At 41.0% G+C, this 143,655-nt stretch overlaps 11 protein-coding genes and 1 pseudogene across 14 annotated transcripts; 5 read left to right on the forward strand and 7 right to left on the reverse strand.

The window, feature by feature from the left end:
* The first annotated feature begins 21,159 nt into the window (after positions 1–21,159).
* LOC102713563 (mixed-linked glucan synthase 2) lies at positions 21,160–24,093 on the forward strand. Its single transcript, XM_040525939.1, has 3 exons — positions 21,160–21,395; positions 21,551–22,274; positions 22,378–24,093. Exons 1-3 carry the CDS (start codon positions 21,160–21,162, stop codon positions 24,025–24,027), a joined length of 2,610 nt encoding a protein of 869 aa, XP_040381873.1. The 3' UTR covers positions 24,028–24,093.
* A 3,322-nt stretch (positions 24,094–27,415) lies between these two features.
* On the reverse strand, positions 27,416–32,994 carry LOC102713838 (mixed-linked glucan synthase 4). Its single transcript, XM_040526322.1, has 3 exons — positions 32,705–32,994; positions 30,372–31,113; positions 27,416–29,062 (listed from the first exon to the last, which is right to left on the reverse strand). The coding sequence occupies exons 1-3, from the start codon at positions 32,992–32,994 to the stop codon at positions 27,416–27,418; spliced, it is 2,679 nt and encodes an 892-aa protein (XP_040382256.1).
* Positions 32,995–36,046: 3,052 nt separating this feature from the next.
* LOC102720891 (probable mixed-linked glucan synthase 3) lies at positions 36,047–40,267 on the reverse strand. Its single transcript, XM_040525940.1, has 3 exons — positions 39,974–40,267; positions 37,827–38,571; positions 36,047–37,678 (listed from the first exon to the last, which is right to left on the reverse strand). Exons 1-3 carry the CDS (start codon positions 40,234–40,236, stop codon positions 36,086–36,088), a joined length of 2,601 nt encoding a protein of 866 aa, XP_040381874.1. The 5' UTR covers positions 40,237–40,267; the 3' UTR covers positions 36,047–36,085.
* Positions 40,268–45,746: 5,479 nt separating this feature from the next.
* LOC102714111 (spidroin-1-like) lies at positions 45,747–46,448 on the forward strand. The gene is made up of 2 exons (XM_006658619.1): positions 45,747–46,273; positions 46,433–46,448. The coding sequence occupies exons 1-2, from the start codon at positions 45,747–45,749 to the stop codon at positions 46,446–46,448; spliced, it is 543 nt and encodes a 180-aa protein (XP_006658682.1).
* A 5,364-nt stretch (positions 46,449–51,812) lies between these two features.
* LOC102714391 (G-type lectin S-receptor-like serine/threonine-protein kinase At2g19130) lies at positions 51,813–53,408 on the reverse strand. The gene is made up of 3 exons (XM_040526323.1): positions 53,384–53,408; positions 52,197–53,315; positions 51,813–52,126 (listed from the first exon to the last, which is right to left on the reverse strand). The coding sequence occupies exons 1-3, from the start codon at positions 53,406–53,408 to the stop codon at positions 51,813–51,815; spliced, it is 1,458 nt and encodes a 485-aa protein (XP_040382257.1).
* Positions 53,409–55,409: 2,001 nt separating this feature from the next.
* On the reverse strand, positions 55,410–58,343 carry LOC102714662 (G-type lectin S-receptor-like serine/threonine-protein kinase At2g19130). Its single transcript, XM_040525941.1, has one exon. The coding sequence runs from the start codon at positions 58,254–58,256 to the stop codon at positions 55,755–55,757; it is 2,502 nt and encodes an 833-aa protein (XP_040381875.1). The 5' UTR covers positions 58,257–58,343; the 3' UTR covers positions 55,410–55,754.
* An 8,191-nt stretch (positions 58,344–66,534) lies between these two features.
* LOC102714937 (cell number regulator 2) lies at positions 66,535–69,723 on the forward strand. The gene is made up of 5 exons (XM_015838974.2): positions 66,535–66,903; positions 67,557–67,620; positions 68,447–68,611; positions 68,968–69,033; positions 69,123–69,723. Exons 1-5 carry the CDS (start codon positions 66,617–66,619, stop codon positions 69,345–69,347), a joined length of 807 nt encoding a protein of 268 aa, XP_015694460.1. The 5' UTR covers positions 66,535–66,616; the 3' UTR covers positions 69,348–69,723.
* Positions 69,724–74,911: 5,188 nt separating this feature from the next.
* LOC107304557 lies at positions 74,912–76,302 on the reverse strand. The gene has a single exon (XM_015839195.2). It carries the CDS (start codon positions 76,213–76,215, stop codon positions 75,541–75,543), a length of 675 nt encoding a protein of 224 aa, XP_015694681.2. The 5' UTR covers positions 76,216–76,302; the 3' UTR covers positions 74,912–75,540.
* Positions 76,303–82,646: 6,344 nt separating this feature from the next.
* On the reverse strand, positions 82,647–85,445 carry LOC102721178 (mitochondrial pyruvate carrier 4-like). The gene is made up of 7 exons (XM_006657757.3): positions 85,299–85,445; positions 84,933–84,974; positions 84,683–84,811; positions 84,094–84,192; positions 83,838–83,890; positions 83,082–83,155; positions 82,647–82,990 (listed from the first exon to the last, which is right to left on the reverse strand). The coding sequence occupies exons 3-7, from the start codon at positions 84,735–84,737 to the stop codon at positions 82,939–82,941; spliced, it is 333 nt and encodes a 110-aa protein (XP_006657820.1). The 5' UTR covers positions 84,738–84,811; positions 84,933–84,974; positions 85,299–85,445; the 3' UTR covers positions 82,647–82,938.
* A 2,588-nt stretch (positions 85,446–88,033) lies between these two features.
* On the forward strand, positions 88,034–91,085 carry LOC102715222 (annotated as a pseudogene).
* Positions 91,086–94,022: 2,937 nt separating this feature from the next.
* On the forward strand, positions 94,023–102,448 carry LOC102721463 (eukaryotic translation initiation factor 4G). 3 transcript variants are annotated; one of them, XM_040526018.1, is made up of 12 exons: positions 94,023–94,160; positions 94,317–94,518; positions 94,653–94,828; positions 94,937–95,080; positions 95,229–95,299; positions 95,396–95,455; positions 95,728–97,062; positions 97,143–97,281; positions 97,362–100,089; positions 101,224–101,418; positions 101,501–101,851; positions 101,999–102,448. In XM_040526018.1, exons 2-11 carry the CDS (start codon positions 94,367–94,369, stop codon positions 101,832–101,834), a joined length of 5,334 nt encoding a protein of 1,777 aa, XP_040381952.1. In that variant the 5' UTR covers positions 94,023–94,160; positions 94,317–94,366; the 3' UTR covers positions 101,835–101,851; positions 101,999–102,448. The 3 variants fall into 3 exon arrangements, with proteins under 3 accessions (XP_040381952.1, XP_040381954.1, XP_040381953.1); XM_040526020.1 differs by having other exon boundaries at positions 97,185–97,281; XM_040526019.1 differs by having other exon boundaries at positions 95,399–95,455.
* Positions 102,449–132,940: 30,492 nt separating this feature from the next.
* On the reverse strand, positions 132,941–135,383 carry LOC102721749 (cyclin-D6-1-like). Of its 2 annotated transcripts, none has more exons than XM_040526122.1 (6): positions 134,963–135,383; positions 134,733–134,825; positions 134,540–134,644; positions 134,236–134,440; positions 134,012–134,133; positions 132,941–133,659 (listed from the first exon to the last, which is right to left on the reverse strand). In XM_040526122.1, the coding sequence occupies exons 1-6, from the start codon at positions 135,146–135,148 to the stop codon at positions 133,438–133,440; spliced, it is 933 nt and encodes a 310-aa protein (XP_040382056.1). In that variant the 5' UTR covers positions 135,149–135,383; the 3' UTR covers positions 132,941–133,437. The 2 variants fall into 2 exon arrangements, with proteins under 2 accessions (XP_040382056.1, XP_040382055.1); XM_040526121.1 differs by having other exon boundaries at positions 134,003–134,133.
* Between the last annotated feature and the right edge of the window lie 8,272 nt (positions 135,384–143,655).

Here is a 143,655-nt window from a genome sequence, read left to right on the forward strand (position 1 = left end):
ATGTATGTACGGGCCTCTCACCTGTGGTCTGTGGATCTCGATCGTCAGTTGAAGGAGTACAAAAATACTTTGTTCTAATTGTCCCATGTTTCTTGAAGTGGTCCTGACCGGATCGACTGATCAATTTATTTTAATTTGAGGTCCCAAAGTAAGACCGATCTGTGTTATAGAACTAGTAACAATGTTGATTCCATTTTTGGACTTCTACAATCATGAATCTAAAAAAATTTGGAAACAAAAAGACGTGAAATTATATATCGTGACCTGGTGTGTGTGGGTGTGTGAGGGTGGGGACTATATATTATAGGAATAATAAACGGTATTTTTCGTTCTATATTATAAGACTTTCTGTCATTGTCTTAATTATATATGTGCTAATGAACCTAGTACATGTATAAAATATATATATTGATACATAGATAAATCTAGGAAAACTTAAAAAATATTATAATACGGAACGAATAGAGTAAATGTTATACATTTGTGTATTGTTTCACTAAAAAATACATAGTATCCCCTTTTCCTCTGTCCAGACTCTAGATGGATGTCTACATCTATCCGTACAAGTGATAGCTACCGTAGGCCTATCTCTAATGCTGGTCTCCTCGCGCATGTACATACCTTTAGCCTCCAAATGTGCTACGTGTACTACACATTTGCCTACTAACTCGATATTTACTTTAGCCACTCGAGCTAGTAAGTTGGGTATTCTTCCAAGAGAAGTGCACGGACACGTGAAAATTGGTATTCGATCGATAAATTTACGCTACTACGATAACGATTTTCCTTGACGCTGGCCCCTTTTATTTCCAAGTGGATTGTACGTGGCGCCCCAGGAAATATCAAAGACCGGCGCCAGGGCGTTACTCACATAGAAAGATGCATTTTCTCGCCGACCTCCTCCCCCTCGGCGCCGGGCTCCACGACACCTCCTCCCCCAAGCCACCGTCGCTAGCCTTATCCATGACCACCGCCGGCATCCACGGCGTAGCCACCGCCGATCTCCTCCACCAAGAAGCCACCAGCCTCCCCCCTCAGCGTCGGGTTCCACGATGCCGCCGGCCTCCTTCCCCAAGCCATTGGCCTCTCTCTCCCAAGCCGCTGACCTCCTCTCCCTCTGCGCCGCCGGCTTCCACCAAGCTGCTACCGGCATCGACTGCATCGGCCTATTTGATATATGTGTAAATTGTGAGATGTGGTATTTAGAAATGTTCATTTTTTTGATATGTGAGATGTTAATTTTTTTAAAACTTGTGAGATGTTGTATTTGCTATATATGGAGGTTGTGACATGCGAAACTTGAGACTTAAGGTGATATGTAAAATGGCTAGCATCATGCATTCGGCCTAGCAGATGCTAGCCAAATGGGGTAATCCATTATCCCGTGCAGTCGACATAACGAAACCGGACGGGATAATCGATTATCCCGTGCGGTGCAGTCCACGTAACCTGACCGCACAGGATAATGGATTACCCCGTGCGGTCGGGCTGCCCGCATGAGAAAATATTGATATTCGTAGACACCTGGGTGCAGACGGACGAGACCTCCGCACGGGAAAATGCCTTTGACCACACAGAAAAAATCCAATCTCTAGTAGTGTTAACCCATGTAGCTTTCTTTAATCCCTGATTACTTTCCCTCATCTTTGATTACTCTCTACTCTAATGATAACTAGAATATGATGCTTAATAAATATCTAAGTCATTTTTATGCTTGAGCTCTTTGACTTTGTAAATATTACTAACTCTACACTTGCCATGTATTGATACTAATAGGTACTAGTTGATACCAGGTAGATGCTAGATCTCATACTCCATTGATATTGTGTGGTACTGTCTGGTATCATCTAATACTGACGGGTCCTAGATTTGATATCAATAGATTTTTTATATTGATGAAGTATTAAATCTGATACCTACCTACTATCATCTTGTTTGAATAGAATACCGTGCAATAGCAATCTCCATAAAATGGTAGTAGGATCAGATGACGTCGTCGATCAAAGGGGATGAATGACCGTCAGTTTCTTTTTCAAAAGAATAAAAAACAAATATGTAGCGATAATAGTAACCAATGACATTAAAATCATTTCTAACATTTTTTAGAACACAGAACAAATCACCTGAATAGTTACCCAAACTCGTAGCCACGGTACTTGGCGCAACAGTGATCACGTGGGGGGAACAGAAAGAACAACATGTCTACCTTACACAAAATTCATTAGAACTACACCAATTCAAATCCGTTTGATGTACACTTCAAACATAAGTGGTAATATAGCCTAAGTTCAACTTTTGCTAATAAACAAGAAAAACAACGGATGAAATTGATGGGATCTAACCGAACTTTAATATGAATAAAATCGGAGAGATTTCCACTTAAACCTAGGTTGATTAAAAACTAACCATTATAATTAGGCAAAATTTGCTACAAAGCATCGAAAAAACGCATAATTAGCCGGTGGACACTGTAAGATCGCGAATTTACTGCAGGGCACCACAAAAGTGTGGTAATTAGCTATAGGGCACTCCGGCCAATTTTTATTATTTTTAAAGTCAAAAATTCTAAAAATGATGAGATTGCACCCGGTGGCCAACCCGTTATGTCGACTGGGTCCAGTCAAACCAGACCCAGTTGGTCTCGGCGCCGCACCACACTCGAACCCTAGCCTACGTTGTGAGTGAGCAGGCGGCGACGGTGGCGACCCAGCGGCGATTAGGGCGCATATGGTCACCAAGGGCAATCTCGTCATTTTTAAAATTTTTGACTGAAAATAATAAAAAATTAGCCGGAGTGCCCGTAGCTAATTACCACATTTTTCTGGTGCTCTGCAGCAAATTCATGATCTTACAGTATCCACCGGCTAATTACGTATTTTTAATGCCCTGTAGCAAATTTTGCCTTATAATTACGTCAATCTTGGTAGGCACTAGGCGAAACTAGTCTTCAATACAAAACTAACCAAAAAAAAACTGCACTTAAACCGGACAGTTATATCAAAAAAATGTAAAAGCCACATAAGATCAGTGAAAAATCTGCCAAAATTTACATCATGTGAAAACTGAATTGAAAAACGGATTGATGATGAATTTGATAAATTGTATTGATCAATTCATGTTCCAAAGTGCCTACAAAAGCACCCATCTCTCTCAAATGTCATTCCCTCATACCCTAAAAATGACGTTTTTCTCATCTCTTTACCACCGTCTCAATATGGTTATATCTCTACCTTTTTATGCCATAAAGCAAAGAAGGCCCAATAATCATATGACTTGACCCAACATGGTCCAGTTAGCCCATTTAGACATACAAAGCCCAAAACCTATTGCAACCTGAAGCACCGGCCCATTAGCTGGTTAAACTCTATCATGTCCGAACAACATGGACCCAACCGGTACACAACCTCTCCGTTCTGCTTTATCCATCATCTTCATGTTTCGACCAAGCTAGAGCATAACCATCTAGTGACATCTCCTGACCGACTCCAACCTTGGGAATCCCATCTGAGTCTCGGTCCCTTGTCATGCACTACGATCATTTTCTAGCTTCTCCTACATATCAATGATAAAGAAAACATCTCTTGGAAACAAGTTTTTCCCAACTTGATCCACATTAGTCCAAACACAAATATTTTTTACCAATTATTTACGTATATCATGCGTGATCTAACAAATGATTTACGTCCATTTAACTCACTTAGGTATCAAATCTGTCAAAAAGAATATCTTTCAACTCCAATACCATCAACTCTTCAAGCTATTTAATGTACCTCCAGTTTAGTATCGCGGTGGCTTTTGTGGTTTTGCCTATCTTCTCTATCCGCGCTCCTCCTCTCTTTCTTTCGTGGCAACCCACCAATCATCACCAACTTGCTGAGTTCGCGTGCATGGTGAGGGGAGAGTAGAATTTATTCATTGGATCTTATCAATTTTAGATTTATTTATAAAAGTACAAATACAATTAACTTAACTTATTGTCCTACGGACTGGTACGACCAAAAGGTTTTATGAAAGTTTGTCTGTATAATTTGCTTTCCGTACCGAGCCGGTCTCCTATTTCAGAAGACCCTTTGGATCAATATTTACTATAGGATTATTTACATCAACACAAATGCCAATTGGAGGAGGGGCAAACAGGAGGTCGAGCCGTCGAGCTCACCGGCAGACACATCAGTCACATGATAGATGCAGGTATATTATGCGCACGTCGTGCAAGGGACAAGGTACCAACCTCCAAGTTGGTTTGTAGAGAATCAGAGGTCCAATCATCAAATGATGATAATTGTTTTTGGGAATTGCTAGATTTCGAGTTAGTAAAATTGATAGGACTTTCAGTCACCTTCAATCTAGCACTGACACTGTCAATTAAGGGAGGAGAGTGGTAGGAGGGGAGAAACTTGTTGAAAGTATAAGCACATAATGATTTAATCTATCGCATAAATAAATCATGACATTGTAAAGCGAAAGCATGACAGCACATAGATCAACCAACATGTACAGATCTAATCTAAACATGTATGTGAAATAGCTACACACAAATAGATTAAATAGACGCAGAACTAGATTAAACATAATTGACATGTACCGAAGGTTGTTTTGAAGAGAATTGGAAGCAGCACGAACGACTCGCGGCGTAGGATGTTGACGACGGAGAGCCGCGACCGATCGACAGGGAAGACGAGCTGTCGTTGACGAATAGCAAGCAGTCGCTCAGAGCGCTTCCCAAAAACCTTATTCGCTCTCTCCCGGTGCAGAACTTCACGAGGACGATGGTTCCGGAGACCTGCTTTTCCGATCGCTGGTGCACGCCGGCAAAGGGGATGGAGTAGACGACAGTGGCGGCGCAGCACAGAGGAGAGGCAAACCCTAGATTGTTTTTTCACGTACGTTGCAACGAGGTAGCGGTCCGGTATTTATAGGACGTGTGATCAGCACGCCTACCACGTCGTAATCGAACCGGATAGGCCGCGCGTAACCTATCCGGACTCTATGCTATCTCGCGCAAGAAAGAATCCGATACGCTAAGTTTCCAAAAACTGACCACCGGAATTTCTGTTTCACGCAGCAAAACAAAACTGCAAAAGAAAGCAGCATCTGCGCAAGTACGAGGAGCCAATTTTGGCGAACCATTCACGCGCATGTCGTGTGCGCGCGCCACCTGGCCCGAGCCAGGCCAGGCCAGGCGAGGCGAGCGAGCGCGCGCGCGTTGCTCTATTTCCTTCTTGCTCAAGAGCCTAGAGAGCACTCTCCTATTTAAGGAGGTCTCACTCTCATAGAACTAGCAAGGTGGTACTAAATGTTCTCATGCATGCTTCCATGAGGTGGGCTTTTGTGATTTTTCTAGGAATTATTCTACACATGGGCCTTAGCCCAATTAATAATTCCAACAATCCCCCACCAAATCTCAAAAGACTTAGAGATTTGCCTGTCCCAATGTACTGTTTATATACCAGTATTGCGATGGAGACCGATTAAGATTGAACATCCACCTAGAACCCTAAGCTACACTTACTCACAACTTGAACAATGGACTATGCCTTGAATTGCAAGTTTAGCACAAGTAAGTTTCACTCAGAGCCTTGACTGATACTAGGCTGCCAGTAGCCTACCCCGTGGGTGGAGCCTATAAGTCATACTCCACGGTCTATTCATGAGCTTTCTAGAAGATTCACCCAAAATCTCCATAGACTACGACTACTAGTCAAGCTCATATAGGTGTGTTCTTTCAAGATTTCTCTACAGGATAGTATCTTCGTTAATTAAAGCCAACAGAACACATTAAGGCATTGCCAACCTGCTTTGTAGCAAGAAAGTACATGCATCTTAACTTAGAGAGGGTTTATTAATTAAGAATACTCTACTCCAGTTAACTAATGGCTTGTTCTTTCCAGGTCCTAATTCACGGGATCTCCGATCACATAGTTTGGGTTGCTACCATAGATAACTCATATGGGTCTCATACCCATCTCCTTCGATGCAGTGTCTATCACATTCTGTAATAGCCCCTTAGTAAAAGGATCTGCCAGGTTTCTAGCTGTTTGGATGTAATCCAACATTATAACTCCGGAGTTTCTCAATTTCCTGACAGACTTCAATCGTCTCTTCCCATGCCTGGACGATTTCATATTATCCTTAGAACTGTTCACCTTAACAATCACAGTTTGATTGTCACAGTTTATTAGGATAGCTGGCACAGGTTTTTCAATAATTAATAGATCCATTAGTAGATCTCTCAACCATTCTGCCTCAACAGTAGCAGTATCTAGTGCCGTAAGCTCTGCTTCCATGGTTGACCTCGTCAAGATGGTCTGTTTGCAAGACCTCCATGAAACAGCACTAGCACCTAGTGTGAAGACATATCCACTAGTGGCTTTGATCTCATCAGCGTCTCAGATCCAATTTGAATCACTATATCCCTCTAGCACCGCGGGATAACCAGAATAGCAAAGTCCCAAGTCCATAGTACCTTTTAGATAGCGCATAACTCGCTCGAGCGCTTGCCAATGATCATCTCCCGAATTAGAGGTAAACCGGCTCAACTTGCTCACAGCAAAAGAGATGTCAGGCCTAGTTGCACTAGCTAGGTACATGAGTGAGCCAATCATTTGAGAATACTCAAGTTGATTCCTAGTTTGTTTCTTGTTCTTGCGAAGCAACATACTAGGGTCATAAGGCATTGGAGAAGGTTTGCTATCAATATAGCCACAGCGATTCAAGATCTTCTCCACATAATGAGACTGCGACAGTGTAATCCCATCGTCGCCCTTAATTAGCTTAATGTTTAGAATAACATCAGCTACTCCCAAATCCTTCATGTCAAAGTTTTGAGACAAAAATGATTTAACCTCTGTAATCACCTCAATGTTTATCCCAAAGATCAGTATGTCATCAACATACAGACATAAAATAACTCCAATCGCCCCTACCATGGCAATAGTATACACACTTATGTGCCTCATTGACTGCGAAGCCTGCAGATGTTAGTGTTATATCAAATTTCTCATGCCACTGCTTAGGAGCTTGTTTCAGACCATACAAAGATTTTAGCAACTTACACACTTTGCCTTCTTGACCTTTTACTACAAATCCATCAGACTGATCCATGTAAATTTCCTCATCCAACTCTCCATTGAGGAAAGTGGTCTTAACGTTCATTTGATGAACGAGAAGACCATGTGAGGTAGCCAGAGATAGTAGTACTCGAATTGTGGTCAATCGTACAATAGGTGAGTAAGTGTCAAAGAAATCTTCGCCTTCTTTCTGAGTATAGCCCTTAGCCACAAGCCGAGCATTATACTTTTCAATAGTACCATCAGAACTAAGCTTCTTCTTGAATACCCACTTGCATCCTACGGGTTTGTATCCATAGGGTCGCTCTGTCACCTCCCAAGTCCCGTTAGCGATTAGAGTCCATTTCACTACGGACAGCCTCCTTCTAGTAGTCTGCATCTGGGGATGCATAAGCTTCTGAAATTGACTTGGGAGTATCATCCACGAGATACAAAGTGAAATCATCTCCAAAGGACTTAGCCGTCCTTTGTCTCTTACTCCTCCTAGGAGCTTCACTGGCATTCTACTCAATAACAATTTCATGTGTAGGTTCCAAATGTTCAGTTGGAGTGACTGAACTCGGCACCATCTCAGAAGATTGGCTAGAAGTGTTATGTCCATCTTTCATTGGGAAAAGGTTCTCAAAGAAAGTGGCATCTCGAGACTCCATAATTGTACCAACATGCATGTTCGGTACCTCAGATTTAACTATTAAAAACCTATAAGCAATGCTATGATGAGCATATCCCAGAAAGACACAATCCACAGTCTTGGGTCCCAACTTACGTTTCTTAGGAATTGGTACATTGACTTTTGTCAAGCACCACCACGTATGCAAGTAAGAAAGTGATGGTTTTCTCCCAATCCATACCTCGTATGGTGTTTTGTCCTTATTTCTGTTAGGAATTTTGTTATGTACATGATTCGAGGTCAATAATGCCTCCCCCCACCATGCCTGAGGTAGTCCTGCGGTATCTAACATGACATTCACCAAGTCAGTGAGTATGCGGTTCTTTCTTTCGGCAACCCCATTGGATTCGGGAGAATAGGGAGGCGTCCTTTTATGTATTATGCCATGTTCCTCGCAGAATAAGTCAAATTCGTTTGAGAAAAACCCTCCACCACGATCTGACCTAAGTCTTTTTATCTTTCTATCAAGTTGGTTCTCAACTTCTGCCTTATAGATTTTAAAATAGTCTGGAGCCTCATCTTTCATTTTTAGCAAATACACATAGCAAAATCTAGTAGCATCGTCAATCAATGTCATGAAGTATCGTTTTTCACCCTTAGTCAACACCCCATTCATCTCGCACAGATCAGAATGAAGGAGTTCTAATCGTGCCAAGTTTCTCTCCTCGGCAGCCTTGTGGGGCTTACGAGGTTGCTTTGATTGCACACAACTATGGCACTTAGAACCTTTGACAATGGAAAATTTAGGAATCAAACTCATACTGGAAAGCCAAGACATCAAACCAAAATTAATATGACATAAACGTGAGTGCCAAACATTAGCCTCATCATCCACACTGCCACAAATATGGTTCACACGACTTATTGCAAAAATCAGAAAGGGAAAAGCGGAACAGGCCTCCACACTCATAGCCTTTACCAATAAAATATCCATGTTTAGACACGACTACTTTATTAGACTTAAACACTAACTTAAATCCGTCTCTACATAGACGGGAACCATTAACGAGATTCTTGTCGATAGTAGGGACATGCTGCACGTTCTTCAATTGCACGATCTTTCCCGAAATAAACTTCAGATCCACCATGCCAACACCATGAACAGAAACATGCGACCCATTCCCTATTAGGACGGAGGAATCTCGGATGGCCTGATAAGAGGTAAACAATGAGATATCAGCACAAACATGTACATTGGCTCCTGTATCAACCCACCAATTAGTATATTGACTGACTGAAAGAATAGTAGAAAAATTACCATACCCTGTCTCATCTTCAGTCTTGCCAATGGTCACATTGATAGAGTTAAAAGTCTGTCCAGCAGGTGCCTTCATGCCCTTGCGTCATGGGCACCTCTTAGCCAGATGGCCAGGCATACCACACACGAAGCAAGTTCTCTCTTCTTTGTTGTCATTGTTACCCTTCTTCTTAAAGTTAGTGTTCTGCTTGGCTTTGAATTTCCCGTTGTTCTTGTGAGAGGGCTTGTGCACCACATTAGCACTTGACTGTCCCCCATCGTCTTTAGACGTAGCATCCTTAGCCTGAGCCTTCTCTTCAACATCAAGAGACGAAATCAAAGCCTCAACGGAATATTCCTGTCTCTTGTGTTTTAGTGCAGTGCCGAAATTTCTCCAAGTAGGAGGAAGCTTCGCAATAATGCACGCGGCCAGAAACTTGTCGGGTAAGGCACACTTTAGGAGTTTGAGTTCCTTAGCGATGGTTTGTGTATCATGAGCCTGTTTGACCACAGAACGGTTTTCAACCATCCTAATATCATGAAATTGCTCCATGATATACAACTCATTGCTAGCATCAGTGGCACCGAATTTGGTATTCAGCGCATCCCACAACTCCTTAGCGTTAGTCATATGCATATATGACTCTACAAGACGATCACCAAGAACACTAAGAATGCTCCTACAAACATAGTAGTGGCTTCCTCGAATTCTTTCTACTGTTCAGCAGTCAGAACCCCTTTAGGTTTACCAGTACTAACCCAGAAGCACTTCATAGCCATCAGCCACAGAGTGACCCTGATCTGCCATCTTTTAAAGTGCACACCGGTGAATTTATCCAGCCTCAGTGCATCGGCAAAACCAGCCATCGAAAAATCAGAGTGCCTATAATAAGGTTTTTGGTCTGTTGAAAGTATAAGCACATAATGATTTAATCTATCGCGTAAATAAATCATGAGATTGTAAAGTGAAAGCATGGCAGCACATAGATCAACCAACATGTACAGATCTAATCTAAACATGTATGTGAAATAGCTACACACGAATGGATTAAATAGACACAGAACTAGATTAAACATAATTAACCTGTACGGAAGGTTGTTTTAAACAGGATTGGAAGCAGCACGAACGACTCGCGGCGTAGAATGTTGACGACGGCAAGCCGCGACCGATCGATGGGGAAGACGAGCCGTCGTTGACGAACAGCAAGCAGTCGTGCAGAGTGCTTCCCAAAAACCTTATTCGCCCTCTCCCGGTGCAGAACTTCACGAGGACGATGGTTTCGGAGACCTGCTTTTTGATCGCTGGTGCACGCCGGCGAAGGGGACGGAGTAGACGACAGTGGCGGCGCAGCATAGAAGAGAGGCAAACCCTAGATTGTTTTTCACGTACGTTGCAACGAGGTAGTGGTCTGGTATTTATAGGACGTGTGATCAGCACGCCTGCCACGTCGTAACCGAACCGAATAGGCCGCGCGTAACCTATCCGGACTCTATGCTATCTCAAGTTTCCAAAAACTGCATCTGGGCAAGCACGAGGAGCCAATTTTGGCGGACCATTCACGCGCATGTCGTGCGCGCGCGCCACCCGGCCCGGCCCGTGCTAGGCCAGGCGAGGCGAGCGAGCACGCGTGTGTTGCTCTATTTCCTTCATGCTCAAGAGCCTAGAGAACACTCTCCTATTTAAGGAGGTCTCACTCTCATAGAACTAGCAAGGTGGTACTAAATGTTCTCATGCATGCTTTCATGAGGTGGGTTTTTCTGATTTTCCTAGAAATTATTCTACACATGGGCCTTAGCCCAATTAATAATTCCAACAAAACTCACCAGCGATAGAGAGGCACTCTTCTTGGTCATCAATGATAACAGAAAGAAAACTAAAGATTAGTGTAGTTATAAGATAGTGGTGTGAGAATCCGGAGATAGGGAAGATGACTGCTCGAGGTAGTGATGGCACCACCTGCTTAGGGAGGAAGTAAGGGAAGGAAGGTTTTATTCAAGGATGGGTTAAGATATCTGGCGCGAAAAACAGTAATAGATTAGTGTATGATTAATTAATTATTAGTTATTTAACATTAAAAAATAGATTGATATAACCTTTATATAGAAAATTTTCGTAAAAAATACACGGTATATGTGTGCGTGAAAACGAGAAAATTTAGATGAGTAAGAAGGGATGAACAGGGCCAAAGTACATAGAGTGGAGGGGGAAGGGCAAGGGGAAGGGAGGTGTCAACAATAACATCGATTAGAGCAAATGAGTGGTCGGCTGTGTATATGCATATATGAAGGAGAGGAATCAACATAATGGTATAGAGATAGAAAGGGTTGGCTTGGATTTCTTCTAGCCGTCTAAAAGAATGACTGAAATTTGTGACATTTCTTAAGGTGATTGGAAACTAGAGAATAAATTTGGTATAGAGGATTAAAGAATAATATTACTAATTACACAAGGGGTGCAACGTGGTTGTTTTCCCCTTTTTAGGTCCAGTACTGTACGCTATATGCAGGTCGGCATATGCTAGCTGCATTCGCGCACGTCGCTATACCACTGGCATGCCGAGCTCGCCCCACCCACTACACGGACCGACGGACCTGTCCGTCCGTCGTTTGGTTTGGCAAATAATCTGCGGTTTTGCATGCCCTTACTTTTTGTTTGCATCATCGTACGATGCAATGCAACCGCATTGCGGACGGCAGGCAGAAGGCATATATCATGGCGTTTACCGGTGCCGTGCCGTGCCGTGCCCCCTGTCGCTGCGGCCTGCCACTACGATGCCAAACGCCGCCGTGGCACTCGTGAGTGCTTCAAAGAGAAGAAAATATTGTCGATTTTGCTGGTGGGCTCTGCTCCGCTAATAGATGTTTTATCCATTTCTAGGGGGACTATCTATAACATCATCACCTCCTGACCTCTTGAGCATATTGGCACAAACATTTTACAGGTGGCACCATGCTCTAGTTAAATCGCTCAATAAGTAGGCATAAGAGCAAGTTCAACAGTATAGCTAACTACTAGTTTCAATTCATCTATAGTCAATCTAATAGCCAACTTATACAATAGTTACCTATAAAACATAAATACATGACCCCACATGCCATACACGTATTTTGTCTTGGAGCCCATGTGCAGCTGGCTACAAATTAGTAGCCTACCTCTTTTCTCTCTCCCCTCTTATCTCTTTAAAATATGCTTATAGCTGGCTTATAGCCTGCTATTATACCTGCTCTTAGGGGGTACCTATAAATATAGTAACCACCGCTGGCTGCGTTCAAAACAGAAGGTCACAAAAGCTAATTAGTTGCACGGAAAACGATAAACATAATTAGCACATGATTAATTAAGTATTACTTATTAAAATTTTGAAAAATAGAGTTATTTGATTTTTTTAGAACAATTTCTACATAAATTTTTTCCCCGAAATACATTATTTAGTAGTTTAAAAAACATAGTAAGGGAAAATAAGAAGAAGTTCAGCCTAACAGGCCGAAACGAACACAGCCGTTGGCCGGTCGCTCAAGTGTTTACCACATCAGATATATCGTCTAGCATGGGTCTAGTTTTATATTTTTAAACAAAATTTTATTTTTATTAATTTAATAAAAATATATAAAAACAAAAAAAAATGCGCCGAGCATGTGTCGGTGGCGTGTTGAGGCGGCCGGGAGCCCAGCGAACGTACGAACCGTGCGGATTCATGGGCCAGCCCACATTTCTTCTTCAACCATGATTCGGCTGAATATGTTACTTGGATCTTGATTTTGAACTAGTATCCCGGCCCACACATGGTTGTACTAGGTTTCGGTCCATCCACGTAGTCAATGATATGGGAATTGGGAAACGAATATTCCACTTTTAGTGTAATCGCATTACCCATATTTAACTAGTATTTTTTCGTTTTAAAATAATTTTATATCTCATCATCTTATTTGTTTCAAAATAACTTTGGCATTGAGGCAATCATTAAATTATAGTTTGTGAAAGTACGTGTGGGAGTAATAAAAGTGGAGGATATACTATTCTTTTTGCCTTTTAATTGGTACGTGTAAGATGAATAAAACATGAAGCTATATTGGGACAGAGGGAGCACTAGAAAATATTATTGTATTCTAAGTACATACTACAAAAGATTGCATTGTTTCACTTATTCAAGAAATATATAAGTGACATTTATTTCACTGTGACTTGTATTATTTTTAGAGGTACTTTAAGATAACTTATATTTTTTGCATATGTCTATTAAAATTTTACAATATGAATTGTGGAAACGTCATGTCAAAAATAAAAAGTGCCATGCACTTAGAAATGAAGGTAGTGATAAGTTGGGAACAAAAATATTCCCCGATATGACAGAGTAATATTGTTTCTTAACAGTCTTGCGTTGACCCAATAATGGCAAACTGAATTGTCCTTACATAATTGCTACTCCCCTGTCCCACAATAGTTGTTGTCTATATCCGGTAAAGATTAAAAGGTTTAGGACGAAACATCCATGGTGGCTTTTACTAAGTGATGTATAGGATAAAAAAAAAGTGAAAGATTGGGATATTAGACCCTCTTTTTTGACTTATAAGCCAACCTTTAAACCCAAAAAATACAAGCCTAAATAAACAAGCAGTTTTTTCAATAGTATTTTTTAAATCCATAAGCCACTCTTGCAATTTTAAACCAAAAGCTAGGTTCAAGTGACCATTTTGGTTTATTTGGAACAAAGGTAGCACCGCACTATTAATTTTTAAGCTTTAAAGCCATCAGCTTATAAATTATATAAGTCAGAAAAAAATAGTTTAAAAGCTTAAGCCAATAAGCCTATGCAAACAAAAAGAGTCTTGACGTGACAAGGTTGGGATTAATTTTGAATCCTAGAACGATACGATATCCGTTTCATACTGTAATACTTTCTAGCTTTGTCTAAATTTATCAATTGATAAATATATATAAATTTTATATATATATCTAGATTCATTAGCATCTATTTGAATCTAGACAAAGCTACGAAGTTTTATATTGTGAAACAGAGAGAAACTATTTCGAGATGGAGGGAGTATTATCTTCAGTATAAAATATAAGCATTTCCATCGCAATTCATAATAGAATTTGTCTTATCAATCACTTAACATTTAAATTTTTTGTCATCTTACATTCATCTAGACATCTACAATGCTAGCTCTATTTATTCTATGTTTACTCGAGATAGAGCGATTAACGTTAAAGTCTTTTATTCTTAGCATATTATTCTTGGTCTTATGCTGAACAATTTGAAAATATTTATAATTTGTAGCAGATGGAGTAAGTCTTAAGAGTTTTGTTGATCAATAAAACTGGCAACCATGCACCACCTTCTTCAAAGAAAGCCAGGCTTTTGAAAGACCACACTTAGGGCACTAACAAATGGCTCTCATTACCGTCTCTGTCGCTGGTATCGAACGGAAAAAATGCGAACGAGTAATTAATTAGTCTTTTTTAGAGAAATGTATTTTACCCGACCTCTGCTCCTATGAAGATTTGAACCCAGGACCTCGGGTGTTACTCAGGTCACTATAACCACTAGGCTACATGCCCTTTCACAATTAATTAGTCTATAGTTATAAAGAGTCTCAACTCGAAAGACTATCCTTTGTACAAGAAGTTTTTTCTACTGACGTTTGCCATTAGGCTGATCCTTTACCATGAATATATATACTAGTATTACAACTGGCCCCCAGGTTGCTACCGAATTTAGATGTAATGTCACGTCCAATTCTGAGTGCATCCTATTTTTTTCACCTTAAGTGTGTCCAGCTCACACTCTTCTCAACTTCTACTTCTCGTTTTTTTCCACGCGAAGACTTTCCTAACTACTACTAAGATGTATCTTTTTTAAAAAAATCTATAGCAAAATCTGTTTTAATAAATCATACTAGTGTTATCCCCTTTGGGTTTTAATAAATAGCATTATTGGCTTTTATACACACATTTGATAATTTGTCTCATTAAAAAGTTTACATAATTTTTATTTGTGTTTTCTTTGGTTTACTGTTTAAGGTATTTTAAATACAGCATATACTTATGTGTATTTGTAAAAAAACGAATGGTTAAACATATGACAAAAAAAATTGACGACCCATCTATTAAAAATCATATGCTAAATAGTTGTCCCGTTTTGTGTGCGTGGGAGAGAGGATCCGAAATTCTCTAGGCAAATGCAAGCTTACTCATGCACCGAGGCCACGTTCATTGTTGTCCGTAAGTTAACTTATACCCCTCGTTTACTGCCTGCAAGCTTCCTGAACGGTTAAATGGTGTATTTTTTGTAAAAATTTTCTATAGGAAAGTTGTTTTAAAAATCATATTAATTTATTATATATTTTAATAATTAATAATTAATTAATCATGTACTAATCTATTACTATATTTTCCGTGGCAGGATAAGTTAACTTATCCCCTCAAGCCAAACGCCGCCTGACTCTATGATCTCACTAAATCCGACTACCTCCATTCCAAAACATAAACATCTCGAGTTTATTTAGTAGAGATTAAGATTGAAAAGAAAAAAAACTATAATATCCTTTAATAACGAGGAATAGATAAGGGTGAGAGGTATGTGAGGGATAAAATATCAACAATTAATCTTGAATAAGAAGTTGAATAAGAAGTGATAGATGAGACAAGTAATATTGTGAATAATGTTAGAAATGTCATATTTTAAGATGAAATTTAAATGGTAGGAATACTTATATTTTAGAATGAACATCATTAAACTAAAATCCTATTAAAAGTAGACCAACATATATAATATTGGTAGATATCAATATTTAAATCATGTTGCATAGAATCATACACCTACCACTCTCTCTCACCACATAGCCAGTGCTTCCCATCTGGAATACAATTTAGACCATTATTTAAGAGCCATCGCTACAATCAATTAAATAACACAAGTTATAAAGAAATACAACAATGGCAAATCCAGTGATGCCGCTTTCATGTGTCCAATTTCGGTTATGGTAAACAGTCTTATCCACTCTTCGAAAAATTGGGATCTCTGACCACACCAATTATAAAGTGTTGAATAAAAAGAACAATGAGTACCTTTGTAGCCGTGGTTATGTGACTTCATCCACCAACATAATTTAGATGTCCACAACTATTGGTGGTGTTTGATTCTTTAGTCCTAGGACTAAAAATTAGTCCCTGGACTAAAACCATTAGTCCCTACTGTTTGGTTAGAGAGACTAAAAGTGCATTATATATAGAAATTTTAGTTAGGGAGCGGGTGTGAAAGAGAGTTTTAGTCCTAATAAGTACCTATGGAAGGGACTAATAGACTAATACAATTTTAGTTACTTTTAGTCTCTCCTGTTTGGGCTTTTAGGGACTAAAGAAGACTAAAGCGGAGGGACTAATGAATTAGTCAGCTAAACCAAACATGGCCCTATGATTGTGCGTATGTGCTTATTAGTGCATGCATTGAAAATTGGGATCGCTTGGCTTATTCAAAGAAAAAAATTAGACGACATATTTACCGATAAAAATAATTTATGAATAAATATTTTATATACTTCTTATTATATATTTAAAATCCAAGATTGAAAAATAAATTATGATAAAAAAATCTAAAATTAACTTCAAATTTTAACTTGTAAGAAGGCAACTACATAGTGCGCAGTCGTGCGATTGTCTTAATCAGTGACAAGAACTTTTGTATGTATGCAAAGTTACTGTAACGTAAAATTTAAATATTTAAAATACAATTTTCTCTTAAACTTCGATTGACGATCCGATTATACCGTTATGTTTCTAACAATTAAATCTTTATAATAAGATCTCATATGATTATATTTTGATGAAAATTACAAATTACTTTTATAATATATCCAAGTTACTTTTAGATTTCATTAAGTTATATTTTAGACATATAAAAATAAATTTAATACAACATAAAAGTATTTACATATATTATAGAAGTAACTTAAAACAAAAAAGAGTAACTTGTTATGACATTAGAAGTAAATTCGTTGTGGAGTAAATATGATATATTGATTAAATCTAATTTTTAGATAGAATTATGTCTTTAACCGTGCAATAGATTTTTTAATATCATAACAAGTTACTTTACTTTTGTTTTAAGTTACTCCTTAAATTTAATACAACATAAAAGTAATTCACATGTATTATAGAAGTAACTTAACTTGTCAAGACATTAGAAGTAAATCCGTTGTGAGATAACTATGATATGTTGATTAAATTTAATTTTAGATAGACCCATGTTTTTACCCGTGCAATAGATTTCTTTATAACAAGTTATTTAACTTTTATTTTAAGTCACATCTACAAAATATATATAAATTACTTTCATGCTTTACTAAATTTACTTTTATGACTACGAAGTAATTTAATGAAATCTAAAAGTAATTTAGGTATATTATAAAAGTAATTTATATTTTTTTCATAAAAACATAATCACGTGAGATCTTGTTATAAAGACATAATTATTATGAACACAATGGTGTAATCGGATCGTAAATTGAATGGGTAATTTAAAAGAAATTTTCATAAGAAGAAAAAATGGTATAAAAACATTCCTAAAATTCGGACATTACCGCGCCTCACGCGTCTTTCCCTGTCCGTTCGGTGCGGGCGTTGAGTGGGGCTATGGGTGTGGGGTCGTTGCCACGTGTCGACAATCGGGTGGCTCACCATCGGACGGCAGTGAATGCGTTTCATGACTAGAAAGGCCACGGGCTTTGCCGCGCGTAATTACACAGGAACACTTTTTTATTATAACCAAAAATATACATTGTTATGAATTGTTTTAAATGAAGAAATAGCGAGTTTAGGCAAATCTAATTTATCTGTAATTTTTTATTATAAATAGATCTAGATAAATTATTTTTTTGGCACATAGAATCAAGAATGATCTTGGCAAAAACACATTATTAAATTGTCAAGTCAGTGATATTTTAAAACTGACGATAACGAATGGACTGTTGTCAACACGTACATCAACAATAGTAGAATTTAGAACTGTTCGTCGGGACAGACATGATGTGTAAAAGTATGTAAACTTTTTGGATGGGAGTAGTGCTCTGTTTATTCAAAGTCTTTTTTTTTATCTCAACCAACTATAGGGGTCATTATTTGGTTTTCTAGGAAAAAATCGAAAGGTATATTTATAAACAAAAAATAATTTGTGAATAAAAATCTATATCATTTTCAAAGATTATTTCATGATTGGGTGAAATATAGAAAGTGTTTTGCAAAAATAACCACCAAATTGATTATTTCATGATTGGGTGAAATATAGAAAGTGTTTTGCAAAAATAACCACCAAATTTTTTCTCTCTTGCTTTTTTACTCCATTCACTGTCCTCTGTCTCCCAGCTGTCAGGCAGCTTATCTCGGCGGTGGCGCTGCGGCCGCATGGCTTTTGCCACGCTTAATTTTAGATTGTCTAGATTAGGTTTTTTAGTGATTGTAATTATAAATGCATAATTATAACTATTGGGTAACAATAAATAACAGTAAATTTATATTTTTTTAATTTCAGTGAGGGTATAGAAAGTAAACAGAGAGACAAAGAGAAGAAGAAAGAGAAGAGAGAGGGAGAGGGAAAGGAAAGAAGAGAGGAGGATGTTCCATCTCCTCAGCAACTGGCGGTGACACGTGGATGGGCTAGCTGCCTGAGAATCTGCACAGAAATCGGTATAAGAGATAACACAGAACAGTATGTATACGATGGATAGATTTTACAAACTTATAATTATAAACAAAAGCGAAAAAAATAAAAACGTATATCTATGTTATAAAAACCGATCATTTTTCTTTGTGATCCCTCCTCCCAATTTGCGCAGCAGTCCATGCACTTAACCCATCTCCATGATTGGGCCAGGCCTGTTGCAACGTACACTAGGTTGCCTCTTGTAGTATTATGAAACAAAATGAGTTTAGGTAATTTCAGGAAGCACAAGAACTGTTTTGAAATTATCTGGACTTAAATATGGATTTATACTGATTCACTAATTCAACGTGGGAGATTTAATTTGGTCAGAAATTTCGGATTGAAGTACAGATTTCTCGCTTTTCTCATGCCAACCTTGTTAACAAAAGCTTAAAACAAACTCCACTGGTTGTTTGCGAAAAGCACGAATAAATAACTCCACTGGAATACCTCACGTGGCATATACATCGGTATATACAACAGTTATCTATTTGATATACGTGGACAAATAAACAGATAAGTTATATAATAGGTAGCTTACTTACTTGTCTATACAATATTTAATACATTATATTTTTATATCTTGTATTTGTTGCATGCAACCAATGTCTAACGTTTTTCTCTAGAAAATACTACATGCAACTTGGGAGCACGTGCTTAAACAGTAAACGAAAAAGAGATAGTGTCTAAGTTTTTGTTGAGTTAATGATATCACATAAGATAATTAATCTAACGTGATGTATATAGACAGCCGTCGTCTGTACATGCACACTGTCAGCCGGAGGCGTCGTCGGCTGGTGATTAATCTGATGATTTCATTTCACCGTTGCTGTCGAGCTGGGCTGTCTACCACTCACCATCGCGTACTTGCTACTGCTCTCTCCTTTTCTTTTCTTTTATTTTACTTTTTCGTTGTCTGTGACCAGCACAACATGTGCACTGGATATTATTTCAACTTTCAAGTGCTAAGTGGACTGGAATTTTAACATTTTGGTCATTTTTAAAACCTTATTTTATAAATAAACTTGAAAAACATATTACATGAATGGATCTTTTTTAACCGCGCCAACATCATTAGCGCCGATATGAATAGGACGACGCCAATATCATTGACGCTACCCTCCAAATCATTATGTTATGCTTACTTGGCCGGAGGACGGCGGCAACGATATTAGCGTCGTCATATTCAACGACGAAAGCCAATGACATTGGCGTGATCAAAAAAGTTCATTTGCAACAATTTTTTTAGATTTATTTATAAAATAAGTTTTTAGAGAGGACCAAGATGTCAAATTGCTGCCAAGTGGACAACACTGTGTTCTTCCGTTCCTTTCGGTCCAGTTGTTTGATCTTGACGTTGAAAACCTGTCGAAGCACACAGATCCGCTGGTGGTCCAGTCGTGTATTTCTTTTCTTTATTTTCCGAAGATGTCACGTGATCTGATTTAGGCCACGTTCGGCGCCGGTTACTTATTGAACCTATAATATATTAGTATATAATTAATTAATTATTATTTATAAAAATTATAAAATAGGTAATATGATTTTTTAAAAGCAATTTTTTATAAAGTTATTTTAAAAGAAATACGCTGTTAGTAGTTTGGAAAATGTACATGTAAAAAAACGATAAATTTGGGTAAGTAACCAACAACAAGTTGGCTGCTAGGGGAGAATCTGTGGTACTCACTCTTTTTCCCTCTGTTTCATAACGTAGTACGTAGTACATCTTTAGGTTATCCGTAATCTTTTGATTTTTAATACTAACTCCAAACTTTTTTTTATGACGTGACATCGTACGTTAGCACATGGAGGGAGGGGTAGTTAAATTTGTATGTGAAATTTTTAATACACGTTGAATCATTTGTCTCTTTCAGAAAAATTCTTTATGCAAATATATATAAATGAAATTTATGTTTAAAGTATTTATAATAATAAATCAAATAATAACAAAATAAAGGATAACATAAGTTTTTGATTAAGTCCAATGGTCAAACGGGTGTTTAAAAACCTAATAATATTTTCTATTAAAAATTGGAGGGGTATATTTTAGAGAAGCGTAGTAGTTACTATTGACTGGTGACTTTGCGCCGATGGTTTTTGATCCATGTTGATGAGTTTCCACGTCCTTTTACATTTGCTTATATTTATAAATTAAAATTTAAATATTTAAAAGTTAAAAAAATTAAAGGTTTTTATCATAGTTTGTTTTCTAATTTTGACTTTAATACGTTTGAGCCCCCTCGATCAAAACAGACGACGAAAAAGTACATCCTTCAGAAAGGAAAATGCTTCTCTGCTTGTACTGCAGTTGCGGCTTCTTGTAGGAGCAGCTGTAGTACTTTGACCAGGTTGGTGAGGTCGAGACGATGATTATTAAACTCATGTCGTTCCCCGCGCTATATATGCCCCGCCCGGCGTGCAACCAGTTCTCGCCGCGGCGAAGGAGGAGCTAGCGAGCTTGGCGTGTGTGTCGCCTGCATCTGCATGGCGGCGGCCGTGACTCGTAGGATCAACGCTGGCCTCCGCGCCGACGCCACCGACGACGGCGCCGATGCGCAGAACGGAGCACGGCCGCCCGCGGCCAGGCGGGTGAACGGCGGCGGCGGCAAGGACGACGTGTGGGTGCCCGTCGACGAACCCGACACGCCGGACGCCGGCGGCGCCCGGCCGCCGCTGTTCCGGACGTACAAGGTCAAGGGCAGCATCCTGCATCCCTACAGGTCCACGAACTGATCACAGCCTGCACGCATGTCGTCGAGATGTCAAATATCTCGTTCTACGTTGACCGTGTGGTGCTACTTCTAAAATCAAATCAAAACTTAAAACAGATTAAATTTACGGCATTCATTTGATTCTGCTTTTTATTTACGAGCAGGTTCTTGATCCTGGCGCGGCTGATCGCCATCGTCGCCTTCTTCGTGTGGCGCGCACGCCACAAGAACCGCGACGGCGCATGGCTCTGGACAATGTCCATGGCCGGCGACGTCTGGTTCGGCTTCTCGTGGGTGCTCAACCAGCTCCCCAAGCTGAGCCCCACCAAGCGCGTCCCTGACCTCGCCGCCCTCGCCGACCGGCACGGCTCCTCCGGCGACCTCCCCGGAGTCGACGTCTTCGTTACCACCGTCGACCCCATCGACGAGCCGTTACTATACACCGTGAACACCGTCCTCTCCATCCTCGCCGCCGACTACCCGGTCGACAGGTACGCCTGCTACCTGTCCGACGACGGCGGGACGCTGGTCCACTACGAGGCCATGGTCGAGGTAGCCAGGTTCGCCGAGCTGTGGGTGCCCTTCTGCCGGAAGCACTGCGTCGAGCCGAGAGCGCCGGAGAGCTACTTCGCGGCGAAGACGCAGGCGTACAAAGGTGGCGTTCCCGGTGAGCTCGTGAGCGACCGCCGGCGTGTCCGCAGGGAGTACGAGGAGTTCAAGGTCAGGATCGACTCCTTGTTTACCACCATTCGCCAGCGATCCGATGCGTACAACACCAAACATGCCGGTGAAAATGCGACATGGATGGCTGACGAAACACAATGGCCCGGCACATGGTTTGAGCCGGCCGAAAACCACCGGCGAGGGCAGCATGCTGGAATTGTTCGGGTATGTAATCCAATCCATTTCTGACTTAATTTTGTGTTCAGTTCTTGTTCTGACAAATTGTATCAGCAAGGAGTCAATGATTCTATTTTTGTGTTTTTGACAGGTTATACTGAACCATCCAAGCTGTAAACCGAGGCTCGGGTTGCCGGCGAGTGCTGACAAACCGTTGGACTTGAGCGGCGTCGACGTGCGGCTGCCCGTGCTCGTGTACATCTCACGGGAGAAGAGGCCCGGGTACAACCACCAGAAGAAGGCCGGCGCCATGAACGTGATGCTGCGCGTGTCCGCGCTGCTGACGAACGCGCCGTTCGTCATCAACTTCGACGGCGATCACTACATCAACAACTCGCAGGCGTTCCAGGGCACGATGTGCTTCATGCTTGACAGGCGCGGGGGTGGCGGCGAGGACACGGCGTTCGTCCAGTTCCCGCAGCGGTTCGACGACGTCGACCCGACGGACCGGTACGCCAACCACAACCGCGTGTTCTTCGACGGCACCATGCTCTCGCTCAACGGCCTCCAGGGGCCCTCCTACCTCGGCACCGGCACCATGTTCCGCCGCGTCGCGCTCTACGGCGCGGAGCCCCCTCGGTGGGGAGCCGTGGCGAGCCAGATCGAGGCCATGGACAAGGCCAACAAGTTCGGGAGCTCGACGTCGTTCGTCGGCTCGATGCTGGACGGCGCCAACCAAGAACGGTCGATCACGCCGCTGGCGATGCTCGACGAGTCGGTCACCGATGATCTCGCCGCCCTGACGGCGTGCTCCTACGAGGACGGGACGTCGTGGGGGAGAGACGTCGGGTGGGTGTACGACATCGCGACGGAGGACGTGGTGACCGGGTTCCGCATGCACCGGCAGGGTTGGCGCTCCGTGTACGCCTCCATGGAGCCCGCCGCGTTCCGCGGCACCGCGCCGATCAACCTCACTGAGCGCCTCTACCAGATCCTGCGGTGGTCGGGCGGCTCCCTCGAGATGTTCTTCTCCCACAGCAACGCCCTCCTCGCCGGCCGCCGCCTCCACCCGCTGCAGCGGGTCGCCTACCTCAACATGTCCACCTACCCGATCGTCACCGTGTTCATCTTCTTCTACAACCTCTTCCCGGTGATGTGGCTCGTCTCTGAGCAGTACTACATCCAGCAGCCGTTCGGCACGTACCTCCTCTACCTCGTCGGCGTCATCGCGATGATCCACGCGATCGGCATGTTCGAGGTGAAGTGGGCGGGCATCACGCTGCTGGACTGGTGCCGGAACGAGCAGTTCTACATGATCGGCTCGACGGGGGTGTACCCGACGGCGGTGCTGTACATGGCGCTCAAGCTCGTCACCGGTAAAGGCATCTACTTCCGCCTCACGTCGAAGCAGACGACGGCCAGCTCGGGCGACAAGTTCGCCGACCTTTACACCGTGCGGTGGGTGCCTCTCCTGATCCCGACCATCGTCGTTCTCGCCGTGAACGTCGGCGCCGTCGGGGTGGCGGTCGGCAAGGCGGCGGCGTGGGGGCCGCGCGCCGAGCCGGGGCGGCTCGCCGTGCTCGGGACGGTGTTCAACGTGTGGATCCTCGTGCTCCTCTACCCGTTCGCGCTCGGGGTGATGGGGCAGTGGGGGAAGAGGCCGGCCGTGCTGTTCGTGGCGATGGTGATGGCCGTCGCCGCCGTGGCACTCATGTACGTCGCCGTCGGCTCACCGTACCCAGGTGCGGCGGCGGCAGCTTCTCTCGGTAGAGCGGCGTCGCTGACCGGGCCATCTGGATAGCTACAATTCTGGTTTGAAATTTTGATGATGCATTGATGCCTCATTATTCCTCTCGGAGTAATATAATAATGGGACGATTCTTGATTTATTTATTTTTTGTTCTGTTTTGTGGTTTACGTCATGAGAAGTGCTGATTAATTGTGTGTTGGTCGTCAGCCCTTCGATCAATCCCGTTAGCGTTACCTTTTTCTAGTCTAATAAGTGAGACTTCAACTGTTCTTTACAAAATTGAAGACGTCAATTTGTCCCGTGTGATGACATGTTGACTTTAAATTCGTAGAGATTCTTCTAGGGCATTTCTCCATTTGAATTTTATTACTGCCTTAATTAATGCTAGGGCTGAAATCAGGTCACGTTTGGTCGGATCTTTCGGTTTCCATATCTAAGTTCCTAACCCATAGTATTTTGTCGTCAGATCGAATATGGATATTATCGAATACAAATATAAACATAGAATATGTCAAACACAAATAAAAAACGAATACGTACAAGTCAAATATGCGCATTATCGGTTACAAACAAATGTTCAGATATTAAGTCAAAGAAACAACCATATTATACAATATGAACAATTACCATATTCAACCATTCCACATATCCTTAAAGCAAATATTTGGACATCCTCGAGCATATAATTAGAATATCTCATTTTTTTTAATTCCAACAACTGTTTTGCATTTTTGTTCTTCACGTGGTGAGCACAAGTAGAAGAAGAGAAAAAAGGGTCAAAAACGGATGGTAAAATATGCACGGCCTGTGTAAATAACTGTTGTAAACCTTGCTCTTCCCCTTCTAATTGATTTGGCAGTGCTCCTGCCTTTTGTTATGTTAAAAAAAATGCACGGACATTCTCGCCGTCTCACAAATAATGACCTTTTAACGTGATGTATTGATTTTGAGGAAGGGCAATAAATCAGAAGCAAAAATCAACAATCTTTGGCATACCTGTTGAGGATGGGAACGAGAAAGCGTCATTGAATGCTGGCGTTGAGGAGCAATGAGACAACCACGAGCAGGGGTGGAGTTCGAGCCCTCTCTATTCCCGTTAGATTTATGGAAGCTTTCATTGATCCTTTTCTAAACTTTTATGTAAAGATAAATGAAAAGAAAACTCTATAAAGTTTGTTCAGATTTCTCTAACATTGTTTGCTAGATTAGTAACCGAGAGCCAATCGGCAACGACGGTGGTGAGAGGGCAGGCGTGAGCACACGGCCACACGGGCGTCACAGCGTGGTGGTAATAAATCTGGGTAGTTTTTTTTTATTATTATTCTGTTGTGTCGTTAGCGTCAACAGAGCTGTTGCCTGCTAATTATGTGCTGCTCCGTTTTACCGTGTCGAGCGAGACTTGAATTGTTCTTTTTTTTATATATAAAAAAAACAAGCGAAGACTTTGGATTAGTCAAGTTGTGATACGTTAACTTTAAATTACCAGAAATATTTTTGCAGCATTTCTCTTCTTGGATTATTTTATTACCCCAAATTACCCTCCCCGTTATTTATTTCACGCCATTGATATTTTGGTTATCATTTATCTTATTTTAAAAAATTCTAGAATTATTAATTATTTTTTTATAATTTAATTTATTACTAAAAAATTTCAGTGTGATTTATATTTTTTTTATATTTGGACAAAAATTAAATAAGATGAATAATCAAATGTAAATTTAAGAGTTAACAACATCACATAAAAAGGGAGGAAGCAGCATAAAGTGAAGACTTGGATGTGGTGTGAAATGTTGACTCTAATTTATGTTATCAAATAATTCAAACGGGCAAATGCCGTAAAAGGATCTCTAAGAGCTTAAAGTCAACATATCACATTGGACAATTTCAAGTCTTCAATTTTTTCTAAAACAGTTCAAGTTCTTGCTCATGGAGGGTAGACAAGAAAAACGGAAAGAATCGACTTTTATCAACTTGACTGTTCTTGGAGCTGACCGGCGGCGGCCAAGCTGGATCGTCCAAAAAAAAAAGAATGTTGGACTGACCGTTTTTTTCTTTAAGAACTGCTATCGGAATGTTTATTAGTAGAGTCTATTAGGACACGTACAAAGGTATCTATTAGCTGAGTCTCTCAATCGGCACGTAAGCAAATTTGGTGACGTGGAGAAAAGAGAGGGAAGGAGAGAGAAAATCTGTTGTCATGCATGGCAACGGTTTAGAGTTGACTCTTACCATTTATTAAAGGAAACTTTCTTGTATGAGAATATATAAAAAGGAAACTAGTTTAATAAAAAATATTTTATTGCATTAGTGAAGATGCCACACCTAACTCTAACTTTGTACGTATCATTTTAAAATAGACTTTTGTTGTTGACGTGGCTTGAGGTAGATCCCACAATGGACTCTATCTCAAGCCACGTCAGCAGAAAAAACTCCTCATACAAAGGACAGTCTCTCAAGCTGACTCTAGACTAATTAATTCCTCGTTTGTATTCTATCTGGTCAGCGTCTCTAATTAGAGTCAGCACACGTACAAAGCAGATTTTATGGTATGGTTCGTTTCATGCGTCCTTTGTACGTGCTCTTAACTAAGCCATACGAGAAGAACAAAATACAAATTGTTCTGAAATTGTGGCCCATCTTCATGTATGGGCTGAAAGGTTAGTTACTAGTCTTTCACTGAAAGCACAAGTAGTCGAACTCAGGACCTCAGGTGCTACTAAGGCCTTTATAACTACTGGACTAGAGACACTTTCACACATTTAAGTCTTATTTTGAAAAAAAAGAATTCAATTATTTCTCGATCAAAGTAGACTCACATGAATAAAAAGTTAGGAGGACTATGTCACGTGATTCTGTGGCATGGACGAAATGTTTTTATTAAGATCGATGTGATCACATTGACAAGAAGGGGATGAGGAGGTTATTGAAATTTTTTTATTTTAGATCTTGCTAAGAAATAATTTTATTACTAAACCTCTGAAGAAAATATTTTTAAATCTAAACCTTTTAGCCACGCCACCAATAGTAAAAATCAATATCTGTACTTTCAAAGTTTATAAACGGAGATGACACTGACACCATGCTACAGGAGCAATTTTATGGTCCTTGAGAAGGTACCAAGATGTACCAAAATTTTAGACTCAAGTACCGTAAAATTGCTTATGCTACAAATATATGTACCACCAATATATTTCGCTCCATAAAATTAAAAACAAAGAATGCCATAAAAAGTTTCTATAATGAATCTAATGTGAACGTGTCACATGGGACAAATTGAATTATACAAAATTTTTAAGAATAATTCAAGTCTCACTCGATCAGAGTAGACAAGCACATAATGATCAGTTGCTCTCACCATCATCACGTAACGACATAACAAAACACCCGGATTATTACCGTGGCCACGAGTGCAATTAAATAATTAATCATCGAATTCAACCTAAAACTGTCCCTGCCCAGATGGCCCGGTCAACGACGCTGCCACACCTGAGAACGCAGCTTGGCACGGTGCACCGACGGCGACGTACATGGCCGCCACGGCGGTGACGGCCATCACCATCGCCACGAACAGCACGGCCGGCCGCTTCCCCGACTGCCCCATGACCCCGAGCGCGAACGGGTAGAGGAGCACGAGGATCCACACGTTGAACACCGTCCCGAGCACGGCGAGCCGCCCCGGCTCGGCGAGCGGCCCGCACGCCGCCGCCTTGCCGACCGCCACCCCGACGGCGCCGACGTTCACGGCGAGGACGACGATGGTCGGGATTAGCAGAGGAACCCATCGCACGGTGTACAGGTCGGCGAACTTCTCGCCGGGGCAGGCGGCCGTCTGCTTCGAGGTGAGCCTGAAGTGGATGCCTTTCCCGGTGAAGAGCTTGAGCGCCATGTACAGCACCGCTGTCGGGTACACCCCCGTGGCGCCGATCATGTAGAACTGCTCGTTGCGGCACCAATCCAGCAGCGTGATGCCTGACCATTTCACCTCGAACATGCCGATCACGTGGATCATGGCGATGACGCCGACGAGGTAGAGGAGGTACGTGCCGAACGGCTGCTGGATGTAGTACTGCTCGGAGAAGAGCCACATCACCGGGAAGAGGTTGTAGAAGAATATGAACACGGTGACGATCGGGTAGGTGGACATGTTGAGGTAGGCGACGCGCTGCAGCGGGTGGAGGCGGCGGCCGGCGAGGAGAGCGTTGCTGTGGGAGAAAAACATCTCGAGGGAGCCGCCCGACCACCGGAGGATCTGGTAGAGACGCTCGGTGAGGTTGATCGGCGCGGTGCCGCGGAACGCGGCGGGCTCCATGGACGTGTACACGGAGCGCCACCCCTGCCGGTGCATGCGGAACCCGGTCGCCACGTCCTCCGTCGCGATGTTGTACACCCACCCGACGTCTCTCCCCCACGACGTCCCGTCGTCGTAGCCGCACGCCGTCACGGCAGCGAGATCACCGGCGACCGATTCGTCCAGCACCGCCGGCGGCGTGATCGACCGCTCTTGGTCGGCGCCGTCCAGCATCGTGCTGACGAACGACGTCGAGGAGCCCAACTTGCTGGCACTGTCCATGGCCTTGATCTGGCTCGCCGCCGATCCCCAGCGCGGCGGCTCCACGCCGTAGAGCGCGGCTCGGCGGAACATGGTGCCCGTGCCGAGGTAGGAGGGCCCCTGGAGGCCGTTGAGGGACAGCTTGGTGCCGTCGAAGAAGACGCGGTTGTGGTTGGCGTACCGGTCCGTCGGGTCGACGCCGTCGAAGCGCTGCGGGAACTGGACGAACGCCACGTCGTCGCCGCCGCCGCGGCGGTCAAGCATGAAGCACATCGGCGCCCGGAACGCCTGCGAGTTGTTGACGTAGTGGTCGCAGTCGAAGTTGATGATGAACGGCGCGTTCGACAGCAGCGCGGACGCGCGGAGCATCGCGTTCATGGCGCCGGCCTTCTTCTGGTGGTTGTACCCGGGCCTCTTCTCGCGGGAGATGTACACGAGCATGGGCAGCCGCACGTCGACGCCGCTCAAATCCAGCGGGTTGTCAACGCTGGCCGCCAATCCAAACCTTGGTTTACAGCTTGGATGGTTTAGTATAACCTGTCAAAAAAACATGCAAATTTTATCACATTAAGACCCAACATTAATACTTCCTTTGTATTTAAATGTACGACGCTCCAACTTTTAGATTTAAAGTTCTATTGTTTATCTTATTAAATGTCTTTTGAAAACATCATTTATTTTATTATAATATGATCTATCATACAAGTACTCCACATCCGATATATATTATAATTATAAATATTTACACTAGTTTTTAAAATAAGATTAATGATCAAACTTTGAGTTTATAAGTCAAAAAGTCACATATTACAATATGGAGATTACTTTTTTATTATACTTGAGAAAGGTAGCTTTTAACTTTTGTAGTTTCAACCTCTTAAATAGCTGGTACCTTTCGCTGCCTCTATAAACCCGTAAAATTTTTTCGCTGGATTCTGAACAAAAATTAAGCTACACAACTGGGCAGTGAAAATGAATTGCATTCCTATCCTCTGGCCTCTGCCGCTCGGTAGGCAGGACTCAATATTTAGTTTGCAATTTCTGAAATTACTGTCCTGCCTGGATTGGAAACTACTTTGAACTGAAATTTTCATTCCTTTTCTGATTAAACAAATCTAGTTCAAACCTAACCAAAATATATCCAAATCCAACTTTATGTGTTCAAAATATCCACAGTTTCTTAAATTACACATAAGTTGGTACCAATAATATTTGGGGTTATACCTAAAAGGACCGACCTAGAGAGGGCTGGCCGGCTGGACCATGCAGTGCGGCTGCTATGGGCGCTCAAATTGTAGGGGCTTATTCTAAATTTTTGAGATAGCATGTACAGTGTTTTCTATATAAATATTACTTCTTAATATAACTTAAATGTTTATGACAATAATTCATATATATATATAATATATCTATTGATTATTATTATATAGTATGATAAGAATTTATATGTTTAATTTCGAAGCAATTTTATGGTACTTGAGAAGGTAATAGGAGATATTAAATTTTTAGTATTTAAGATATCAAGAGATGAAATTAGTTTTTAGCACACGGATGGATGCTCACCCGTTGCTTGAATGCCATCTAAATGCTCACCCATTTGCGGAGTGATATAACTCATATTAATGTATCTTGTCAAATTTTTTCATATTTTTATGATTATTTACATAGCATGTAAGCTTACGGGTGAATGTCCACCCGTATGCTAAAAACTATTTTTCTATTAAAAAATACCAAATTTTATAATAAAATTTTAGTCCTGCTATTAAGAACAGGACCGGCCCTGTATACCTGCCTGTTGTGTTGATGGTCAATCGCTCCAAAAAAAAAAACATATACAGGGACATACCTGAACAATTCCAGCGTGTTGCCCTCTCCGGTGATTCTCAGCCGGCTCAAACCATGTGCCGGGCCACCGTGTCCCGTCGGCCATCCAGGTCGCATTTTCGCCGGCATCTTTCCCGTTCTTCGCGCCGTTGTACGCGTCAGACCGCTTGCGAATGGTGGTGAAGAGGGAGTCGATCCTGACCTTGAACTCCTCGTACTCCCTGCGCACGCGCCGGTGGTCGCTCACGAGCTCGCCGGCCGCGCCGCCTTTGTACGCCCGCGTCTTCCTCGCGAAGTAGCTCTCCGGCGCTCTCGGCTCGACGCCGTGCTTCCGGCAGAAGGGCACCCACAGCCCGGCGAACCTGGCGACCTCGACCATGGCCTCGTAGTGCACCAGCGTCCCGCCGTCGTCGGACAGGTAGCAGGCGTACCGGTCGACCGGGTAGTCGGCGGCGAGGATGGACAGGATGGAGTTGACGGTGTAGAGTATCGGCTCGTCGACGGGGTCGACGGTGGTGACGAAGACGTCGACGCCCGGGAGCTCGCCGGAGGAGGGCCCGTCGTAGCGGTCGGCGAGGGCGGCGAGGTCCGCGGCGCGCTTGATGGGGTTCAGCTTGGGGAGCTGGTTGAGCACCCACGAGAAGCCGAACCAGACGTCGCCGGCCATGGACATTGTCCAGAGCCACGCCCCGTCGCGGTTCTTGTGGCGTATGCGCCACGCGAAGAAGGCGATGATGGCGATCAGTCGCGCCAGGATCAAGAACCTGTTCAGCAAGCATATATTAGGACCAATCGAAATACATGTTATAAATGATTAAACTCCCTCGATAACCCAAAAAATATCCATTATATAAAAAAATAAATTCCATCAAAAAAATATACGCTATAAATTACCGAAATTGGTATGGGATTGTCTCTCAAAATTTCACAGGAAACCTCTCTATTTTCAGTCGTTTGTTAGATGGCCTGTAGCAAGATTGCCTAGCTAGACAGTAAAATCATGCCCTCTCCTCTTTTCGTCGTCTCCCTTAAATCATTCTCAACGTTGTATTGTGCATGTATAGAGAAATTTTACCGTGAGTAATTTTATTATTCTTGAGAAAGTACCTGGAGATATCATAATTTCTAGCGTAAAATTTAGTAGTTTCAGTTAATTACTTCGTATTTCGAGATAAAAAATTAGGTGTAAATTTTGGTGCATAGAGGTAGGTAAAATATCTTATACTATCTTCAAAAAAAATCTAAAGATATTATATTTTTCAGCGTAAAATTTGATATCTCTATTTATTTTTGTACCTCAAGATACTAAATTTTGAGCGTAAATCTTAATACCTAGTTATTTTTCTCAAGTATGGTAAAATTGTCCTCACATGACAACTGTAGTCGATGGCACTATTTCGTCCATAGTTCCACGTGTCAGACCCGTCCTCATCTGCGCCGACAAGGCCCATCCGATTAGACTCGTGACACTCCCTCCTTCCTTCTCATCTCTCCTCAATCTATGCCTCTGACGGAGACAGTGGTAGATCCAATCAACGAGGTTAAAGAGGTCTGAACAAGTTAGATAGAGTTTCGGCTCATTTTCTATTGATTTTTGTCATAAAATTTCATAGAAGATTTTCGTGAGGGCTTCAATAACTTTAATCGGGGTAGCGAGCCCCCGCTACCGCATGTTAGATCTGCCCTTGGGCGGAGGCAAGGCGTTTCTTTCCTGTCACCGGAAACACCATCGTCACCCTTTCCTTCAAAGTTCTCACTCTTGTTTCCCTCGCCTCTTTATTTGACGCTGACTCAGCTAGTCTCCATATGGCTCGAGCGGTACCACCATATTCCCTATGCCTCCAAGAAACCTTGTCCTTCCTCTTTCCCTCGTAACCTAGCTAATCACGTAAGTTAGAAATTTTGATTAATTTTAGTAGTACTAGTAAGTAGTAGTAAGTAGTGAAATAACAAAGTTATACATAGAAGAACGAATAAAGCCAACATTGTCATATACACCGAACAGTCAGGGGTGGTGTTAGCAAATTAGTTCATCTGTGTTAGAATCTACTAATCTTGTTTATTTTTAGATCATATTCATTGTCTAAACTATTTAGTAATGGACCCGAGTAGATACTGTAGTAAAAGCTCCGCACCTGCGAACAGAGATGGACACGGTTCGGCTCATAGCAGTGTGCGGTCTGCTCTAATTGAACTAAATTAACTAAGTTAGCAATGCTTTACTCGTGGACCAACCCACGCCTATCCCTAGCACCAGAGACTGGATAAAGCCAATAGTGTCATATCTAATACGGGGTAATATATTTGGCACGAATCAAAATCGAACTTTTGATTGTCCGGAATGACGGCAGAGACCTGTAAGGATGCAGGATACTGCCCTTCACCTTGTACGTCCGGAACAGCGTCGGCCGAACGCCGTCGCCGCCGCTGGCCCCCGACGACACCTCCGCTTCGTCGACGGACACCCAAACGTCGTCCCTGCCACCACCGTCGCCCACCCGCCTGGATGCGGGCGGCCAGCGTCCGTCCTGCCCGTCGCCGCCGCCGCCGGCACCATTGCTGGTGATCTCGACGCGGAATCCAGCAGTATTGGTCCTGCGTGTCACGGCCGCCGCGGACATCGCGGAAGCCATGGCCGCCTCCATGCTTGCAAGATGCAACACAGAGTACCCTAGCAGCTTAGCTAGCTAGCTGTACGTAGCTGCAGCTCGTTGGTGAACTTGTGGACGCCGAGCTGAGGCTTATATAGCGCGCGGCGAACGAACTGACGCGACTTTAGCTAGAGCTCGTCGTGTCTTCAGCCTCACCTGCCTGGTCAAAATACTGCTGCTGCTGCTACTACAAGAGAATTAGAGAAAGCTAGCTAGCCGCCACTGCATCAGTTCAAGCTGAGCATTTTCCTCTCTGCAGCAGCGTGCGCACTTTTCGTACGTCTTTTCTCTGATCAAACTTCCGCAAGGATCATCGTGTTAGCGATCAAAAACCATCGGCACAAAGTCGCTAGTCGTGTATAGAAATTAGAAACTACAGATTCTCGGTTCTCCCCTATCAGCCAAGTCAGATCGTGTCGCATCTTCAGAAAGAAAAGAAGCAACGTGTAGAACTTCAGTTAGAGAACTAGAGATATGCCGGCTTCGTCGATGTCAAAATCGTAAAAACAGCTGGACAGAAAGGTACAGAAGAACATATACATAGGGGTCATTCTTTGGACTTTTTTATGCAAGTGAAAAATAATATATAAATTATATATATATATATTGTCAGTAATCTAAAAGCAAAGACCAAAAATAAAACTAAAAAAAATCCTAAATTTAAGTTTTAAAATTTAAATTTTGATTTATAAACGTAAGCAAAATTAAAAAGATATGGGTGACAGCATTGACCAAGTGCACACTAACAAGCAACTGAAGATAGTACTCATTACTCAAGTTGTTACTATATCCAAACGAGTGTACGGATTTATGCCCAAACTGTGCACGCGTATGGTCTTTCTGAATTCTGAATTTTCTGATGATGTTATCAACCGCGTGCGAACGTAAGCTCAAAAATTCAGAAATATTGCCGGATTTTTGTATGAAATTTAAAAAAAAGAAAACACCAGTTGACAGTTGAAACCTGTGTACCATATAGCTGCTGTGCTGGTCAGTCAGAGGGGAGGAAAAAATAAAAAAACAAGAGGAGAGATCAAAGAGAGCAGTACCAAGTACGCGATGGTGAGTGGTAGACAGCCCAGCCGGATAGCAACGGTGAAAAGAAACCATCAAAATCAGCAGCATTCGCAGGCTCTGGCTCGTACCTGACCAGATTGCTCGCCCACTGATACACTTTAACTGAGATATTCCAGTTGTTTGTTTATGTTTATGTGTTTTTTTGGCAAATTAAAAGAGCAAGTGGGATTGTTTAAGGTTTTCCGGAGAAGATTAGCGTAAGCAAAGCGAGAAGCTCTGTACTTTAGTCCGTGATTTCTGACCGAATCATGCCCGTTGAATCAGTGCTTCAGCGAATCCGTATTGTGTGCTGCAGATTGCTTCGACTCATCAGTTAATCATGTGCTTCCTAAACTTACTACGTGCGTGTTCTTTTTATTCAACACTGTAATAGGTGTGGTCAGAGATCCGAGTTTTTAACAGTATATTAGATGGGTTTTTTTTATCATGCTTAAAAAATATCTCAAGATACCAAGAATTTTAGTATAAATTTTTGGTATTTCAAAATACAATGTACCTTAAAATACTATGCTTTTTACACTAAAAAGTGTGGTATCTTGATATATTTTCTCAAGAATGGTAAAAAAAACTCATATTAGATTGTTTGCCATTAGCAAAATTGGACACATGAAAGCTACACCACTTGATTTGTCATTGATTTTTAGGGAAATTTTACACTCTCGAGATATCAAACTTTTTGCATAAAATTTTAATACCTTAAGATACTTAATACCTAGATATACTAATTTTTAGAGCAATTTTACAGTACTAGGAGTTGCTGCATTTTCTAGTGGAAAATTGGACATACCCAATTATTTTATACCTCGATGTACCAAAATTTTGAGTATTAGTTTTGGTTCTTCCTTGAGATGGTAAAATTTTCCATTATTTACATAAAAAATATGGTACTTAAAGTTACCATTTTAAGGATAGTAAAAAGTTCCCTTTTTGTGTAACTTGTGTTATTTAATTATAGTGACAGTTCATTCTAAATAATGGTTTCAGTTGTGTTATGGAGAAATAGAATGGTGTAAAAGATAAAAATAAATAAGTCTTGGAGATCCAAATTGTCTTGCAAAGTTGCTCAGGGCATGGGACTTCATTAACATACAGTGACATATTGGGTTTTTAATTGTATTTTTCTTCTCGATTATTGATTCAATTTCCTTTCTCAGAAAAATCCGAATGAGCATAGATTTACATGTGTGGTGGATGGTAACATGCCATCTGGATTTGGTTGCATTTTTAGGGTTGGGCTAGCGGTCAACGGAGTGTCAAGTGTGCTTCCTCCCAAGACGTAAACAATTGTTTTTTCTATTTATTCTGGTGGTTTTTCTATACGAGTTGTGTGAAGACGATATAGGACTTCAATATAGAAGGACAACTTATAATTCTTATGAACATTCTTACATTTTGTTTTTTAATTACACATGGGCATAAAGATTTCAATATTTTTAATAAGGGAAGTCAAAAATAACAGAATGCAAGCCAATTAAATCGTAAAGAAACAATATTATAATTTCACATAGGAGCCATGGGGGTGGATGAGGGCAATGGGCTCTGGCATGAGAGACGGGGCACTAGATCTAGAATGGTTAGGAGTTAAGGAGGGGCGGTCTCGGCAACGCGAGCTGTGACGATGCTCCCTACTATTGTTCACGGGATGCTGTCTGGCTATCCAAAAAATAAATTGACCGATGGGTTAGGTTTTTTTAAGCAATTGATCTATAGCAAGTCCCTTATCTTTTCTATATACTGTAGTGACTCTTTCTATTTGTTAGGTAGAGAAGATATAGGACTTGAATATGTAAGGACGGGTGATAGTGCTTATGAATATTTTTACATTTTTATTAGACACAACAATACAGATTTTGTTGCCTTTTTAATAAGGGAAGTCCAAGAGAAGTATGTCATAATTGGATTAGCACCACATTGTTAAAGAAACAATATTATTGTTTCACACATAAGAATATATTTGTTACCCAATTTATTACAAAATGTGAACACTACAATATTTTTCTTTATGTACCTAAAATGGAATGATATTTGCTAACAATATATGGGTGGCGACATATACAAGGGCAACAATTACAAAGATAACTGGCAACAAGACAAGAAGGATGATTGGTCTCTTTGCCCATCGTCCCATGATTGCTAGTGCAAATGGGTAAAGGAGGAACATAACCCACATGTTAAATAGTAGACCCATTGCCGCATGTCTCTTCTGCTGTATCGTCCATACTCCCATATATACCACCGTTTTTCCAATGGCTACGCCAATTGCGCCAATGTTAGCAACTAAAACTACCATGGTTGGGATTAACATGGGCACCCATCTCATTTCATATAAGTCAGCGAATTTATCATTGGTGTCAGCTGTTGTTTGCTTTGAAGTAACTCTAAAATGTATACCCTTCTTTGTAAGAAGGTTGACCACCATGTGAAGCACAGCCGTTGGGTATGCACTCGTTGAGCCAATCATAAAGAATTGCTCATTGCGCCAATAATCCAGCCATGTGATCCCTGCCCACTTTATCTCAAGCCATCCAATCATATGAATCATCAAAATGATCACAACAAGGTACAACACGTACCTAGTGAATGGTCTCTGAATATATACTTCATCAGGGATAAGCCACATCACTGGACTAATAGCATAGAGTAAAATGAAGAGAGATGTCACCGGGTAGATTGTCATGTTAAGATATGAGACTCGCTGGAGGAGTTGGAGCCGGCGTCCTCCAATAAGTGGATTATTATGGGAGAAGAACATCTCCAAGGATCCACCAGACCAACGCACAATTTGGTGAAGACGCTCTGTTAGGTTGATAGGTGCAGTACCACAAAATGCATCGTGCTTCAAGGTACAATACATGGAGCGCCAACCTTGCCCGTGGATGCGAAAGCCTGTCACTATATCTTCTGTGGCTATGTCGTATATGTATCCGACACCCTTGCCCCAATCAGTCTTTTTGTCAAATGAAGCTGACACGACCTTCTCCATCTCAGCAACATAAGTGTCATTGAGTGATGGTGGTGAAGTACATCTTTCTTGGTTTAGCGCTTCTGATACCGACTCTAATAAGAGTGTGGAGTCTCCAAACTGGCTAGCTTTAGGTGTGATGCTATCTTGTCTCCAATGAGGAGGGTCAATACCATAGAGAGCTAAGCGACGGAACATGCAACCGGTACCAAGGTAGGAGGGCCCTTGGAGACCATTTAAGGCAAGCATTGTGCCATCAAAGAATACACGATTGTGATTGCCATACCGGTCTTTGGGGTCAACATTGTCAAATCGTTGTGGAAACTGAACAAAGGCAGTATTGTCACCTTCTCGTTGGTCAATCATGAAGCAGATCGCTGCACGTAGGGCTTGAGAATTGTTGATGTAGTGGTCACAATCAAAGTTGATGATGAATTGTGCATTAGAGAGCAGAGCAGATGCACGAAGTTGTGCATTCAAGGCACCGGCCTTCTTATTGTGGTCATAGCTTGGGTTCTTCTCACGAGACACATAGACGAGCATTGGAATACGCACGTCGATGACACCAAAGTTGAGACTGTAGCCAGTGCTATCCTTTAGGCTGAGATTGTGCCCACGGATTGGATGGTCCAACACAACCTATTTAAATTAACAAACATATAAATCATGTTAATGGAAAATTTAGTATGAAACCACTTATATATCATGACAATTTTCTATTTCACAAATATGTGACTACCCACTTATAAGACATTAATTAGAAACCATTAAAGGTGAGCTTATGTACCTTAACAATTCCAGCATGGTGTCCTTTTCTGTGATTTTCTACTGGATCAATCCACGTGCCCGGCCATTGCGTCCCATTAGCCATCCAGGTAGCATTCGGTGCCCCTTGATCAGTCTTCATGCTATTGTAAACATCTGATCGTTTACGAATAGTATCAGGAAGCGCTTCCAGCCGCAGCTTGAACTCATCGTACTCGAGTTGCACAACCCTGGAGTCGTTCTTGAACTCCTCCGGTGCACTTCCAGCGTACGACGGCGGCGCCTCGAGTTCAAAGTAGCTCTCTGGGGCTCTCGGCTCAACGCAGTGCTTCCGGCAAAACGGAACCCACAAAGTTGCAAACTTGGCTGTCTCAACCAATGCTTCATATAGGATCAGTGCTCCGCTGTCGTCGGACAGGTAGCAGGCAGACCTATCGACGGGGTAGTCCGCCGCGAGAATCGACAGGACGCAGTTCATGGTGTACAGCACCGGCTCGTCGACGGGGTCGGCGGTGGTGACGAAGGCATCGACGCCGGGGAGCCGGGAGCCCCCGTCGGGGAGGTCGCAGTGCCGCCTTAGGGCGGCGAGGTCGGGTATGGTTTTGACGGGGTTGAACTTTGGGAGCTGGTTGAGTAGCCACGAGAAACCAAACCAGACGTCGCCGACGACGGACAGCGTCCAGAACCACATTATGTCGGAGTTGTTGTGCCGGATCCGCCATACGAAGAACAGGAGGACAGCAATCAGGCGTGCAAAGATCAAAGCCCTGTATGCAATACACAGAGTATAGGGTATGAGACGGTGACTTGGTATGATCATTTCTAGAAGAACTTTTTTACCATCTTTGAAAAGTATCCTAAGATATCATGTATCTGAAGATACTAAATTTTTACATCAGAAAGTATGCTATCTCAAGATATTTTTTCAAGAATGATAAAAAAAACTCTTTCTATAAATGTGGGTAAACTATGAGCATGCTTAGGTTAAAAAAAAAGAGAGGTGATAATCTCCAAGCAGCAACGACATTATTGGAAACATGAAGCCGTGATGGTAACTACAAGTCAAAGGCTGTTCACTTAAAGGAATTCGGCGGCAGAGGGGAAATAGTTTTTACCACACGGGTGTGCTTGCATGTCATCTAAATAGTCATTAAAAATATGAAAAAATTGACGAGATAGATTAATATGAGTGTTATATCACTCTATAAACATGCAAGTTTAAATTCAACTTGTACAAGTTGTAGCAAAAAAACAAATAAAACTGAAACTAACTATACGCATATTCATAATTGTTTTTGTTATTTTTGCTACAACATGTAAAAGATGAATTTAAACTTGCATGTTAGTGGAGTGATATAATTCATATTAAACTATCTTGTTAATTTTTTCCATATTTTTTATGACTATTTAGATGGTATGCAAGCAACGAGTGTATATATACCCGTGTGCTAAAAAACTGCTTCATTAAAGAAGTATCCAGCCAGTGAGCCAAATGAACGTGCGTTGACTTGCATTTTCCAGGAACTTAAGAAAACACACATCAACTTAGCTAAGATAATACTCACTCTGTTTCCTAATATAAGATGTTTGACTTTTTTACCTGCAATGTTTGACCATCTGTCTTATTTAAAAAATTATGAAAATATTATTTATTTTTCTTGTGACTTACTTTATTATTAAAAAAACTTTGAACATGACTTGCCATTTTTTTATATTTGTACTAAATTTTTAAATAAGACGGATGATCAAACGTTAAAAAAAATCAAATATCTTATATTATGAAACGGAGGTAGTACCATCATCGACCATCATTGACATTTGGACATAACCCTATATTTCACCATTCATATTATTCAAAACACATTACTTAATTACTCCATGCATTTTTGTTGAGACTCAGTTTATCACTAGATGTGCTCTAATCATGATTTATATTTTTGCATAGAATTTTCAAACACTATAAACAATCAAACACGCTGTAAAAGCTAACATCGTCATATATTAAAAATCAGATGGAGTAATTTATTTTAGATAATAGAATAATTATAAATTTCGGACTCTCTGTATCCTCTAAGCTGGGAAATGATAATCCTTTAAGCTTCATAAAACTTGCATCTCGCTCATATATATATATATATATATATATATATATATATCGGATGTGTATACCTGTAGGGGTGCAGGAGGGCGCCCTTGACCTTATACGACCGGAACAGCAGCGGCCGGCCATCCTCGCCGCCGCTCTCCTTCGCCGCGCGCCTCTCCGCCTTGTCGGCGGCCGCCCAGTGCTTCCCCTTGGCCGCGTTCCTCTCCGCGCCGCCGATGCTGCTCGTGCGGCTCACCAGCAGCGGGTCGATCAGGCTGCTGCTCGGCCGTCTGCCAGCATTGTCGTCGTCACCAGCGCCGGCAGCACCCGACGCCGGCGAAGCCATGGCAACCTACCACTACTCTATATAGCCTAGTATATACCTAGCTCTCGCTCTGTCACTGAGCTCGAGCCAGTGTCAGTGTGATGCACTACTGAAACCTGAAGAGAGCGTGGGGTGAGACGAACCCTACATATATAGGACTCGAGAGGTGATCGTTGCGAGATGGCTGCATATTTGCGTGCATCCAGATCTGCGTGTGACCCGCATCCATCGGTTCATCGGTCGACCGGTTACCTCACCAGAACGTACGCAACTTCGTCGTCCGATTAAACAACCCATTTTGTGAACAAAACGTGCAGCAGAATGCATATGCATGATGCGTCCATGTGCCTGCAGGCTGACCAAGAAATGCACACTTGCGTATGTATATATGTGCTTGTTTGCCGGCATGCTCTGCACTTTTTTTTTTCCCTTCGTGTCAGTCTATAACATATATTATGACATGGGGTTACTTAATTGCCATCTCCGTCCCTCAAAAATCGTATTTTTTACTATTTATGTTCAATATTTGAATATTTGTCTTATTTTAAAAGTTTTATATTTAATATTTTTATTGTTATAGATGATAAAATATAAATAGTATTTTATTTGTGACTTTTTAAAATTATTTTATAAAAAATTTTAAATAAGACAACGATCCGATAGTACGTACTCGGTTATTGGCTATGTGTGCCGGCGCCGTAATTTGAGTTCAGGTTAATTAATACTGGAGTGGTAGAGATGGTGGCCGTGGAAGTCAACTTTTGCTGGCCTTAATCACGTCGATCGATCACCAGCTGGAAGATCAGTAGAAAAACGGGTGCATGTGGTTGCAACGATCAGATCTCTATGCATGCCATGGGCATCATGCAAGTTGCAAGCAGTGTAGTAGCTCGATTAATTAGATGTCGACTGTGACTATGAGAGCTAATTAAGCTAGACTGTTGATCCAATGCAAAGGGGCGACCGGAAATCTGGCAGAATAGATTTGTTTGATTCTCGACCATTTTTGTTAAACAAGTCGGAAATTAATCCAGTGATTGTCTCTTTCAGATCTGCAGAGGGTGATCGATTTTGTTGTTAATCAGTACTTCCAAGTTGATGGATGCGCTAATTATTAATTAGTTTATACTTCAATGTGTTGCATGTTGTGTGTTGAAGTTTTTACACATTGAGATCTGGTGATTCCGGTAGTGTATATATACTATAGCAGAATTCAGAATCGATCTCACAAAACAGTGGGAGACTTAAAAAAAAAGGACAGATCTATATTGATCGTAGCAAGAGTTCACACTCTGTACGGAGAAGCATCTTTTGTGGTGTTGTATGGCTCTACGTGCATTACTCTACTTACCTGCTTAGCCATTCGTTTTATTTAAAAGTTTTATATAAATATATGAAAAATAAGTTATAATTAAAATATATTTAGTAATCAATACAATTATAATAAAATAAGTAATTACTACATAAGCTTTTTAATAAGACGAATAATCAAATATATATAAATAATAATTATGTTACATTATTTTTATTGAACATTTTTTTCAATATTAAAACTAAAGTTCTTAAGATTTTATTTCTAGATTTGGACTTTTTGACTACATCACTTCACCTAACATAACAAATAAGAGCAATTTTACGGTCCTTTAGTAGGTAACCGAGAGGTACTAAAATTTTAGTGTAAAATTTGGTATCTCTTAAGAGCAATTTTATCATCTTTGAGGAGGTACCACTGTTTTCTAAGTAAAATTTGGTACCTCTTGATACCTTAGATACTAGAAGATACCAAATTTTGAAATATGCATTGGTCCAACAAAAAGTATCTCGAGGTATTAGTATCTTGAGAAATCAAATTATTTCTTATCATTGGATCTAGCTAAGTAGGATGCGCGCTGTTAGATCTAACGATTAGAAATAATTTAGTACCGTGAGGTACCGGTACCTCGAGATACTTTTTGTTATTTCTTGTTGGACTGTAAAATTGCTCCTAAATTTTACATAGAAAATAATGATACCTCATGGTATCTCCTCGAGGATGGAAAAAATACCTATATTAGGAGGTATCAATTTTACATAAAAAAAAGTGATACCTCCTGCTACCTTCTCAAGAACTGTAAAATTACTCAACAAATAATATTGTGACACTAAGAAAAGTTACTGTGGTAACAATTTTTGACAATACTGCAGTTTGCCAGGCATGTATACATGTTTGAACTTCATGCATGCACCACAATACCACATTACCAACTACAGACAACAAAAGAAAAAAAAAACAGAGGCCCTCTACTCTGATTTACTATTACAGTGTCCAAACGAATCTTAATAATTTCTGTTTCTCTGACCCTCTTAATTACTATACCAACATGCTCATCAAAACTCGAGAATTTCAGAGCTGACCAGATGCAATAATGCAAGATTAAACCGTAATCAGGCTGCCAACAAATAGATCAAGACCATAAGTACATATGGTGCTTCGATCGGGCACTCGATCTAGATGTTAAATGGTACATGTCAAATCAAAGAGAAGAGTTCCATAGTTTTTAATAGCAGTACATTGTGAATGGGTGGATAGATCTCTTGGGAGTTAACGGTGAGTAATCATCTGATCAGGCACAGCAATTGGGTCCTTCATCTGACAGGCTAACATGCATCGTAAATTAAGGACTGGTTAGGGCACTGATCGATCCGTGGAGGTAATTAACTAGGATAGGACGATGCGTGCATCACATGGTGTTTTATCGAGGTTCCATGTGATGTGACCATTGTATTAGCAGCAGGAATCGATTGGCTGATCGATCGATACAGGCCCATGGTTTGTTAGGTTAAGTCTTTTTTTTAATCTTTCGAGATGAGTTTTGTTCATTTAGCTTGGCGTTAATTCCCCTAACCACGTGATCAGTCGAGACGAGTGGTAGGTGTACTAATGAAGGAATTAGCTAACGTTCTGGCAATTAAATTTCACGGCATGTTTTTGATACGTGTTACGGCCCAAATCGGTATGGCCACTAGTATGCTCATTGGAATCTGGTCCGGCCCGCACGCTCACCGGAATCCGGCCCGGCCCATATTTCGGACATCCCTCCTCAGGGTGGGCCAGCACGTGGGCCGGCAACACTGTCGCGGCCAAAATTTTTTGCGTTAGAGAAAAAAAAAAGGCTATTTTGCTTCTCTCACCGAATCCAATTAATTCACTCCCCTAAATCACAAAACCGGCTAGACAGCCCCTCCCAACTTTCTATACCGGTTCAAATCGGCTTTCTGTGGTTGCGCAAGCTGTTACCGAAGATGAGGTAAAAATTGCTGGTGAAACCACCCAGATACGATTTTGAATTGATGTGTGGAAGGTTAAGGGAGATTGTCTATCCGGTTTTACGGTTAAGGAAATGTGAATCAATTCACCTAGTAGTTGAGAGAGGTTAAATGTTCTTTTCTCTTGGGTTATACCGCAGTTAAGCGCAAAGCATGGACAATACGTATTTTGTCCCAGCATATAATATATATTTTTTCTTATAGAACTCTTTCTCCTCCGTCATCTTTCTTTCTAGCTCTGCTTATGCTTGTATAGTATCAATGCAATTACTTACTCCCTCCGTTCCAAAAAAACCAATTCTTCAGTTTTCGTGTCTAACGTTTGATCATCCGTCTTATTTAAAAAAAAATTTAGAAAATTAGAAAAAAATTAGTCACACGTAAAGTACTATTCATGATTTATCATCTAATAAAAATAAAAATATCAATCACAACAAAATTTAAATAAAACGAATAATAAAAAATTATAGGTAAAAAGTGAAAAATTGGTTTATTTTGGGACAGAGAGAGTATAACACTCAAGCTATATTAATATAGGTTCAAACCCAGACCCGGACAGCCTCACATACGCCCTTCAAAGCACATCCAAATATCCAATGGTAGACAGAAATTGCAAGTTTTAATTGCACCCATATTTTCGTTTCGGAAAGGCATGGGCAGAAATACGTACTCACCTGTAAGGTAGCAGGATAAGGCTCCTGACGTCGAATCGCCGGTACAAGTGCGGCGGCCGGACGTCGTCGTTGCCGGCCTCCAGATCCGCCGCAGCCTCGGCGGCGTCCGGTTCATGGTGACGGTCGACGTGCACCCAGTACCTGCCGCCGTCGTCGTCCTTCCCAACGACGTCGGCGGCGACCGACGACGCGGCTGCTCGCCGCGGCGATCCTTCGTCGCGAACGCCACTGGGGCCGTTAGCGAGCAGCAGCGGCTCGCTGAGGCCACCACCGGCGGCGTCGTCCTCGCGGCCACCGGCACCGACGGCCGCCGCCGCCGCCGACATGGCCTGCATGCACGCACAATTACACGGCGCAATTTATATATAGATAATCTAGCTAGCTAGCGAGCTATATTATTACAAGAACAAATCAAGCTAAAGCAGCAGCTAGCGAGATGTATAAGAGTGTATGCGTAGTACAATATATAGGCTGCAGCTAAGCTAGCTGAGACGTGGTCACGTGTGAATTTCAGGCAAGGGACAGTAGCATATATACATACGAGCATTTTTCACATCCTTAAGCAGATAATATGAGGTATCACTGTTTTTTATATAAAATTTAGTATCTTTTAATATCTAAGGTATTAAATTTTACATAAAAACAGTTGTATCTCCGATACATTCTTAAGTAAAATTGTTCTACCTACTACGTACGAGCTTTTTTACCATTATTTAAAAGTACCTTAAGGTATTAAGAATTTTAGTACAAATTTTTAGTACATTAAGGTATCAAACTTTTTTGAGCAATTTTCTCATCCTTGAGGAGGTACCATGAGGTACCACTGTTTTCTATGTAAAATTGGTACCTCCTCAAGGATGAGAAAATTGCTCTAGCTTATATGCATATATATATATATATATATATATATATATATATATATATATATATATATATATATATATATATATATATATATATATAAGCAGTGATACCAAATTCAAGAAAATTGCTCTAGCTTATAAGCATATATAAGCAGGAGCGAAAAGATAATGGCGAGGATTAAAAACCTGTTTGGATCCAAAAAAGTCCTTGGGACTTATAGAAAAAAGTCCCTCCTTTTTGAAACAGGGGGCTTTTCTGGGACTTTTTTGGAGTAGTCCCTGGGGAGGGACTTCTAGGGACTTTTTTCCTCCCTTTCTCACCGTACCCCTCTCTCCCCACGCTCCTACCGCCCGGAAGCAGCAAAAAAAATTCGCCGGCGCCGCCCCCGCCCGCCCACCGGCGCTGCCCCCGCCTGCCCCCTCTTCTCCCCACGCTCGGCCTCCCCGCCCGCCGGTCCTCTTCGCTTGGCCGCCCGATTTGTTCGCTCGACCACCCGCCGGTGCCACCCGACTATAACCGCCCGCCCGTCGGCGCCTCCATCACTCGCCTGCCCCATCTTGGCTCCACAAGCTGCTCGGCCGCCGGTGCTTGGCTTCCCCGCCCGACGGTGGTCGGCCTTCTTCGCCCAACGCTGCTCGGCCGCCGGTCCTCGCTCCGGTCGACGGTGCTTGCCAGCCCGCCGGGGCGATGGCCGGAGCCGACGACGAGATGGTGGATTTCTTCTCCCAGTCCCCGACCACTCGATTATTCTCTCAGGGAGCATCATCTTCCTTTGGTGGTGGAGGTGGATCTGGCGGTGCCGGTGAACAGGGAGCCGGTGGAGTGGGCGGCGACGGCTTCGATCTCAACTCCCAGGCCGATGGCTACCCTGAGATGGAGTACTACCAGGAGCTGCTACAGTCGGAGGGAGGTCGTCTCCCCCCGATCCGTGCTGGTCGCCGCTCTTCCGGCATGCCCGTTACGCCCCCCCCCATCAACCCAGCCCGAGGAAGGCGAGGGCGGGCCGCACAAGGTGGTCGAGGCCGCGGGAGGTCGATGCGGGCATTTGTTCCCCCCGGCAGTGCATCCCTCGCCGCCGAGGGATTCGTTCCAGGTCGTGACCGCGGCGTTGCGGGGCGTGGTACCGGTGGATTTGGTGCATTTGGTGGAGGCGGTGGCCGTGGTAGCTACTCCGGCTCCAGCGGGAGGGGGGGTCAGAAGAGGTGCTGGCCGTGGTATGTATTCCGGCTTTGTAGGCAGTTCTCCCTCAAGATCCCATGGAGCATCGGTCGACGACGAAGAAGAAGACGACGACGATGAGATCGATGACAATGGACAGCGCATGGTATTCTTTCTCAACTTTAGTTCTTGTTCAATGATTGCATACAATGTAGGTTCATGATTGAATGAGTGATGATTTATGTGATTGAATGAGTGATGAATTTTTTTTGATTGATGAGTGATGATTTTTGTGATTGATGAGTGATGATTTTTGTGATTGATGACTGTCCATATATTATTACGGAACATGTGATATGTTGTTATTAAATGATATGTGATTCTTTTGATTGATGAAGAGAAAAATTATATGTGCTGTATTAATTACTTTTTTTATTATTAGACCCATGACAAGGCCAATTGGACAGAAGAAAATACCTATATCTTTTGTGAAATAGCTTGTGAGGAAATGAGGGGTGGAAAAATTGGACGTTGATATTGTTTTGTGTTATGTTGAACTATGCAATGTACTATGATATTGATTGAAATTGCCTGAAAATTCTAGTTTGTTTACTCAAAATTTTGCTCAACCAAAAGGGCAAGCAACATAAGCAATTGGACTTGCACAGCACCAGCAGCAGCAAGCATCACCAGCAGCAAGGAGCAGCGGCGGCGCAAGCAGCAGCAGCCCAGGGTACCAACCCAGGGGTAAATTGGTTTCACTCTATAGTAAGATCTTTTTAAGTCACTCTTTCTAAATAAGATGGACTAAAAAAGTCCTAGGGACTACTTAAAAAAAGTTCAGGACTACTGATAGACTGAAACCAAATAGGCCCTAAGGTGATACATGTTGTAACGTGCTCGATTAGTGTGTACGTGCGCGACTATTTTCTTTCTTTCACCCGGGTAAATGTTGGATACCAGGAAGTAACTTGGGGTCAGTTAAATTAAGAGAGAAATTAAACACACGTGCTGAGTGGAGGCGAATTCGGGTGGTCCACACGTACGGTTGTGAGCTGCGTGATGCCTTTTGGTCATGACTGGTTAATTTGTTGTTCATACTCACTGTTAACTCCTTTATTCCACAAATCGATCGCTGAATGGCTAAATTTAAATTAGGCAAAATGTTGATTAACTTACTTAATTATCAATAACGAGCGTTGACCAGCGACGTCAAATCTTTCATTTTGATTGACCTCGGCCTAGTGACGGATCCAAAAAAATATTAAGAGGGGCTAGACGAAAGAGAGTAATTCCATAAACGTTGATGCCTAGTTCCGGCCCTTATTCTTTTTAGTAGTACCAAAAATTTTGTTGGAGGCTAGAGGGTTTCAATGGTGCCGACTGGGTAGGAGGGGCTAAAGTCCCCTATCCTCGATGATAAATCTATCCGACCGTTTAGTTGACCTAGCTAGCTACAAATATGTGTGACGGTAGGTACTAGGAATCGCAAATATCTCGTTGGATCTATTTGTGCATGGACATGCTCAATGAGCCCAACATATTCCATTTTTACCTGCCACGTGGACACACAAACAAATCAGTAAAAGTTTATACTCCTACATGCTCTAAACGCCACAGATTTCCAAGTGGTGCAAGCCGATACAAAAAAACAGAAGTGGATTGAAGGCGAGTGCTGCTCTGTTGCTTCCCGCTAGCAGCCACAATTTGACGCAAAAAGGACGTGCGTGCGATGATATTTAGCCATGTCGTGAAGAACGAATTAATCATCGATCTCGACTCGTTCGAATCATGTGGTCCATAGGAATATACGATAGCAGATTCTACCTAATTTCTTTTTAAACGTTAAGTTTACAATATTTGTGGATCGATCATGACGCCGCTTTTATCTCACATGGCATTATCAGGTCATGGTAAGGCCACAGAATGCCATTGCATGCAAAGCAAATACACCGTAGGTGGTTGCATGCAAAGCAAATGTGCTAGTGGCCGGCTGGTGCAAAAGAGTCGCGCCAAAGCTTGGCGCAGAACCAAGGCAGACATAAAAGAAAGAGATTTGCTCCGGTTCGAGGTACTGGTAACTCGAAATACCAAATCATTTTTCACCATTGGATCTAGCTGAGTAGGATGTGCATGGTTAGATCTAATGATCAGAAACAATTTGGTACCGTGAGATACTGGTATTTAGAGGTACTTTTTGTTGCTTTTTATTGGACCGTAAAATTGCTCTAAAAGAAAATAGAGAGAGAGCACAAAAGAAAATAGGAGGATGCCCTAGGTGCAAAAGACAACACAGAAAGAAAACCACACATGTGAAATTCGTCGGTGTACGTTGCTCCCTCCCCTTCACATTTGGCAATGTCACGGCAGCTCCCTTCAGTGCCTTCACATCTGGTAGCGTACCCAACGACAAGTACTCTTCTAGCCCTCTCCTCATATGCTTCCTTCTTCCTGCTCTGGTCCCTTCTCTCCTCCTCTGGCCCTCTTCCTCTGCATCTCCCTCCCCTTCTATGCTCCTTTCTCTGCTGCTCTCCCTAGTCTGTCCCCTGCTCTATTGTTTCCCTCTCCATTGCTTCAAATACAATGATATTAGACTATATTTTTGCTATTGTATTAGATTATATGATGTGTGTAAGGTGTCGTTTTGCCTTATCCCTCATGTAACGTCCTGGTCTAATATGGCATGTGTCGTCCATGCAAGCTGTATGTACATGTTTAGTACCATCTTACTAGTTTAGCAATAGTTTAGCAAGAGTAGAATAACTTATAAGGTATCACCTCTCCAACCATATCAGTCACGAACTTGTGAATGCTGCTTGAATAGGTGGAACATCCGGATCGTTATTTGGCCATGAGACTAATTTTGTCTCTCAACTTGTTCTAGTTACGATTGTAACGTTTCTAATATTGGTTAATGAAATTCCACTCTCGCTGCAAAAAGAAAAAAAAGCAAGAAAAACTGCCCTAAATCTAAGACCTTTTGATTTTTTTTCCGATGGATACTTCTAATACCAGTTAATACTTTGTATTGTTATTACTAGAAGAAGGGTCTTTTTATCATTCTTAAAAGGTATCTCGGTACCAATTGTTTTTTTTTTTACAAAATTCTAGTACCTCCAGGTACATTTGTATCTCAAGATATTGAATTTTTACACCAAAAAATATGGTGTTTTCAAATATGTTAAAAAAGCTCCTCGAAGTATATATGTATACGCCATTTTTGCCACATGCACAAAAGCCCAGTGTCATCACATATTGGCATGCACTGCAATACCTCTCCGCCGTGCAAAAACTGAGAAACCGACCGCGTGGACGTGAAGCACGTTAGCGCTACTATACAAGGACCAAGAGCCACACGGCAGATAGAGACATTTTTTGTTTTCATGGAAAAGAATGAGAAGAAAAATTCTCGTATTACTCTGTCACTTGTTTGCTATAGCTGTTTCGTTAGTTAGTATGAAAAGCACAAAACCTCACCGGCCTTCTCCTATTCGGATTCATCTGTGTGACACAGGTAGGAGTATAGGACCAATGATCGAGGTCGATGCTAGAGACAACTTAACGTTATATATATCGATGTGTTTGATAACTTGCGAGAAGGGAATTAATTGGAAGTTTTCGATGGTAGGTTCTTAATTTCTCTCGTTTGATATAAGTGGTGGGGAGTTGCGAAAACTCATGGGGAATTTAGATAGAGATTGATCTTATGTGGAAATATATGTGGAAATTTCCCTTTCCAACCCCATCCCACCCTAATTTTTTTTATTTTTTAAACATTTTTAAGAAATAATTTTATTACTAAACCTTCGAAGAAAATATTTTTAAATCTAAACCTTTTGACCACGTCACCAACATTGGCGTGGTAAGACAACGCTGCTACGCAGCCTAATCGGTGTGCCATGGCGTGGCAAGCCGTTTAGCCACGCCAATGTTGGTGGCGTGGCCAAAAGGTTTATGCGGTGGAAATATTTTCCCCGAAGGTTTAGTAATAAAATTATTTCTTAAAAAGTTTAAAAATAAAAAAAATCATCCCACCCCAGGTATTAAAAAGGGGAGTTTCACTCTTAGAGCACCTTTTTGGAGGTTTCTAAAATTAATCCATAAAACTGAATTTTAGGAATTAGTCTAGACAACGCCGAGCAGTCCCCTAAACTCCTCTAAATCTCAGAATTCGGGGATTTTAGGTAAAAATCTCTCCAACAGATCTCCTAACCTTCCTTTGAAGGCCCTTTCCTCGGTAAAGTCGATCTCTACAAGTTGCTCAATCCCAATTCTAGGTTGCTGCTGCTTCCCATTCACACAAAAACTTCCTGCCTCAATAAATAAACTATTTTCGTTGGTAGATTCGTATGGGCCCACTTTTTTATGTTTAGGGCGTCAATTTTAGCTAGTTCTTTGGAGGGATAAATTTTTTCACACATTAAATTTTTTAGGATTCCCAAATACAAAATTTCAGGGATAAGATTTAGCCAATTTGTTGGTGATACTCATACATTTGCCACTTGCCCAGGAAAATTTGGGGGTTGTGCAAATTGGTTGTGGCATTGCCACGTGAACTACTAGTGAATTTAGCTGTGATGAGTATGGGACTTACTTGCTCATGATAGAAGAGTCGCTGAATGCATCTACCTCCATTGATTTGTCTTCTCGGTTCAACTGTCTTGCTGCAATTCCAGTGTTTTCACTGCTTCTATGAACTACTAAAGGAAATTTAGAAGTTTGAATAATATATAGAATGGTGAATTGGTTAATGTTAGGAAAATAAACGCCATCGGAGACAATTTTTACATGAAAACTCTTGTAGAAAAAAACCACGGGTGTTGACTAGGAATAACCAATGTAAGGAAAGTATAATGTAGGAGAATAACAACAGACCATCGTACCCTTTCTATGTAACTTACAAGAGATATATAAAAGTGAAAACTAAGAGTTCTAATGGAAAAAAAACTATACTTATTAGGAAACTCTAAAGTCCTAATAGAAAAATACTAGAAGTCATATTTGAAAATAATATCATAAATTTATAATCCGAATACATTACATATTGAAATTTGGATCATATATCTAACATGTTAAATCAGGATTTGAAAGTTTAGATTTACCGGTGGGTCCTAGTAGGAAATGTATCTGGCCAAAAATTTCAAGTTTTTTTGTATTTAGCAAAAAAAATTGTTCAAATTATGTTTAACATATGTTTGCATTCCGTTTATTCTTTTTCATTCTGAAATGTAAAACCCTGATGGCCTAGTTTACATTGATATATATAAACATAATAGTTTCCAACCATTACTGCATTATACCCCCTCTATCCAGTATCTAAATATGTAAAAAAGCAGCAGAAGGGTAAATCATAGTGGTGATTTGGGGGATAAACAAGTACAAAAGATGATGATTGGAGGAATAAACTAGTACAAAAGGTGTTAGGTGGGGAATAAACTAGTACATGAGTTAACGGACGGGGAATAAAGTAGTGTCTCAGTGACGTATAATCCCGTACATATTTGGACAAACCAAATGGACAAAATCCCTTCAATATTTAGACGGAGGGAATATAGTTACAAAATTATTTAGATTACACAGTTTCCATGCATTTTACTAGACATTCGATGAGTAGCTGCCAGGATCATATTCTTCCACAAGGTGTTGTAGAAATGCCGGAACTGGGGGCAAGCCCACATCTCGAGTGCCCTGCAAGATATGAACTATTTGCTGCATTGTTGGTCTATGAGCCTCGTTATCCTGAATGCACCAACATGCAACCTTGCATGCTCTGTCTAGCTCTTGAACATCTGTATCGTTCATTCTATGATCAAAGACTTCAGAAATGTCACCATTCCTTATCTTGTCTGCAGCCCAGACAGGGAAATACTTTATAGTTCCACTCTCCATCAATTCGGTGTTCCTTTTGCCTGAAATTATCTCAAACAACATCATTCCATAGCTAGCTGTAGACATCTGCTTTTGATGTGATGGGAAGACCTGCAATCCATTCTGGTGCAAGATACCCTATTGTTCCTCTCACAGTTGTTAGTGCCCGACTAAAATTCCGATCCATAAGCTTAGCAAGGCCAAAATCTGCTACTTTTGGGCTGAAGTCCTCATCAACAAGTATATTTTCAGGCTTTATATCACAATGTATGATGCATTCATGGCATTCCTCATGGAGATAATGTAGTCCTTTCGCAATGCCTAGAATAACATGGAATCTTGTGTACCAATCCAATACCTTCACATCATTAAAAAGGTGACTATCTAGAGAACCTTTTGCTATAAGTTCATATACCAGCAGTCTTTCAGCTCCTCTTAAGCAGAACCCCTTGAGGCGAACCAGATTTCTGTGATGAATTTGTCCTAGAGCCCTCACTTCAGTTTGAAATTGCTTCTCTCCTTGCCTCATTCCTTGAAGCTTCTTTACAGCTATCAATTGAGAGTTCGGGAGTGATCCTTTGTACACTGAACCAAAGCTACCTTGTCCCAATTTATCTGAGAAATTCTTTGTGCAATTCTGTAAAAGAGAGTAGCTGTATAGGATGAGAGGATCATCGCTAGAAAAAGCCTTTTGATTTGCATTCCTTTTTTGAAACGTCCAAACTACTGCACCAAAAACACATAGTGTCACAAAGATACTTCCTAGCACTGCAATTAGCATAGGCCTCGCATGATGTATCTTATTTTCATTGTCTTGACCTTGAAGATCAGATGCTGCAAGACGCACATAAATATCAATACCATCAATATTACCATCAGACAATTGTTTAAGATCCCAGAGTTCACTGTTCCAAACAATGCATTCACGTTGATATGCATATGCAGTACAAGTGCAATTGTTCAGGCAAATGGATTTGCACTCCTCAGTGCTTTGAGCATTCAATTGAATTGGATTGCCTGAAACTTTGATGTTGGCAATCTTGAGAAATGCATGGTTCTCTTGTTGGACATTATGTATATTAGAGTCGACACAAGAGATATCTGTTCTCCTAACACAACCTTGATTCCATGCCCCAAGATCCCAGCTCCTTGAGGAAACTGGCCTGAAACCTGGAAGGCAGTAGCATTTTTCATCAGAACCTGTCCTGCATACTCCAAAAGGCCCACATACTGAATATACATCACACAGAGATGCAGGTAAAGACCATTGTACTATCCATTCCTCTGATTCGTTGGACCATGTATGTCGTTGGAGTTGACCATTAACATTAAGGACTATTCTTGTGATTTTGGACACATCCTTTGTGGTGTATATAAACTTGAACTGGTGGCTGTTGTTAATGAAAACATAATTGTATTCAGTATTTAGTGGCATTCCAGGGACCGATGTGAATGCTTGTCCTGTCCAGTTCCCGGACTGCCAATAAACTTCAGATTGATTCCAGAGTGAGACATATTGGTTCAATCTAACTAGATCTACATGGTTGGAGAAAGGACCTGGTGCAGGATCTTCTGGATCTTTCCAAGAAACACGATTCTGGTATTCACCTGTGATCTTATCCATCCCAAACCCCTGCCCGCTTAGTATCGTGTCTGTTGGGTGATCAAAGCTTTGCCAGATTACATCGGAATAGTTACCTTTATCCCTCAGAATAAGGTTTCCGTTGCTGAGAAGAACTGCAACTGTTGATTTTCTTGGTTTTTTCCATGTGGCATTTGATGACCATTTTGGTTCCCCAAACTTGTTAAGTAGGACTAGATTTCCATCCTCAGATATCTTGAGCTCTGGAGATGTAGAACTTGTGACAGGACTGTCTCGGTTGGCCACCCAGGTAACAGCCTTCTTTGATGTGGTTCTGAACCATATACCAACATAAAGGTTTCCAGTATTACCTGGAGAGAAGAATCCCAGCTCAAAATTTCCTTCTTTTGAGACAATAGTTGTGCTACCAGAAAGAGATTGGACTGTGGAGATTGTATCAGTCGAAGCAGCACTTGTGTAAAGATGGAAGATTGATAGCATGAGAAAAGAAAAGGAAGAACATATCTTTCTCTTGCTGGGCGGGGACATCCCTTCTGCATGGAAATTCTGGATGTGTGGTGTTCTTCAAGTTTATACAGAAGGTGCAAGACTCCGGAAAAACAGAGTTTTTCTTCCCTATACTATCATCCTTCTCAATTGACTTGTCTTCAGAAATAATAGGTTTCTATGTTGTTAGTCTAATTGCCTGTGAATTGACGAAGGCAATTTTGCCACCTGGAACAAGCACAGCCATGGGTGAGCACTTGATAAGATCATAAGACATGACTGTTCACATATAAGTCCAGACACAAAATGTGAAACGGAAATACTCGTTTCAACTCTGGATTCTTCTCCTAGTTGCTTCTGTTTTTCTTCTTTTTGACGCAATAGCAGCTTCTTTTTTTACTGCTGTTCTTGTGATTCCTTTATGCATCATATAACAATATAACTCATCTTTGATATATGTAATATCATCTTATCTTCCCCAGTAGTAATATGTTCTCTTTCAAATGCAATGTAGTTTAGGCCTATTGCAGCATCATGTGTACTTTTTAGCATAGATGTTTCATTTGGCAACCACTTTTTTCTTTTCATGTAATTGCATAGAATCTGCTATGCATCATGGTGTAGTTTAGATTTCAATCTTACATCTCTCTTAATTTTGTTGTTTCCTACTAAATTGGCTCATAAGATTACAAGAATAATGTTTTCTCAAATTCAAAGATTGTTAATGAAATCAATCAGAGGTGTAAAAAGTCCAACAAAGCGGTATCACAATGAGTCTTAAATGTACTAACAATGCCGTCTGGTTACTGTCTTAATGTTGTGTGCATGCATGGTATGGAGCTGCTGCTATTACTTAAAAAAAACTACTATTACTCTATTATATATTCCATGTAGGTCAATCTTGGCCTTAGATGAAAACATTAAATCAAATTTGATGTCATGGTTTCTATTTTTTTGGATTAGTGTATGCAAGTTTACCCATTTTTTATTATTGTGTGAACTTCTTTCTTTTAGAATTTGAAGATTAATTAAATATAGATATTTCTTATTAGTATAAATAGAGATTCAGCGAGGTTCTTATTCTGTTCTGGCAAAATTACTTCTGTAAATTCACATGGTACGAATGGTGTAGTTATTCTCAGATTATTGTTAATTTGGCCCTTAATTATTTGAAAAATATTCAACCAATGCAGATGTTAAAGAAAATATAGTTATTTATTATCAAGTAGCTCAAGATTCCAGAATTTAATCTGTTTAGGTTGTTCCATGCAAGCAGACAATAACACTGAACTGAAGCACATAGTAGGAATTTAATCTGTTATTTCCATGTACCAAATGTTCATGCTTGCAGTCAGGCCTCCTCGTAGCTTAAACATGAAAATTTTAGTTCATGGCGAATGGCTCAATGTTTTTACTTTGTTGTAGCTCAATGTACCAGAAGACATGCCTTTTCTATGGTTAACAGAACTACAGAAACGCGTAGCAATTAGGATCTATATATATGTACAACATCAGTCAATCATAGCACTCTCAAATATATAAATAATGCATTCCCCATGTTAAATGCAAGATTATCTGATTTAGGAGCATTGAAACTGTGAACCATCTGAAGTAGAACTCTTTGTGCGGGAAGAAGCTGCGCTGTTCTGCATCTGCGAAGCCTGGCTTGACGAAACATCCGAGAAAAAAACTATGGCAGCAGGGCTTTCATCATGGACCTTCAGTGACCTTGGAACAGGAGGCATGTTAACATCAAGGAACCCCTCCAGTATCTGGACAACCTGACCCATCGTAGGCCTGGCACTCTCGTCATCTTGAATGCACCAGCAGGCGACCTTGAAGGCCCTCGTGAGCTCGTCAGGGCTGGCATCTCCATTCAACCTGGGGTCCAACAAGGTCTGCACGTCTCCTCCATGGAGCTTGTTTGCAGCCAGGGTCGGGAAGAACGAGAGCTCGCCCTCCTGCCCATGGTCAGCGTTCCTCCTGCCTGAGATGAGCTCGAAGAGCATCATCCCGTAGCTGAAGACGTCCGCCTTCGCCGTGATCGGGACGCCGCTGATCCACTCGGGCGCAAGGTAGCCCCTCGTCCCTCGCATCGTCGTCAGGACGCGGCTGAAATCACGTCCCAGGAGCTTTGCGAGGCCGAAGTCTGACACCTTGGGCACGAACGAGTCGTCCAGGAGGATGTTGTCTGGCTTGACGTCGCAGTGTATGATGCAGTCCCTGCACTCCTCGTGCAGGTAGTTCAGGCCCCTGGCCGTCCCGAGCGCGATCTGGTACCTTGCTGCCCAGCTCAGCGGTGCCGTCTCGCCGTGGAACAGCTGCTGCTCCAGGGAGCCCCTCGGCATGAGCTCGTACACGAGCAGCCTCCTCGATCCTTCGGAGCAGAAGCCGAGCAGGCGCACCAGGTTGACGTGCTGGATGGTGCCGATGGTGCTCACCTCGGCGCGGAACTGCTTCTCCCCCTGCTGGTGGACCCCGTCGAGCCTCTTCACGGCGATGGCGGTCGAGTCCGGGAGCTTCCCTCTGAACACCGTGCCGAAGGCGCCCCCTCCCAGCTTCTCCGAGAAGTTGCCGGTGACGTGCTGCAGGTCGCTGTACCGGAAGGCGATCAGCGGGCCCCCGGCGGTCTTGGATATGCGGAGGCTCCTGTCGCGGCGGCGTTTCTGGAACAGGACGAACAGCACGGCTGCGAGGATGATCAGAGCTGCAGCAGCGACTCCACCCACCACTGCACCGATGATCACTTTCTTGCTCTTTTTAGAGTCTGTCAGCTCAGAGGCTGCGAGCCTGAGGAAGAGCGTGCCTTCTCCATTGCCGCTGTACTGTTCTTGGAGGTTGATCAGGTCCCCGTGCCAGACGAAGCAGCCACTGCCGTTGTAGGTGTAGGCGTTGCAGGAGCAGTTGCTCAGGCAAGCGACCTGACACGCCTGAGAAGTGGTGGCCGCTGCTGCGCTCTGAGCGTTATCAGGCAGCCTCACGCTTGCCATGGCGTAGAACTTGTCCGGCTGGGTGGCCTGTGCTGAGGTCGAGTTGGTCTGGCACTGCAGCGGCGTGTTCCTCCTGCACCCGCCGGTGAAATCCTGGAGATCCCAGTCGCCCTGGACCCTCTGGCTGAACCCCCTGATGCAGCTGCAGAACGGCAGGGCGCTGAGGCTGCAGCTCCCGTACGCGCCGCACAGCGCGTACACCTCGCACTGCGTCCGCGGCTGCGACCAGAACAGGATCCAGTTCCGCGACGCCGGCACCCACGTCCACTGCTTGATCTGCCCGCTCACGTCGATGGTGAACCGCGAGATGACCGACGCGTCCTTCATGGAGTACACGAAGTAGCTCTCCGTGGCGTTGTTGACGAACTGGAAGTTGTAGTTGTAGCCGGAGGTCATCTCCGGGACGAGGCTGAAGATGTCGCCGTTCCATGGCCCGCTGGTCCAGTAGGTGATGGAGCCGTTCCACTGGATGAAGTACTGCGTCGTGCCGTTGGGGTCCAGCTCGAGGGAGAAGAGCCCCGGGGACGGGTTCGCGCTGTTCCTCCACGGGACGAGCCGCTGGCTCACGCCGGTGGTCTTGTTCAGGCCCAGCTTGCCGCCGGGGAGCCAGGTGTTCGTCGGGTGGTCGATGCTCCGCCAGTAGGTCGTCGACGGGTCGGCGGCGTCGACGAGGTCGAGGCTGCCGCCGTCGGTGAGGACGGCGGCGGTGGCGCGGGAGGCGACGCTCACGTTGGTCGACCACAGCCGCGTGTCGTTCTTGGACCGGTCGAGGAGGACGAGGTTGCCGTCGCCGCCGATGGCCAGCGCGGCGGCGGTCGGGTCGGACACCGGCGCATCGCTGTTGGCTGTCCACACCGTCGTCTGCAGCGGTATGTCGTTGTACCATATGGCTATGTAGTAATTGCCGGTGGAAGCCGTGGTGTTACCTAGTGGCGGGGTGTAGAACCCCAGGGCGAACCTGCCGCCATTGGAGACGATCTTCTGCGTCCCCGACAAGGGCGTGGTGGAGTTGATGGTGTCCACCGCCGTGCAGAGAAGAAGGATTTGGCTGAAGAGGAGGAGGAGGAGGAGGAAGGGGAAGGAAGGAGCCATGGATGGACCTTGGAATGGAACCTGGCCTTGAGTTGAGGCTCCACTTCACCAGATAATTGCAGGAGAAACGCTCTTTGACCTGGCACAGTAGCTGGTTCAGTTGAAAGATGAAGACCTGGAATTTTTGGTGCCTATGCTTTGATTTATTCTTGGAATAAGCAAAACACAATATTTAAAAAAATAATTACAAATAAAATTATTATATATGTGTTATAATAATGTAAAAGTCAAAGCCGGAAAAGAAACTATGATGAAAAAACAAATTCTAAATTTAACGTTGAAAATTTATTTTAGCTTCTAAGAATAAGCTAATAGGTAAGGATGCCGTGCTTGTTTATGGAAGAATAGTCAATATAATATGAAATGCAATGTTTTTTTTTAAATTGTGGTGAATTATTTAATGGCGGGTTTCTTTTTTGGCAGGAGCAGCGCAGGAAAGCGGTTCTACAGTTTTTCTTGTGAAGGAGTACTGTTCGTATTAATTATTTCTGTTGCCTATTGAACTAACCAACCTGTGTTCTAGTACTGAAGTTAATGGCGTCCCCTTTTTAGTTATTTATTATTCACATTTGTAAACAGAAACGCCAGCATCTGCTATGGTGCCTATTTTATTATTGTGGAAAAATAGCTTTAAAAAAACGGCTGCTAAGATTAAAAAAACTGAGAATAGTGTGAAGTCAAGAAAGGTGCTTTGGACTTGTGGCGTGCTGGTGGCAGCAAAAGCTCCAGAGGTTCTAGGGCCGCGTTCGACGTAGCAAGTTAAGATCTCTACCTCCTCTTGTTTTCTACGCGCACGTTTCCCAAACTGTTAAACGGTATATTTTTTATAAAATTTATTTATAGGAAAGTTATTTTAAAAAATCATATTAATCTATTTTATTTTTTAATATTTAATAATTAATTAATTATGTATTAATCTATTACTACGTTTTCCGCGTCGGATATCTAACCTCTCCAAACCCACTGCCGAACGCGGCCTAGGTTGACTTTGGACTAGTTTAACGAGGCCGACCGGTTCGGGGCAAATCTTTTAAGATCTTTGTCAATTTTATTTTGCTAAGGCTTCCAAAATTCTTTGAGATAATTGTTTCAAACTTTGATCGGGGACCAGATCATCTCCATTTGAAGATGACCAAACCTTGAAGTTGGCGACCCTGTTTCTCTCACGTGGGTTTATTAGATAGGGCAAAACTTTTAGTCCCATATCACATTGGATGTTTGGACACTAATTTGAAATATTAAATATAGACTAATAAAAAAACTAATTTCATAAATGAGTGGTAATCCACGAGACGATTTTTTTAAACCTAATTAATCCATAATTAGAGCATGTTTACTGTAGTATCACATAGACTAATCATGGATTAATTAGGCTCAATGGATTCGTCTCGCGAATTAGCCCAAGATTATGGGTGGGTTTTATTAATAGTATATATTTACTATTATATTTATAATAAGTGGTCAAATATTCGATGGGACAATGGGCTAGCAAACACTCCTTAAGAATCGTCGCTGCAAGAAAATTAGCCGTCCATGGTAATTACTAGTAATAACCTGTTGATCTGTTCAAACGTTGAATGCTACCAGACTACCAGTATACTTTGAGTACATGGATGTAAGTTTCTTCCTTTAATTAACTTGCCGCTTTTCTCAACGGAATCAATGAAGAAATGGAACTTCTGCTGAAGGTGTGAACTTGTGAATGTTACAAACACCTACACTTGTCTGTTTTTTTCCTTCTTCCCGTCAGAATTTTTCTCTTTTTTTTTTTGTTTGGTCATATTTTAGTGTTTGTATACACTTGTTCCTTCATGATTGGAGATTTTTTTCAGATTAGTTGATCAGTCCACATTTGAAGGGCTATGTTGGAGAACATGATTTGCTGGAGAAACTGAGGGGCCGAGCTTGACCAAGACTTGAACAGTTCCCTTCCTTAATTCCGCTGTCAAAGCATGTCTCAGCATGTTAAATGCTCACACATTTAAGAACAAGTTCAGTTCAGAAGTATAGCCAACTACTATATACGATTCATCTATAGTCAATCTAATAGTCAATTCATACAATAACTATCTACAATACATATATTACCATGTCTCACTTATCATACATGCGTCTTAAAGTCCATGTTGTAGCTGGCTATAAATCTATAATCCACTGCTCTTCTATCTCATATCTTATCTTTTGTAAAATATATTTATAGCTGGCTTAGGGCACTCACAATGCAGATCTAAGGGGTAGTTTCTATTTGTATTTTTTGTTATGTCACGTAAGCAATTTGATGATGTGGCAGGTTATTTACTGAAGAAAGAGAGATAAAAATGAAGAAACTATCTAGATTAAGAACTGGTGTCATTATGTAAAACAAGATTGATCGTAAGAGAGATGAGTGTATCATGTAATAATAAGATACAAAAGTTACACTGTAGAAGATAGTTTTTTGACATGATATCTAAAGTATATAAACCATGGTAGTTTACAGTATTAGGAGTGTCCTTAGGCCAGTCTCAATGCTTGTTTCATGGGGTGTCATGCACATTAAATAGGATGTCACATCAATAAAATTGCTGACTTGACAAGGTCATTAAATAAGAGAGTTTTATAAATAAGAGTTTTATAAAATAAAAGAGAAGTTTTATCCCAGTAAAACTTATTAAGCTTGATAAGCCATAAAATTATACATCGATACTAGCCTGGTGTGCTGAACAATTCTGATACGGAGTCGTATGTGATATGGACCCAGCATTAAGTGGCATTGATGGAGGGCAGATGGATGTACACTGAGCACTATACACTGAGCACTTATAGTGCGGAGCTGAGAGGGTCACACTCACACACGCAACAAGCAGATAGTTGGATTTTCCAGGGGCACGCGAGAAGGCAAGCCGCGGCCCGTTTAGTTCGTGAAAAAAAAAATGTGGTAGAAGGGATTTTTAATATGAATAAAAAAATAAATTTTATAACTCGGCTGAAAACCGCGAGATGAATTTTTTGAGTCTAATTAATTTGTCATTAGCATATATGGATTACTATATCATTTATGTTAATTATGGACTAATTAGACTCAAAAGATTCGTCTTACGATTTTCCTTCTAACTTTCTTTCTAACTGTATAATTTTTTAATCTATATTTAATGTTCTATTTAGATGACCAAAGATTTAACGTGATATTGTTGAAAAAAAGGGAAAAAAGAACTGAACGGCCTGAATGAGGCCCCTTTGCGACTTGCAAATTGCAATGGGGGCGCATTCATATGTTTGTCGCTGCCGCGGTGTCCATGTGCATTGCACAAGGACAGTGACCCGAAGAATTTCTAGATGTTGATCTGCTCTACAGTAAGGATGTAGTCCAGGGTTAGTCCGGGGTTAGCTCAAGACAAGAATTTTGCGCAAAACTCGGACCAAATTGACCATTCACAGGTGAATTTACATGCCTACGACAAAGGCTCATTCATCCCATGTTGATAGGTTTGAAAAAATACGACGGCAGTGTTCTGATGTTTCAATCCGCTTCCGAGCCGGCTCTGCACCGCACTCGTCATCCAAAATAATTCACTTTGTATCCTCGTCCACACATCTTTCGAATAACTCTTAATCTGCTTAATAATTATGGTTTTAGAATGACTGCTATCCATTCGAATTCGATCCATTTGCATCGTGCCTCTTAATACAAATACACGTTGTTAATTAAGGTTTATAAAGAAGTTCTTGGTTCAAGCTACAGTGGCGAATTCTTTTCTGATTATGAATTTTGAATTTATGTTGACGCACTTAGACGTTGTTTCTTTCCGCTTATAATTATTATAATCTAGTTTATTATTAGTAAGTTGAAAGAAACAAGTAAATTATTTTTCTAGCTTATTATAATCTAGATGATGGGTTATTATAATCCAATAAGCATCAAGGGGAGCTTTTTTTGAATTATTAAATGGTAAAAGACCCACTATCCTTGTCTACTTCTAATTAATTACCTGACCTGCCACTGCACATCCAAAAATAGTTGAGGTCATTATAGACTTTATCCATACAAACTCAATAATCCATGTTATCTTACAGTTTATTATCCTCTAGCTTATAATAATCTAAATTAATAAGCTGGATTATAAGCCGAAAGAAACAGAGCTCCAAGGAAATGCCAGCATGATCTTAGCAGAAACAATGCTGTGAACATTCTCTCTCTCCAACCTTAGGGCCCGGGCCCGGGATGCTTGTCACTGGAAGATCATGGAGAGGAGCCCAAACTGCCCACGTTTGCTTGGTTTCCGTGGGCCTCTTGGGCTGGCAGCCCGGCCTGGCGATGGGGCTGGGCTGCCACCGCTCTGATGGTGTAATGTGGCCACTTCCATGGGCCTCCTTGGACGATGCCCAAATTCTTGGCCATCTAAATTATTTAGGACATGCTCAAAAGATATTGCCTCGGATCAACTTATTATATGATTTACGTCAACCACAAAAATCTATTTTTCCAAGACATATATAAAGAGAGTGTACAACGCAACCACAGAAGGCCAAAGGTGACAATAGAGGAAGTTTACACCATATTTTATACTTGCCCGTAAATGAACACACAAATACAGAGAGTAACGGGATCATACAAATCATTCACAAGCACAAGATGGTTCCAAGTGAATAACTTTAGCAACGACCATCCATCTAGAAAAGGAAAACAATTAGTGGTAACTAAAACCATAATTAAAATTATTTAATTCTAATTCTAATAATTTGAACATGTTATGTGCAAAACTTCCAAATTTACAAAAGTGAGGCGAAATCTTTAGAAAAAAAAACAGACTTTTCTATCCTCTAAAATACAATCTTCACTTATTCGTTAATGTGTTGTAAATATCACGTGTTGATTCTTCCTTGGTATTTTACAAACATAAAACTAAAAGAAGTACTTATAAGAGTATTTTTCTCATTTTTGACGAGGTGACATGTGGTACCACTGTTTTTTTCTAAGGTACCAAATTTTACATAGAAAACAGTGGTACCTTTTGGTACCTTCTCAATGATGATAAAATTGCTCTACTTATAAAGCTACAATATAATGAGAGTATTCTAAATAAAAACTTTACAAGATAAATGAGCAAGCACCTACGCTCATTTTCTAATATATTTAAAGATCACTAGCTCATCCAGTTCGATGTTAATTATACCCCTTTTTAAATCCTTTGCGCTACTGTACCTACAATACTGCGCATGATCCTATTTATACCACCGTTATAACTCTAAGTATAACAATAGTATATTCAAAATTATTCCAACGATTGGTGTTTTCCAATGGCAGTCGTTTGTACCAGTTGGAAAACAAATGTAATGGCATTACGCATTTTCTAAAAATTGGCAACTTATCAGTTTTCCAACCAAATTAACTAATCCTCACAAGAAAAACACTGCAAAATTTACGAGAAATTCCCAAGTCTTAACTACACCCCTAGATGTATACTCTAGCACTCTCGTCGTCGCTTTTGCTTATTTTATAAGCCAAAAATTAAATCTTAAACCTTAAATTTTAAATTGATTTTGTTGGTTTTTAATTAAAATTTATTTGAGTTTTTTACTTTTAAATTATTAAAAAACACATATATATATAAATATGTCAGCCCTTTGCGGTTGCAACCGATGGATCAACCGCTCGATCGGCTCGTGATGCATGTATACTCTTTTCCTCTCGAAATAAACGAACCTAGAACTGAACATGGTACAGCGCAGCACTACGAGTCAGATACCCGTGACTAATTGCGTGCCGCTACGCTACGCGTGTTCGTGTAAGGCTCAAAGCAAAATCCGCAACCGAATACGTATGTATATATAGAAATGCAATAATGCGCAAGTTGGCGCTGCACTACGGATGGTGTGCACACAGGCCAACGCAACACAACAAACAGCTAAAAAAGCTGAATTGAAGGTCACGGCCAGGAGAGAGGAGGGATCACCGGGTGGATGCCGTCGCTTTCCGCCCCCATATTTCCGTCTGTGGCGCGCCGCACGACATCCCTTGCGTCAGCTTCACCCCGTAATCGTATCGGTCGGCATCTCTCCTCCTCTTCCCTTGCTGCCGACCATTGCCATTACGGCATTACCGTGTCAAAGTAAGCAACACCATGGGTAAAATAGTGCCTACTCTCTCCGTCCTATAGACTTTATTTCTTAAGTCTTGTTTAGTTACCAAAAATTTTTAGTAAAAGGGTCCCGTCGAACATTTGACCGGATGTCGGAATGGGTTTTTGAACACGAATGAAAAAAACAAATGAATAAAACGAATTTCACAGATCGCCTGGAAACTGGGAGATGAATATTTTGAGCCTAATTAATCTATCATTAGTATATATTAGTTAATCATGCACTAATTAGGCTCAAAAGATTCGTCTCACGATTTCCCATAGCTGTGCAATTAGTTTTTATTTTCATTTATGTTTAATGCTTCATTAAATGTCCAAATATTAGATGTGATATTTTTGGAAAAAGTTTTTGGAAACTAAACAAGGCCGTAGTTTGTGTCTAACGTCTAAACATCTATCTTATTAAGAGAATTAGTGAAATATTAAAAAATAATCACATATAAAATAATACTTATGTTTTATCATCTAATAATAATAAAATATTAGACGTAAATAATTTTTAATAAGACGAAGAGGTAAATGTTATTCTGAAAATGTACAATAAACTTATTTTGTGGGGGGATTGCTACAATAAACGAAAGGTAGCGGCAGATCGTTTGGTCGGCTAGTGTGGGCTACTTTCTCTTAGTTTTAAAGGCAGATTAATTAATTACGTGCACTTCTCATTGCGCATTTTGTGGTGGGTAACCGGTATGTTTGCTTTTGCTTTTGCTTGAGTCACTAAAAGGACAATAATTCTATAAATTGAAGTAACTACACCGCGCACAAATACGACCTTAAACATTCAGAACGTATGGATTTTATAGAATTTTCATATAGTTTATCCAGAATTCCTGCAAAATTTCTCTAATCCAAATATGCCTTTAATTTATTAACACCAAGTTCGTTTCCATATCCAATCTCTCTAATTTTTTGTGCAATAGTACGTACGTACGTATATACACCTTTGATTTATTTTCAATAAAATTTTCATATAATTATGATTTTTCTTTTTATATTTCATGAGAAATAATGGCCAAGTTTCACCCTAAAAAATCAAAAGGTTGTGGCAAATCACATAATGATTTATACAAAACTGATTGAGTTGGAGAAACATGAACTTGTATCACTCTGAACCACATATTAGCTATCAAATTAAAGCCGTGAAATTTTTCCTATGACCGAATCAATTCAGTACACCAATGATTTAGTGTCAACGTATGATTGGCAGAATAGACCTTCCAACAACAAAAATAATTGCAAGACAAACTTAAAAAAAAACAATCCACCAGTACTCTCCAGATCAAATGTACTCCCTCTATCTTCATATGAAAATTTTAAGTTTTATACCATAAATAAGCATTTTTGCATTGATTTCAATTATTGTTATAATTCCGAGTCAATATGCTTAGAAAGACAATCTAATCAATTCATAATTTAAAATTTGGCCACTAAAGTGACTAAATAAAATCTTTTGATATCTAAACACTAGAAATTCTTATATTTTAGAAAAAAAAAAAGTAGTGCATGCTTTTTTTTTTTTGCAAAAAGTAGTGCATGCTTATTCGGGTGAAATCTAATTGATGTACTCCTAACCACACGAACATGCGGAAAGTCACAAACAAAGATACTTCCAAGACTCAATATGATATTCCCAGATGGGAGAACACTCATTTCCGGTCGGTTTGGCAGAGCTAACCTGCAGATTCTGTCCAAGCAAATGCAAAGCATGTCGCCGAAAACAAAAAACAAACGTGCCTTTCATGACGCAAATTCTCAGGTACACGTTCGGTGCCCCGGAGCGCGGGCGCGGCGGGGGATAGGAACGCCACCACCTACTCCCACTGACAGGCGGGCCCACCACCAGTCTGGCCGCCCGATCCAACCACCAATTAGAAAAAGCCCACCCCAATCACGCGCAATTATTATTAACCGGTTTAACCACTGGTCGCTACCCACGCGTGACCCAAGTTGCCTCACTGCCACGTGGGTCCCACCCGCGACGACCCTTCCGGTGGCCCACCTGTCTGCGGGGCTAGTGCGTGCGCGCGCGCGTAGTGTTTGGAAATCGTAACGCGCGCCCGTGATTAATTTGATTGATTAAAATCGAAAAAAAAGTGTGTTGTTATCCCTTTTCCCTCCCCTTCTTCTCCTAATCGGGGGCGCTCGAGACGTTAAAAACCCGGGCCGAATACGAAACCCCGTGACGCGACGCGAATACGAAAGGAGGCGGCGGCTTGAGAGGGAGGGAGGAGAGAGAGGATGGCTGCGGCGGCGCGGGAGGAGGAGGAGGAGGAGGTGGCGTCGACGGCGGCGCGGGAGCGGGAGTGGGAGGGGGAGGGGGAGGCGATGGCGGTGCTGGACTTCGACATGCTGTGCGCCTCGGTGGCGATGGCGGCGGAGAGGAGGAAGGATTCGGCCGCGGCGGCGGCGGCGGTGGCGGCGACGGTGGAGGGAGGGGGAGGGGGAGGTGGGGTGCAGAGGATGTGGGAAGGGGACGTGGTGCTGGATTGCTTGGAGGACAGGCGAATCGCGCTCGAGGCCGCGTGGTAGGTGGAGAGCCGGCTCTTCCTTCCTCCTTCTCGTGAATCTGTGTTGATTTGGGATCTGGTTTCGCTGGCTGCGGCGGGGAAGCTTGGGGATTCAGTGTTTTCGCGGGAATTTTTCCTGGTGATTGAGTGATTTTTTTTTTGTTCGGATTGGGAACGGTAACGAAAGGTCTCCCCTTTTACGCGGAGTGCATAGAAAATAAGGTGTTGCCTGAATTCGCAGTTTCGCACGCACTATTTCAAATTTGACAGCTTCAAATGCGATTCCTGTGTTTAATTTGGTGGGTGGATTTTTGCTGTTGGAGTCGAAAAGGTTCCTATAGAGAAATAAGAAAATTTTGCTCAATGTTAGTTTCCCCCCTCTCTCTAGAGGTTAAGTTTTGGCTACCTTTATTAAGAAACAGCGTCAGATTTTGTGTTATTTTTACTCTGGTGAAAAATATCCTACCTATAAGTGTGGAAGAAAATTAGACGTATTTGGGATGATAAACTGGAGGGAACATACTCCGAAGTGCAGTCTCCTGCCTATTCTATGGTTCTGATATAGTTTCTGCGAAAATATATCGTTTTTGTTTATGCTGCACATTTAAATGTTTATTGGATTAAACTTTCCGCGAGCGTTGTTCTAAAGACCTGCTTGCAACCATTTGCAGCTGCCCATGCTACAGGTTCGGCAAGAACATGCGGAGAGCCAATCTTGGATCTTGCTTCCTTCAGGTAAAGATAATACTCTCACTGTCATATGTCCATATTCATTCATTTCCTGCCTGTCCTTTTTTTCTTTTAAAAGATTCTGGTCAACTTTTGTCTAGATAAACATGTAAAACAGCCTGTGGTTATTTGCTATTGCTATTGATAGGAACTAGGAAAGCCTTCTATTTGGAACATGCTTTGAGTCCATTACAGAATGTGTATCATTACTACCTGTAAACATTACTACACCGAATAGTTTATTTTATCACTGTGACTGATGTAGTGCCTATTAGTGACCCAGGTAGATAAGTATGTTGTAATTTCTCTTGTTATACCTTTTACAGTTTCTTGAAATGCAGGACTATCACCCTAGCTATATACCCACATAGAGCAAAGTCTTCCTTCCCATAGTCCTGTGCTTTTACAACAAAGTTGTTAATGCAAGACATGTTTGACTTGTCAATATGTGCTGCATTTGCTTAAATAGTTAAGTATTTCTGTGGCATGTCTTAAACCTAGTCAGCCTGATAAGCATCATGTTTATTTTATTTCAAGTAGTGATTCATCCTGTATAGGATAAGTTCTCGTGAGATATTCTTTAGTTATATTATATGGCACTATGCATCAGACTGCATGTTTGACTTGCCAGACAGATCACTAGTACTATACTTTACTCGTTTACCAGCCATTCCAGTCTTGAAATACCAAATATATTTCGCTATCTCAGTTAGAGTTCTTATGTTAAAGATGTTATTGGAATTTATTGCATCACTCAATATTACATGTCTATATATATTTTCTTATATTATCCTTTGTTCATAAGTCTGATGGAAGATTAAAAATATTTCAGGCCATGGTTTACTTCATTTCGTTAGTGGCTATTCTGGTTAGCCTAATTGCCTTTTCTGTCACAAGGCATAATATATATTTATATATGGGACTTAGCTCTGTTCTCTTGATAGCAATCTATACTGGTTACTTCCGAAGAAGAATCAGGAAGCAGTTCAATATCAGGGTATGTTTTTCCTGGCATTGCCATTTTCATTTAAAGCATTGAAACAGGCTGCTATTTCGCTAGAGCCTAGTTAGTGCTTAACGCAGTTGATTGTCTATTGTATTTGTTTGAACCACACTGTATTCCTATGAGTGCTGAACTCAAACAAATGATAACTAAATCCTGTTGGTTCCTATAGTTTGGAATACTTTGTCATAGTTATGTTGTGAACATACAAGTAGATATAAGCATGCTAGGAATTTTCAATGATGAAGTTTGGAGAGAAGCCAATTATCTCATCGACTAGAAGTCCTTTTATGATAAAGCTGATCGTTAAGCTTCGTTTCTTTATCTTAACTTTATATTTCCTGATGCAGGGAACTGATAGCAGTCTAGATGACTGTGTCCTCCATCTCATCTGTCCTTGCTGTACACTGTGCCAGGTTAATATCTTGAAACACCCCTGAAGTCCCAGTTCAGCATAAGTTTTGTTGATCCCTTGAGCTAACAGTTTCTAGCATTGAATGAACAGGAGGCTCGAACTTTGGAGATAAATAATGTCCAGTGTGGTGTCTGGCATGGGCGGGGTGATACCATTTGTTTAGGAAGCAACGGTGAAGGAAACAAGGCTTTCGCTGCTCTACACAAGTCCTCTTTTGTGCCTATAAAATCTCCAGAGTTGTGTGGCATGGACAGAACATCAAGTGGTGCTAATGAACATGAACCACTTGTTCCATCAGCTCAACCAGAACAGTAGGACAATAGCAGTTTTATCACATATACCCTTTGCACAAATCCGAATTTAAATGGTGCAAATTCTCAAACGAAAGTAGTGACTGTCCAGCAAGAAAATAATCAGTGTGGCAATTACAAGCCTCTTTGATGTATTAAGCTTGAAAATTGGATGAGCAGCAACCATATGTGGATGATGGGTGCAACTGGGCTGTTGTAAACTTAGGTGATAGATCTCATCGTGTATTGAGTTTTATTTAGGCTCAAGTCGGTATCTATATTATATCATGATGCTCAAGGCTTATGATGAATCCAACTGTAAATTTTTCTGGCTGTAATCTGTATCATAGCGTTTCAACTTTCAATGACAAATTGGCATGAATCAAATGAAATGCCCTCAACTGTTGTTGGTTACTTCTCATAAGCAGTGGTGCTACCTGTGGAATTTGCCCTTCATTGCCTCTAGTGACATGAATGGAAACAGAATGTGCGTTTTACCTTCTTGAGTGGTGTTACTTGTAAAATTTGCTAATTAACCTCTTGGTTAAAGATAACGTTACATGTCTTTAATTCAAGAATTATAATTGGGTATGTAAAAATCATATATATATATATATATATATATATATATATATATATATATATATATATATATACAAAAGAAAGAAAGAAAGAAAGGCATATTCAAATGTTGACAATTTCTGAGGGGCTCAAACTTCTGCATTAAGCTGTCAAAATCTTGTGCAATTATATTAGAACCTGGAGTTATGGCCTCATGGGTGATGGTTTGTTTTTTTTCATGGAAAAGGCCATGATTTTTTCGTGAAAAGGGCCAAATATCATGTTTACAAATAAAAAATAATTTGTGAATAAAAATTATATATATATATATATATATATATATGTTCTTAACGATCTAAAAGCCAAGGCTGAAAAATAAATTGTGATGAAAAATCTTAAAATCCATTTCAAATTTAAGGTTAAAATTTTAAATTTTGGCTTATAAACGTAAGAAAAATAAAAAAGACGGAGGTAATGATTTTCATTCACAGTACACCTGTTGGAGAGGAGTTTCCAGCATGTCAAGAACATTATTCTCAGCATTCAAGATTAGTAAATAGACCAGACTACTAGGACAATCAGCAAAAGGATTAAGGGTTCTAAAGCTTGCAAAGCTGCAATAATGCAGGGCCCTGCTGCCTCCCTCCTGTGCTCCTAGGGCTAATGCAAGATATTTCCATTTCCTCTTTTTTTCTTGCCTTTCTCCTCCATGTGGGATGGCCTTTTGAGTTATTATATAATTGCCTGGGATAAGGATTGCGGGACACCTCACTCTAGGGCTTTGCACTACGTTTCACTCTTTACCAAACCATCAATCAATCATGCGTGTGATGTGCTTGTCGTGCGCTCGCACTCGAACTAGAAGGCCTGTGTATGTGTGTGCTTGTTGTGTGTCCACGGGTTGATGGTTTCTTTAGCTCTTTCAGCCACTTTACTTCCTCCTGTGAACCAACAATCATCCTAATAACTACTAGTACTTTCTCATGATCAACCTAGTGAGCCTCACCTTTGCTTTCGTCGGTAGCAGTACGTTCAGATAATTGCTAAGAGGGCCTTTTGTTTGGCTTTTTCGTAAAAAAAATAAACACAAAATTGTAAATAAAAAAATAATTTATAAATAAACTTTATATATATATATATATATATGTTCTTAGCGATTTAATAGTAGATACTGAAAAATAAAAAATAAAGTATGATGAAAAAACTCTAAAATTAAGGTTAAAAATTCAAATTTGAGTTATAAGCATAAGCATAAGCAAAAAAGATGAAACCCTAAATTCCAAAACAACCAGCTTCATCTTTTTTTTTTGTCACAAAAATTAGTTCTTTTTAAATAATCATTGTATTAGAATCTATAAAAATAGAAAATAAATTTATTGGAATTACTGCTTCAGTCCCTAAATAAATAAACTTCAGACTAGATGAGACATTACCTAGATGAGACATTACCTAGTACTTTGAAACTAGCATACGATCAGAGGTTCGTTTATTTTGAGATGAAGAGAGAAGATAAGGAAGAAGAGCCTTATATTGAAATTTGATAAAGTAAGAGTATTCTAGTCCTTTCGCTTTCTACTGTTATGTATAAGATGTGTTAATTAAAATTATTTTGGGACAGAATAAGTACATTAATATGAAACAAGTTCGGCTAGAATTATCTGCAATTCATGCATTCCTTAAACCAAGCCCCTTATGGGTCCATGTGAGATGCAACTAAAATCAGGTAAAGAAATGTTGCTCATCATAAGCAAAACTGACCAAAGTCTAATTCCAGGTTCACAAAATGGATCCGGATTTCTGCGGTATTTCTGAAACATTGTTTTCTCATGTAGCGATCAATCTCAATATTTCGTTTTGATCCAACGACAAAGAAATATCTCAAATACACCTTACCGTAGCCCTCTGCTACTGCAGTGGATCCCGCTCATCACAAAACCATTCTGTCACTGAATCTTAAGAGTTCTGTTGATAATCGTGATTACCGCTCAATTAATGATAAAAGCCGGTCAAAACTCTTCAATGATAAAACATCAGTCAAACTATACTGAAAGTGTGATTCGGTTTGAATTTTGTTGAACACGGATGGTCTATAGTAGGTTGCCGCCCATGTTCTTGTTCCATTCCTACTAACCCAGCTTCTCTCCTTTTTTTTTCTCGTACGTTTACTGAACTGCTAAAACTGCTAAACGCTGTGTTTTTCAGAAATTTTTCATCGGAAAGTTACTTTAAAAATCATATTAATCTATTATTAAATATTTATAATTAATAATTAATTAATCATATATTAATCTATAACCATATTTTTTACGCCAGATAACTAAACCGTTGCCGAACCGGCCGCCATCGCATTTGTACCACGGTCAAATCCAAGTAATATTGCATCTGAGTACAGCTGCATGCGGATCCGAGTACCTTTTATTCTGACTGTTTGAGGCAGGACATGACTGATAATTCGCCCTGCAAAATGCTCAGGCACATTGCAACTATTGATCATGTGGATCATGTTTGGATTACATCCAAAAACCCATAAGTAAACAATCATGCTTGCTAATTAGCTGTACGGCATGCGTTCCACGAGGCTGATCCATCTTTAGGGGGTAATCATGCTCCTCAGGTATATTCTAACTTTAGCAAAAAATCTATAAATAATCACATGGATGGATGGATGCTAAAGCTCAGGGGTAACATCTTTAGTTTAATACTGTTGAGGGACATGGCTTTTAGGGTTTAACACTGCAATCCAACTTCTCTTCTGCATTTCTTAGTAGCTAAGCTACGGCTAGCAGCTATGCAGCTTCTTTGTATAATTGCTCATGCATAAAGCATCTTTTCCTCTATGAAAACGGAGATGTAGCCACTTTCCAAAACCTCATAGCTATCCTATCAACAAGGGGCTCGACATGTGTCCATGAGAACCCACATATGTGTCTGTGCTTTAAATTAGTAAATTAAGTCCAATTTTAAGATAAAACATAATTGTGTTATTCTTTTGTAGCATGCTCTTGTGTTCTTTTGTGCTGAATGGTTGAATGATTGAATTGATGAAAGATTTGTAATAATTATTCGATGGTACAGATGAATGAATTAATGATTATAAAGTTAAAATACGGATTTAGAAAAATATTTTGTAGGGAATTTGTGTAGAGAAAATTATTGTAAAATTCTCATCGTTTATGAATTTAGGAAGCGTGTTCTTTAAACCATTCATTCCTCCCTTGAAAAAGAAAAGTGCCAGCCCATCTTATTCAGATAAAATAAAAGGAATGTAATTTTTCCTCCATACCTTCCGAGAACTGTAAAACAGCTGGAATAATAGAATGAATTAATATTAATTAGTATTTCATCTTTGTTAAGAAAACACAAAACTACCCAGAGAATTAAGTATTTTTCGGACAGAAAGCATATAGGTTAACAATGAAGTTCAAACAGTTCCCGTGAGGTGCCACAATTTAAAGGTGTAGTGTATATGTCAATACTTCTTCCTAAAAATTGAAAAAAAAAAAACAAATCATGCTGTTTGCCCAAACAACAATATTTTAACATTACAAAAAAATTATCACTAAAACATGTTTCGTAACTCGTCTTTACATCGAGAATATACTGATACTCCTACCACTAGGATCTTCGTGCATATGGAAGGCTGGTAGCCGAAATCCAACATGTTACAAATCATATAACATACAATCAACATCACATCATGCAGTGCGCGACACACTAACATAACTGCATGATTAAACTAACAAACCTACTTGTCAAAGTAGCAATTATTATATTTTAATAAAAAATGCATAGCAAGATTTAAAGTGGCCATTTTTTAATATTTATGATAAAAGGCCTTCCCGTTCAATTCTTTCATGCACCAATATCTGAACAAGGAACAAATTAACGGAGAACCTATACCGTTTAATTTTTGCAAAAGAAATATTTTAAGCCGCCTTTCTTTTTCTCGAACATGATTTTACCATGATTCGGGACGGTCTATCATTTATAAGAAACCATTCTATATACACTTGCCATAAAAAACGCTCACTAGCCAAACATGAACTATACAAGAGGTAAGGTGAATGAATAAATAATAAATTAATGCTCCAAAACATTTGCATGCCCCGGCATAATTGCAAACGAAAAATAATATGCGAATAAAAACTTTATATATGTGTTTAACAATCTAAAAGCAATGTCTGAAAAATAAACTATTACGAAAAAATTCCAAATCAACTCCAAATTTAAAGTTCAAAATTTAAATTTTGTCTTGTAAGCATAATAAAGAGCGAAAAGATAATGCCCCTGTAAGCTACCCCAAAGTTCATGTAAAGGATCCCCAAAGTGGTCAAGTTACTACTCTTACATGGAGTCAGGGCTAGATTCAAAAAATCATATCACTGGGGTTAGAAATACTCTAACCTTACTTATACATAGTGCTATCATCATTATCTAATGAACTTAATTAGGATTGAATTTATTGGCCAACTTTAGAATGGAATCCCGTTTCAAACGGAATAAATTATGAACTAGATGGTACCAGTTGGTACCATTTGATACCAGATGATACCAACTACCGATATCATCGGCGCCGCATGGCGAGACGGCACGGAGGAGGGGCGCGGAGAAGTGCAGCAAAGCTAGCGGAGGGGAGAGCACCGATGGAGATCAACGGTGGCGGCGAAGTCCATTCTAGCCCAGGTGGAGATCGACACCAGGGCGGCGAAGTCCACGGAGGAGGAAACAACGGCGTGAGGGGAGCAGCACGGATTTGAGCATGGATGCGTTGGGGCTGGCGACAAAGGAGCATGCGGTGCTGACACTCAAGAGGAAGCCCTCATAGAAGAATAAGAGGAACCCTATTCGGTAAAGTTTCTATTGAATTTTGGGAGCTTCCATTTAATGATATTCCATTTGGAATGAGATGATTCCTACATGTACCAAACATGATACCTCACCAGTATCAAGTATGATTAAATTGATCAACGGCTACAGTGCCACTACTTTGATTAATCAATGGTTGCATGCTTTTAGTCCTATACAAGTCGAACAAATTGGTCGTACGTATAGCTAACACTGAATAAAGTATATATACTAGTATATGTTACAGAAGCTCTTGCATTATTGCAAAGTTGGCTAAAGTTCCATCTCCATCCACTATCAACCACGGACACACAACGTACCCACCACGGAATTTGTTGGCGCCCGCAACGGAAATGTGCATGCATGATGCGTGCGTCGCCCTTTCTATTCTTTTTAGTTCTATTTTTCGTGAAGACCATGAGTTGCTTTCTTGACCTCACTCTGTCTCTCACTGTGGTACAATACACAGCTCGAGGAAGAAGCTTTGTAAAACTGGGACAAACCAAGATATTATTTCTCAAAACCCTTTGGCAAAGATATATTCGATCCCTCCGTTCAAAAATAATTTATCTTTATAGTTGATGAGCTTATTTTAGAACGGAGTAAATATATCATGTACGTATTCAACGTACTACTACAAGCCACAAGTAAATTTGTTTGAGCTATAATTTGATGATTGCTCTGTGTCTGAAAATTTAATAGTTACAAGTTTACAAGAACTCTCGGGTAAAAAAGTTTGAAGAAAATCGGTGTAATTTCTCTTCACACGAGAGGAAAAAAAGAGGGGAGGAGAGGGGAGAAAAGGGGACGGATCACTTCTTGCGGTTTCTCACAAAGAAGCCCTCCTTAACCACCCTACTCTTCATCGTCTTCTGCTCGGTCGCCGGCGGCAAGTCGCTCTCCGGCGACGCCACCGCGCTATCCGCCTCGTTGGCACTCACCGGCAACAGCCGGGGGAAAAGGTAGAACGCCGCCGAGGCGAGCACGGTGGCTCCGACCCGGCCGCAGAGCATCACCATCACCATGCAGAGAATCACCGCGGCCGGCCCAGCCGCCGTCGTCGTTGTCCTCCTCCTCTCCTCCGACCTCCTCGCCGGAGGCAGCGCGTCCGAGAACGACGACCGGGATCCGGAGCAACACGCCGTCGTCGTCGTCGACGACGACGACGAGGACGACAACGAGCACGCCGAGTCGAGCGACAGCGCGGGGCTCAGCGCAGCCGACGACGACGAGGCCGAAGCCGCCCCGACCACCACCACGCCGTAGACACCGTCCACGTCCCGTCCGGCCAGCGCCGCCGACGACGCCTCCTTGGACTTGGAGTACTCCTTCCTCCCTTTCCTCCCTCCAAAGAACTTCCTGCGGACAAACGACGCGGCGCCCCGGGAACGGCGACGGCCGTCCCCGCCACCACCGCCCCGGTGGCGGCGAGCCTCCGCCTCCGCCTCGTCGGCCACGGCGGCGGCGCTGAAGCACGCGAACATCATGGCGTCCCCGCGAGCGGATCGATCGATCAGGTTACAGAGAGACAGACTGCTGCGTCGCGTCGCGTTGGTTGGAGAGAAGGCGGGGGGTGGGAGTGTGTCTGGTTGGAGAGAGCGCGAGCGCGCGCGGGTGGATTTATACGGTCGCGATTGCGAGTGGGAAGCGGGAATCGGAGTCGGAGACCGGGCCGGGGGACGGGTTCGCGCGCGCGTGGCTCGTGAGTGACGGGTGGGTTGACCGCTAGCGCGGCAGCACATTTTGGCTAAGGTGGTATTTAGATTGAGAAAATTTTAAGAATAAGTGTCACATTAAATATTTGATTGGATGTTGGAAGGGATTTTTGATACGAATAAAAAACGAATTTCACGGCTAGCCTAGAAACCGTGAGACGAATTTTTGAGCCTAATTAATCCGTCATTAGCACATGTTGGTTACTGTAGCATTTATGGCTAATCATAGGCTATTAGACAAAAGATTCGTCTCAAGATTTCTTTCATAACTGTACAATTAGTTTTTTGATTCATCTATATTTAATGCTTTATTCAGGTGTTTAAAAATTCGATGCGATATTTTTAGAGAAAAATTTTAGAAACTAAACCAGACCTAAAATACTGCGTAGAACCGGAACGCGGGCGCCCCGTACTCGGTTTGTCGCGTGACTTGATTCCGCTGCTTTCGGAGCAAAATGATAAAATAATACTACTGGTTTAGGCAGGCAAGTTTCACGCCCTGTAACTGTGGGGACGGTGGGAGTGAGCACAGTGTTTGACTAAACCGGCGAAGAAACCGTGCTCTATTGAGCGACAGCTTCAAAGTAATCAAAGTACCGCGATTATTGTGGCACAAAACCATGATAATCACACTTCGCCGCGTGATGGCTTCGGAGTGCTACACAGTAAGATTAAACCTAACGAGTAGTTACCATAACAAACCATCTGTTTCAGTTTACCTATCGTTCTAACTAATCTGGCACTTACCCATGCATAAGACATTACCAAAATTACTTCTAGTGTTTTGGGGAAGAGGGATATCGAAAGCAAACCAAACACATCGCCATATGACATAAAAAGAATAAGCTTTGAATTATCTCTTTCACATTGCAAAAACAACTTTGTTTGTCTCCCGTCCGGTTCCTTTTCGCAAGATTATATTTTGTTAGGATTAATGTTTTCCTTAAGGAAACCACATAAAAACTTTAATTTTAAGTGAAATCTTTAACTCCTATAAGATCCTCTTACGAATCCTCACATTAGAATTCATTATGCCGTTTAAATAGAGAAAATACAAAAATTAACACTTTATATTTGAATTTAATGTTTCTCCTCTACGGCTTTAATATTATGTCGTATATATCATATAAAATAGACCATTATCCATATTGGCAAGAGAAACTCTAAATATGAATGTTCTCTCTTCTCTTTCCATAACTCAAAGTCGAATTTTTTTACCATCCTTGAAAAGTACTTTTAAGTTACCACTTTTTTTAGTACATTGTACCTCTGAGATATCAAAAATTTACACTAAAATTCTTGGTACCTTATGGTATTTTTTAAAGACGATAAAAAAGCCTCTCAACATCCAATTAAAAGAGTAGAGAGCAATAACAACATGAGAGTATATTGTCGCAAAATACTAATAATACTACCTCCGTCCTGAAATAAAATTATTTTTTAGTTTTTTATACAATATTTTGACTCTTCGTCTTATTTGAAATTTTTTTACGATTAATATTTTTATTTTTACTAGATGATAAAACATGAATAGTACATTATGCGTGACTAAATTTTTAAGTTTTTTTACAAAATTTTCAAATAAGACGAATGGTCAAACGTTGGACACGGAAAAATGAAATATGAAGTTACTGTGGGACGGAGGAGGTAGTATATATGTATTGATGTGGAGTAATATGGATGTTTTATTGGAGTGATAACTGATATGAATAGAGAATCAATTTTAAATGATCATCCAAATAATATGGATAATAAAATTCAGATTAGTTGTTGGAAATGCTTTTACACATGGAACATACAACCATGGGTGGAAATAAGAGGAAAACACTCACTCAATTCCTCCCTGCATGCAGGACCAACCAATGATCGATGTGCTGCTCTACAACTTTCCATCATTTCCATGGTCTTTTTGTTCTCCGGCCCCCTTCTGGATTCCGCCATGGGTTTTAACCCGAAACTTACCTAAAGCTAATTCTGCCGCTTTTGCTTTTGTATGCACAAAGTCTTGCCCCTGCCTGCCCTCACGTTAATTAATCAATCACCAGCAGCATGGAAAACACCACCGGTCTTTACTTAATTACTGCCGTTTCACAGGAAGCGAAGACCGCAACAAAAGCTAGGCTGGCAGGAAAGGCCGCAGCAAATCAGATCGATCGGCGCCGCTCTTTCGCCGAGTGTGGTGGAGTAGAAAAGAACTCGATCCGGTGTGGGAAAAAAAAACAGCTAACGCGATGGCATATATGCGCGCAGAACGGTGAGTTTCCGGGCAAAGCGCGGCGTTTTCCCGTGTTGTTAGAGCATCTCGAAGAGACGCCTAATACAAGTTCCAAAACATAAATTTTGATATTATAGGCTAAAAGTATTCCTCTAACAGCTGTCCAAATTAGCTCTCAAATTTTTAGTAGCCCAAACACTGATCTGTTTTGACCTCCTGGTGGGAGTGCCAATCGCACTTTCACACCATTGTTTTGAGCTGGCCAGGCCATGCCTGCCTCGGGCCTCCTCCCCGCTGCCGTGCCCGCCGGCCAGTTCCCCAGCGCCGCCCCCGCCGGCCGGTAACCCGTCGCCGCGTGCTGCGCGGCTCCCTCGCCATGTGCGGGCAGACGTGTAGGGGCAGTTCCTGGCTTCCTGTCATGCGCAGACGTGTGCAGCTCCTGCCGTCCGCGTGTTTCTTGGCTGCTGCTGTTTCACTTGCGTGTGGATCGAGGAAGAACAGGAGCAACCATCTACTTGATCGATCCAGCAAGGCAACAACACGTGAATTTTTTTTCACGGAAACAGAGTGATCTCCAGTCTTCACATCAGATTAGAAGTCTCCAGGCATATTTAAATTTTTTTGGATTATATTTTTAGGCACCTCTTGGAGATGGGAATGTTTTTTAATCCAAAAATTTATTGGCTAACCTCCAATCCATAATTTTTAGGAGCTAATTTTTAGTCTCCTGTTGGAGATGCTCTTAGAGTAACTCCAACAGCTCCCCATCCTAACTTGATATCTCTGTTTTTTTTCTTAAAAACAGTTTGCCATCCGGGTTTTTAAATTTTAGCAATTTGTCATATCCTCTCGTTTGCGCGTATATATGGGAGTCTAGATTTTACTTGTTATCCAGAAAAGTACGACGCTGGTTTCTCTTGCGTCTCCACCTGAAAAATACACCTGCGACGCTTTGTTTTGGATGGAGTCCCGAGCTTGCCCTGGTCGCCGCGCTTATGTCCGGAGGCGCCGCCCACTGCCCGAGCCGCCGCCGACCAGCGACCCGCCGCCGCCGAGGCCCGTTCCCGGCGCCTGCTCGCTCACCGTGCCGACGCTGGTCCCGGAGACGACGTCGTCGCGCTCTGAGTTCCGCAGCCACCGCGCCAAGCACAATTTCCCGGCCTCCTCGGCCACGTAGCGACCGCGCTCACCCCAATCCCGGACAGCCCCCGGGAGAACTGCGGCTCGAACGCGTCGTCACTGGTGCAGCACACGCCGGAGCATGCGCCGGCGGCCAGGGACAAGGAGATCTGGGTGGGCTTCAGGAGATCATGATGCTGGACGACGGCACCTTCTGGTCTATGCCATGATTGATGATCTCTCTCGTCACTTCCTCACCATTTGATTGCTCGTTGCTCCATTTTCTCTGTTCCATTCTTGATGACTCAATGTATCAAAGAACAACAGTAACCATTACCGCTGCGGCACGGCGTGGGTGGCACGGCGCTTCGGGCAGCCATGCGACAATACGCAGTGGGCACGATGCGACGAGGGCAACGGGAAGATACGATCTCCCTCAACTACCAACGAATTTGAGGACTAATTATGTTTTTGCAAGTTAAATATCCTAAACTCTTAAAGATAAAACAAAAATTCCTTTGCCATATTGCTTACAAACTTGCTAAAACCTAGGATTTGGAAAACAAAATATAGGGAGATGTTAGAGTTACTCTTAGGAAAGGCATGCGACTACTACTGCTGTGTTGCATATGGATATCATCCCCGAGAGAATTCTTTTTTTACTAAAGCACATAAAGTATAAAGTTTATGTTTATACTTATAAGATAAATTTTAAATTATTATCCTTAAATTTAGAATTAATTTTAAGGTTTTTATCATAGTTTATTTTTCTAGAATTGACTTTTAAATCTCTAAGAAATAAGTTATTTTTGGTTTCTAAATATACTGTTTGGTTTTTTCCTTAAAAAAACAAGATAATCGTTCCATAATTTTAGTAAAAGCATAGTGTAATTAATTATAGCGTTACTAGTATGTGATTATTTATGATGTAATTGATAAGTCATGTAAAAAAGGCTTGATTGTGCGATACAAGGATGGCAGTCTATAACTGCTCAGCCATGTCCATCTAGTCACCGCCGGGCCGCCGCCGCTTGCCCATCACATCTCCCATGTTTTCTCCTCCAACTTCTAACACCAAAATTGTAAGGATCTGGATACTAGTTAGTATTTTTTTTTTCAAAAATAGTATTGGATCGTAGGAGCGTATAGTAGAATCTGGATCCTATAAGATTTTATTTTTGGTTAATTTAATATCTTTATCAAGTATATATAGCTATTATGTATAAATATAGCAATAATAATATATGACATACAAATAGGGAGATATTTATCAAAAAAAATAAAACCACATATTAGAGATAATATTTTTATTTAACATAGATTCTGAAACCATCTCAAAAATAAATGGTTGATAGATCCTACTGCGCTTCTATCGATCCTATGGTAAGTATCCCAATACTAATATGATACTAGTGATACATCATACATATGATTTAGTTTGTGTTTTCTAATTCCTCACTTTATTGTTTATGTTTAATAGCCCTCTATTGTTTATGTTTTCTAATTCCTCACTTTATTACTCATTATCCAAACATGCCCGAAGGCGCTGCGGTTGGTTTTGTTGGTGTGGTGAGTTCACCCCTTTCATGCATCTCTTCATCTTGGTCGTTTCAGGAGCTTGTTTTACGGGTTGTCTCAACGGCGTGCCTTGCAGGAGTACCGGAGTTGTTATGATGCACGGGCACAAAGGAGCAAATCTTGGAAACACTTTTGATCCCTTGAGAAGACGTTCACTTGTTTGTTTAAGAGAAAATTCCTTCCGTGCCTCTAAAAATTTAGCCAATCTCCTATATACTCCTGAGTTTTGGTCACCCTCCTAAATACCTCCCAAATATTTGTTTTGATCACTTCTATACCCCTCCTGTTAGTTGACCGTTAAATAAGTGTAAAAATATTCTGGATATGTAAGGAATAAGGAAATAAAGCATTTACACATTAAAAATATAGTACTTTGTTGTATGACAATAAGTTTGATGTATGAAAAAGTAATATGGGTAGCATAATAGATTTTTAAATGGTAAGCATTATAAATTTAAGTTATAGTGTTTATACATTAAATTAAATGTATATTAAAAATATGTGTAATATTTGTAAATGCTAACCATAATAAATTTAACTTATGGGTAGCATTTTTTAAGTTATACAACACGTAGCAAATCTATTGTACTACTATCACAAAAATACATTACATATATTTTTAATAAAAATGATATATTTTTATTATTATAAAATATTTTTGGCATGAATAATACCTTACACTGTAAAGAATATAATAGTCACACATAATAAATTTATAGCTTTTAATACTATATTGCACATATTTCTATTGTTTTTTCTTTCCAGACATAAATGCAAAATTGACATTTTACAAAAATTAAACGGACAATCGACCAAAAGGGCATGGAAAGGATCAAAATCAAAATTCAAGAGCATGTAAGAGAGTTCGCAAAATTTAGGGGCGCATAGAAGATAGGCTAATATTTGGAGGGCATACAAGAAATTTTCCTGTTGTTTAAATAGCATTCAAGCAGATATGCAAAATTCCAAAAATAAGATAAAACTTCACAATATTCTTACTATGTGCTGCCCCTGTTTTTTTATTTAACATTGTTAATTTTTTTTATCTAAGTATGACCAATTGGTTTATTTTAAAAAATATATAATTATTAATTATTTTGTTCTGATTTGTTTTAATATTAAAGACACTTTAAGTATGACTTATAATTTTGCATGTTTGCAAAACAATTTTGAATAAGAAAAATAGCAAATTCAAAATTCAATAATGTCAAATAAAAAACGGAGGGAGTATATATAACTCGAGTCACTCAACTCACACATCGCCGCAACTACACTTGAATTTCAGGTGGACTTCAAAACGAATACTACTACCACTTTACTTTGAGTTCAGAGCTCACTTGTATATCAAGGGTATAACAAATTTCATACGCACACTTCAATTGATGGTGATGATCATACACATTTTTTGGAATTCGGACGGTTGTCGTTTTACGCAAAATTACCCCCATATATAAATTCTTATACTCCGTGTATTATCACATTAATTAAACACAGTATGCTGGACTGATACAGGAATGTTCTATTCCATGACAACGATTCAGAATGGCTTCCAAAATGGAATTAACAATTTTGCCCATTAGTCATCACTCTTTCGATGTTGCAGCATCGTCCTTCTCGTCAGGGAAGTAATCGTGCCTGTTAGAAGAGGTCAACATGAACAATGCTTATCTTCTCAGAAATTACACCCGGAGTGCATCAGGAAACGAGGCTGGGCTTTGCAACAGACCTTATCTTACGAGAAAGCTGGCAGACGCCCGTCACAGCCATTGCAGCATTAACACTGGAAAGGTTCCAGTTTATCTGAAACAAATATCACAGTCGCAAAGCAGCGAAGAGATGAGCCCAAACTAACACAGAAGCAAAATTATAGAAAATTGTAAGAATGACTGCTATCACAATTTAAGATCTAGATTTCTCCAATGCATATGTACCATTGGCTTGATTCAGTTCAGAAACAGTTTCAAAACAAGGTGTGTAAATAATGAATATACTGACAAGTGACAGGTTTCACCTTCTTGTTGAGAAAAAGGGGAATCATTGTCTGAGATCAGGAGTTTCGGCCCTAGTGATTACTTAATCAGTGGAAATAATGATCAGGCATAAATTCAACATGTAATCTAAGGAGTGATAAAAAAACTTGAATTATATATGTTACATTTCAATAATTATATATGTTCTTCTCTTCGGTTATGACATTTTCGACAGCTGGTTTCTGCAAATGTTGTAATAATTGGTTGTAGCTTCAATAGAAGCAAAGGCCGGGTTTACCCATTATCTAAAAAAATATGTTACATATGAAACTATGTCCTCATTACGTTCTGATCGTGAAATCTGATCGTGAAATACATATTGGACAAGATTCAAGAAAACTATTATCTTTGCAGCATGAAAGTCCATATTTCAGATAGCATAGATAATCCCAAACCCTAGTAGTTTTTGGTCCATAATAACAGGAAATGGTAGATGAATATCAAGGGCTTACAGGCGTGATGACCATGCCCCAGCGAGCCCAAATTACTCCACTGCAAGCCACAACTGCACATCATAAATCAGAGTAAGAGCAATTTTACCGTGTATCAAATTTTATATAGAAAACAGTGATACCTCATAGTATCTCATCAAGAATGAAAAAAATGCACTCAGAGTAAACATAGCAGCATTATACAGGACTTCATGACAGCCTAATGGCACATGTTATGTGAAATGCAGTGATAAAATTAACTGATGACAAAACTTACCAACTTGCTGAGGATAGGATATCATTTCAGGTGGTTTAGCGAAGTCAGCGACATTGGCAATACTGATACCCCATTTAAATGTAGGAGCCCAGAAATGAACTGCAACAAAGATCAGATGGAAGTGTCAACAATTCAGGTGATAGTGACAAACTTGTTGAATGTTACATCCAACACATATATCCATCAGATCCTTTTTGTAACAAATAAACAACAAAAGATACCACCATAAATAAAATATCAAATGGATCATCAGGAAATTGAAGCATGAAGCACATCAGCTGTCTGAAACTGTTGGTTTTATGTGCTGACGGCTCCGGGGTTTACAACGTGATGTCAATGATCTAGGTTTTATTTTGGCTCTATCTGTACTACAGTTTGTTTTCTGTCAGTAGTTGGTTTATGGTCAAACCATGCTATCTGATTTCACATACTATTTCGAACTGTCAGCTGGAACCACCAGTATCAACCTGTTCCCTAAAGATGTCATCCTGGTAATTGACAAGCTGAGAAGTGTTCCACTGTGTAAGGACATGTGAATATAAACTGCCTCTGTACACGAAAATTAAGGAAAACAGAGTTGCCATTTTACTTGTTTTGGGGCCAGCAGGATGGTTCCAAAAAGCCTGAAGCTTTGAGGCAGCCATTTTTCAGACTAATGCAAACTTGTTCTGTCCTCTTGCACAACCTTCTTTCAAGTTTCAACTGCTGCCCTGTGCCCCTGAAAGCAGAAGGTGAATTACTTACATTCCCGAAGGACCAACTCAGCTACCATGTATAAATTAAAAGAGAGGATCAAAAAAATCCCAGCCAGAACATTTCGAAAGAGGCATTTTTCTCACCCAAGGAGATCAAGTTCAGGCAGCGCAGCACAGTAGAACAGCCTACATGTAAGGACGAAAAAGTCAACGTGTATGCAACAGCAAAATCCATGATGGCAAATACTATTCCATTCCCATCAAATTGGAAAGGGGTCAAACACAAGCCTCGACGTAGCTAAATCTTTGCCATAGAGCGATCTCACGTCGGGGCAGAAATTATCACAAATTGGAGCTAGGCTACTTGATGCTACCTAGCCATAAAACTGAGCTCCGCGAACAATCACTGAAAGAATCTAGGAAAGCTAGCTCCATCAAACTCGTGGAGCGATGATGGCTAATACACGGTGACGGAAGGAGCGGGGAGTTGAAGAGAGATGGATCGATCACCTGAGGCTCCCGCCCGCCGCCGCCGGCGGTGTCGTCTTCGCCGGAGCAGAAGCAGAGGAAGCCAAGATAGTAGTAGTAGTAGTAGATAGGAGTGACGCGTCAGCCTTCTTGCCTCGCCGGCTGCCGGCCTCGCGATCGGCGACTCCGTTTTGGTCAAGAGGAAACGCATCGCGTGTGGCGACGGACGACGACGACAAGCACACGTGGTCGGGAGGCATGGAGCCGGCGCATGGAGACCGGAGGAACCGGAGGCGGTTCGTGCGGAGATGGACGGCGGCGATGAGGCCCCGGTGCATGGAACCGGTCCGGTGCTCGCGAGGTGGCTGGCTCCCCGGCGGCTAACGAAGAGTGTAGCTGACGGCAGCATCGTACTGACTCCAATGCTTGGGGGCGTAATCTATTCTTCGTGCAGATATGGCACGGATGACATGGTGTTTAGATGATATGTTGTGTAGATTGAGAAAATTTTTAGGAGAAATGTCACGTCAAATGTTTGACGGGATTTGGAAGAGTTTTTTGACACGAAAAAAAAAATGAATTTTACGGCTAGCCTAGAAACCGCGAGACGAATCTTTTGAGCCTAATTAATCCGTCATTAGCACATATTGGTTACTGTAGCACTTATGGCTAATCATGGACTAATTAGGCTTAAAAGATTCGTCTTAAGATTTCTTCCGTGACTGTGCAATTAGTTTTTTGGTTTATATATGTTTAATGCTTTATTTAGATGTCCAAAGATTCGATACGATGTTTTTGGAAAAAAAAATTGGGAACTAAACAAGCCCTAATTTTGAGGCTTTTCATGATTTGAGCTGAATATCCGTGTCTTCATCGCTTTGCCGCCCACTCTGCTTGCCACTTAACTACCAAAACAAAACTAAAATACCTGAAACAAAATCAAATTAACAGATCGAGTATATAAAAGGGTTGGAAGTTGAGAAATAAAAACTACAAGAAAAAGGTGTACCCATAAAGAAAAATGACGGAAGGAATAGATAGTTACACTCTCCATGGAACCATCCAAGTTACAGTATGCACTGCGGGTAAACATTGTTTCCTTGAAAAATACTCTCCGTTTTTTTTATACGACGTCGTTGACTTTTAGATCTACGTTTGATCATTCGTCTTATTCAAATATTCAAAATTATAAGTCATACTTAAAATTTATATAATAATAAATCAGATTATAACAAAGTAATTAATAATTATATATTTTTTAAAATATAAATATGATCAAGCGTAAATATAAAAGCCAATGACATCATATAAAAACCATGAAGGAGTAAGATAAAAAAAGACATTTAGGTGTCCAAAGATTCGATAGGATGGTTTTGAAATTTTTTTTGAGAAATAAACAAGGCCTTAAAATGGTGGTCAACATTTTATCGGGAAGTTCACCTAGGCCACCTCCAATGAGTATTTATAAAATATACTATATAATTTTTTTAATAGAAGAGAGATAAAAACTAACTCACAGATAGCCTCTTACACATATTTTAATATGTCAAGTGAGAATGAATTGTAGAGTTATTTGTATTATGAGTTATTTGTTAAGAGCTAGATTATTGAAAAAGTTGTATTTTAGAAAGCTTAGAGATAGTACGTTATCTCTACACTATGGTGATAAAATATATTAGAAACCTTCTATAAAATATAAACTTGTATTAGAAACTTTGTATATGTCATGGATAGAAAAAATCTTTCTATATATTAGAAACTTCATATAAAATATAAATTTATATAATATATAGTTCTTATAATTATGCTATACATACACATACACACAAGATTTATGACTAATTATATATAATATTTTTTTCCTGTTAGATTGTAATAAAAAAAACGTTGTTAACTGGGATTATACAAATTTGCATAAATAATTTATTTTACATGAATTAGAAGATATATCATAGTTGCATTGTATTAAGTACCAATGCACGCATCTTCATAAAAATTCTATTTAGGATATCTTTAGTGGATGGTATACATATTATCATGAAATTCATTTAGTTGAATATGACTATAAAATTATGCAATGCCTGAAACATAAAATTTATTGAATCCTTTGATTTTTATTATTAAATATCACCATGCGTTAGCACATATATGTTTGATATATGACTTAAATCGAGTTAAGGTGCAATTAGATCTATTTTGAAAATTTTAGTTTAACCAACAAAGTGAAATAATATATGAATAGAAATATTCTGACACCATAATATTAGCACGGATATATTGCTAGTTTTATTCCAGAAACCAAATTTGTTTGTTAATAGGGGGTGTTTAGTTGGGGAAATGAAAATTTCCAGGTGTCACATCAGACGTTTGACCGGATATCGGTAGAGGTTTTCGGATAACGCCTAGAAACCACGAGAAGAATCTTTTGAGCTAATTAATCTGTCATTTAGCGCATGTTGGTTACTATAGCACTTATGGCTAATCATAGACTAATTAGGCTCAAAAGATTCGTCTCATGATTTCTCACATAATTATGTAATTAGTTTTTCGTTTTATCTATATTTAGTACTTCATTTGTATGTCTAAAGATCTGATGAAATTTTTTTTTTGAAAATTTTTGGAACTAAAGAAGGCGTAAACCTCTCCTACAAAACCCTTGGCATTCCCGCAATCCAGCGGTTCCTTCTCTTCCACACTCCAGTACCCCCAAAACCCTACGAACCTATCGATCCCCTTCCGCCCCGCCGCGTCGATCGCCGGCGGTTGGGCCGCCTGCCATGGCCTCGCCGGCGCCGCCAAGCGCCAGCCATCGGCGCCGCTCCCTACCGCCCTCACCGGCGGCCTCCTCGGTGGGGTCATCGCCCGCATTCCCGCCCCGAAAACGGCGCAGGTCCGGGCGTCCGCCGCCCCTCCTCGGGTTGGTCTGCGCCGACGGCTTCTACCCCGCCCTGGACCACCACCCCTCCGCCAAGCGCGCTCTCGCCGTCGCTCGCAAGGGTGACTTCGAGTTCCACTTCGTGCCGGACGTGCCGGGAAGGTCGTGGGGCTGGCTCCCCCTCGACGCCCGAGACGGCCGTGTCCTCCTCCAGTCCAAGTTCTCCGGGTGTATCGACGACGTCGTCGACGACGACGACGACGTCCCCCGTCCTCACTTCAAGAACTACGCCGTCTGCGATCCCCTATTCAAGCGATACGTGCTGCTCCCCTCCATACCCGACGACCTAACCGCCAATGAAGAAGGGAGCCTTGTTGATTTTGGGCACTGCCTTGCTGCCTCTCATGAGGATGAGGAGGATACATCATTCAGGGTGATATGCTGGCCAGGTACACCACCAAACTGGTGGCGTTCGTCTTCTCTACCGTCACTAGGCAATGGGGAATCGCTGCATCTTGCAGCTGGAGTGCTTTGGGCGCAGAAGAGCCCCCTAATCGCTATGGCCTGGGTTGCTTCGACTGTGTTGATGGCTGCTTCTACTGGACGGTGCCATGGGTGGACAAAATTCTCGTGCTTGATGGACTCAAGATGGAGTTCTCCATTATCAACTATGCTCACCGTGTGGAAGACGGCTTGCGGGCTCCCGTTGCAGTTGATAGAGAAGGAAAACCTGGGATGCTCACAGTCGGTGAATACATGGGGAATGGAAAGTTTCGCCTCTCTCGCATCGCAAAACAAAGTGACAGTGAATCTCCCAATGAACGCCTGTCAGAGAACATTATAGAATTGCCCAACTACGACAATGAGTACTTCACCTTAGGTGCAGCTGAGGGATTTATATTCCTTCGAGGCATTCCTGGAGATGAGAAAATAGAAGATTCTTCGTCGGAGGATTTTTACATAGATCCAGAAGAAATCGAATATTATTCAGTGGATGTCAAGACTGCTGAATTTGAGATGATCTGTGCTATGGACATGGACAAGTGCTACTTTCATGTTTGCCCGTACTTCCGCTTTGCACCACCATCAGCAAAACTGTGTGTTTGAAGTGGTAAGCTTGCTGTCATAATGCATATCAATGCTATTTATTTTATTTATGTTACCGGTAGTTTTTGCTATCTAGTTGTTCATGCAGAAGTAAGTTACTAATTTTGGGGTGCACTCAGTTTATCTCATCCTCAACGTTGCAATGTGGCTTGTATGCTGATGCCTGTCTGGCAATTTGTCAGTGGTATATGTTATGCATTTTTAGATGGTCTTCTAGCTGTTAATCATCCTATTCTAGTATGCTACTGCTGCCTTTTTGGTTCTTTCTGTCGCAGCATCCAGTTTCCATGCATGTCATCCTGCCAAGACAACCAGGCAAATAGAAGACATCAATTATTCAATTTTGTTATAGAAAAGGTTGTTTACCCATTTTCTGTTTTGGGATAGCATGCTCCCAAGTTTTAACAGTTAACTGGAAAATGAATATTTTGTATCCAGAAAATGATTGAAGATAAAAATAAGTTAGAAAGAACTGTCATTAGTGTCCTGAAGGACGTGAACCTGTATCTTTAGCTGGGAAACTTTGTTCTTGTAAAGTATAACAAACAGAAAACTTCTACATTCTGCTTGCTGTTCAGTACCTGCCTCTTTTATAAATAAACTGCAACGTAGAAATTTTATCATAGGTCACAATGCCATTCCATTTCAAACCCCCAAGTAGTCTTCCACATTATAGCATGTACACTTGTACAGTTGTACATCCTTTTTCTACTTTGCGCAGTTTATTTTGATGTATATTTTGTTGCTATTTCTTCTATAGACCTTTACCATCTATTTGTAGTGAGCTTCAGGTTTTGTCTACTTGATCATATCCTACCATCCTATGGCTATCTCAGTAGAAATAATTTTATTAGAAGTTAATAGTGCAAGAAATATGTTGGTTTCTTTGAGTTGGTGCCTGTTCTCGTATAGACTTCCATCTTACCAATTTCAAGTTTGTTTGTAACTCAGGCTCATGGTCTGCTTATGACCAATTTCTATTTTGTTACTACTCCCTCCGTTCCATATTGTAAGGCTTTCTGATTTTGCCTAAATTCATTGATGGATAAATGTATATACTTTATATATGTGTCTAGATTCATTAGCATCTATATGAATCTAGACAATGTTAGAAAAACTTACATTGTGAAACGGAGGGAGTATTGTTTAGTGGCGAACTGAAAATATATGGCTTATAGTGAGCCAGTAGTACCTTATTTGAATCAATCTTCATCTTACCTTGGGCTGAATTAGCAGGCTTGCCGAAGCTCAGCCTGATACCTTGCTAATGATCCAAGTAACTAGACCCCTTATATTTGGGTTGGGACCCTTTCGAGGTTTCCTGTAAAATCTTGGCAACATATATCTTTGAAAAATATATAGGATATTTATGGTATGGTGGGTGGATTTACCAAGCATTAGGTCATAGTGTGAATTTTGTAAAATTCCTTTTTGCATCCACGGCTGTTGTCTGTAAGTTCTAATTAAATTTGTTTGCAGGGATGAAACCGTTGCTTTTGGGCCCATTCTCGTGCCATGCATCTGTACCGGTGAGGGGAAGTGCAGGAGGGTCAAAATGGTGCCTGCAGTTCTGCTGACTGGACGTTCTCACGCATTGGGTTGGGTTATATTTATCACAAACTAGTCACTAATGTAGGTTCGTATGCACCGTATTAGGTTAATGTAAGCAAGACATGCTGCTAGCAACCTGACTTTCTGGAACACTAATATGTTAGTGCTCTAGGACTAGGAGTATTATTCTGTGCTGGACAAGTAATATGTTAGTGCCGCACCCGCACTGTTATTTTGTGCTTAAATGTGCAACGCTGTGAGATGGGAATGTGCTGGGGAATGCGAATGCTGTGTTGCGTATGGGCATCAAGATCCTCTGCCTCAAGTCAATTTTGACTTTAAAGCAGACACGTAGACCGATAGCAAAATGGATCCACGTGCCAGTGACACCGATAGCAAAATGGATCCACGACACGTGACGTAACTTCGTAAGATATAGGGTCCCGTTTCTTGCCCAGGTGAGAATATAGTAGGGTGCTGGTTTTCATCGAGAAACCAGTGGTGACCTTGGTTCATGCAGAAAAATCTGAAGATATGATCTTCGCTCGGTTGGACGTCTATCCATTTTCTTGCATGGCATCTAAACAATTACTAAAGGAATTATCCATTTTCTTGCATGGCATCTAAACAATTACTAAAGGAATAAACAAATGACAATATAGATTTATATAAGATGTATTAATTCGTAAACATGCAAGTTTAAATTTGACTCATATGAGTTATAATAAAATTTAAATTAAATTAAAACTATGATATATGCATTCATAATTATTTGTTTTTTACAATCTATAGAAGTTAAATTTGAACTTACATGTAAAATTATATATCCCACGAAACTTTTTAATTGCGTGGCATGAAAGTAGTGGATATCCAATAATAATGCTTTCCTAGAAGATCCCTTCAAACACCGTTTGCTAACATGGGCCACCTAGCCGAAGCAAACAGGCTCAATAGCCCAAACTCAGAAAGGCCTCAACGCCCCCCCCCCCCCCCCCCCCAACCAAGTACGGCCCACCTAGTATCGTGATTACCTTTTTCTTCTCTTTCAATCACCATCATCACCCAGGACTACCATGTCCGTCTTCACTCCAACTGCAGCACCCGCGATTTTAGCTTCGAAAATACCGTAGCTCGCCCAGTCCATCCCCAATTCCCCAACTAGTTTCTGGGGTGATCGAGAATTCGAGACAAAACAATGTATACCCATGAGAACCTTATCACTTAGTTTAGTAATATAAATAAGATATTATAAATTCAATCAAATGAAAATCATATAAACCAAATATTTAAAGTGGTTTGTCAATTATGCGTGTTAATATGATTATTTAAACAAATTTTGACAAAATAATAGCAAACCACATGTTGATAGCGATTGTCGTAACTTTGCATAATTAGTTATATATTTACACGTATTGCAATTATAAGTTTTTAAGTTTAGACGTTAATTCTAGAACTTTGCAAGGCAAAATTTATATAATAATTTCAGTAAGTTAATAGAATCACTATAATATCAAATTCACATATTGCAAGGCTAAACTTAAACTCTATAGCGCTAAATTTAATAAAAATATTTTATACAAATATGAGTAGCATAACATAGACATTTCCGTCTTCTTATAATAAATGAAAATTTATTGACGTTTGCGTATACCAAATAAAGAAAACTATTTGCAACTCTCAAATAACACGTAATTTAAAGTCTAAATTTTTTACGAGTTTAAAAATAATTTTTTTGTGTATTCTTATATTACGTAAAAATATATTTAATCAAATATTAAGTGATCATATAATACCTAACACATATCTATCGTACAATTCTTTGTAGTTAAAAAAATATATGACAAATTTTAACAAAGTGAAATTACTAATGATGTTTCTATTAGTTTGTTTTTCATTCATGATTATCAGGATGTGCACGTATATTTCATTGATTAAAAAATATTTTGCATTGATATATCACTAGACATATCAAGAATTTACTTAGTTAGCATAAAAAGATTGTGCTAACATAATATTTGTAGAATCTCAAAACTCTTTCCTATTTTTATGAGATTTATATTGTAAGTGACTTGAATATTTGAGGTCCAATTATAATGACCTAAAGTCTTGATCGATCTTATATTTAGCGTATATTTAGCGCAAATGATATAGTGTGAATACAAACTTTATTGCATGGTTATTATTGCCGCTGTTTTAACGACATTTCGGGTTGGCTTGTGCTATTGCGTATGCCAGAACGTTGTGCGATTGAATTTTGATTTTAAAGATATACAAAGACTTTATAATAGAGAAGTTTATATATTTATCTTCATGTATAGTCTCTAATTATTCGACTTGTTTCTAATTAGAAAATATAATTTCTAATATATGTAAAATCTATAATTGGCACAATCATTTATATTTAGAAAATCTCTAATATACGGAAAGTACGTATAAGAAGATGTGAAGTCCATCCTAAACCTCTGATTTTATGAATATGATTTTAGCCATTAAATTAATGAATAGTGAATGAAGCACATGGAGTGATTACAATCCGTTGGTACACGCTGAAATTTATCGCAATGGGATCGAGCACGAGCTCCACAGCTCCGGCGAGGCGAATACTACTCGCATCGGAACGGGAATACCACTACAACTGCTGGACACATAAGCGCAGCCAACTTTAGCCGGCCCGACCAAAACGAAACGCTACCAACAGCGACCCAGCAAAACCGACCCGACCCGACCCGACCCGACCCGACCTGCTTCCCGCTGCCGCCCGCGCCGAGTCGACTCCTTCCCGTCCCCGAGCGAATCCGTCGGCCGCGCGAGCCAACGCCAGCCATCCAATCCCGCCTGATCTGCCCTCCTTGACCGCTCAAGGCTCGCCCCCCTCCCCTCCCCTCCCCTTTTTTTTATCTTCTTTTTGTTACACTTTTATACTATTATATTAATCCCAAAACTATCAATACCAATATTGTCTTTTTGATGCCAAAGTTATAGGTTGGTATGGTTACCAGCACGCTAGAAAATTATAATTATCGGTAGAATGGATTGGGGATTACGGATAAAAAAAATCTGTTATACAGGAGGAGTAGACGGAGGGGAGAGGCCTAAAGCCCAGAGTATTTCTGTTTTTTTATTTTGTTATTATTTTTTTCGTGTTTTGTTTCGTATCCGGATAGATAGATTTGTTTCTTTTCGTTGTGTTGGTGGGTACTACTAGTAACTAGAGAGAGAGAGGCCCGACCCCTCCGACGCCCTTCTCTTTCGCTTCGCCCCCACTCTTCTCCCCACACCCATCAATTTGTTCGTCGAGACGTCTCGGTGTAAGCTGCCATCGACTGGCCACGACCAAACCCTAGGCCGCCGCCGCCCCGGAGGCCACCAAGGTAAAGGGAGGGGGGGGGGACTCCGCGCGCCGGCGAGGGGGATTAGGGTTCGGGGAGGGGGGGTGGGGGGCGTGTTTTTTTTTTGGTTTGTTGTTGTGTTGTTGTTGCGGATTGGAATTTGGGGAGATTTATTTGGGTGTGGTTTGGTTGGATCAGGGGAGGAAGACAGGAGGAGGAGGAGAGGAGATCGGAAGGGAGAGGGATTTATGTCCCAGCGAGGGGACAGGGGCGAGGGGCACGCGAGGAGACCCGCCCGGTCCAGCAGCTTCGGCGGCCACCGCGGAGGCGGAGGAGTCGGCGGCGCGGGCAAGGGCGGCGGGGGCTCCTCCGGCCAGCCTCCTCTCTCGTCTAACCGCAGGTAACGGTTGATTGATTGGCACGGTCTGTCGTCTCCCCCTGATTGGACGCGCCTGCATGATTTGATCTGGGGGCGCCTGTTTGCGAGAAAAAAAAAACCTAGGGTTTTTACGGGACTTTTGGATCCGATTGCAGCTTCAGGAAGTCTGGCAATGGCCACGGCGGGCACCAGAGGGTTGTGAGCCAAGCTGACACCCACGGCTTCCAGCCCGCACCAGCACCCGCGCCCCTGCAGGCGTCGCCGCGCCCGCCCACACCTCAGAATGCGCCGGTGCAAGTTCCTGTCCCTGCGCCGCGGCCTCAGCAACAGGGTGATTTATCAACCTATTCTGCTGTGTTGGGTTACAACTAGAAATATGTGAAAATTTGTCATTTGATGTATTGATTTGGGTGATTGCATGTATTTATTGAATGGGCAGATCTGTCTGGAGTGCGAGCGCCCACGCTACCTCCTTCTGGTGAGAACGCGGCCAATGTGCCACCACCGAAAAGTATTCCGCATGCTGCTCCTAGAGCCCCATCAAGGATTTCAACTGCGGCTGCTTCCCAGGGAGCATCAAAAGGTTTGGTTCTTTTGTTTTGTTTTCACTGTATGAATTGTGTGTATGAAAGTGGGCACCTTCCTTAAGGTGGTTGTTTGCGCCTTATGATTGATATTCATGGTATACTACTTTGTTAACTGCGTGCTGTTTTATTTGTTCTCTTCTTCAGGTGAAGCAATTACTTTGCAGTTTGGCAGTTTCAACGGTTTGAATGGTGTTGGACCTGGTGGTAGCATTCTGGTATGCTCTTCTCCCCTGTTCTTGCAGCTTTCACTCGTTAAGTCAAGTCTAATTCTATTTTAACCTTCTTTCTAATTTACAAAATAAACTGTGTAGCAGTTCCCTGCCAGGACAAGCTCAGCTCCTCCTAATTTGGATGAGCAGAAACGTATGCAGGTATTTTGTCCTCCCCTTTACCAATTGTTTCAGGTTCTATATTATTGTATTTTAGTGTTATCTTATTTTTAGGACACTTGATTGTTAGAAGTATCAATTGTTATATGTTGCCACAAATTTAACAAATAACTTGGATAATATATCTTCAGGAGATTTGAAAAAGTCTTTTTTTTGCTTGTATTATTAACACTGTATTGATATACAATTGATCATTATCAATTTTTAATATTCTAAAAGAATGTATTATCATGCTATCTTTCTGTGGTGTTTAGGCACTCCCTGAAGGTAATAAGATTTCAACTCCTGGGCCTGTTCCAACAGCTCCAAAACAGCAGCAGCAACAGCAGCTGATGCAACAGCAGAAGCAACAGCCACAGCCACCACCTCAGCAGGCAAGAAAGGATGCTGTTAGTTCTAGTCAGTCATCAAAACCAATCAACCCTCACATTCCTTCACAAATGAAGAGAGATGTGCATATACCTCCATCTGTGCCCAGTATTGCACCACCAAGACCCCCTGTTCAGCAGATACCTGGGCTGCCCATCTCGATGCCATACCACCATCAGCCAACCTTGCAGTTTGGTGGTCACAATCCACAAATTCCACCACAGGGAGTTGTTACTAGCTCACTGCAAATGCAGATGGGATTGCATGGCGCCAATGCACCCCAGGTTGCACAGCAAATGTATATACCGGCTATTCAGCATCATCAACTGCAAGCACCAGCTATGATGCATCAAGCACAAGGTATAGCTTATGTTAATTCAGCTACTCATCCACTGACAACTCAGTTGGGCAACATGATGAATGTGGGGGTGGGACCTCAGTTTGCATCGCAACAGCCAACTAAGTATGTAGGACCTGCTCGGAAGACCACAGTCAAAATTACTCATCCTGACACACATGAAGAATTGAAGCTTGATAAGAGGATAGACTCTGCTGGTCAGAGGGGTTTACCGAGTGTACAACAGCAATCCCAGCAGGTCAGTAGTTATGGATCTATGGGTTACTACCCGCAAAATTCGTATAGCCAGTCACCTATATTTTACCCCACCACTACTGGTGTCAGCCAGGTTCCCACTGCATCACAGGGTCCTAGGTTTATAGCTGGGCAAACAGTTTCGTTCATGAACCAACCGATGAACACAGGTTCTAGCAGTAACAAGGACAGCGTAGCAGGGCCTACAGCACCTGGACACCCCCAAGTCCCAGGTAAACTACACCTAGCTGGGCACATGGAGAAATCTGGAGTACATGCAGTCACAATAAGTGCACCGCCTGGTAAAACAGATGCTAAGTTAAAACCAACTGAAGGCTCTCTATCACATCGACAAAAGGATAATGAAGCTGTTTCTGGCGTCACTAAATCAGGTAGTGAGAATGAGAGTAGAGCTCCACAGATCACGGAGAAGCATTCCACATCAGGGAGCCAACCGATACAATCTGTAGTTGCAAGTCCAGAAACTACAGCACCTGCAACCTCTGCTGTGAATCCTCTGTCTGGAGCTGATGGAAAAATCAAAGAATCCATTCCAAGAATTGAGTCGTTTAAGGATAGCAATAAGAATGCTGTTAAGGACACTGGGAATTTATCACAAGAACCACAGGTACCTTTTATGCTGTATAACATTACTTTTTCTGTTATTTTATATGTTTTGCTCAATGGCAAGTATACTGTTTTGTTCAGTCAGCTTCATCTGCTGAAGATTTAAAGGTTACTTCTCTAAAGGTTGTATGTGACGGCATTAGTCCCATGGAAGACAAGGGCGTAAATAAAGGGTTGGAGCTGACCAACACAGCTGAAGCTGACAGCAAAACATTAAAAGGTATGCAGTTTGCAGTTGAAAATCAATGCCGATACAGTTCCATTATGCTGCTTCTTTGTTTAACATGTTTGCTTTGGCAGCTGCTGATGCTTCTAGCGTGGATAGGAGCTCCGCAAGATCAACCTCTGAGAGCACCGAGAAACCTCAAAAAGTAGCAAAAACTGATGTTGCTATTGGTGAATCTGAACAAACTGGAATAGCTCACAAAATTTCATCAGATCTTACAAAGGATGAAATTTCTTCTGATTCAACTTTAAATGAATCACATGAAGTTTGCACCCTAGACTTGCCTGAGCAGTCTTCTGTGGGGGCTTCTAATCCTGATAATTCAGATGCAATGACTTCTCTAACTGACCAGGAACAGCTACCTAAAGAGCCCACTCCATCTGTATCTGATGAGAATCCTATGATGAACAGATTGCTTCTGAATGAGGAGAAAATGTCTGGTTCTGCCGATGACACTATTGATTCTATTGCCATTTCTGGAACTTCATCAGAGTTTATCATTCAAAATGCCAATGCTAAAGGTGACATTAGTGGTGAAACAGGGTCTGCTATATCTAGCACCATTTCTGATGTGTTATCTGTGACTAATTCAGTGGCATCAGAGGGTCCACTGAAACCAGAAAGTGTGTTAAAGGATCAATCAAGTTCTGCACCAGCAACTTCTGTTCGGCCAGTTTCAAGGGAAAAACCTAGCACGGAAGCTAACCGAACAAAGCTTACAGCTGGGAAAAAGAAGAAAAGAAAAGAAATGCTTTCAAAAGCTGATGCTGCTGGGAGCTCAGATCTTTATAACGCATACAAGGGACCCGAGGAAAAACTAGATTTCATTGATGCCACAGAGAACCTTGACAGTTCTATTGTTGATCATGAGCTACCAGATGAATCCTCCGAAAAGGAGGTTAATATGGGTGAGGACGAGGGAAAGAGAAAGGCTGAGCTCGATGATTGGGAAGACGCAGCAGAAATGTCTACTCTAAAGTTGGAGAGGTCTGATTCCAGCAACCAGGCAACTGAAGCTAATGGGAGGAAGAGATATTCCCGGGATTTTTTGCTAACTTTAGCACCGAGTTGTACTAATCTTCCTGTTGGTTTCCAGATGTGTGATGCCTTCAGCGTTCTTTTCCATAATTTGGCTGGAAAGTCTTATGTTGTTGATCACCCAAGTCCTGGAAGGGGAGCTGACAGGCCAACATCTCGTGGTGATCGCCGTGGTGCCGCCATGGAGGAGGATAGGTGGAAGTCAGGCCATCATTTTGGTTCTGGTCGTGATATTTACTTGGACAATGGCCCTCCAACTATGAATCACCGTGGTGCCCCAGGAGGGAATCATGGTTTGAGGAATCCACGAGGTGGGCCTCTTGTAGGACTGAATGCTCCTCAAATGGCACGAAGTGGTTCTGATGCAGATAGATGGCAAAAGGGTCTGATTCCATCTCCTGTTACCCCTATGCAAGTAATGCACAAAGCAGAGAAAAAATATGTCGTTGGCAAAGTTTCTGATGAGGAAGAAGCAAAGCAGAGGCAACTGAAGGCCATTCTGAACAAATTGACACCGCAAAATTTTGAAAAGCTTTTTGAAAAGGTGAAAGAGGTGAACATTGACAACGTGGCAACTCTTACCGGGGTCATTTCGCAGATATTTGACAAAGCTTTGATGGAGCCAACATTCTGTGAAATGTATGCTAACTTCTGTTACCATTTGGCTGGTGCACTGCCAGATTTTAGTGAGGATAATGAAAAAATTACATTCAAGAGGTTGCTTTTGAACAAATGTCAAGAGGAATTTGAGAGGGGTGAAAGAGAAGAGGCTGAAGCAGACAAAACAGAGGAGGAAGGTGAAATTAAGCAAACTAAAGAGGAACGGGAAGAGAAAAGAATTCGTGCTCGAAGGCGCATGCTCGGGAACATTAGGTTGATTGGAGAACTGTACAAAAAGAGGATGTTGACAGAACGCATCATGCATGAATGCATTAAAAATTTGCTGGGAAATTGTCAAAACCCTGACGAAGAGAATATCGAAGCACTGTGCAAATTGATGAGCACAATTGGAGAGATGATAGACCATATAAAGGCTAAGGAGCATATGGATGCGTACTTTGATATAATGCAGAAGCTGTCAACAAGTCAACAGCTATCATCGCGTGTTAGGTTCATGCTGAGAGATTCAATTGATCTTAGGAAGAATAAGTGGCAGCAAAGGCGTAAGGTGGAAGGTCCAAAGAAAATTGAGGAGGTGCACAGGGACGCAGCTCAGGAAAGACATGCTCAGTCAAGTAGGTTAGCTCGTGGCTCAGTTGTTGGTTCTGCTCCAAGGCGAGGAGCGGCACCTATGGATTATGGTCCTCGTGGCTCAGCAGCAGTATTGGCTTCTCCAAGTTCTCAGCAAGTTGGCCATCGGGGAATGTCTTCACATTCCCGTGGGTTTGGTACCCAAGATATCCGATTTGAAGAAAGAACTGTGCCCCTTCCTCAGCGCAAGGATGAACCCACTCTTACTCTTGGGCCACAAGGTGGCCTAGCAAAGGGTATGAGAGGGCAGCCACTGATATCAAATGCCGAACTTTCTTCTGCTGTTGATAATCGCAGGATGGTATCTGGTCCGAATGGGTATAATTCTGCTTCGACTGCAAGAGAGGAAGCAACCTCGAGAATTCCTGATCGTTCTGGAAGAATGGCACCTAATACACAGTTTGCTGGACCATCAAACAGGCCTGCCAGCCAGGAGGGCCGTTCAGGGAATAAATCATACTCCGAGGATGACTTAAGAGAGAAATCTGTTTCTGCCATCCGGGAATATTACAGGTAATATTTTGTAATGTCTGATTTTTTGTGCGAACTTTTACTTCATTTGTGCCAATTAAATTTTAACTTATGTGCTTGCACCGAACTTTTACTTCATTTGTGCCAATTAAATTTTAACTTATGTGCTTGCACCCTTTTAAGCTTTGATGATGCCTGCCTTCTTGATGTCTTGTTCAAATATGTTTGTAACAAATACTGATTATAATAATGATTTGCCCGAGTTTTGGCAACTGACAATTTTCGTAATGTGCTGTCCTACAATTATTTCAGATTACAATTTAGCAATGTTGTCTGATCGGCCGATCGGACCTGATCGCCATGGCACCAATCAGCCTGATCAGCCCGATTAATCAAGGCTGATCGGTACAGTAGCACAGTACATTTACCAGAACATAATAACCCTATATACTATTTACTGTGCAGCATAAAATGCAACAATAGAGGTATTATTTGATGGTTAGATGGTACTTACCTTTGAGCTTTGTTGTTTTAGGTGCCAGCCCAACTAAAATTCTAAGGGACAAAAGACTGTCTAGGTTGGCCCAAAACTCCAAGTCACATTCTGATCGGCCTGATCGTTAGGGGCTTCTGATCATCCGATTAATTGGACCTGATTGTCGACTAATCGGACGATCAGAAACCTGATCGGCCTGATTGTTTAGAATGACCTGATCGAGGTCAGGGGACCGATCAGCCCGATTAATCGCGATTAATCGGACGATCAGATAACACTGCAATTTAGTGCACTACTAATGTTTTCTCTTTTTTTGTGTCACTTCTTGTTCTCTGAATTTTTAGTCTGCTGAGTTACCCATGCTTCTTACATTGGAGTAGCAGGGTTTATGAATGCTAAAATTCGAACTTACGACTCAAAAGGATTAATGTCACCTTTTTGTGAGTTGTAACATTGGGCCGCTACCAAGATTTAATCTTTAGATCTCTGGTACCGTGTACTTTATTTAGGAAGCCAGGGTGGGGGTTCTTGGACTTCAATTTCTATTAAGTATTACATTTCGTAACTATTTCTGATTTCTCATTGCTCAATGACCTTGTCCTGTTGCTGTGTTACTCTAAAATTTTTGATAGGTCCTTTGCATTGTTTGCTAACGATCTATCATACAATTATTTTGGCAGTGCAAAAGATGAGAAAGAGGTTGCTTTGTGTATCGAGGAGTTGAATGCTCCAAGTTTCTATCCACATGTAGTATCACTCTGGGTAAATGATTCCTTTGAGAGAAAAGATATGGAAAGAGAGTTGTTGACTAAGCTTTTTGTTAGCCTCTGCAACAGTCGAAATAATTTATTGAGCAAGTCTCAACTCACTGAAGGGTAATTGTTTCTCTTCTCACTCCTATTGCCTCTGACTTGTTTTTTTTTATTGTATATATACTGAGCACATGGTTACATGCAGACTTGTGTTTGTTCTTGCTTCATTGGAAGATGCTCTAAGTGATGCTCCAAGAGCGGCAGAATATCTTGGACGACTTCTTGCAAGGTTTGTGGTTGAAAGCATATTGTCCTTGCAAGAGGTAGGTACATTGATTGAACAAGGGGGGGAAGAACCTGGAGACCTTGTACACCATGGCATTGGAGCTGATGTCCTTGGTGCAGTTCTAGAGTACATCAAAGTAGAAAAGGGGGATTCATTCTTGAATGAGGCCAAGGCAAGCTCCAACCTCAAGTTGGAGGATTTTAGACCACAGCATCTTAAGAGATCAAAGTTGGATCCCTTCATGAAAGCATAAAGAAGCTTTGTTACTAGGTAAGTCGGGTGTTCTACATTGGGCTGTCCATAAAGGGATACCATGTGATTTATCTTTTCATAGTATGATTTAGTAGATATGCAATCTATGCTTTATAAAGATTGTTGAAATCATTAAGTTCTAATTTACTGTTTTTGGTTGAACAGCTTAACGACTCATGGGTGTTGGCACAACCATGGCGCATATCTTTTTTCGCAGCAGACCAGATTTTTTTTATTGACAACTGGAGAAGTCCATCAGATGCTGCCCCTTGGCATGAACCCATTTATTCTTCCAGGAGCTCCTGCTGTGAATTTTCTCCATCCTGTTGAAAGTTGGTTCTGATGGTAAATGATGGAAGGGTCCCCGATGTTGTTGCCAATAATTTGTCCCATTTCGAGTCGGCTTTAGCGAGTATCAGGGTTTTCTTTTTTTCTTTTTGTGGTCACAGGGGGGAGAAGTTTCTAACCAATGTTTGTTGGGAGTAGGGGGAATTCTAGGTTCAGCTTTGATGCCTCCCATAGCTTCTGACCAATATTCCATTGTGATCAGACTTTGTAGTTGCTTTTGACTTATCGGCATTTTCCTGATAGCCAATGTTCGTCTTGACTTACCTACCACTGCCTTTGTTTAAATCTTCCTGTAAGTTGCATTTATTCCTGTCGCTCGTTTACTTGATGTGTGCATTACTGGGGAGCTTCGCTCGTTTACTTGATGTGTGCATTACTGGGGAGCTCGAATATGTCGTCCCGTGTCGTCTCTGTGTGATACGGGCCTCGAATATGATTTGTGGAGCAAGAGGTGATCTGTGTCACTTCATTTGCGTGCATCACAGCATTTGGGTTCGGTTAGGCAATGTAACTAATATCAGTTTACTCGATGTGGTATTAGTAAATCTTGTATTAGTCCAGTTGATCAAACTGGTATGGATAACATAGTTTAGCGGCATTCTGGAGACTCATGTCTTAGGTTACTGTTTTTTTCTTTTTTCTTTTTTTAACCACGTATATATAACCCTCAGTCCAAACTTGAATCTCAGTGCAACATTATTAAGGAGAAGAATATCTCATTCCAAACTTGAATCTCAATGCAACATTATTAAGGAGAAAAATTCCTCATTCCAAACTTGAATCTCAATGCAACATTATTAAGGAGAAAAATATTGGGGGCTGTTGATTGACGTACTCAATTTATTTAAGGCTCCCTTAATATTCTAACTAATTTCTTTTAAGGTTTGATTAACAAACGTAGCTATATTTTAGACAACACAAATAAAGATACTAAAAATATGTCATGCTTTATTACGTCATTAACATGTGAATCCTATGTATTGTTATGCTTTTCACGTGGGTCCTACATATTGAAGAAGGAATCTTATCTCAAATATGGTATAAAATAAACACATATCTAATTTGGTCAAATTTGGATAATTTGAGTTGTGGCAGTCTTAGATAAGTTGTGGAACAAAACAACTCCTCAGCCCTCCAACTTTTCACTTATGCTGTAAGCTAAATTTGAAATTTAAACTTAAATGAAGTTAATTGAGGGGGGTTTTAATCATGGTTTATTTTCACAATTTCCTTTAATCCCTAAAAACATGTATATAAAAAATTTTACCCAAAAATTATTTGAAGCTTATCTTTCATTTGAACAAAACAATGAAGCCATAAAGTAGTAGTTCTCCATTGTCACCACTCCCTCCCAACTTATTCTTGACCACTCTCCACACCTCACTGTTGTTACCTCGTCGATAACTTGTGGTTGTCGACACCATGCCCTCATTTATGATCGGACAATTGCTCGTTCAACGAGCCTCTTCTCATGGGTTTTCTGCACAAGCCACTCCCTGCCCAAGCCCTCACCTAGGCCACCGGATGCCTCACAAAGGCTACTTGGACAACCACATCCTCCTAATTTTGAAGAGCGTGTGGTCTTCTCCAATGTCATGGTGGACCAAGACATCTGTGACCACATATCCAGGTGTTGCATCATTCTTTTCTCAATCCTTGATGACCTAATCTCCCTATGGTGAATGGGGCATTCAATTTTTTGTTACCACTAAAGTATCACGTTTACATATTTGTCATTCTAAGCCCATATGTCATAGGACACATCAATTATATTTCAAATCAAAAAATAGCAAGTAGTTAAATATCCCTAAGTATCTAAGTATGACCCCTGTCCTTGTTTTCGAGAACTTCATCGCTCCTGTAACCAATGAGAAAATGGTGAACTGTGGCAAGGAGGGCACACTACAAAACAAATGGTGGATTTTTGCTAATGCTTATACATAAAACCTAAAATTAAATTTTAAAACTTAAATTTAACATTGATTCTGAGATTTTTTTCATCATAGCTTATTTTTCAATATTTACTTTTTAGATCGCTAAGAACACACGTATAAAAATTTTACCCACAATTATTTTTAGCTGTTAATAGGTCGTTTCGCTTATGCTTAGTTTCAGCAAAACAATCAGTCCACCTTAGGGCACGTACAAAGGGCTATCATTGCCGTCTCTATCACTACATGCTCGATGATGTGGAAAAGAGAGAGGATAGTAGAGAGAAAAATGATTATTTTGCATGGAGTCAGCAAAACATCGACTCTTGGCGTATAAAACGAGGAGACAATCAGAAAATCTACTTTATACGTGTGCTGGCTCTAATCAGAGGTGCTGATCAGATGGAATGTGAACGAGAAATTAATTAGCCTGTAATTATGAAGAGTCAGCTTGAAAGACTATCCTTTGTATGAAAAGTTTTTTCTGCTGACGTGGCTTGAGATAGAGCCTATAATAGACTCTACCATTGAACATGCCCTTATCACTGATAAGTACTTGAAATATGGTAAGCTTTCTACCAGCATTGCTAATTGTGTTTTACTGGCATGTGGGGCCACCGTATGTTACGTCAGCAAAACCAGGCAAACAAAGCTAATACTGTCATGTCATGGGACTTTCAAACAGTTTGTACAAGTTTAGAGTATGCATTTCTGGTTTGGAGTTAAAAGGGACCTCAGACTGAATGAACTTATTTCTTTGTCACCACGTTGACCGACTATTGTTGGACAATTTGCTAGATTTGATAACTCATTGGGCCATGGTGGGCTGGCCGTGCTTGGACACAACACAGCCCAAGCACGACACAGCTAAACGGGCCGGTCCACAGGCCGCCCTGTCATACCTGGGCCTCTACAGTCACGCCACTACCCCTCATCCTAGATCCCCTCTGTCGTTCGAGAGGTCCGTCGAAGTCGCCGCTTGCCCCACCGGCGGTCGGCGACGCGATGCCCTCCTCACCGGAGAAGCGGATCCGACGGGCCTCGCGCGCTCTGGATAATACCTTCCTCGCCGGCGAGTTCTTGCAGGTGGAGTAGCATGATTTTCAGTGCAAGGATATATAGTACTCCGTACTTGTTTTTTCAACCATCCTTGTCGCCAGTAAATATGTGAATATTGTAAGATTGTTTCTGTGATCTTGATGATTGTGTTTTGCTGGCCTGGAGGATTAGCTCTTTCCATGTGGATACTTTGGTGATGATGTGAACAGTGTTCCCAAAACCGCGAAAACCACGACTGTTGCCCGCGCTCTCCGTTGGGGCACGGCTTCGGTATACCGCGGTAACCGTTTGTAAATTTGATCCAAATTTTAAAAAATTAAGAAAATTTGTGGAAAAAATATATGATGTAGAGATTGATTTGTAATGATGTTTGGTGAAAAAAGTTGATGAAAAAAAAACTAAATTTACGAATGAATAAAAATCCAATACCGAAAAATGGTTAGGTAAAATAAAAAACGGTATTGTTCACGCTTCATAGCAGCTAGTTAAGTATGTATTTGATACATGAGGCACATATTTGAATGTTTCAAGCACTTAGTTGACTATGTAGTTGATACTTGATACATGAGGCATATTTTTTATTGCGTTAGCTATTTATGACATAGATAGCTAGTAATATTTTGTTGTATGCTTTTTGTTAATTTTTAGTACCCAAAGTAAGGTAAATTATATATGTACTGATGTAGTCACATGTTTGTAAACATGTATTAGTTTTATATGTAATATTTGATTGTAAGTATACTTGTGATGCTAAAATTTATCAAGAATTTAGAAAAAAATCATGTTAAATTTTTTTCCCATATAACATGTCCTAAATGTCACAAATATAGCTACATACTAGTTTTCTATTTTTCTTGTATTTTTATAGTTTTTTAAAATTAGTTTGTACCTAATTATCGGATTACACTAGCCGCGGTTTTCGACCGAAACCGCGTGGTTTTGATCCGAAACCGCGTGGTTTTGACCCAAAACCGCAAGATAACCGTAGATTTTAAATTCAAAATTTTTAGATTTAAATTTATCATAGTTTTTGCGGTATCCACGTAAGATCCACGGGTACGCGGTACCGCGGTTTTCGCGTTTCACGGTAGGTGAACTCTGGATGTGATTACCTTCCTAGTTATTCCTAGACCCGCACCTTTTTTTTTCACTGTGTCCAATTATCTCATGTCCACCTGCTCACTGTTAAACATTGTCCCTGTGTTGATTGTTCGTGGTTTCATAAATTGTTGAGAATTGTAGGTTGTTGTCTGCTGTTTGGAAGGAATTTAAACCAAGGAATAAGGAACGCTGTTGTTGTGAAAATAATTTACGTATTGCCCATAGCCAAACATTATAAACCAACATGGGATTTGTTATAGTTAACTTGTAGCATTTGTTAGCCTTGACGCTTCTTGCTATGCACAACACTAGGTCAATGGACAAGAAATCAACAAGATAGGCCAGGAATGTGTTAGAGATTTGTTTCGATCCAACAAAAAGTACTTCTAGGTACCGGTACATTGAGATACCAAATTGTTTCTGATCATTGGATCTAACCGTGCACATCATACGCAGTTAGATCCAATGATGGGAAACTATTTGGTACATGTAGGTACCGGTACCTCGAGATACTTTTTGTTGGACCGGAGCAAATCTCATGTATTAATAGTATATGCTACACTATTATGATCTTTTTAATGCATCTGTGGCTAGCATTTCTACATTACTAATATAATCCTCTGCCATAAGGAAGCACACATGGCATTTGTTGCTTTGGTACAGTATTTTTCTTGATAATTTTAACACTACGTCTTCTGTATCCAGGCTTGTTCGACACACTGATAAGGACATTCCAAGGAGACAGAGCAGCATTGGTTATCAACATTGGTCTGTTATACATACGGTTAGAGATAACAGAGTCTAATAGAAATTTTAGAGATAAAGATAAAATCCTAGAGAGATACGATAGAATATGTATCTTGTACTTCAAGTTTCTATCTCCTATGTACCCTATAAATACACCTATGAGCGTCAGTGCAAATACAACGGAATACAACAAATTATAACAGATCCTATGTTTTCTCTCTATTCAATATTTTCCACATGGTATCAGAGCCTAGATTCTAATACCAATCGTCAAAATTCAAGCCAATGCCGGCACGCCGACGGCAGCTCGCCGCCGGCGAGCCCGTCCAACCGATTGGTGAAGCCTGCGCTTGGCGGCGAGATCGTGCAGCGGCAAGATCCCGCAGTTCAACCACGACGACGCCAGCCACAACAAGAAGCATGGCGATGACAGCAGCCGTGCATCGTCGATGCAAGATGGCAACGACGTCCTTGCATGGTTGATTTTCAAATAGTCAATTAGCTACCTAGCATCTACGTATTTAATTTTCTAGATTAGATTTTCTCCAATAATTAGCATGAGATTAATTTCTCTTTAGCCACTATATATATCATCTATAGATTAGATTAGATTAGTTTCTTCTAACTACAAAATCCCTCAAACTCAAGCAGCAGAAGCAGAAGTGTGGCGACATCGATCAACCAACAAGCAAGCACTACATCAAGCAGTTGACGTCTTCACCGAGTCTCCACATGCGCCATCAACATACACTAAAGTAACACTGCCGATGGTCTACATCAATATGGGAATAATATGACGCCGTTACGTCCATAACGATGGACATTTATCTCGCGTCCTCTGACATGAATCTCTGCAAGACGCTTCATCGACGTCGGCATCGACCGCGTCATCTACGACGGAAAAAGACTGCATCAACCTGGCATCACTACGGTGGTGACCTACTACACGACGTACGAAGTACAACCAAAAATTGGTGACCCGACGTCAACAGCGTTCTCTGACATCTGCAAGATGACCCAAGGGCATCCTCTGACAGACGCTTTCAATGGCATCCTCTGACATTTGCAAGGTGCCTCATCTATGATCGTAGCTCCGTATTTAAATTTTTTTTCGCCTTCGGCTATATGCGGCTACATCAACTACCATGTCTACAACGACCACGACCATCACATGATCGGCTACCTCGACAAAAATTACAACAAATCATTCTGGACAACTCCAGTCAAAAGCGTCCGTGTCATCGCTCTCATCCATGACAGTCCCGCTACGACTGCGGGAGGGAATAGAGGAGAGAGCCTAGGGACGACACAGAAGGGGACGCAGTCACCAAGGTGAAGGACCGAGACGACACAGAAAGAGATATAGTCACCAAAGTGGAGGACTATCCATCAGAGATGCAATCAATGATGGAGAAACAAAGAAGAAAAGACGATGAAACACAAGATTTCAAATCCAGTCGTAATCATTCGCTTCGCTCCCGTTACGACTGAGGGGGAATGTTAGAGATATAGATACATACGGTTAGAGATAATGGAGTCCAATAGAAATTCTAGAGATAAAGGTAAAATCCTAGAGAGATACGATAAAATATTTATCTTGTAATTCAAGTTTCTATCTTCTATGTACCCTATAAATACATTCATGAGGGTAAGTACAAATACAACGGAATACAACAGATCATAACAGATCCTATGTTTTCTCTCACTATTCAATATTTTCCACGTGGTCTGCTTTCTGACTTCTGAGTAATGTCATCGAAGATATTTAGTTACAACAGTGTTGGTATCTATTAGTAGTTGTTCAATTGTTATCTACTCCCTCGAGTCACAGATATATGCAGATTGACTCTTTTTTTTTTATCTTTGAGGTGCGTTTTCTACCATAACTTTTTTATTAGAATAACTTTATAAAATCTAATAAGTTTATGAGGTTATGAAAGTATTTTTCAAGGCTTATCTTACGTAGACCATCTTTATGTTTACAAACTAAGTATTTTAAAATTTGTCGACTGTTGAAGTTTCAAAAGTTTGATCGGAAAAAGTCAGATGGCACGTCGGTGACTGGAGGTAGTACGGAGTAGTTTTTTTTTTTTATGTAGCCCTGTTCTACCTTTAGCCCTTATTATTTACTAGTACTCTTGATCTATTTGGTTGCAAGCCAAGTCCATGCTCTTTAATTCCGTCGGCGGCTAGTGGAGCGATTGAGGTTTGTCCAGTAGAATATGGTAATATTATGAAGAAAATGAATGGAATCTATTACGGTCAAATTTTCTGTATTGAGCAGCAGCAGCCTGCCGGTCAGTGTCATTTTTATAACCATATGCAATTAAATTATACGGATAATTCCATAGTTTTCTAGCAAGCTGTTGATTTTCCATATATAGTGATATTGTTCCTGTTGTTTCCACTGAGCATTGACAGTATGAAGGTCTGTGTTTTTTCTGTGGCTTAGATTCGCAGTAAGCTTTCATTATTCTCAAATTTCTTTGTAATTCCAATTGTCACAAGGCATCTCTTGTGCACCCTTTATTCTTTTTCGCAAATGATTTATGATCCTATGAACTTGTTGCAAACCACAAAGTGAATCTTTTACCATTAGTTTTTGTTACACATGTACATGTAAATCAGCATAGTAACATTCTGATGGCACCCATTTTTTTCCCCTCAAATCCAATCAGAGCAAAACACAAAATAGGTTCGGCCAGGTAAGGCCCTTTATAACTCTTAAAAAGGCTGTGATATTCGAGATTTACTCCGGTTCAATAAAAAGTACCTCGAGATACCGATACCTTGCGGTACAAAATCATTTCTGATCATTAGATCTAATAATATACATCCTACTCGGATCCAATGGTGAAAAACGATTTAATACCTCGTGTTACCGGTACCTCTACATATTATATTTTTTTGTTGGACCAGAGTAAATCTCTGACGTGTCGACGACCAGGTCCAGCTGCATCACCACTCAGGCACTCAACAGGTTAGTGGCTTGAAAATTGAATTGAATGGACCCATTGGATTGAAGTATTGAACTAGATGTACTGATTTAGTGATTTGGATGTAGCTGCTACCAATATTTTAATATTGGACCTTGTTCCTTTTAGGCATTTGGTGATTTAGATGCACTGATTTCTAGATATCCAGAGACACTAATCCTATTCCCATATTGTTTCAGGTCTGAAATATGGAGAGAAAGGTCCTGCCGTCAATTTGAAGGGTTTTTTTTTTTTTTTGAAAGAGCTATTGCAAAGAAGAGAACTCAAAACGAAACTCGGAGCCAGGCTCAATTGTAAGAATTTCTATCATTTGGCTATTTTCTATCATCTATATAGTTGATACGGTGAACAATCGTCAGTTAGCAATTTAATTATATGAAAATATAAAATTATGCATAATTGTGTGTTATATGTGCTACATATTATAGCACTAATAGTTTAGAACCAAATATTAGGCTTCTGGCTGTGAATTTATTTTATCTCTCCCGTTTTGAATACTCAATCTCAAAATCTTCAGCTCAGCTAGTTAACTTATTGAGTTGAAAAGGGAACACAACTCAACTCGTTAAGAAACTTGAGCTATCTCCTTTAATTCATTAAGCTCGTTAAAACACGATAAATGGTTTTATATGTGCATGCGGTATGATTTGAGCCCTTGTAGAGAGTTATATATACCTCATGCTATGCATTATGGTTCATAACGGCATGTCATGATGGGGTGGCTGTGAACTTGGGACCTATAACATTTATATCATTTGGACAGCAGACTTGCAATTCAAAGCTAAATAAGGAACTTACGAACTAACTCGAGCTGGCTCATTTGGTAAATGAGCAAAAGTTTTTAACCTGACTCGGATAGTTAATTGCGTAAGTCCGGTCGAGCTGAGTCGAGTTGGCTCACAACTGTGATTTTTTTTGTCCACCCCAATTCGTCTTTTTGTTGGCTTATCTGCTGAATCTAAAATTTATATTTCGAAGACTTGATTTTATAATTGATTTTGAGAGTTTTTTTCATTGTTGTCTATTCCCGGACTGTTTTTAAACCGTGAATGATACAAAGTGTTACCCGTGGTTTTTGTTCATAGTTTACTGCTTATCCTGTAGCTTGACGATGGTTTTCTTTTATGGTACATCTTTCTGTTATTTTCTACAACGATCTCAACATATTAAGATTATACAATACTGTTGATTTATGTATAGTGAAAAATATACTGAACCCAATCCCAGCTATCATAACCCCAAACAAATTGTACAGGTTCATCCATTGTAATCGAATACATTGTTTACTCCTCTATCTATAACAGAGGGATTTTGCGGGAACTTAAGCAAATCATGCGTTTCATTGAAGACCTAAAGCGTGTCCTACTGTTGATGGAATGTTTCCATCAAAAAGTTTGAATAGCAAGTTTTACCCGGTTTTTGGAAACGGAAGCGGAGGTACGGCCCATTTAGTTTGTAAAAAGTTTTTGTTAAAATATCAAATCAAGTTTTTGACACTCATTTAAAGTATCAACTTATTGACAGTCATCACTCACTCATCAGGGCAAAAGAGCTACTGTACTAACTAAACTGTCACACAAGAAGGGACAGTGTGCTACTGTTCTTGTTTGACCATTGCATACTCGTGCAGTAGGAATTCTGACTTCACCGTAATAACTTAAGAAGCTACTCCTGTAAATCGTACTGCCCATGGCCTGCCTTCTGATCGCCCAAAAGCTATACTGTACTGTAGTAAGCAACTGGAGGAACCGAGGAAGTGCAGTGGCTGCCATGCATTTTTCCGGACAGAAATATTCAGAAGAATGGCGTCACAGTCCTCAGTCTGCTGCGAAGCTGCCGCCTCTGCTGCATATATGACCCTGAAACAGCATCACCGTTGCAACAATTGTACAAGGACGTGGGGGAACAGGTAGAACAATGGAGTGCAGTTTAGCATAGCAATGCTGTAAATCGTCAGTTGAACCGATCAGCATGTATGCTGTATAAGCACACCACGATCATGGGGGGCGCAGGGGGTGGAAACCTAGTGGCGGTGGTGGCAACTACGGGGTTGTAGTGGCACTGCCTCGACCGTAGGAGAAGACAACGGTAGTGGTCTAGCATCGACATCGGTAGATCCGGTAATCGAAACCACCTATAGCGGCAGACTATGGGGTGGACGGAGCGAGGCAATGGGAGATTACAGCTAGCTAGTCTCATCGGCAATGCAAAGGATTATGAGGTGCATACGTTCAATAAGGATGAGGAACCAGATCCTCTGATATCAAAGGGATCGGGCACAACTACAACCTCTTTATTTCCGAAGCTTTTTCTCGGTTATTCCCTTTATTTATGTGAACACACTTCCAAACGGTTGAATGGCGCATTTTTTTTTCGAATAGTTTCTATAGAAGTTCATTATCTCACATTTCTAAAGTGGATTTTTAACTTTGTACTCCATCTGTTTCACAATATAAGACGTTTTAACTTTACCTAGATTTATATGAATGTTTATAAATTTAGACATATATACAAACTATATACATAGATCAATGGATGGATTTAGATAAAGCTAGAAAAATCTTATAATATAAAACAAATGGAGTAGTAATTAATTCCATTTTTATATCGTTAAATAACTAGCAAAAAAAATTCTACCATCAATCTTCCAACTATATCTCAAACATAGCATACATCCTTTGTTCTACATATGAAGGACAAAACCAGCAAGACAGATGGGATTCATATCCTCTATCATTATGGTAGCAACATTACGGTTAGTGACATGTGGGCTCGTAGAAGAATGTGACTTACGTGTCAGTGATAGTCATGGCAGGCGATATAATGAGAGATGATCTCAGTCCGGACGGTTGAACAGACTCGTGCACAACCCAAGTTAGAAAATCCATGATGACCCATGTGAATAAAGAACTTGTTTCCTCCTGCCATCAAAATCGGGATGTCTCGCGATCTCCCATCACTAACGACCGCTCGTTGCTACTAGCTGTCTTCTCCGGTTGTACAGGTTGAGTGGATCCTTGAGGAAGCCCCTCCCCTCACTGCCCTCCTCTTCCTTATTCTTCCTTGCCACTGTGTCCTCCCTCCGCATGAGAGCCCTATTGCATCTAGCGTGGAGTTCAGGTTTGCCTCAACGACAAGGGTCATGGTAGGGTCCTCATCAAGTCGTATTGCATCCAACGTGAAGCTTGGGTCTGGCTCAACAATGAGGGAGTCCACCGTTGGGCCCTCGCCAAGTCGTATTGCATCCAACGTGAAGCTTAGGTCCGCCTCAACGAGGAGCGTAGTCCTACAATTGTTGCATGCAAAATGACAAGCAAAAGATAAATATATATGCTTGGCATCAATGCATGGACTTGCATACTACATGCTTGCAAAATTGGTAAAACATAGCTCACTTGTTTCTCACTTCAATATTTATACAGTCAAATGCTCACCAAAATGAAGTGGTGGTGGCCGCCACCCTCATTCTTATGGCAGTGCAGCCCTTGGTAGTGCTATGACGTGGGCGGGTGGTGAAGATGGGGGTACTCCGCACTGTAGATGCCCTCAGTTGTGGCGCCGTCATTGAACTAGCCATTTTCAAGGACGACCATGCTTCTCAGTGCTATCTGAATCGGGCATTCAGCATAGGGCAAGACACTGCGTCAATGGATGAGAGAAGAGCGACATAAGAGGAAGGGAGCTTCCTTCAGGGCATTCTCCTCTTGTGCTTTTGACAAGGCTGGCTCGTAATGGGTTGTCCCTAGCAGGTCAACACATCGTGCTTAGAGTTCACCCTACTGTCTGTTAGGTTTTTATTGCACATGACAGTTGCATGGAAAATACATTGTAACCACGAAAAACCATGATAAATTCATATTCTAAATGTTGAATTCAAATTGGTAAACACCATACGGTGATACACACTTACCATGCAGGAAGCCACAGTAAATGCAGTGCACTGAAAGTGAGAAAAAAAATTATAAATCACATTAAAAATTCTTAAAAAATGTATAGAAATTTCATGAAAATTGTGGATATCTTTAGAAAAATGATATAGCATTCCATATTATTTTTTGCATAACCTTTGCAATATCCTCTTTTACACTTCAACAAAGTAGAAATCATATCCCTAACCACATTTCTTGTTTTTTTCAATTTTTTCCAATTTCGATCTAGCTCCACGATCAAAAAGTAACCTTCATTATTTTCACAAAATTTCTTCACTAGATAGCAATAGATATTATGTACTACCTGTAGAGTTCTATGTGTTATTTTAGATTTTTCCATCATGTTTTAAGAATTTGAATTGAAACAAAATTTATCAAACCATACCTGTGGTTACCCTTAACGAACCCCTATAGTAAATGTGGTTACCGCTGTATGGTGAACCATGCATGACCACCGTGCTTTTGAGATTTGGATGATGCGCACACTTAAATCTGTACGGTGCGAAATGGATAGCGGAGTGACTCTAGACATCCCTCTAATGTAGCGAGCACTACGAGAGAGGATCCGGTTACGAGAGAAAAGGCCCATGATATAGATTAGGGATCGATCAATTGAGTCGATGAAGACAGAAGAGGATTATGTTCATATCTTTGCATGGATCTTATAGCGATCCCATCCATCCAAAAGTGACCGAGAGTTTATCCAATAAACTCATGATTGCCAAATAGCAATCTCGTTTCCCAACTACAGTTAAACAGACATACAGGTGTATACATGTTAGCAAAACTTCGTTTTCCATCACCAAAGATGAGGAGCCTCAACCCATGAAAACTATATGTCACTCCATTCATGTGGCTTTAATAAAATACCACCATCTACCATGCTCTTATAAAAATGTTATTTTTCATCTCTCTTTCTTAACAAAATGCTACTATCATATATTTGGAACTGTATTTTGATTTTTTTTTGCATCGAAAAATACGCGAAAAATCCAAAGTGCCCCTCTTCAATTCTGAACCTGGGTCCAGATCCACTCCTACCCACCCCGACTCCGGAAGCTGCCATCCATTGCCGGCCGATCTGGAGTGGCATATAGTTAAATTTCTCACTTTTAACCCCATGTCGAAATTTTTAAATCCGAAACAAGACCGGCCTATGGCAAAAAATCTGCAGCTGACCAGGAGCAATTGGGCCTGCAGTACCCCAAGGTTGGCAGCAGACGTGCAGTGGCAGAACCGCAGAAACATCCGACCGAGGGAATTCAATAACCCTGCCTCTGCCTCGTTGTTCGTCTCGTACGCGTACCTGCAGCGTGACCGCATTTGACTCCTCCAGAGTCTCACGTTTCATCATCATCATCAGCAGCAGCAGCAGCACTGATGCCAAGCACTCCAGGACTAGGAATGGCAATGGCCCCATTACCCGTCTCCCCACGGGGAATACTTCTATTAGGGGACGGGGATGATATAAATTTTGTCTCCATGGAGGATTAAATGGAGGCAAAAGAGTCCCCGTCGGGTCTGACGGGTTTGGGTATGGTTAACCGTTCTCCGAACCCGCTACCCGTGGAGACCCAGAAATATGTATGCGCACATGGCCTGGCCCATATGGCCCATAAAATTCAGGCTAAGTATATAAGAAAAAATAAAACCCTAGCTCATCCAGTCTCTGACTCTCCCGCTCTCCAGTTCCACTCAGTAGCCGCCGCCGCCCCTTGGAGGCCTGGACACCGACGCCGCCGGCCCCAGCACGCCGAGTCGCCGACGCCACCGGCCACGAGGGGCTCCTCCTCCCTGATAACGACGACCTCTTCGCCGCTGCTTTTCTGGGAGAAGGGGAGCAGGAGAGCAAGGTATACCTGGGTTTTGGTGGCAGGAAGAAGGGCGAGGTCGTGGCGTGGGGCATCGAGAAGTGGAGGCGCGCGCAGTACGCCAAGAAGGCACCCAGGATGGTCACCGCCGGCGGCACTAGGGTCAGCCCCTGCCCTATCCAGGAGCCGTGCTGAGCGACCGCCGCGCGCATCAAAACCATCCATCCACCCCATCTTGACACACAAGCTGAAAAAAATTAGGCAAAAAAAGGTTTTTCTCTCTCTTTGATCATGTCCGGTTGTGTTGCTGTCTTTTTGATGAGTTAATGAGTGATCATGCAAACTGGGAATTGCGTTCATGTATAATTAATTCTTTTGTTGCTGTCTTGTTGATGGGGTGAACTTCTATAGCTGGAATTGCTATCCTGTTGATGGGTTGCTGTCTTGTTCACGGGGATGGAGGCTCCACGGGGAAAAATTCCCCGTACGGGTATGGTGATGGGGAAAGATGTTGCCCCGTTGCATTTCACGGGGACGGGGACGGGGAAAATTCTCCTCCGCGGGGACGGGTCTGGTTGTGTAACCCCCGACAGGGAATTCCCCGTTGCCATCCCTATCCAGGACACGCTAGCTACTAAGTGCCGTGACTATTTGGATCCGGGACTTTTTTTTAAAGTCCTTCGTCACATCGGATATTTGAACGTTAATTAAAAATACTAAATATAGACTAATAACAAAACTAATTGTATAAATGATATTTTATTAGACAAATTTTTTTGACTAATTAAGCCACGATTAGCAACTGTTTACTGTAGCATCATATTCGCTAATCATGTATTAATTAGGCTCAATAGATTCGTCTCGTGAAATAGTCTAGAGTATGAGGTGGGTTTTATTAATAGTTTATATTTAATATTTCTAATTAGTGTCCAAACTTGACAGGACTAAAAATAGACCAGTGGAAACGAACAGGCCCTACGTACCCTGACACTGCCGCTTGTGTTTGTCTAGATGATGATCGATGGCAGTAACAATGCATCCGTGTGCATCGATCACTTGCTCTTGTCTCTATTACTGTGTCCGCTAATTAACCTCTATGCTTGCAAAGTTACGAACTCTGAAGGATAAGTCGAAGCTGAAGTTGAAGTTCGCGATGGGCGCGCGCATACAGACGCTGCACTGCTGTAATAAGTAGAAAAAGATTCAGAGACTGAGGAAGGAATCCAAAGAGAAGCGCTGCAAATTAAAAGATTGCCAAGTTGGCGGTTGCCACACACCCGGATGTACAAACCAAGGCGCGTGCAGGAGATTTTTTTTATTTTTTAAACTTTTTAGTAAATAATTTTATTACTAAATTTTAGGTGAAAATATTTTCACCGTATGAACCTTTTGGCCACACCAACGTTGATAACGTGAAAAGTAACGCTGCTACGCAGTCTGATTGGCATGACAATCTTGTCACGCCAGTGTCAGTGAAGTGGCAAAGACAATGTTGCCACGCCGCTGACAATGTTTACTTGCCAAAAACTCTGCGTGACAGCATTGTTTTGCCACGCCAATGTTGATGGCGTGGTCAAAAGGTTTATACGGTAAAAATATTTTCCCCTGAGGTTTAGTAATAAAATTATTTATGGAAAAGGTTTTAAAAATAAAAAAATTCCGTGCAGGAGGTATCTAGGAGTAACTATCTAACGATCTGTCATGGTTACTTGCCCCCAGACACTGACACACCCAATTACTCAAAAGACTATCTATCATGGTATCATGGTTAAGTTAACTTGTCCTATTATTAATTGCCAAAAAAGAACTTGTGCTACTATGCTTCCTCCATCAGAAGTCACAAATATATAAAAGGGATTTTTGCACTTGTTCACGGAAGAAAACGGTGATAGAAAGTCCAGATCCATCAAGCATCACTTCGTAAAAGTAGCACCATCTCCATTTCTAGACATATGTAAATTTGTTTTTTTCCTAATTTCTATGAGTGCCGATGTATTTTCATCCCTACTTGTTTACATACATAAAGTATATTTCTAGACATATAAATAGCTAAATTGGTAATTGTCAAAAAAATTCTAGTAATGATACAAATGATATCGTCTCGGTCTATTATACTCCCTAGTTGTTTATATACACCCTTATATTTTTGGATAGAGTACGGAAAAGTTATGCACGGGAAAACGCTAGCTTTGAAAATGAATAAACACCCCAAAAAATCCATCAACAATCATCCTACCAGGACAGATCCAGTGGGGGAGGGGCTCTGGTTTCTCTACACGCTGGATCCCTCGTTAAAAAATGGGTGGAGAGGGGGGAGGGAAAGAAGAGGGAGGCCAGAGGAATAAGTAACCAGCCCCCCAACCATCGATCCTAATCCCCCACTGCATCCTACCTCCATAATGCGAAAAGCTTGCTTTGTTTGGATCCGAGAACACATCGCTGAATCCAGGAGAAATCATAATGCATAATATCATTACATGAACAGACATTGATATTCTGCAGACGTGACTACAAATAGGACGCCTGGTTTGTCCCAAAAATCAGTGTTTTATCGATATTAAGAAAAGTATTTAGCCGCTAAAAAAATCTTTTAACTATTAAAATAGTGGACACAGTTAAATCACAATTGAAATATTTGCTCCCATATATGGTGAAGCATTAAAAGATCCAGAAAATTCGATTATCAAAATATAAAACACCATCTAAATACTTGGTGCAACATTTTTGTTCAACACCATGAAACATCGAGCGGGTGATTGTTTGGATTTTTCATGACATAATTAGAAATAAAAGTTAGTTTATGAAAAAAAATTATATATGTTCTTAGCGATCTAAAAACCAAGACTGAAAAATAACTATAATAAAAAATCCTAGAATCTACTCCAAATTTAAGGTTAAAAATTCAAATTTTAGTTTATAAGCATAAGTGAAACAAAAATGTGTGGCTGCGAGATACATTGACGAGAAACATTAAAAAATAAAAAAATGATCTAGATTTGGCTTCTTACTAGAGGCGGTCTAGCAACAGCCACAACGATGGCTATCGCTTGTACGACACCGTCGCAGTGTACAGGCTTGGCATAAATTCTAACTCTTTCGTTGGTTATGAACATAGATAGAAAATGGAAAGTGAATGATGAAAAATCATGTTGCGTTCTTTGAGCCAGCTTATTTTTGTTTTTTTCTTAGCTTTTATACATATTTTTGCAAAAAAAAGTTATCTTGAATATGTAAAGTAAAATTTTCAACTTCAAAACAATCAATTTTCTTTATTTATATCATTAAATAATTATTAAAAAATAGAGAAATTTTCATGTTTGGCGATGAAACAACACAACCTGAGTAGTTGAGCAGTCCTTCATATTTTTCTCATCAGCCCCACGATAAGAAACATTTTCCTATTTCTATATAAGTCGCTTCATGACGATTAATTGATAAAAATAATAGACACATCTACCGTCTCTATATACCCCCTACCCCATGTAACTATATGTAAGTATATAAAAAAGGTAGAGAGACATAGGCCTTGTTTAATTCTAAAATTTTTTTCCAAAAGCATCACATCGAAACTTTGGACATCTAAATGAAGCATTAAATATATATGAACATTAAAACTAATTACATAGTTACGGGGAAAATCATAAAACGAATCTTTTGAGCCTAATTAGGACATGATTAGCCATAAGTGCTACCGTAACCGGCATGTGTTAATGACGGATTAATTAGACTCAAAAGATTCGTCTTTTGGTTTTCAGACGAAATCTGAAATTTATTTTTCGTTGGTGTCCGAAAACCACTTTCAACATTCGGTCAGACCTCTTTAACGAAATTTTTTACCAACTGAACAACCCCGTAGCTTTCGTAATACAAGATAGGCACAGACGACACGGTAGTGTAGTGACCATATTGCCCCTCTTCCCTCTAGGATTCTGCTGACGCTGGGCTTAAAAACAAGGCTAACGTGGGAGCTTTGGACTTACTCTGAAATTTAGCCGGCCCTGATAGTACTACTTTTAGCCGGCGGCGGTAAGTTAACCCTTCACGCGCATGTTTTTAACTTATAAACGGTATATTTTTATAAAAGTTTTTTATAGGAAAATTGTTTTAAAAAATCGTATTAATCTATTTTATTGTTTTAATAATTAATTAATTACGTACTAATCTATTACTAGCCAAATTAACTTATCAACCACCTACGCGAGCGCGGCCTATGTTTTCTTAGCATCATGATACGGAAACATCTTGTTCGTACGTGCAGCACGAATCACAAGGCTCTGAACTTGGGGTGTGGAACACTCCAAATCACCCAAGCAGATACAGTAGTAGTAACGTATACTAGGACCAACGAGGCTATTAGCTGATGCCGATCGATTTACCGTCTTGTCCTGTTCTGTTCTTGCATCTCGATCACAATCTCATCTGCATGCACGCATGGGCTCTTCTGCCTGATCGCGCTTGGCTGACATCCATGGCTCCAAACTGCAATTGGTGGAGCTGCAAATCGCCAGACCTGCCAGAGGCCGGGACTAACCATCAGATCGATCGATCGTGCATATATCGGATCATCGTACCTCCATTATTTTCTATCTTGTGATGTCGTGCACGTACTGCGTAGATCTTTAATGACTCTCGCGCGCGGTGTCCTCCTCTACCTCACAGGTGAAAACCCATATGGATAGGAGACAATGAAATTAACCTCATAGTTGGAGTAAAAATGGATGCCTGCCGACGAGTACGGTGGCCGCCGGCGTCGGCAGGCAGCAACGTCAACGTTCAGGGGAAGACAGGAACTGGTCTCTCTATCTCTCTAATCAGTTGCATACTCCCTCTGTCAAAAAAACGAATTCTCCGGTTTACATGTCCAACATTTGATCATCCGTCTTATTTAAAATTTTTTCAAAAAATTTTAAAAAATTAGTCACACGTAAAGTACTATTCATAATTTATCATCTAATAAAAACAAAAAAAATCAATCGCAAAAAAAATTTAAATAAGACGAAGAGTCAAAAATTAAAAGTAAAAAGTGAAAAATTGATTTATTTTGAGACGGAGGGAGTAGATCTCTCGTATTTGTGGACGACGAAGGTGGTATATAGGAGTACATGAGTCACGAATATATAATCACTGCTAAAGTAATAGGAATTAGGCCTATGCTAAAGTATCGTAGTGCTAGTCGATCATTTCATCTCCTACCGTATTACTATTGAAGGACGTGAAAAATTAAAGTCCTTGGTTTCTATCTCAAATGTGATATCTAGAATATGCACTTTTTGTGTAGAGAATTTATACGAGAATATATCTAAAAGTCGGTTCATTACAAATAGGCTTTGTCACTCTTATATAAGTAGATGTTAGCATATAGATTAGCATATACATTATTAACCAAAACGGGATTTTGTTCAAGTTAAAATGGACACGAGGGCGAGCTAACATGTCCTTAATCATTTCTAGAATTTATATACTAGTTTTATGTTATTTCAGTGAGATTTAATTTGGAACTAGGCTTGGTGCCACCACAAACACTTAGACAAGTCAATAATGTACAGTTTGAAACACGCCCTAACAGTACATTGGGCTGTTTTCTATAGAAAGTTCACGTGCTGATCTTGTTAGTTTAATTTACAGTACTATCCAACTGAGCAGAGACAGGTGCAGTGGGATAAAAACCTTCAATCTCGAATTGAGATCAAGTGCAGCCGCGTTAACAACTACACGCATCTATAGTCGTTCATTTTAATGATCAACGGCCCACACTCGTTGCTACAGTAACTATATAAACAGCAAAACATACCACAGTATATGCTACAGTGTTTTAAACCGTACGTAATTAACTCTGTTTTTCTCGTTCGATCTTCATCCTGGGATTATATCAGCAACTGCGCAAGCTACGGTCACAATAGTGAACCGGATTCTTCAATCTCGCCAGCTACGTGGATCTGTCAAACCGTAAATAAGACACGTACGTAACTTGGTATCATAACCACTGTTGCCAATCCCTGTGTCCCTAATTAAGTTCAAACAGTCCTTTCATGGTTGTGTGATCTGGCAACCGGCCGGCCAGCTGCCTCACGACCTCCCATGTGCATCATGCGCTATCCGTGCTCTTAGTTGTGGGCTATTTGCAGAAGCAGTACGTACGTACTCTGTCCTGTCGCTGGCCGATCTGCTTGGGCTGCCACCGCTATATAATCTTCGCCTTAGCTAAGCCTGATGTTTCCGTCTCTTTTTTTCTTACGTCTATGCTTATAACCGTCAGAAAACGATTGACAAATAAACAATAAATATAATAAATCAACTACAGAAGAGACAAGATTTAACGTGGAAAACCCTCCTAAAATAGGAAAGAAAAAACCATAGGTGTCAGCCAGCAAATATCTTCACCGGTGGCTTACAATATATATATATATATATATATATATATATATATATATATATATGGTTGAAACCCTAGAATCCGTACCAAGTTTCCCAGTGACGGGCCTCTGCTTCGCTCCATCAAAGTCAGCCTTTCTACTAGCACAAATGGATTTGGATCATAACTCAACAATAACTCATAAGCTAAACTTTAAATTTTCAATCTTAAATTTGAAGTTAATTTTAGAGTTTTTATCATTGTTTATTTCTCAGAATTTGCTTTTCAAGATTATTGTTTTGTTATTGTCTTGTCCTTGTGATCCAATTATGCGTGCTTATGATCGAAGAACTGATGTCAGGTCGATATCAACTTGTAGTAGTAGCGCATATGGCTTGTGTACCATGTGAGTCCCGTGATAGAGCCTATATGGTCCTGTAAATATATGCATGTGAACACAAAAAGTTAGTGGTGCCTGATATCTGGATATTGTTATGTCCAATTGTTAGATGACAAAAACCGGTAGATTCAAACAAAACAATGCTCCAATACAATGCAAGTCGATGGAGCCATGGAGGCCAGGACGGCATGTACGTGCTGTGCATAATGCCAAGTGATCCAAGTTAATCCAAAGTGATCCGAGTTAATCCATGTGTGAGATGTGCGTGATCAAACGTGAATGCATGATGCATCTAGGCTCCTCTTCCTCACCAACATCTAGCCCACAAATCTAGCTCAGATAAGGCCACCTCCAACACAATAGTTATATATACTTGCCGGAGCTGTGCCCGTGGGGACTATGGTCTCGCAAGGCTTAGCAGAGTTTATGAAGCTCCGGTGGCTTAAGCGTGTCTTAGGCATGGTCGTAAATTTCCCTAGTATATTATAAGATATAATTCTCATGTAAACTTGTTTCTTAGGCTCATCTAGAACCACACTAGGTTAAAAGTTGTGTGGCCTAATAGTGTTTTCATAAACTAAGACCACTAGTTTGAGTCTCTTTGAGTTAGGGATGTCCTAAACCATTGCATCCTACCATGCATCCAGTTAAATATTTTTTAGAAAAAATCGGGGATTTTATAGGATTTTCTTTATTCCAGAAAAGACATTAAGGTTTTTCTTATACAGTTTTAAAAGCAGTATTGCATGGTACCATGCTTTATGTTGCTGGAATTTTGACATTTTGGTCCTTTTGAAAAACTTATTTTATAAATAGACCCCTGAAACATATTATACAAATGGACCTTTTTGACCGCGCCAACGTCATTGGCGTCATCCTCCCGCCACTTGAACATAACATTATCACTTGGAGGATAGCGCCAATGTCATTGGTGCCGTCCTATACAACGACGGCGCCAATGACGTTGGCGCGGTCAAAAATATCCATTTGTGCAATAAGTTTTTTAAGATCTATTTGCAAAATAAATTCTTCAAAAGGAACAAAATGTCAAAATTGCAAAAATGCTGCTCGTGTCGGCAGTTGGAAACATCATATGCACAAAATCTTTTTTTTCCCATATGCAAGGATAACATGGTGGAAATGTGTTTGTACGTGCAACAGATGCATGAATGCTTAATTTGCATATTGAATTATTAGGTATCAGTACTTTATTATGAAAGATGAGACGATCAACTTCGTAGAAACTTTATAAAAAACATAATGTTAAACAGTTCAAAATGTGTGCACGTAAAATTTGAATAAAAAGCTAAGAATAAGTTGTTTTGAAGATTACAAACTAGGTACTCATAGGCTGTATTTGTTTACATATTCCTAGATTATTTCTCGGTTTCTTGCATATAATTTCCGAACTACTAAACGGTATACTTTTTACGAAATATTTATATACAAAAGTTTATCATTTCATATATAGAGTATAATTTCAACTATGTAGTAATTAATTTCATCATTTATACTATTAAATGACTAAAAAAAATAAATAATATTTTATCTTTATCACAAAACGTGAGGCCGAGAAATAATCCTGGAATAGTAGGGAATTTTGCTAGCGCTGTTAACAACAAACGGGAAGGTGACGAGGGGTTTGGTTGGATTTGTGTTTCCCAAAGCCATTGGAAGGCAGCCAAGGTCTTTTCACTAAACTGTGTGTAGTGTAGTGTGGTACTAGTGTTCTGCATCGTTTGCCTGCGTGTCTTGGACTTTGTTTTTTTCTTACTTTCTTTTCTTGTCCTTCCCTTCCATGTAGAGTATCTTCGAAGTCAGAGAAGGAGAGTTATAACTAAAACAAAAGTTTTGTACTTTTCACTGCACTTACAATAGCTAGGCACGTTGTACTATACCGTAGCATGCAGGCTGTAAACAAAATAAGGTTGTGCATTGTTAACCTTGCTTTGCTTGTACGTTCTTTCACTATGTTGAGACTTGGGGGCATTCATTCACAAAGTTCCCAGAAGGAACAAGAAGGCACTGGTAAACAGTACTGCAAACACCAAATCATAGGTTATGCCAGCCATTTGCAGTACTCAGATGATAGCAACTGAATTCTTATGTCAAAAGAAAAGCAATCAAATCGTTAACTTCTTATCATGAATCTGAACGATAGCTAGAAATGGTTATATTTTAAATATTTCAAAACAGATGTATGCAGTGCTTACTGTGAAAGACCATGTTGGTTCGTGATGGTATAAGTTAAGGTCAGTCTCAATGCATAGTTTTATGCCACAGTTATCAAGACGGTAAATTAGGTAACCGAGCCAGATGAGTTTTATAGGGATGAAACTCCTCAATCATCTCATTTGATGACCCTGTCAAGTCAGTAATTTTGATGACGTGTCACTCTATTTAATGTGCATGATACCCTTATAAACTATGCATTGAGACTGGCCTAACAAATTAAAGAGTTCGTACAGACATGCTAAAGAATGAAGAAGTGCTAGGAGTTTACATAGGCATTGATCAAATTTTGGGAGTATATGGTTCATGACTACTACACTAGATGGCATAGTCCATCATGTCCACGCCATGCAGCAATGTCAAGAAAAGCATAGCGTCAACTCGACACAAGTGCCTTTTAGTTTTTTGCTTGTAGTGTAGTATAGCATACTATACACCTTGCTTTTGGGGCTCAGCACTCATGATGTGGCATCCTATGGGGGTGAGAGTGGATTAAAAGAAGGAGGGTTGGGTAAAGCAAAGGTCTTCATGTTAAGTCATAAAAGCATCCAAGACCCATGCAAAGTGGTGTGTGTGTGTGTGTGGAGTGTGGGCACGCCATGCATGGCAGCAAAGTGGGGGGGTGAAACGGAAATAGTTTTATGCAGGGACCAAAGTGCATTTAATTAAGGGTGCCAAGACATTCATATTGACCTGGGGGGAATTTGGTTGGCATGGACATATTAATTTGACCATAGTTTACAATGCTGAGGGCTCAGATCTCTAGCAAGTTTGTTATTTCATTCTTTTAAATGTATGTTGCTCTAGGGGTTCTTAATCTGTTGCTAAACCCTACTGTGTGGTGAGACTGAGGTGTGGTTGAAATCCAGACAAAAATGTATCACTTTCAAATTGTGGTCCAGAAAGGATAAGGTGCATAGTGTGCCAATTCTTTCGATTTCCTATTGTCAGATTTGTCGCAATGGCATGCATCGATGGTTGCTTTAATATAGTATCAAACTGCAATACAGTGACAAAACCACTTTGAAAGCGGGGTCGAAATGTAGAATCCAACCTAGATCCAAACCAAAAATACATGTGCACCTTCAATCCTTCATCTCACATGTTAAAATAGTGTTTGCATAAATAGTCAAACATTTAAATCATTTTTAAACCAATCAAACACTTTGGAAACTGATGGTTTGGTGCCAATTTGAAATATTTAGAGCAGACATTTCCAAACATTTTCAAGCCAAATTTTAAATTTTCAATCTTAAATTTGAAGTTGATTTTGGATGAATTTTTTCACCGACGTTTATTTTCTAATCTTGGCTTTTAGATCGCTAAAAATGTGTATATACAATTTCTATTCATAAATTATTGTTCGTTTGCAAATATGTCATTCATTTTTTTACATAAAACACCCAAACAATCACTTCCTTAGATTTTAATTATGAGATTTCTACGGCCCGCATTTCATTTTGCTAGAGAACAATTGATCGAAAGTAGAAAAAAAAAAGACAACATCAACATAAGTAGCATATTTTGTAACTCCTCCGCCGTCCATTGGCCATAGGAAGGGTGTTGACATAATTTTGATTTCACATATTTACTGACTTTGATGTGGAAGAGAGAGAAAATTGTATTGTCTAGGAGTCCACACTCGAAAAGGCAATTTCGTGCCGGCTGGCACAGGGAGAGGGCACACAAACACTTCTAAAACACTTTTTTTTTACTTTATATGTATAAAGTTTGCGTGTATAAATTTATATATATTAAATTTTTACCTACAATATTATATATATATATGTATATAAAATTTTTGTAGCTAGATTTCCAGGCAAAAAGTTTGTATGTATAAAGATAACTTTATACGTCTAAAATTTAAAAATTTACATGTATAAAGTTTATATGTCTAATATATATATATATATATATATATATATATATATATAAAGTTTATCGGCCTAAAGTTTATTTTTATATATACACGCACGCGTATACATGTAGTATATTATGAAAACGATCACGCACGCGTTAGACCTGCCTGACCACACTAGACACTTGGATCATATCCTCATAGTTATTCTGTTTCGATTGATCACATAAACACAAACGTTCTACCCAAACGCATAAGAATTATAATACGCATTCTTAGTTAACTACTACATTCATTTTATACTGTAAAACTTTCTAGCCTTGGTTAAATTTATCAATTAATAAATGTATATAATTTATATATATGTCTAGATTTATTAGCATTTATATGAATCTAGATAAGGCTAAAAAGTATTATATCGTGAAACGGAAGGAGTAATAACATGTACTAGATAAATACACTAGCTGTATAACTAGTGCAATTAGTTTCATGAAGTGTTATTGTGTGATCCGCAGCCCTAAATGTTGGATGAGCACCAATATTAGTGACGTCAGAAAATTTGTCGTCAATATCCATCTATTTATACCTGTGTTAGGGTTTGTATTCGCTGGTGGGTGTGAGTGTGGTGCGTATGTTTTGGTGTACGTAATTGAAAAATCGATCGTGATTTTAGTCACATTTTATCCATGCGCTTGTTATCTTTTCTTTACGTTTCTATCTCCCCTATCTTCTCGTTTAGGTGGGTAAAATAATGTTTTATTCTTATTTTTTGTATTGGAAAATTTACAGTACAAGTGTAATGTAGGTTTTGAAATTTGCAACGTAATTATAATGTAAATACAGTGCAAAAACGATGTGAACACCCACATGGTAATCCCGAGCGGAAACAGAGGCCTCCACAAAAAAAAGGTGTGGCCGCAAGTCACATGACACGATCCGGATCAAGATACGCCGGAGCTGAAAGCGCATCGATCACCTAGCTATCAGCTAGACTAAGGGGTTATTTGTTTAAAAGGATTAATCCATAAGTCTCTCCACTTTAGTCTTTTTAGTCTCTAAAATATTAAATATGAGAGATTAGAAGGAACTAAAACTATCTAGGTCTATAAGTTTCTAGAGGAGATGCTAAAAGGGACTAAAGGCATATAGTACATCTACTCTTCTACTCTAGGCATATAGCTATGTGTGTGGCGTATACTATTGAGTAGATTATTTAATGGGGTATTAGTCTCTTTTAGTTCCTCCAATCAAACATGATAGAAATAAAAAATTTATATATATGTCCTAAGACTAATTTTTAATCCTACGACTTATGAAAACAAACGGCACCTAAAATCCGCCCTTGAGTTTACCCTTCCGCATCCGTAACGCGTTCAGCCATGGACACGCCCAACAAACCCGCGTCGCGTACCAGTTTGCTGCAACCGCGGTCCGCGGCCGGGAGCGGACCCGCGCGACCTCTCTGGCGCGCGCGCGCGAGCGATACGTGCGACGCGAACACGACGTACCCGTGCGTGAGCGGGGGGGCGATGCGTGCGAGATCGCGACCCGCGACGCTAGCCTCCCGATCTCCCGTGCGCGCGCGGCAGCAGCAGCAGAAGACCGCGCGCCGTGGTCCTCGCGTGAGGTCGATCGATCCTGCTGCTTTCGCGGTTGCGCTCCCGTCGTCCTGCCCGGTCCGTCCGGTCGATCCGGTGGCGTCGCGTCCGCACGTCCCACCGGGGGTGGGGAGGGGGGGGGCTTCGATCGCACGCGTCTCGTGACAGGCCAAACCACTGCCAGCCAGCCAGCCATGCCTACGTACGTGTACGGTCCATCGCGCGTCGATTCGATATATAATCCAGCCATCCAGATCCGGTCGCAGCGTACTACTCCACCGGTAGAGCATTGTATACATGTGTGTGTATCAGTGTATTTACGTTGGAGGGTAATTATTGCGAGACGGTTGGGCATTGTGTCGTCCGCGGGTGGAGAGAAAAGCCAGGAAACACGGGATGGAGAGAAAGGCGCACGTTACGAGCAGCTCGCTCGCTCGCATAGTCGCATGCATGCCCCTGCCCTGTGCTCTGCTACTGGAGTAGTAGTGCCATCTCCCTCCCCCTGCTGCTCTACGGCATGCAGATGCAGGAGCAGCCAACTGCACCCACAGCCCCTACGCGAGGCCGGGTTTGTGGTTGTGGCCAGCCGACACATGTGCCGCGAGCGAGATCGTGCGTGCGTGCGTCCGTCCGTCCGTGCGCCCCGCGCGCGCGCGCTGTGGGTCACTGGCCACAACACGGTAGCCAACGCGGCGTGGCATCCACTGCGGCAGCTACTAACAACCACCAGTCCAATCACCACCACCCCTCCCGTCCCGCACGGCGCCGCGCGCGCGCAAGCGCGACGTCGCGCTCCACTGCCCGCACTACTGCATGCATCATCGAGGCCATACGCACGCAGGCCAGGCGCCGTGTACCTGGGAGTCCGGGCCGCCCGCGCGCGCGAGTCGATTGGCCACCCCCGATTCGCCGATCTTCGCTGCCGCCTGCAGCTGCAGTGCATGGGAGCCATCCCCGACATGGCCCGTTTGGCGTCATCCCGTCCCATTTTACTCACGCTGCTTCTCAGAGAAGTTCAGCCAACTACTAATTTTAATTTATCTATAGTCAATTTAATAGTTAATTCATATAATAGTTAACTATAAAACATTAATATATGATCAAATATGTCATACGCATTGTGGCTTTGAGCACATGCTGCAGCTGCCTATAAATTAGTAGCACATTTTTCTTCTCTGTCCTTCTTATCTCTTTAAAATATGTTTATAGCTGTACTTGCTCTCACTGATGGAGAATACATTGATTGGACCAAATTATTAGACCTGGTCTTCAATGGCAAACTAGAGGGGATTTTACATTTTTACTTATGTCATGCGTCGATCCGATCTGAGAGTTAATGCAACTATAGCTAATAATATACTTCCAGTACTCTTCTCTTCAAGGCTGATTGCTGATGAAGTGAACATGTCTTTTGTGTTTGCTCAGCAGAGAACAGAGAGACACACACGCGAGGCATGCAGCGAGCCACAGCCTTAAGTGATAATGACCTTACATCCATGGCATTACACAAGACGTACGGTAACGGTGGCTCTAAAGGCTCCAGGGTGCTTTTAGGTAAGCGCAGCCTTTTTGGCAGGTTTTCTCGTCTATTCTTCTAGGCGACAAACCTGGCTTCGAACTGCTCATCAGTCATCACGATGGAAAGCTTTGCTTCCCATTTCTCCTGCCTTCTGTCATCCCAGATTTGGTAGTTTGTACTACATGAATTTTTCATAACATAGATTAAGACTAACACTGTCTATGGATCACTCAATTATTGTGATTGCCTGTGCTGTCCGGAGTAGAGAAAAGATTAATTAAAAGAGGGAAGGTCTTTATAGTCTGTAATTTAAATAATATTCTTTGCAGGTAGTCATTTTTTATTCCAAAAGGTGGATTACAATATACTAGCATCATACTATCATTTCCACCGGAGAGGAATTGAGGTTCAATGGTGAATGCCAATTAACTAAAGCTCTGTTTATTTCTACTTAGGGTTCTTGTAAGCGAGATTATTAAGCTAGATTACTATAAGCTGGATTACAGTAAGCTGGAGGAGAATAAGTTATAATCTGTTTGTTTATCAGATTATTGGATATGCTAGAATGCTAGGTTTGTATAGCTAAATTCCAGAATGCCCTCAACAATTTTGGAGGTAAGCGGTGGCATGATACGTAATTAATTCGAAATATCAAAGGGCAGTGGATATTTAGCCAACCAATAATCTGAAAAAAGCACCTATGGAGGTGCTTATCAGATTATAGTAATCTAGCTTATAGATTATGATAAGTTATCATAATAATCTATTTATTTGTTTTAGATTATTTCGAATAATCTAGATTATAATAATCTTGAGTAAAAACAAACAGGGCCTAAGGCAGCGTTCGGCAACGGATATTACCAACCTATATATTCTCGTTCTTTGTGTGTATATTTTTTGAACCGCTAACGTTAGAGTTTTTTTTAAAAAAATTCTATAGAAAAGTTATCTTAAAAATCATATATATGTTTTTTAATTTTTTAGCTAATAATTAGTTAATCGTACTCAAGAATCTATTACTATGTTTTACTCATCAGTTACTTAACCAACGAACAAACCTGCCCTAAGTAGTACTAATCACCAATCAAACTAAAAAAATCAACACAGAGAGTTACTAGTATTAGATTATCGGCAAAATTTTGTACGGTTTGACATATTAGATTATCTACGGTTTGTCCAGTTTTTATAGAGTTACTAGTTTTGGTTTGCCTTGTTTGCTTTTTTTATTTCTTTGTTCTTGGCTTCTTCATTTATGAAGTCTTCGACTAAGGTCTATTTTTGGGGTAATTGTTTAGCTTATTTACTTAAAAAAAAAGTCAAACGGTCTATTTATAAATAAAAAAAATTGCGACGTTGTTCTCCTCTGCCACGTACGGGCTAGCCTGGAAAGCTGCATTACTCCTACTTATACATGGACCAAAACATGTTGGTTCAAGCTAACACTTAATTAATTTGCGATCCATACAAGTTTCAAAGATCTCCCAGCACAATCATTCATACATGGCGCCACTCGAACGTAGACCTGCATCCATTTATTACACAGTATCTAGAGCAGAACGTGCCGGCCGGCAGCACGAGTAATAGATTGCACTCGAGCAAAAGGCCGGCCTCATCCTCTCTTGTCTATCGAAGAAAAGAAAGAAAGGGATGGGAGAAAAAAAAAACCGGAAACAAGGAAGCCTCCTCACGTCAACGATTGCTACGAAATTTCAGGTGAACACAGGGTAGGCAAGCGGAGGCAAGGCCACACGTACAATGGCACATGCGACACAGCACTCATGTCACTCGTAGGAGTCAAATGTCACGTCATAACGTATGTTTATCCAGGGCCCTTTCCTATCATCTTGGATGCTCTATGGTGGGACAAAGAAATTGGAGACCCTTTGAAGAAAATATAGCTCTTGTTCGATTTGGACGAGTGGTTGAGAGAATGCTCTACCGTGCTATTTTTAATCTCCATAGCCCAATCAAATTATCAACATTAATGGATTATCCATATCATATATTACTCTAGCACAATATCCATATTACACTATCCATATACATATATATATATATATACATATATATATATATATATATTCGGCACGAAAAACGTAGTGATAGATTGATACATGATTAATTAATTATTAACAAAATAAAAATATATTAATATGATTTTTTAAAACAACTTTTCTATAGAAAATTTTTTAAAAAATACACTGTTTAACAGTTTGGGATACGTGCGCGCGAAAAATGAGAGATGTAATCTTACCGGCTCATACGAACGCGGTCCTACTCTCATGTTGCTATTACTCTCTTCACTTACGATTGAATGTTTATTATTTGTAATACTCTGTTTTAGATGATGGAATAGATAATTTTTTCCTTCTCATATCATCTATTTTCAGAATAGATAATCTTTTTATCGATAGACATAGTTCCTCCAACATGAAGTCCGAGAAACATAATCACTGTCATATAGACCACACCGTCTATCAGCGTCTCTCTAACTTCTACGTCAAACGATCATATGAAAGTTTAGTAACAGCAGCGTTACTACATTTCTTCACTGCAATTGTCGCTTTTGCGCTGAAATGCGCTGCACCACGCGAAATCAACTCACCGTGAAGGCGTGACCCCCAAGCGAAGCCAAAACAAAGGGGGCCCACGTGCCATCGTGTCTGCGCTTGGCGTGCTACGTCAGGTGGGTTCGTGCGCGCATTAATGCGTACGCCGCGCGGATACGTATATACTCCAGTGTACGTACGTGTGAACAGCGCGGGGGCAGTGTACAGCACCATGCAGAGCGCATGCACGAGGCGGGAGCCCACGTGGGGACAGCGCGGGGCTGGGCGGGGCAAGGGCGGGATGCGGCCGTACGCCCACGTGGCGCGCATCCAGCGGCTGCCCGCACGGGAAAGGTTTAAGTACAAGGCTGCCTCCCTCGGCCCTGACACGTCGCATTCCTCCGTACCTCCGTTGACGACTCTTGGTTGGATTTTTCTTTCTTTCTTTTAGTCTTTTTTTTGTACTGTAAATGAACCAAAGATAAAATGGTGAAGCCCTGATGTGCCCGCAGGTGGAGCTAATTTGTCTGTTCTACCTGCAAGTGATTTAGGCTTGCAAATTGTACAAACATATACTCCATTTATGAAGGATGCAAAAGGATCTGACCTGTCCTACTTAGGAGAAAAATAATTTACTACTATTTTACTCGAAATAGAACGCTTCACACATGAATTTTGTATTTACAGTTTCCTCTTTTTTCGCAAGAAAAGGGATGGTGCTATTTTTTTTCCGAGGATTCTCCAACCAATACACCAGAAGATATATTCAGCATTTCTGAAGCAGATTGAATTAAGTCACAAAAAAGAAATTCCGAAATACACCAGCAATAGGCAACATTTTTTTTATTTTCCGCAATATCACACTATCCCCCTCTCACCACAATATATCCATCCCCCTAACATCCAGTACTGCTTCAAAACTAAACTAGCCTAAAAAAAGACGAGCAAAAAAAAAGCAATTAAAATGACAGCTACCACCACCACCACCAATTATCTCCATTCCTGCTTTACCTCGACAAGATTAAAATAGAGGGAAAAAAGAATCGAGAAGAAGAAAAAGAAAAGGAAAGGTGAATGGGAAGAAAGAAAGAAAGAGCAGGAGCAAGAGTAAATTTTTTTCCCAGCTCTTCCAGCTGTCGGAGCCGTCGTCACCCTATCTCTCGCTTCACGCCGCCTACCCCCACTGCCGAGGTGGGCCCATGCAGCGCTTCTTCGCATCGGTGCTGTTGACCGCTGATCCGACGGTGGTGGTGCGCTCGCTCTCGGAACTGGCGCTCCGGTGGTGGCCGAGCACCGTCACCGGCGTATCGGCGCTGCCCGCCGCCGCGGCCGCCGTCCAGCCGGGCCCGACGCCGCACGCCGCCGCCATCACCTCGCCGCACTCTCGCAACTTCTCCTGCAGCAGAAAAGTCCAAGCGAAATAATTAGCCAGATTTCGTTTCAGTGGCTGTAGGGTAATAGTATAACTAATGTGGCAGTTAAGGTATAATTAATAACTCCACAAATGAGAAAGCAACAAAAAGTTTTACAGTGCGGTCAATTGATGAGCTTGCCCCATTTCACGAGGTGAATTCATTTTTTAAAACGCTAAACAGTAATTTTTACTCCAAAAGTCGCCTCCCACAGAGAGCCGGGGTTGTGTCAGACGGAGACGTGACGGGGGTAGTTTCGTAAATAATTGGTGATTAAGGGGGGGGTTAATTATAGAGGACACGAAATTTATAAAAATCATTGCTCACGCTATTTACAAAGTGGCAAGCGGCGACGCCGGCTTGGAAGGCGGGGAGGTGGGCGCCGGCGACCTCTCCGGCGGCGGTGAGCAGAGCCGCGGCCGCCGCCACGGAGGGGGAGAACTCCGCCATCTTCACTTCTGCGAAATGCACGGGGGCAAATAAGCTGAGACGCGCTGAATCTAACGGAGGGGGCCACCGGCATTGGGGGTGGGTGGGTGGGTGGCGGCGCGTGGACGTACCTGGCTGGACGCGGAGGAGGAGGTCGACGGCCCGCGCCTTGATGGCGTCGACCAGCGGTTGGTGCCGGGGCTGCGGGAAGCACGAGGAGAGGAAGAAGCCGAGGAAGGCGAGCGGCGTAACGGAGCGCGCCCGCCACTCCAGCGCGTCGAGCACCATCCGCTCCATGCGCCGGATGGTCGCCTCGCCGAACATGGGATCGCCCCGCTGCAACACGCGCCGCCCGCCGTCGCTTCAGCAAACCGATGGGACGAATCTCCGGCGAAATCGCCAACTCGCGCAACGGAAATGGTATTCATCCTGTACCTGGATGTCCGCGACGGAGATGGCGGCGGCGCGCTGCATCTTGGCGGCGAGGGAGAGACAGCTGATGGCGAGCAGCCGCGGCGCCCATGGATTGTGCCCGTCGCCCTGCACGGTACCATGGGTGATCAGATCAGAATCGAATCCCTCCACAAAAACCAGCAAGAATAGAGCTCTCCGTATCACGCATCCTTACGGCCAATTGGCGCTTGGAGAGGAAGCGGTCTACGTAGTTGAGCGCGAGGTAGGCCACCCGGGGCTGCACGTTCAGCTCGCCGTCGTACCGCACCTGGGCACCGATCAGGGAAAAAAACAAGGCCGATCAGATCAAGAAAAAGGGGAAGACGAAAGACGAGGAGCCCCAAACCCCACAAGGGAAAGGAAACAACCGCAGCTCGCAAAAAAGAGGCGCGGCGTGCCGGGTACCTCGGAGATGAAGGCGGCGGCCTCGCGGCGGGCGGCGGAGGAGGCGGCCGAGACGGACGGCGAGTGGTGGCCCTCGGCGTCGAGGAGGCTGGCGATCGGCTCGTCGGCGGGGCTGGTGAAGGGGTTCTCGAGGTCGAACTCGTACCCGTATTCATCATTCACCACCTCCTCCCCCGCCACGTCCATGGCCGCGCGCCGCCGCCGCGTACGAGGAAGGGCCAAGAACACGCCAAGAAGAACCACCCCCCCACACCCGCGCAAATGGAGTGGAGTGGCTTTATGGGGGAGACGAGGAGGCGGAGGAAGCCACCATTGCTGCTATCAACGCAGTGCTAGTAGTACTAGCCTCTCCGTCTGGTTGGGAGGTGGCTTTTAATAGCAAGGGGGTGGGGGTCGCGGAGACAGTGGTACAAAAGGTGTGGATTTGGGGTTCTTTTTGTAAAGATCGGGGAGGCCGGGAGGGAGGGAGGGAGACGAGACGAGAGGAGGGAGTCGAGGAGAAATGGGGGGGTTTCCCCTCCGGTGGGCCCACCTGTCAGCGGGACGCAATGATGCCTCCGTGGCGTGGTGTGCTGCGGCGTCAATACTCCATGCCTGCATCCGGCTTTGACAGCTCACGCAACCGAACATGGAACGGGGAATTTGGTAAATTTCCTGCTGGAAATGTCTCTCCTCTCCTCTGGTTGTTTTCGCACATGATGGAATTTTGGGTTAATAAGAGGTTAGAACCAATGATCTCTAGAACTCGTTTCATTGAATAAATCAAGTTAGGTTGGTTAGGCCTAAAATGCGCTCACTCAAAAACTCGTTGAAGTGAGCATAAAACTTAAGGAAACCACGACACATCAATCATTTTTTCTCCTTACGTAGCGTTTGCGGTTTTTCGTGATACGATTGATAAAGATTGATAAAGAATGTTACAGTCTCGTACACAAAGCACTTATCGTGTAAAAATAGTGTTTGTTTATTGATATTTGACGACGGAATAGGCTTAAGAAAACTTGGTTTTATTTTGGGTCAAAAATTATTGGACAATCTCAACCAAACATGGTTTTTTATGTGAGGAACTCGGGTTTACTGGGGTGAGTGTCAAGGTCTCATTTATGTAATTAAATTCTTTTAGCCAAATATTTTGTTCTTAAGTCTGCCGAAACAAGTGCTTTCAAGCGAAATAGACTAGTATTTTTTTTCCTTAGCCTATAGGCAATAATGGCAGCAGAGACGTTACACCTTATTTTCGTACTCACTTAATTTACAGCTCAATACTCGACAAATTTTATTAACTTGTGTGACATAAAGCACCAAAACTGCTATATATACTGATTACCTGTAAAGAAAATGGTAAATATAAAAAATGTGTCTCATTGACTCGTTAAGAGGTTTGAGTTCTAAAATTTCTTAGCACTGAAGTGACACATGAGCTCAAATAAAATTTTTGGATCTTACTCGTATGTACATGATTGTTAATACTCTCTTCGTCCCATAATATATAGGACTTATAATTTTTATCATTTGTTTTATTCAAAAATTTAGTGCAAATATAAAAATTTATAAGTAATACTTAAACTACTTTCAACAATAAAGAAAATAATAAATAAAATAAATAGTACTTTTAAATTTTTTTAATAAAATGAGTAGTCAAAGATTATAAATAGAAAGTCAAAATCCCTTATAATATGGGACGGATAAACTACTTTCAGCAATAAAGAAAATAATAAATAAAATAAATAGTACTTTTAAATTTTTTAATAAAACGAGTAGTCAAAGATTATAAATAGAAAATCAAAATCTCTTATAATATGGGACGGAGGTGGTACGGTATATACGAAGTTGTCCATGGTCCAGTTTCAAATGTGTCCATAAGAACGATAATGGACGCTTTATAATACGAGCATACCTGTTTATAATGTGTTCGAGGAAAAACAAAACCCACTTCTCTACGCACGTCGTACAATCTCCAAAATCCCTCGAGGCACGCAAGAGAAAAAAACCAAGATTTGAAATCCACATCTTATCTTGTTATAATGCAAGCAAATCTTATGTGTTTTTTTCGCTGGATCTTTGTACTGGTGCGGGTAACAGGTATTGCAGGGGGTAGTAGTAACAGGTAAAAATTCCCGGGGGACTGTGGAACGCGACATCGCCGGCCACGCATCTTGGCGGGAGAAAAAACGGACAACGCACGCCGCATCCGCGCCCCCGCGGTGGCCGGCAGCGGCACTCGCGCCCCTCCCTCCTGGCTCCGTTTTGACCTGCGGCCGTCGCTGTTGCAACAGGACAGTGGTCAACAGTACCACCCCCCGGCCGGGCCCACAGAGGCCATCCTCGCGACGAACATTTACCGAAAAGCCCCTCCTCGCCTCCCTCATGCGTATTGCATTGCTTGGGGCCCTTACTGGCCGCTAGATGCTGTCTCTTCTCGTGGATCGTTTCGATATGACTCCCACCTTCTGTGCAAATTCATTTCGAAAAACAGTTAAAAGTAGTACTTTATAATTTTGGAAGGAGGTAGTAAAGGGGATTGGAGATCGTTAAGAAATGTTATGCTAACTTGGTGTTTTTCAATAATGAAATTTATTCATTCCAAGCTTTATTTTATAATTACAACCAATTATTATCATGGATTACAGAAGAAATGACCATAAATTACAAATTAGTGTCTTGGTTGAAAACATTAAAGGTACTTAGAAAATACAACATCTTAAAAGACATATCTGTCTCTCTCGATGGCTTATAAGTCGTGAGCGGTACTTGTATTTCTCAAACTAGTCAAATAGATCTCTAAAATACATGATTCATCCTAAATTGATCTAATTCTGCCTCTATCCGCTAGTGGTTGGTGTCGAAAAAGTAGAAGATAATACTCGAGACTAACTTAGGTTAGTCACCTATCCAGATCATTTTGCCACTATTACCAATAAAGCTAAACCACGAAGAATCGCCACAAATGCCTCCAACATGAAGCCTCGAAGAAGATCGTAATGTTACTTCACTAGGTTTTCATCTAGAGATAGAAGATTTTGTGACATCGTTTTGAAGAAGTTGTATGGCACCCACATGTCTCACCAATGTCCCTTCTAAAATGGCAACTTTATTTCTATGACCAACTTTGACCAACTTTGTCGGCAACAACGACGACCAAGAACAAAAATCAACCCCGATGCAACAAGTCTGGCTACTATCACAGATACTCTAAACCTACCGCCGCTACCACCCGTGTTATCCCTACCTCATTGATGCCTTTAGGTAAACTATAACAGGTTGAACGGCGGCAATATGGATGTGGAACAGGAGAACGGGGCGTCAGCTGTAGTGCCCTGGGAATGAAGGATCGAATGACAATCTTTAGGCAGGGCTTCGCAAGAGCAGAGGCCCTTCTCTCACCGTTACTCTTGTAGCTACTACCCTTGTCACTCCGACCATGCACCACCACATTCTCCACGAGTGCTGGTTACTGCACCCCAACTGCATCCTTTCAAAACCTAGGCACACAATGGCAAATCTGATTGCAGCAATGAGTAGAAAATACGTAATGAGGAAGGGTTTGTGTGTCGTCGCTTGTGAATGATGGACTTTGCCCCCTTGCTTCCATCCCCACTTGTCACTTGGTTCTCAAGTCACGTGCTCCGGCGACGGTGAGGTGAAGGAGACAGGAAAGATTTGTGATGGTGCTAGGGTTTTGCACTATAAGCGCATCCTATGGTTGTAATTTTCTTAACTTGCTAGTCATCCTAACTCTTTGTATTTTGTACTCATGGACAGTGAGATACATGGCTAGTTACCATGTCATGTCATGGTGAACTTAACATCAGAGGAGGTTTTCTCACCTATTCAGAGATGATATTTGTATGGTTTGAAACTTTGGTGAAATTTAGAGATGGTATCTGGTTATTAGCTCGGTTGTTTACTGGAGCATCACTCCTCTAAATGTCTTATAGCATTAAACAAATATATAAACTATAAATATTTATATATTTTTATACGAGGAGGGGGCAGAGGAGAGTTGCCGCATGCAGACCTACACCTGGCTGAACACGGTAGCCGTGGCATCGGTGTATTGCTTGCATGCGTCGCTTCCTGGAATATTATTTTTGAACTTCTATTGCTATATTCTTAATCATTTTGTAGGGCAACTAATGTGCAGGTTTTCCGATCGTAAAGTTGATTAGCAATTTAGGGGCTGTTTGGGACTTTAGCCCCTTGTCTCATCGAATATTTGGACACTTGTTATAAATAGTAAACGTATATTATTAATAAAACCTATCCATAATTTTGGGCTAATTCGCGAGACGAATCTATTGAGTCTAATTAATCCATGATTAGTCTATGTGATGCTACAGTAAATATGCTCTAATTATAGATTAATTAGGCTTAAAAAATTCATCTAGTGGATTACCACTCATTTATAAAATTAGTTTTTTATTAGTCTATATTTAATATTTCAAATTAGTGTCCAAACATTCGATGTGACATGAGGCTAAAAAGTTTAGCACCATCTAAACAACCCCTTACCGTAGTGTACAAAACTAAACAGTTACTCTGCTAGTAAAAGCAGTTAGCTCGACATTGTGTCTTTCGAAGGCAAGATTTCACATATATGAAAAGGTTCAGGGTCCTGCATGCCGAAATGATCGTATGATCGGCGCATTTTGGGCAGGGATTTGTGCGGTTCCCATCCGGAAGGAACAGATCGTGCAGCTGACATGAAATGGATAGTACTGGCGAACCTGCGTTGAAGGGCTCAAGATTGATGTGATCATTGAGGGGACGGATCATACCATTCGGTCACTCCAATGTCTCGACTCGCTAATTGGCTCAAATGCACCAGACGGCCACGGTAATCATCCGCGTGGAAACTATGTTCAGCGTAGAAGACGGAGGTCCTGTTTGGAGCTGCTTGCGTCGGAAATTGTCTCAGACGGTACATGACTTCTGAAAATCTATAGTTACATATTTTTAAAAATGAACTAAGAATCCAGAAGCTGAAGAAGATGTGTTTATGAGCTATTCTAGATTCTCAGAAGCTGGCTATCAAGCAGTTATTTCTCAGAATCTAAAACTCCCCCAAACAGGCCCAGAGCCTTCTTTTGCTCGTCACGTTTTAGGATCCCTTTGATTCAAAAGGAATTTCATAGAATTTTTAGTAGATTTTATTTCTATAGGAATTTTTCTTACAAAGCCTTTTGAATCAAAGGAATAAACCCTATAAAATCATATGAAATTCCTATGAAATGCATCTTTCTATACAAGTTTTAGAGAAAATTTAGCAAGAGGTTGAACCTCATAGAAAAAATCTTTTCAGTCTATATCTCTCCTCAAATTTCTATATTTTTCGTGTGGTCCAATCAAACGGACATTCCTACGTTTTTCTGTGTTTTGCAATCCTCTGTTTTACGCCTACATTCCTGTCAGAATCCTACGTTTTTCTATTACTCCATTTTTTTATTCATGTGATTCAAAGTGGCCCTCAATGTGTCTTGAGATTAGGCCAAATCTAAGTATAAAAGATGCACGTAAACACGTCATCCATACACGGATACACGCTCTATTCGCTCCGATATTCAAAAGTTTCCTCGTTTCAGAAATCGGTAGTTTCAAAAATTGAGCCAAAAGACATATTTATAAATAAAAAATAGTTTATCAAAATTTTTTTATATATATATTCTTAACTGTCTAAAAGCCAAATCTAAAAAATAAATTACAATAAAGAAACAAAAATCAACATAAAATTCAAGGTTAAATATTACTGGTAGCTTATAAGTATAACTAGAATCCAAAAAGACAATGCGACACACTCTAACATCGATTCCTAGCATTTTCACAGGCCTTGCACCGTTTGTATGGCTTACGGTCGCAATGTATATGTAGCTGCAGCTGGGAATTTCTAGACACCTAAATAAAATATTAAATATACATAAATATTAAAACTAATTACGCAGCTATAGGGAAATTCGTGAGACGAATTCTTTGAGTCTAATTAGTACGTGATTAGGTATAAGTGCTGTAGTAACCTATATGTGCTAACGACAGATTAATTAGGCTCAAAAATTTGTCTCGTTGGCGGAATCTGTAATTTATTTTATAAGTAGCATACGTTTAATACTTTAAATGTGTGTCTATATATCCGATATGATATTTTTAAAAAAAATTTACAAACTAAACAAGGCCTTAGCGTCTGTTTTCAAAACCAAAAACCTGAAATTAAACTTTAACGCACTGTAGCCTGCACGCACCTGTAACATATACCCACACGCAACAAGCAGCTAGTTTAAACGATTACCAAGCGAGATCCCGGTCTCCCATGCAAGTGTAACCAGCTACGGCCTTTTTCTCATCTCGCATGAGGCAACCGGCTTGGTACGGCGCTCGAAATTTAACTATTCGTCACTTTTAGATTTAGCAATTACCTAAATGTCACTCTTATCGTTGCACTTATTTTTTTGTCATAGGAAAGAAAAACTTTTTTAATTTTTTGCCACTTTCAGCACTTTGAGGTGCCACATGAGCATGCCAACATGGCAAGGACGTACAAAATTACCACGCTACCCCTTATTATGGTAGTATGCAATTAGCTGCATTATAAAATTGAAACAGAAGTAAATTCAATGATTAATTAATAATATTGATTAATATCCATAATATTTATTAATAATATTAAATAATATTGATTAATATCCATAATATTAATTAATAATATTTTGTTTTTAATATTATTTGCTTAATATTATCAATTAAATATTAATCAATATTACTAATTAATCGTTGAATATTACTTCTGTTTCAATTTTATAATGCAGCTAATTGCATACTATCAAATAAGGGGTAGCAGGGTAATTTCGCGCGTCCTTGCCACGTTGGCATGCCCATGTGGCACTCCAAAGAGTAGAAAGTGGCAAAAAGTTAAAAAAGTTTCTCTTTCCCGTGGCAAAAAAATAAGTGCAACGGATAAGAGTGGTATTTGGCTAATTTGCCAATTCTAAAAGTGACAAATAGTTAAATTTCCCCGCTGCATATCGTGGGCATATATGTATCCGTGCTTGCTCTTGGACCAGAGCGCTTGTTCTTGTTGTACTGCACCTCAAAAAGGCTTTGTTTTCTCAAGATTGTACCTCAAAGATCTATGCTCGTGCATGAAAGCCTGTGTATTGTAATCCTCCTTGCAGCGTTGGTTTTCCTTGTGCAGGGATTTGCAGCGGCAGCGGCATCTCTGGGCCTTGCAGGGTATCTCTGCTGCAAACTTCTGCCACATTGGACGTTCACTGTTTTATTCTGGGAGAGAGATATATACTACGTAGTAGTAGACATCATGTTTTTGTCTTGTCTTAGCTTCATGATTAATGCAGCATAATGAGATTCATGTTAATCGACAGAGCAACTAGGTCTCTGCATATTGAAATGCAGGCTATTTTGTGGAAATTAAACTGATTCCTATGAAAATATATATTAGGAGTATGTTTCTAAAGGACGGGTGCAAAATATATATAAATTCATCTGTAGCTTTTTAAGCAGAAAGGACCTTGATTCAAGGGCAGGGTTGGGAACTAGTGAGGAATGCTGCAGGCAGAATGTAGGATGGGCATGGGTCTACCCGCGAGTAGTTTAGTGCCAGCTCTAGTTCAACAAAATAAATTAAGTTTTACATAAAATAAAATTTAGTTCATTTAGTTGAACTAGAGTCGATCCTAAATACCTACGGATCGACGCGGGACCATCCCTAAATGTATATGAGTTTGAGAGACCCCTGCATGAAGGAGTATTTGGCAGTGCAATGCCAGCCTGGTGCAAATGTATATGTGAAGAAGCTTGAGAAGGACTCATTCACTCCCCCCATGTACCAATTGCCAGAGAATGGGGATCAGTGATGATGATGATGCACCATTGACCATAGGAGAAAGAGTGAAGGAGCCCATGTGGAGAGCAATGGCTTGGAAGGAAGCCAAAAGGATGGACAATGAGAGTTCAATGTGGGAATAAAGGTCTCGCCAGATTGCTCCACATAGAGATCAGATGTCAGATATGGGCAAGGGCATGCTACAACAAAAAGTACCGAGGCCTAGTTCTTCCCCTCTTCTTATTAACCTAGATATTTTTCGTTTTTCATGTGCACGCTTTTCAAACTGTTAAACAATGTATTTTTATAAATAAATTATATAAAAGTACTTTAAAATCATATTAATCTATTTTTAATTTTTTATAATTAATCATGTACTAATCTATTTTATTAGGTTTTTTACGTCAGGTAACCTAATTGCTACTTCTCCCACGTCACAATATTTATGGTGCAAGTTATGTTTGTTCGTAGGACACCGATGGTCTGTTTGTTTGCTAGCCGCACTATATCACCGTGAGCTAATAAAAAACATTATATTGTCTAAATTGAGGTTATCAAGGGCCTCTCTGGTTGCCAGCCACCGTGAGCCAACAAAAATTGCCACACTTAAATTGAGATTATCAAATCCTTAGCCATGCCATAGCAAGCCTAAGAAAATCTTGTCACACTTTTTCCGAGTCATTGACTTGGGGGTCTAATTCGCTGGAAGGGAATTTTGCCATAACTGTGACTGCAAAACAAACAGCTACCAAGTTATTTCGAAGTGGTCTAAAGTTAATTAGGCGTGACAAATTGTGGCTAGCAACCAAACACTCCCTTATTCTTAGCCGTACCATGTCAAGCCTAAAAAATCTCGTCACAC

The sequence above is a fragment of the Oryza brachyantha genome, chromosome 7, assembly GCF_000231095.2.
Source record: "Oryza brachyantha chromosome 7, ObraRS2, whole genome shotgun sequence".
Taxonomy (NCBI): Eukaryota; Viridiplantae; Streptophyta; class Magnoliopsida; order Poales; family Poaceae; genus Oryza; species Oryza brachyantha.

Excerpts from the sequence above, each read along its gene's own strand:
- LOC102713563 (XM_040525939.1), top strand. The coding sequence starts at position 21,160 with ATGGCGGCGGCCGTGACTCGTAGGATCAACGCTGGCCTCCGCGCCGAC. Across the intron at positions 21,396-21,550 it reads AGCATCCTGCATCCCTACAG|GTTCTTGATCCTGGCGCGGC; the intron begins GTCCACGAACTG and ends ATTTACGAGCAG. Across the intron at positions 22,275-22,377 it reads AGCATGCTGGAATTGTTCGG|GTTATACTGAACCATCCAAG; the intron begins GTATGTAATCCA and ends TGTTTTTGACAG.
- LOC102713838 (XM_040526322.1), bottom strand. The coding sequence starts at position 32,994 with ATGGAGGCGGCCATGGCTTCCGCGATGTCCGCGGCGGCCGTGACACGC. Across the intron at positions 31,114-32,704 it reads AGTATCCTGCATCCTTACAG|GTTCTTGATCCTGGCGCGAC; the intron begins GTCTCTGCCGTC and ends CTTGCTGAACAG. Across the intron at positions 29,063-30,371 it reads AACACGCTGGAATTGTTCAG|GTTATACTAAACCATCCAAG; the intron begins GTATGTCCCTGT and ends TTTTTTTGACAG.
- LOC102720891 (XM_040525940.1), bottom strand. The coding sequence starts at position 40,236 with ATGGCTTCGCCGGCGTCGGGTGCTGCCGGCGCTGGTGACGACGACAAT. Across the intron at positions 38,572-39,973 it reads GCCCTCCTGCACCCCTACAG|GGCTTTGATCTTTGCACGCC; the intron begins GTATACACATCC and ends TATTGCATACAG. Across the intron at positions 37,679-37,826 it reads ACCATGCTGGAATTGTTAAG|GTTGTGTTGGACCATCCAAT; the intron begins GTACATAAGCTC and ends TAATTTAAATAG.
- LOC102714111 (XM_006658619.1), top strand. The coding sequence starts at position 45,747 with ATGGCCGGAGCCGACGACGAGATGGTGGATTTCTTCTCCCAGTCCCCG.
- LOC102714391 (XM_040526323.1), bottom strand. The coding sequence starts at position 53,408 with ATGGTCAACTCCAACGACATACATG. Across the intron at positions 53,316-53,383 it reads CAACTCCAACGACATACATG|TATGTGGGCCTTTTGGAGTA; the intron begins GTCCAACGAATC and ends ATGTATATTCAG. Across the intron at positions 52,127-52,196 it reads TGCACCAGAATGGATTGCAG|GCAAAAGGAACACCGAATTG; the intron begins GTCTTCCCATCA and ends AGATAATTTCAG.
- LOC102714662 (XM_040525941.1), bottom strand. The coding sequence starts at position 58,256 with ATGGCTCCTTCCTTCCCCTTCCTCCTCCTCCTCCTCCTCTTCAGCCAA.
- LOC102714937 (XM_015838974.2), top strand. The coding sequence starts at position 66,617 with ATGGCTGCGGCGGCGCGGGAGGAGGAGGAGGAGGAGGTGGCGTCGACG. Across the intron at positions 66,904-67,556 it reads ATCGCGCTCGAGGCCGCGTG|CTGCCCATGCTACAGGTTCG; the intron begins GTAGGTGGAGAG and ends AACCATTTGCAG. Across the intron at positions 67,621-68,446 it reads TTGGATCTTGCTTCCTTCAG|GCCATGGTTTACTTCATTTC; the intron begins GTAAAGATAATA and ends AAAATATTTCAG.
- LOC107304557 (XM_015839195.2), bottom strand. The coding sequence starts at position 76,215 with ATGATGTTCGCGTGCTTCAGCGCCGCCGCCGTGGCCGACGAGGCGGAG.
- LOC102721178 (XM_006657757.3), bottom strand. The coding sequence starts at position 84,737 with ATGGCTGCCTCAAAGCTTCAGGCTTTTTGGAACCATCCTGCTGGCCCC. Across the intron at positions 84,193-84,682 it reads TCCTGCTGGCCCCAAAACAA|TTCATTTCTGGGCTCCTACA; the intron begins GTAAAATGGCAA and ends TCTTTGTTGCAG. Across the intron at positions 83,891-84,093 it reads ATCCTATCCTCAGCAAGTTG|TTGTGGCTTGCAGTGGAGTA; the intron begins GTAAGTTTTGTC and ends TATGATGTGCAG.
- LOC102721463 (XM_040526018.1), top strand. The coding sequence starts at position 94,367 with ATGTCCCAGCGAGGGGACAGGGGCGAGGGGCACGCGAGGAGACCCGCC. Across the intron at positions 95,456-95,727 it reads ATGAGCAGAAACGTATGCAG|GCACTCCCTGAAGGTAATAA; the intron begins GTATTTTGTCCT and ends TGTGGTGTTTAG. Across the intron at positions 97,063-97,142 it reads ATTTATCACAAGAACCACAG|TCAGCTTCATCTGCTGAAGA; the intron begins GTACCTTTTATG and ends TGTTTTGTTCAG.
- LOC102721749 (XM_040526121.1), bottom strand. The coding sequence starts at position 135,148 with ATGGACGTGGCGGGGGAGGAGGTGGTGAATGATGAATACGGGTACGAG. Across the intron at positions 134,826-134,962 it reads CCGCCGCCTTCATCTCCGAG|GTGCGGTACGACGGCGAGCT; the intron begins GTACCCGGCACG and ends ATCGGTGCCCAG. Across the intron at positions 133,660-134,002 it reads CTTGCCACTTTGTAAATAGC|GAGAAGTTGCGAGAGTGCGG; the intron begins GTGAGCAATGAT and ends TTTCTGCTGCAG.